Source organism: Carassius auratus, unplaced genomic scaffold (assembly GCF_003368295.1).
Source record: "Carassius auratus strain Wakin unplaced genomic scaffold, ASM336829v1 scaf_tig00023947, whole genome shotgun sequence".
NCBI lineage: Eukaryota > Metazoa > Chordata > Actinopteri > Cypriniformes > Cyprinidae > Carassius > Carassius auratus.
In genome coordinates this window covers 146199-282193 of record NW_020525304.1, presented here as the reverse complement: position 1 = coordinate 282193, position 135995 = coordinate 146199, and the positions used below count along the sequence as shown (strand labels likewise).

General features: G+C 36.6%; 1 protein-coding gene and 1 long non-coding RNA gene across 2 annotated transcripts; one reads left to right on the top strand and one right to left on the bottom strand.

The window, feature by feature from the left end:
- Positions 1 to 75503: 75503 nt before the first annotated feature.
- Positions 75504 to 135617, top strand: LOC113078025 (adhesion G protein-coupled receptor E3-like). Its single transcript, XM_026250306.1, has 16 exons — positions 75504 to 75888; positions 108889 to 109269; positions 109355 to 109411; positions 126664 to 126720; positions 129351 to 129382; positions 130329 to 130397; positions 130505 to 130694; positions 132347 to 132463; positions 133200 to 133381; positions 133481 to 133642; positions 133717 to 133923; positions 134001 to 134233; positions 134361 to 134427; positions 134511 to 134602; positions 134692 to 134854; positions 135027 to 135617. The coding sequence occupies exons 1-16, from the start codon at positions 75504 to 75506 to the stop codon at positions 135081 to 135083; spliced, it is 2451 nt and encodes an 816-aa protein (XP_026106091.1). The 3' UTR covers positions 135084 to 135617.
- Positions 80918 to 81335, bottom strand: LOC113078021 (uncharacterized). Its single transcript, XR_003281447.1, has 3 exons — positions 81255 to 81335; positions 81090 to 81183; positions 80918 to 80995 (listed from the first exon to the last, which is right to left on the bottom strand). It is a non-coding gene; the product is annotated as an uncharacterized LOC113078021 (long non-coding RNA).
- Positions 135618 to 135995: the final 378 nt, after the last annotated feature.

The window sequence follows — 135995 nt, the reverse complement described above, 5'->3', positions numbered from 1 at the left end:
ATTATTATTAGGGGCCAAGCACCGAAGGTGGCGAGGCACCTATTGTTTTTGTTCCGGTTCTTATTATTATTATTATTATTATTATTCTTCCGACTGGGAGTCTATGGCAAGCCCATAGAACCGAATGCGGGAAAGTTGTTTTGGTTTGACATTCTGATAGAGGACAGTGCCAACATTTAGTACACCAATTTTGGTGTGTCTAAGACATTCCCTCTAGCGCCACCAACTGTCCGAAATTTCACTTTAATTTTGTTAATAACTTTTTAACCGTAAGTCCAATCAACAAAATTCTTTTTTCCTCTGATTTCTGGAGCTCATGCCGATTCGATTGCACCCTATGCCGTCATTTTCCGTCATAGAAATATGGCCGCCATTTTGAATTCTTTGGAAAAACCTACTTTTTCGAACTCGTACTAGACGGTTTGTCCGATTCACACGAAAATTTAACCAGATCATCTTCAGGCAGTGCTGACCAAAAGTTATGCAAATCAAATTGATTCGTCAAACCGTTTTCGAAAAACGCTCAAACAAATTTTACAAAACGCTTAGAAAAACAGTCGTAAGGCTGTATCTCTGCAACGATTTATCGTATTCAGACCAAACCTGGTACATGTCATAACAAGCATGACCTGAGGCTACTTGCTGCGTTTCGGCGCAGCGCCACCTACTGGTCCGGAGATATGAAAATTGCTATTTTTGCTTATAACTTCTAAACAGTTTGTCCAAAAATCATAACATTGGTCTTGTTAGATTCAGGGCAACATGCCGAGTCGACTGATATCAAATTTTACCATTTCGGCCATTTTGTCTGTCGGCCATTTTGAATTTTGTGCTAAAATGCTGTATTTTCAGAACGCATCAACGGATTGTTACGAAACATGGTATGGGTCATCAGCACAATGTCCTGAAGGAGTGTGAGAAGTTTTGAAACAGCGCCACCTAGTGGTGATCATACTTTTTTAAATGCTTATAACCTTGGGTGTGGTCGACTTATTTTCTCGAGACTCACCAAATTAGACTCCTGAAACCTTACAGAGTCCTACGATACCAAACATGCTAGGTTTCGCCTTAACGGTTTGTGTAGCGTTGTGATTTAGCGCTTAAAAAACATCTGGCTATATCTTCGAAACCACTTGTCTGATCGAGACGAAACCACCGTCAGAAGTTCGGAAACATAGGTCGATAGCTATACGCCAATGCCCAAATGCCAAAATATTGATGGTAAGGTGTAGTAATATTCAATCAAAGTCAAGAGTCAGTCATTTTTTACGTGCTTTTTCATATAAATGTCTATAACTCTGAAGTGAATTGAGATATTTTCACCAAAATTGACACACATATGTATGGGCTCACTCTGAGCACACATAAAAGAAATGGTGGGACTGAGCCTCTTGGTGGCGCTATAATAGAACAAAATATGAAATTATCATTGACTTCAATACAGTTTTGTGAAATAAAATGCAATACTAAACAAATGCATTGATGTAATATTACGAAACTCAGAATGTGCCAACAACACCATCCCCTGAAGATACTCAAAAATTTTGAAACACCGCCACCTAGTGGTCAACAGTTATAACTCAATTTAAATAAAGGCTAATAACTTTTGAATAAATCTGGCTATTGACATGACGCTGGTCTTTTTAGATTCCTTGGATCAAGTCGAGAACATAGATACAAAGTTTTCCTTATTTGGCTGAACTTCCTGTCCGCCATTTTGATTAATGTTGAAAACTTACTTTTTCGAACTCCTCCTAGACCGTTAGTCAGATTTTCACCAAATTTGACGTGGATCATCTTCAGACCATGCTGGCAAAATGTTATGGATTTCGTTTCGATATACGAAACTGTTCTCATTTAGCGCATCAACGAAGCTGCTGGAAGGGTTCCAAAATGCATTAGAGGCTGTATCTCAGCAAAGCTTTGACATATTTGCACCAAACTTTGTATGTGTCATCGTCACCTCACACTCACCATTCCAAACTAATTTGGTAACAGCGCCACCTATTGGTTACACGTGATAAGCAAATAAATCCTATTACTAGTTGTTGTGTTTATTGTTTTCAAGCCATTTTGCCTAAAATAATCTTAAAACTTTCTTAATTACTCATTCCTGCCGTTCGTCTGAAGCTTGCTTCTGTAGTGCTTGGCCCCGTTATTGCTGCTTGCAGCTATATTTAGGGGCCAAGCACCGAAGGTGCGAGGCACCTATTGTTTTTGTTGGCGTTCTTATTATTATTATTATTATTCTTCCGACTGGGAGTCTATGGCAGCCCATAGAACCGAATGCGGGAAAGTTGTTTTGGTTTGACATTCTGATAGAGGACAGTGCCAACATTAAGTACACCAATTTTGGTGTGTCTAAGACATTCCCTCTAGCGCCACCAACTGTCCAAAGTTTCACTTTATTTTGTTAATAACTTTTTGACCGTAAGGCCAATCAACAAAAATCTTTTTTCCTCTGATTTCTGAGCTCATGCCAATTTGAATGCATCCTATCGAAGTCATTTTCCGTCATAGAAATATGGCCGCCATTTTGAATTTTTAAAAAAACCTACTTTTTCGAACTCGTCCTAGACGGTTTGTCCGATTCACACGAAAATTGAACCAGATCATCTTCAGGCAGTGCTGACCAAAAGTTATGCAAATCAAATTGATTCGTGAAACTGTTTTCGATAAACGCTCAAACAAATTTTACGTAAAGCTTACAAAAACAGTCGTAAGGCTGTATCTCTGCAACGATTTATCGTATTCAGACCAAACCTGGTCCATATCATGAAAAGCATAACCTGAGGCTACTTGCTGCGTTTGGTGCAGCGCCACCTACTGGTCCAGAGATATGAAAAATTGCTATTTTTGCTTATAACTTCTAAACAGTTTGTCCAAAAATCATAAATTGGTCTTGTTAGATTCAGGGCAACATGCCGAGTCAACTGATATCCAATTTTACCATTTCGGCCATTTTGACTGTCGGCCATTTTGAATTTTGTGCTAAAATGCTGTATTTTCAGAACGCATCAACGGATTGTTACGAAACATGGTATGGGTCATCAGCACAATGTCCTGAAGGAGCATGAGAAGTTTCGAAACAGTGCCACCTAGTGGTGATCTTCTTTTTTTAAATGCTTATAACTTTGGGTGTGGTCGACTTATTTTCACGAGACTCATCAAATTGGACTCCTGAAACCTTACCGAGTCCTACGATACCAAACATGCTAGGTTTTGCCTTACGGTTTGTGTAGCGTTGTGATTTAGCGCTTAAAAAACATTTGGCTATATCTTCGAAACCGCTTGTCTGATCGAGACGAAACCACCGTCAGAAGTTCGGAAACATAGGTCGATAGCTATACGACAATGCCCAAATGCAAAAATATTGATAGTAAGGGGTAGTAATATTCAATCAAAGTCAAGAGTCAGTCATTTTTTACGTGCTTTTTCACGTAAATGTCTATAACTCTGAAGTGAATTGAGATATTTTCACCAAAATTGACACGCATATGTATGGGCTCACTCTGATGACGCATTAAAAAAATGGTGGGACTGAGCCTCTTGGTGGCGCTATAATACAACAAAACATGGAATTCCATTGACTTCAATACACTTATGTGAAATAAAAGGCTATACTAAACAAATGCATTGGTGTTATATTCCGAAACTCAGAATGTGCCAACAACACCATCCCCTGAAGGTACTCAAAATATTTTCGAAACAGCGCCACCTAGTGGTCAAAAGTTATAACTGAATTTACATAAAGGCTAATAACTTTTGAAAAGATCTGGCTATTGACATGTCACTGATCTTAATAGATTCCTTGGGTCAAGCCGAGAACATAGATACCAAGTTTTCCTTATTTGGCTGAACTTCCTGTCCGCCATTTTGATTAATGTTGAAAACCTACTTTTTCGAACTCCTCCTAGACCGTTTGTCCGATTTTAACCAAATTTGACATGGACATCTTCAGACCATGCTGGCAAAATGTTATGGATTTCGTGTCGACATACGAAACGGTTCTCATTTAGCGCATCAACGAAGCTGCTTGAAGGGTGCCAAAATGCATTTGAGGCTGTATCTCTGCAAAGCTTTGACATATTTGCACCAAACTTTGTATGTGTCATCGACACCTCACACTGACCGTTCCAAACTAATTTGGTAACAGCACCACCTATTGGTTACACGTGATAAGCCAATAAATCCTATTACTAGTTGTTGTGTTTATTGTTTTCAAGCCATTTTGCCTAAAATAATCTTAAAACTGTCTTAATTGCTCATTCCTGCCGTTCGTCTGAAGCTTTCTTCTGTAGTGCTTGGCCCCGTTATTGCTGCTTGCAGCTATATTATTATTAGGGGCCAAGCACCGAAGGTGCGTAGGACCCTCTTGTTTTTGTTGGCGTTCTTATTATTATTATTATTATTCTTCCGACTGGGGGTCTATGGCAGCCCATAGAACCGAATGCGGGAAAGTTGTAATGGTTTGACATTCTTATAGAGGACAGTGCCAACATTAAGTACACCAATTTTGGTGTGTCTAAGACATTCCCTCTAGCGCCACCAACTGTCCAAAATTTCACTTTAATTTTGTTAATAACTTTTTGACCGTAAGGCCAATCATCAAAATTCTTTTTTCATCTGATTTCTGAGCTCATGCCGATTCGATTGCACCATAGCAAATCATTTTCCGTCATAGAAATGTGGCCGCCATTTTGAATTTTTTTAAAAACCTACTTTTTCGAACTCGTCCTAGACGGTTTGTCCGATTCACACGAAAATTGAACCAGATCATCTTCAGTCAGTGCTGACCAAAAGTTATGCAAATCAAATTGATTCGTCAAACCGTTTTCGATAAACGCTCAAACAAATTTTACGTAACGCTTGCAAAAACAGTCGTAAGGCTGTATCTATGCAACGATTTATTCTATTCTGACCAAACTTGGTACATGTCATAACAAGCATGACCTGAGGCTACATGCTGTGTTTCGGCGCAGCGCCACCTACTGGTCCAGAGATATGAAAAATTGCTATTTTTGCTTATAACTTTTGAACAGTTTGTCCAAAAATCATAACATTTGTCTTGTTAGATTCAGGGCTACATGCCAAGTCGACTGATATCCAATTTTACCATTTTGGCCATTTTGACTGTCGGCCATTTTGAATTTTGTGCTAAAATGCTGTATTTTAAGAACACATCAACGGATTGTTACGAAACTTGGTATGGGTCATCAGCACAATGTCCTGAAGGAGCGTGAGAAGTTTCGAAACAGCGCCACCTAGTGGTGATCTTCTTTTTTAAATGCTTATAACTTTGGGTGTGGTCGACTTATTTTCACCAGACTCATTAAATTGGACTCCTGAAACCTTACCGAGTCCTACGATACCAAACATGCTAGGTTTCGCCTTACGGTTTGTGTAGCGTTGTGATTTAGCGCTTAAAAAACATTTGGCTATATCTTCGAAACCGCTTGTCTGATCGAGACGAAACCACCATCAGAAGTTCGGAAACATAGGTCGATAGCTATACGCCAATGCCCAAATGCCAAAATATTGATAGTAAGGGGTAGTAATATTCAATCAAAGTCAAGAGTCAGTCATTTTTTACATGCTTTTTCATGTAAATGTCTATAACTCTGAAGTGAAATGAGATATTTTCACCAAAATTGACACACATATGTATGGGCTCACTCTGAGGACACATAAAACAAATGGTTGGACTGAGCCTCTTGGTGGCGCTATAATAGAACAAAACATGAAATTCCCATTGACTTCAATACAGTTTTGTGAAATAAAATGCTATACTAAACAAATGCATTTGTGTAATATTACGAAACTCAGAATGTGCCAACAACAACATCCCCTGAAGGTACTCAAAATATTTTGAAACACCTAGTGGTCAAGTTATAACTCAATTTACATAAAGGCTAATAACTTTTGAAAAGATCTGGCTATTGACATGACGCTGATCTTAATAGATTCCTTGGGTCAGGCCGAGAACATAGATACCAAGTTTTCCTTATTTGGCTGAACTTCCTGTCCGCCATTTTGATTAATGTTGAAAACCTACTTTTTCGAACTCCTCCTAGACCGTTAGTCCGATTTTCACCAAATTTGACATGGATCATCTTCAGACCATTCTGGCAAAATGTTATGGATTTCGTGTCAATATACGAAACGGTTCTCATTTAGCGCATCAACGAATCAGCTGGAAGGGTTCCAAAATGCATTTGAGGCTGTATCTCTGCAAAGCTTTGACATATTTGCAAAAAACTTTGTATGTGTCATCGTCACCTCACACTGACCATTTCAAACTAATTTGGTAACAGCGCCACCTATTGGTTACACGTGATAAGCCAATAAATCCTATTACTAGTTGTTGTGTTTATTGTTTTCAAGCCATTTTGCCTAAAATAATCTTAAAACTGTCTTAATTACTCATTCCTGCCGTTCGTCTGAAGCTTGCTTCTGTAGTGCTTGGCCCCGTTATTGCTGCTTGCAGCTATATTTATTATTATTATTCTTCCGACTGGGCGTCTATGGCAGCCCATAGAACCGAATGCGGGAAAGTTGTAATGGTTCGACATTCTGATAGAGGACAGTGCCAACATTAAGTACACCAATTTTGGTGTGTCTAAGTCAATCCCTCTAGCGCCACCAACTGTCCAAAATTTCACTTTAATTTTGTTAATAACTTTTTAACCCTAAGGCCAATCAACGAAATTCTTTTTTCCTCTAATTTCTGAGCTCATGCCGATTCGATTGCACCCTACGAAGTCATTTCCGTCATAGAAATATGACCGCCATTTTGAATTTCTTTAAAAACCTACTTTTTCGAACTCGTCCTAGACGGTTTGTCCGATTCACACGAAAATTGAACCATATCATCCTCAGGCAGTGCTGACCAAAAGTTATGCAAATCAAATTGATTCGTCAAACCGTTTTCGATAAACGCTCTAACAAATTTTATGTAGTGCTTACAAAAACAGTCGTAAGGCTGTATCTCGGCAACGACTTATCCTATTCAGACCAAACTCGGTACATGTCATAACAAGCATGACCTGAGGCAACATGCTGTGATTGGGTGCAGCGCCACCTACTGATCCGGAGATATGAAAAACTGCTATTTTTGCTTATAACTTCTGAACAGTTTGTCCAAAAATCATAACATTGGTCTTGTTAGATTCAGGGCAACATGCCGAGTCGACTGATATCCAATTTGACCATTTCGGCCATTTTGACTGTCGGCCATTTTGAATTTTGTGCTAAAATGCTGTATTTTAAGAACGCATCAGCAGATTGTTACGAAACTTGGTATGGTTCATCAGCACAATGTCCTGAAGGAGTGTGAGAAGTTTCAAAACAGCGCCACCTAGTGGTGATCTTCTTTTTTTAAATGCTTATAACTTTGGGTGTGGTTGACTTATTTTCACGAGACTCATCAAATTGGACTCCTGAAACCTTACCGAGTCCTATGATACCAAACATGCTAGGTTTTGCCTTTCGGTTTGTGTAGCGTTGTGATTTAGCGCTTAAAAAACATTTGGCTATATCTTCGAAACCGCTTGTCTGATCGAGACGAAACCACCGTCAGAAGTTCGGAAACATAGGTCGATAGCTATACGCCAATGCCCAAATGCCAAAATATTGATAGTAAGGGGTAGTAATATTCAATCAAAGTCAAGAGTCAGTCATTTTTTACGTGCTTTTTCATATAAATGTCTATAACTCTGAAGTGAATTGAGATATTTTCACCAAAATTGACACACATATGTATGGGCTCACTCTGAGCACACATAAAAAAAATGGTGGGACTGAGCCTCTTGGTGGCGCTATAATAGAACAAAACATGAAATTCTCATTGACTTCAATACAGTTTTGTGAAATAAAATGCTATACTAAACAAATGCATTGGTGTAATATTACGAAACTCAGAATGTGCCAACAACACCATCCCCTGAAGGTATTCAAAATATTTTGAAACAGCGCCACCTAGTGGTCAAAAGTTATAACTCAATTTACGTAAAGGCTAATAACTTTTGAATAAATCTGGCTATTGACATGACGCTGGTCTTTGTAGATTCCTTGGGTCAAGTCGAGAACATAGATACAAAGTTTTCCTTATTTGGCTGAACTTCCTGTCCGCCATTTTGATTAATGTTGAAAACCTACTTTTTCGAACTCCTCCTAGACCGTTTGTCAGATTTTCACCAAATTTGACGTGGCTCATCTTCAGAAAATGCTGGCAAAAAGTTATGGATTTCGTGTCGACATACGAAACGGTTCTCATTTAGAGCATCAACAAATCTGCTTGAATGGTGCCAAAATGCATTTGAGGCTGTATCTCTGCAAAGCTTTGACATATTTGCACCAAACTTTGTATGTGTCATCGACACCTCACACTGACCGTTCCAAACTAATTTGGTAACAGCACCACCTATTGGTTACACGTGATAAGCGAATAAATCCTATTACTAGTTGTTGTGTTGATTGTTTTCAAGCCATTTTGCCTAAAATAATCTTAAAACTGTCTAAATTACTCATTCCTGCCGTTCGTCTGAAGCTTGCTTCTGTAGTGCTTGGCCCCGTTATTGCTGCTTGCAGCTATATTTATTATTATTATTCTTCTTCTTCCACCCCAAGTCTATGGTAGCCCATTGAACCGATTGCGGGAAAGTTGTATAATTTGGCACACTAATAGAGGACTGTCTGAACATTAACCGTAGCAAATTTGAAGTCTCTAACTCAAACTCTCTAGCGCCACCAATTGTCTAAACTTTCAAAAACTTGACGCTAATAACTCTTGAACCGTAAGCCACAAAATGAAAATTCTTTTTTCCTGTGATTCCTTGGCTCATGCCGAGTCGAATGGACACCGAAATTCAAAAATCGCAAGGCTTAGTTTTTTCGCTATCGTCAATTGTTCGTAAAACCTACTTTTTCGAACTCGTCCTAGGCCGTTGCAACGATTGTCACGAAAATTGAATCAGATAATCTTCAGACCATGCTGGCAAAAAGTTATGGAATTCAAGTTGATTTCTCAAACCGTTTCCGAATAGCTCATGAACGAATTCTTCGAAAAGCACGCAAACGTGAACGTGAGGCTATATCTCCGCAACGGTTTGGCCTATTGAGACCAATCTTGGTGGGTCTTATAACAACCATTCCCTGGGACTACCTGCAGTGTTTCGGCGCTGTGCCCCCTAGTGGTCAGGAGATATGAAAAATGCATGTTTTTGCTCATAACTTCTGAACGGTTTTGCCAAAAATCACAAAAGTGGTGTCTTTAGATTCAGTGCATCATTCCGAGTCGAATGATACCGAATTTTCCCAATTCGGCCATTTTGGGCGTCGGCCATTTTGAATTTAGTTGTAAATTGCTGTATCTTAAGAATGAAGTTCCGTATCGTTTCGCAAATAATTACAAAAATGTCCGGCTCCATGCCCTGAATGTACACAAAAAAATTGGGGGCAGCGCCACCTTGTGGTCAATAGTTATAACGATTTTTTCGAAAAATGCTAATAACTTTTGCATACATTAGCCTATTGTAACAAAACTGATGTTGATAGATTCCTTGGGTCATGCCGAGAACACCGATACCCCATTTGTCAATTTTGGCAAAATTTCCTGTCCGCCATTTTGATTCATGTTGAAAACCTACTTTTTCGAACTCCTCCTAGACCGTTGCTCAGATTTTCACCAAATTTGATTTGGATCATATTCAGACCATGCTGGCAAAAAGTTATGGAATTTGTGTCGATACACGTAACCGTTTTCAATTAGCGTACCAACGAATTTGCTGGAAAGATGCCAAACTGCATCTGAGGCTGTATCTCTGCAAAGGTTGGAGATATTTACACAAAACTTAATATGTGACATTGTCACATCACATTGACCACGCCACATCATTTTGGTCACAGCGCCACCTATTGGTCAAGAGTAATAAACCAATCAATAACCGCTAATTATTACATTTCCAATAATGCTAAGAACTTTTGATTGCATTAGCCTATTATCATGAAACATGTCTCAAAATGTTCCTTTGGACATGCCGACAACATACATACCAATTATGTCATATTAAGCAAAACTTCCTGTCCGCCATTTTGATTCATGTTGAAAACCTTTTTTTTAAACTCATCCTCAACCGTTTGTCTGATTTTCACCAAAATTGAATCAGATCATCTTCAGACTGTGCTGACAAAAAGTTATGGATTTCGTGTCAATAGACGAAACCGTTTTTGTACAGCGCTGCTTCAGATGTCAGGCATCTTCACAAAATGAGTCTGAGGCTATATCTCTGCAAAGCCCATTAGTGGTCTTCCAGTGACATCTAGTGGTCGTAAATGCAATTTATCATACAACACTGTCTCTTTAACCTTTATAACTGTTATATGTTGTCTTAATTTCATTCCAAAGAAGCATACGCAATTTATGTATAATTTCACAGTCTAGATAATAGTACTGCACTGATTTTAAATAACCTAGATATGGCTGACAGTACAAGAATAGAACAGAATTACAGACACACACAAACATGAAATGTTTAAACTACTATATTAATACTCAATAAGCATGCTTAAACCCACACACAGATGCACACATTTTGTTATATATATATAGATAATTAAAATAAATGATGGGTGATAAAACCTATTGCAAGTCTTCTGTTTTTATGGGCTTGTATGTCATTTTTTCAGGTTTCATTGCAATCATAATCTGGCATAATTATAAACATTAGATATATCTGTATGAATAAATTGGTAAACTTTGACTCAATGTGATCTGAAATGCTTGAACAGTAATATTAAATAATAGTAATATACATTTTTTCTAGATGAATCCCTCAACAAGCCCATAAACTGTAATGTTTTAGTCTTTAGTGAGCTCATTAGTGGTCTTCCGGTGACATCTAGTGGTTATAATTGCAATTTTTTATTCAACACTGGGTTTTGAAGCTTTATAAATATTACAGTGTTCTTTTTTACCTAATCTCTGTTAAATTTTGCATGATTGTTTAGAAAAAATACAGATCTAATGCATGTGTGATTATATTACCACTCTTTTTTTTGCAGTTTAATGCCATTCACAACAGAAATCTTTTGTTTTTTAGGCCATTTTAACTGTTATAGCACCAGCTATTTTCTGATCTTAATGAAACTTTGCATGCTTGGTGGGTCATCTTTCACATGTTATAACCAAGTTTCATAAAGTTTTGAGTTTTTGTTTCAGTTTTATAGGCTTTAGGTTACATGTGGCCACAGCCCTTTCCTAAATGACCTCTTATAGCTGACCAAAGCACAAAATGCAACATATTTTTGAAAATTATTGATCTAGAGAGTCCAGAGAATATTATTGCAGTGGTTTGATCAAGACTGAACAAAAAACCAGGTGACCCAAAACATTCAAATTCGTGGACCAATTTTACGAAAAAGGCTATAACTCGGGAACAAAATGAGATATCTTCACCAAACTCAGAACTCATATGCATGAACAAAAACTTTAGTCAAATTATTATTATTTTTTCCATATCTGCCACTTGGTGGCGCTACAGGATGAAAAAAAATCAAATGGCTATAACTAAGCAACCGTTGATCCAATCAACTTGAAAATTGATATGGCCCAATGTGGCACACGTGCTCTATGAGGAATTTCACTTATCTTAAAAAACATGGCCGCCATTGGCCAAACAACTTTAAGCACCTATTTGACAAGGTTAATGGAAGTCGATCGAAACGAAACTCGGTGGGCATGTTCGACTCATTGCCCTAAAGGTCTGTAAGTATTTTGAAAGAAATTGCCCACAACATTGTCGCCTCCCACAGAACACAACAAAGCGATTTGATTACAGCGCCACCTATTTTCCAAAAATGATAATGCATCATTTTACTGGAGTTTTACTGGCTGTTTCAATTACACTCTTCCAATAATTGCTTTTCTTACTCGTTGCATTTGGTCTGATGCGCCATGCCATGCTTAGCTCCTCGCTGTGGAACTTTTATTAACGATTTTCAGCCATTTCAATTACAATCATGCAATTATTAATTTCATTATTCATTGTTGCATTTGGTCTGATGCTACATATGCTTAGCTCCTGATGTTGCCGCTGGAATGCTTGGCCCCGTGATTGCTGCTTGCAGCTATATTTATTATTATTATTATTATTATTATTAATTCGAGAGTACAAAGAAAAATCCATCTTCTAGACTATGTCTTTACCCAAATACAGAATGATAAAACTACTAGTGCCAGTACCTGGTTCCCTAAAAATGAGGTGCCTCATTTTCACTTTCTTTGAATTATTATTATTTTTTTAAGTCTCTCTGGTTATTTGCAGAATTTTACAGAAGATTCCAGGAAATAATTATTGAATTAGACGTGTGTGTATGTGTGTGTGAAGCGGATTCATATAGCATTTTTGCCTAATTTGCGGAACAATAGCAGATGAACAGAAACAATGTAGCATCAGCTTTATTCTTTTTTACCTTCCAAAATTCACTTTTTATCTTAAAAAAAATAAATCAAACAAAGGCATAACACACGTGATGCATGTATATGTAGATCAACAAATAAAAACTGACTTAACATGTCTTAATGCAATTGCAAAATGGTTTAAATAAATGGATTGTAGGCAAGTGATTGACATTCGCTCAATGATATGCAAATAAAATAAGGAATATAAATTGAGATCTTTTATAATGTCTACACAGAAATGAAATCTTCATTTGGGGCCTTTTGTCAGCGAATATAAATGTGGTTTAAGTTATCTGTACACCTGTATATTATCTGTATATTATGTAATTCTGACTGACAGACCTAGTCTTAGAGAGGGATGCAGCTCTTCTGATAAAGTTGGGATAATCACTCTGCCATCAAGGTGCAGAGGATGTTAAATGACGAGCTAATATTTGATAACACTTGATTATTTAACAATAAACTTGAATTTTACAGGCTTGTTGAATTAAATGTACTTGTCTTGAACTTGAACAATGGGATTAAGACCAGGACTTGACCGACTTTGAAACTTATTAAATCAGAGATTTCCATATACATCATTTGATTGGACCGTGCTGAGGTTTAGATTCTGATAGACTGAATCTGATTGGCTTTTTCTGACTTCAGTCTTCTCTGTAGATTTCGTCTCTGTGCTGTTCTGTGCGAAAACGAAAGCACATTGCTAATGTGGCTGCCAGGCATTTGTAAAATAATGTAAAGATTACACATTTGACAAGAGGTAAAGATGTGTACTTCCTGTTTGTGGTCTTATTTGCCTTGCAGAATAGCTGGCATCACTAACCTCTTCAGCTTTGCATGTATTGTTTCTATTAACATCACTGCTATGACCAGACCACTGACACCATATTGTGAAGTGTGTGCAGACAGTGAGGAAGTGAGAGAGAAATTTGGCATAAATCCATCTGCAGATCGAATAGGTACAATTGAACTCTGGAAATTATCCGAAAACATCATCTTATATAAATCTGTGGTTATCAAACATTGTCAAGTTACTGGAGTAACCTTGGCAGATGCCATTCTGGTTCATTGTTAGCCTGGCCAAAGGCTGCTAAATGTGTACTGTACATGCTTGTTACCTGTTACTAAGGTTGAGAGTTTGAGGGCATCACGACTTGAATCTCTGGAGGTTAGGCTTTCTGTGGTAGATGGAGATCTGCTGGTGCAGTTGTGTGTGAATCCAGGGATGTTTGTGTTTCTTTGTATGGTTGTGTGGAAATGATGATGCTTTCACTTGAATCTATGTGTGAGGAAAGAAAACATAATACCACTAAGAAAATAGGGATAGGCATTGGAGACAAGATGTCATTCCTACCTTTAGAGACTGTCAGTCTGATTGTGTTATGTGTCTGTAAAAGCTCTCTTCACTCCGCACCGGTAAATGCCACCTCATGTCTGGCTCCTGCAAACCAATCATGTTCACTGTGAAGGTGCCATTTCCAAAATCCTCCAGTCTGTATCTTCCACTAAGTGACTGATCAGATAAGACCAGAAGGCCAGTTTTATATGTGCATGGTTCTCTGCAGAAATACGTGGTGTTTTTTAATGCCAATTTATGGGAACATGTAATTATGACATCTTTTCCACTGTGTCCATGTATATTAATCTCTTGAGTGCAAGTAATTAAAAATCCTGCTGGATTTAAAAAAAAAAAAGAAAGAAAGAAACAGATCTCAATATTTCACTAAATTCATTTTAGACTTACATCACAGTGAGTCATGATATTAATCAGATTAATAATGTGTGTCAAAGTAGAGATTGTCCCGTTAAATAAATAAATAAATAAATATTTAAAGAAACAAAATTTGGAAATTTAACAGAAGGGATCCATGAATATGGAGAGAACTGACAAAATAACACAAAATGACTTCAGTTTGAGCTGCAATTCTGTTGTTTGTGAGCTTTGCACTTTCCACAGAGAGATGAACCTCTAATTATTATAGAGTTAAAATGTTTTTAACATAAAATTACACATAGCAGCTTTAAAGATGACTCTGAGAAATACACAACGCAATGCTATCTTCTTAATGCATTTAGAAAAACATGTAGATACTATGATTATGAAGATTTATAGCCATAATGGTAATGTTTACATATTGATAGTTGAACTAATATCTATGAGTTGTAAGTTTGTCTAAGATACAACCAAAGAGCTGTGAAAATAAAAACAAAATAAACTCAGGAATTGTCAGCGTGTGGAACAACAAATATCTAACAAAAAAATAAAAAGTAAAAACGTTTGTTTAACTGGCCCTTAAAGTACAGTCAGTCAGATACTGGCATCATCTCCGTTGTTCCCCTTTAATTAAAGGTGCATTGAATTAAGAAGAAAATGCAGTACATGTAGTTCATGTAGTAGCACTCTTCCATTGGCATCAGTCAATTCCAGTCCTGGGAGCCCCCTGCTCTGTACATTTTGCATGTCTCCCTTATTTAACACACCTGATTGAGATCAACAGCTGGTCAGTTCAGTTCATGGGGCTCTTATAACGAGCTTATGATCTCAGTCAGATGTGTTAAATAAGGGAGGGATGTGCAAAGCAGGGGCCCCCAGCACTGGAATTGAGACCCACTGCTTTAGGGGGCCTATGTCTGGGACGATGAATGCTTTGAGAGTCTAATGGCCACTACCTCTGTTTGTCATACTTGTTGCATGGTGAGCTGTTACCCATGAACACAGAGAGTTTTGTGGTTGATATTAGTTATAAAGTTCAGAATCTGTTTTTAAATGTTTGTGCCAGATCAGGATTTTAAGTCAGAAAATTCATATCAGCATAATAAACACAAGATCTTTTACATGCACTTCAAATGTTCGATTTCAAACTAAAGTCCAGACAAACAGTATGATGTGATTCATCCAGCATGTATACATCTACTAAAGAAAGCAGTCTGTGGAGTCATTCATGATTTATTATAATGTGACCAGTGAAGCAAACTGACTATTTTTCTGTATTTTATATATAATCAATATAAATTTATGTAACAGCATTTATGTCAATAAAAAATGTTTTACTCATATAGTCCACTAGTGGACAGTCTCTCTCTCTCTCTCTCTTTCTCTCTCTCGTTCTCTGTCTATACATACATACACAGACAGACACCCACCCACCCACCCACACACACACACACACAAATTACAACAAAATAATATCAGTAGAAATATACAAATTATGTGTCTAATGGCCACTTCCTGTTTTTCCCACACGTTGCATGTGTACCCTTTACCCTTGAACACAAAAATCAGTTTTGTGGTTGATTTTAGTGATAAAGTTCAGAATTTGTGCTGAAGAGCTGCTGCCAGTATTTTAAGTAATACATGTATATTTGGAGCAATAGCCAACAATACATTGTATAATTCAAAATGATCAATTTTTCTTTTATGCCATAAATCATTAGGATTTTAATTAAAGATCACGTTCCATGAAGATATTTAGTAAATTTCATACTGTAATATATCAAAGCTTAATTTTTGATTAGTAATTTGCATTGCTTAGGACTTATTTTGGACATATTGTAAGGCAATTTCAATAGAAAGTTTATATATATTAAGCTTTCGGATGATGTAACAATCTCAGTTTAAAAAAATGTATCCTTACGACATGTTTTGGGGTCCAGAGCCACATATATCTTTTCAAATGTCATAAACACTGTAAAAGCAGTCCATTTTTTTGGATGAACAAACCTAAATAAGGTGATTCATTCAGCATGTGCTTGCTGGATAAGTGTTGGCCTTTGGTCAAATGTGAATCATGAAGTATGATTCATGAAAAACTGACCTGACAGAAAGATCCAGATCAACAGCACATGGAAGGTCTTGCTGTCACTTTAGTAGTTTGAAGCTGATTCTGTGTTTGTTACCATTCAAATAATAACTGATAAAAATGCAAGCCTTGCTTCAATGCAATGGAAGTCAGACTACACTAGTTCCACCCATATTGAGTATAGTGGTGACTTCCTCTTGTTTTAACAGTGTGTATGCATGCTAACCAGTACACACAAAACTGAGATCTGTACTTATGTAAATAAGTACACACAGTGCTAAGTAAAGCCTTACAGCTGTTGGGTCGCTGTGATCTCCTCATTAGCCATTTTTTGGCGAAAAATTCGCAGAAAAGGTCCATTGTCAGTAAGATTAGGAAGTGCTGCTCATGCAAAAGTGACTTTCAAACCAAGCAGCTTTTTTTTGGTCAGTGAATCGATTTCAAGTGGCCACCTTGAACACGAGCAAAATCTGTGTGGGGAACCTTTCCACCCTTAGTAAACTCAAATTCTATTGAAATGACTGTAGAGCAGCAGTAAATGTGACCCCACTATTATGTTGTTTTATGTTGTATACTGTATCATCTGTAGTGGACCTTCAGAGTTTAGAGATGTCCCAAATTGGTTTCTGAATGGAACACAGTGTAATTTTAGAAGTCAAAACTTTTGAAATACGTAAGAAGTGTTCTGTTTTCTGTGGTCCATGTGGTGCCTTGAATTTCAGCATCAACTTAAATGGGAAACAGAGAAGAAACATTTTATTAGATGTACTTAGGTTATATTGCATTCATTTATTTATTTTTACAATTTGCATTTACCATTGGAGCTGTGTGACCTGTTCTTTTGCCTTTTGCACATGAGAAATATCTCGTGTTTTAATAATATCTGATACTTTGGATGAATAATTTTAGGTGTGGTTTAAGATATCACCATACATTTGCTTAGTAATGTTGTGATATGACTAACTTGAGCTCTATTTGTTGTTGTCTCAGCAGAAAATAAGCAATTCTCAAAAACAGACACAATGTATAATTCACACTGTGTGGAGAAAGTGATCTAATCAAATTGTGGCAACAGGTTACAGCAGTAGCTGTTTAACCCTTTGAAGTCGATTAACGCATATATGCGTTTTGAGTCATTTTCTCCTGATAACCCCGAAACGAACTTGAATTACACTCTCAGTTTTAATCATACAGTTAAGAGCAATACATCAATCGAATCTGTAAAGGGTCTACTTTTTTTGTATACAGATATAATAACAAAAAACCTTTGTGCACTTATAAAATAAAGATAACAAACAAGGTGCACTGTCTGCAGTCTTTGTGTGCGCTGATCTTCATTTACAAACACGTCATTAAAATTAACTGTAACTCCATGAATACTCAACGAAGAGACATGAGAGAGATATCTATAGAAAGCCTGACATGTCTACTTTTAAACTAAACAAGTGCTGCCGAAAACAAATATTCTGAGATAAAGTGATCCATATGAAAACAACGCGATGTCTGTTTTAGTAACTCTGATTTAGGTTGTATCAACACAACATTGGTTCCCTTTGTTTTCATGTTCAGAATGATACGCTTCATCTCATGATGCATTTGGGACATGTACATGTCATGAACAGGAAAAGTGTTCTTTATTGGCTTCTTTTCTTGAACATCAATGAGGAATAACAATGGTATCATCTAGCAACTGATCATTTTAAGTAGAGGAACAAATCCTCAGACAAGTTACTAAACATGGCAAAACTGACAGACAAATCCAGATCCCCAAAACATAGAACTTCATTTTGTGTGTAAACCTTGTTATATGCCACTATAGACCACTTTATATCAGTAGTTCCTAGTTTCAGTCATTACTATACTCTTAAGCAGCTTTGATGGCTCTACTGGTTTGCAAAAGCCTTTGTCATATTGAAGACCTCAGTACTTTTAAACTAATAAAACTTGCACAGCATCTACTGCCTTTAACACAAGGCGTGTGTACTCAAGCCTTTTCACAGTTAATTCTTAGTTAATGCTTTTTTCAACTTGCTGTCAAACAATACCACCATTTATTGACTTGAATAAAGGCATGGCATGTTCCTAAAATTATGTAAACGAAGTCTGACAGAAGCACAGTGGTGAGAAGCCACTGTTTTGTTTATGTCTGGTTTGTATTTCCTAGAGGAGAAAATGCAAATGCATCTTCATAGGAATTTATAGCATTTTTAAGCTTACAAGACAGCTGTTAGTTTGTAATACAGCACTGGACGGAGGACACAGGATTCTTTTTTAGAGGATCATCAATGCAAAGCAAAATGAACATAATCCTTCATTTGGCTGGTAAGTCATGTTACTAATATTAAACACAAATGTTCATTTATGAATGTCTGCCTGATGAGCGCTTTTGGGATTATGCAAAATGAGCAAAACTCTTCTTGTTGCACTTTGAGGTACTTGAATTGGAGTGTCCAGTTGTGGTCTTTTCCCAATCCTGTCTATCTCTCTTTCCCTTTTTATCAATCCTCTAAACGGACCTGTCAGAATAAAACACATTAAAAAAAGATAATAAAAGAGAGAATGATGGATTGTTATTATGTAAATTAATTGACACGTGTAGCAAAATGACTCAAGGCTGAATTTAAAGAAAGACTTTTTATTAATTGTTTTGTTCTCCACAAACTTTCCAGTATAACTTTTACTGCACTGTATAAATATTGTGTTGTATTGTATACAAATATTATAAAACTATTAGGGGGTGTGACGAGACACTTATCCCACGATTAGATATTATTATTTACTAGTGGTTTTGACAAAAGGTTAATTGCTTAAGTCTTTTAATAAATATATATTCGTTTGAACAAAAAAATTATTAATAGATAAATAAATGAAAGAAGGAAATTAATTAATAATTAATTAATTTAATTCATAAAAATCTGTTTCTCAATTAAAATCTTTTGAATGAATGATTCAATGACAAACACTTTTTTAAATGGACAGTTGTCGAAAATTGCGTTACAATACATGTGTTAAGATACTTTTGTTTTGATCGCTACTATACAGAAAATAAGTGTTATACCCAAACTACAAACTTTTATATCAGTATTTCTGTTATCTAAATGTCTGTAAAGATGTGTGGTTGAAAATATTCATTGTGTTGCTCTTTCTGGGTCAGCTGCAGCATGAATGATTTATTAACATAGGCAGTAACAAAACACACTTCTCACGCTCCACTGACACTCGCGATGTGAAACAGTTATAACAGACATAGCTGAATCGTTGTCATTCAGAAATAAGATCGCGTGGGTGTTTCAGTTGAGATCGCCATTTTTAAACAATTAACCATGCAGCTCTAATGTAAGCACTGCAATTTTTTTTGCAAAGATCTCGCAAGATCTCGTCACATTCCTAAAATCTACTATGGAAAATAATTGTTAATAGACAGAAAGTTCCTGTAATTTAAACAGGGAAAAACTGTAAAAACTTTAACCAAACATTTAACATGTAACCAGTTACTTTACAGTAAAAATAACATTTTGATGTATAATTTTTGTGTTTGCATGAATTACTCTGTGCACTTTCTGTATATTAGTAAATACTCCAGCTTGTGGAAAAGCTACTTGTGATGAACTTTGATCTGGTTTTAGATTTTCTTGTTTGTAAATTACAGTTGTATACGGTAAAGTTTACCGCTTTTACGGTTTTGTAAATGTGTTTACAGTTTTTTTTTTTGCCAAAAAGATTTTCTAAAAACTATGGATTTTATATATATATATATATATATATATATATATATATATATATATATATATATATATATATAGTCTCAAGGACATACAGTGATGTAGAAGTGATTATACAGTAACAGATGGATTTATCTTTCTAGTGCTGCAGCTGATGATAATCATAAGTAATGTAATGATCACCAAGTCTCAAGGACAGTGGTACTGCGCTCCTTCGGGGAACACAAGCAACTGCACAAATTCTAACAGTTATGTGAACTGTCTTGGACAAAATGTCTCCTGCAAGGCCTATTCCTGCGCTCCTCAGAGTCCCGGCTGCTCCTGCATGGTCGGATCCTACAACTGTACCAGCGACTGCAGCTATTCAGCTTCTCTAGAAGTCTGTAGTTTCACTGCAGATACTTGGCACTGCCTGAATGGTGTGTACAGCACTGACTCCATCAGTTGCCCTTGTGTTTCATATGCTGTTTTTATTCACATGCATCCTCATGATTTATTCAATTCTTTCCTTCAAGATATGATGAATACTCAAAACAACTTGCAAGTGGTATGTAGGAATGAGTTTCTTTTGTTAATCTATAAATGTTAAACTATAAATTTTCTTTCTTTTTTATTATTATTAATTATTTTTTTTTTTCTGCAGGCAACTGCAGAAAGCATAGTGAATTTTGTTGACCAGATTGCAAATATGACAGGTCTGATGTCTACAGCAGTAAGTAATGTTTCCAGCCTTTGGCCAGTGTGGGTCATTCTCATTCTCATACTCAAAAAACAACAACAGCAACTATAGAGTTTACTTTTTTCTCTCATAAAAGTTTATATTTCTCTCAAAATACAAATAATTTTAAAATGAAACTATTTTACACAAACTGTACCACTGATGTCAAAATTTATGACAGAACACACTGATGAACGATACTTAATCTATCCATCCATCCATCCATCATCTTCCGCTTATCCGGGGCCGGGTCGCGGGGGCAACAGTCTAAGCAGAGACGCCCAGACTTCCCTCTCCCTAGCCACTTCTTCCAGCTCTTCCGGGGGGACCCCGAGACGTTCCCAGGCCAGCCGGGAGACATAGTCCCTCCAGCGTGTCCTAGGTCTTCCCCGGGGCCTCCTCCCGGTGAGACGTGCCTGGAACACCTCCCTGGGAAGGCGTCCAGGAGGCATCCGAAATAGATGCCCGAGCCACCTCAGCTGGCTTCTCTCGATGTGGAGGAGCAACGGCTCTACTCTGAGCTCCTCCCGAGTGACCGAGCTTCTCACCCTATCTCTAAGGGAGCGCCCAGCCACCCGACGGAGAAAGCTCATTTCGGCCGCCTGTATCCGGGATCTTGTCCTTTCGGTCATGACCCACAGCTCATGACCATAGGTGAGAGTAGGAACGTAGATTGACCGGTAAATCGAGAGCTTTGCCTTACAGCTCAGCTCCTTCTTCACCACGACAGACCGGTACAGCGACCGCATTACTGCAGAAGCTGCACCGATCCGTCTGTCAATCTCACGTTCCATCCTTCCCTCACTCGTGAACAAGACCCCAAGATACCTGAACTCCACCACTTGAGGCAGGAACTCTCCACCAACCTGAAGTGGGCAATCCACCCTTTTCTGACTGAGAACCATGGCCTCGGACTTGGAGGTGCTGATTCTCATCCCAGCCGATTCACACTCGGCTGCAAACCGTCCCAGTGCACGCTGAAGGTCCTGGTCTGAGGAGGCCAACACGACAACATCATCCGCAAAAAGCAGTGACGAAATCGCATGGTCCCCAAACCGGACACTCTCCGTCCCTTGGCTGCTCCTAGAAATTCTGTCCATAAAAATTATGAACAGAACCGGTGACAAAAAGGCAGCCCTGCCGGAGTCCAACATGCACCGGGAAGAGGTCTGACTTACTGCCGGCAATGCGAACCAAGCTCTTGCTCCGGTCGTACAGCGACCAAACAGCCCTAAGTAGGGAGCCGCCGACCCCATACTCCCGGAGCACCCTCCACAGGATGTCGCGAGGAACACGGTCGAATGCCTTCTCCAAGTCCACAAAACACATGTGGACTGGTTGGGCAAACTCCCATGAACCCTCCAGCACCCTGGAAAGGGTATAGAGCTGGTCCAGTGTTCCACGACCAGGACGAAAACCACACTGTTCCTCCTGAATCCGAGGTTCCACTATCGGCCGAATTCTCCTCTCCAGTACCTTGGCATAGACTTTCCCAGGGAGGCTGAGAAGTGTGATCCCCCTATAGTTGGAACACACTCTCCGGTCCCCCTTCTTGAAAAGAGGGACCACCACCCCGGTCTGCCAGTCCAGAGGTACTGTCCCCAACCGCCATGCGATGTTGCAGAAGCGTGTCAGCCAAGACAGCCCCACAACATCCAGAGACTTGAGGTACTCGGGGCGGATCTCATCCACCCCAGGTGCCTTGCCACCGAGGAGCTTTTTAACTACCTCGATGACTTCAGCCTGGGTGATGGACGAGTGCTCCTCCGAGTCCCCAGCCACTGCTTCCTCAACGGAACGCAAGTCGGCGGAATTGAGGAGATCCTCGAAGTATTCCTTCCACCGCCCGATGATATCCCCAGTTGAGGTCAACAGGTGCCCATCTCTACTGTAAACAGTGTTGGTAGGGCACTGCTTCCCCCTCCTGAGGCGTCGAACAGTTTGCCAGAATCTCTTCGAGGCCAACCGATAGTCTTTCTCCATGGCCTCACCGAACTCCTCCCAGGCCCGAGTTTTTGCCTCCACGACTACCCGGGCTGCAGTCCGCTTGGCCTGCCGGTACCTGTCAGCTGCCTCCGGAGTCCCACAAGCCATCCAGGCCCGATAGGACTCCTTCTTCAGCTTGACAGCATCCCTTACTTCCGGTGTCCACCACCGGGTTCGGGGATTGCCGCCTCGACAGGCACCGGAGACCTTACGGCCACAGCTTTGAGCAGCCGCAGTGACAATGGAGGTGGAGAACATGGTCCACTCGGACTCAATATCTCCAGACTCCCTCGGGATCCGGTCGAAGCTCTGCCGGAGATGGGAGTTGAAGATCTCTCTGACAGGGGGCTCGGCCAAACGTTCCCAACAGACCCTCACAGTACGTTTGGGTCTGCCGAGTCTGTCCAGCTTCCTCCTCTGCCATCGGATCCAACTCACCACCAGGTGGTGATCAGTTGACAGCTCCGCCCCTCTCTTCACCCGAGTGTCCAAGACATATGGCCGAAGGTCTAATGACACGACCACAAAGTCGATCATCGACCTCCAGCCTAGGGTGTCCTGGTGCCACGTGCACTGATGGACACCCTTATGCTTGAACATGGTGTTTGTTATGGACAAACCGTGGTTAGCACAGAAATCCAATAACAGAACACCGCTCGGGTTCAGGTCAGGGGGGCCGTTCCTCCCAATCACGCCCCTCCAGGTGTCACTGTCACTGCCCACGTGAGCGTTGAAGTCCCCCAGTAGAACGACGGAGTCTCCAGTCAGAGCACTTTCCAGCACCCTTCCCAGAGACCCCAAGAAGGCCGGGTAGTCCGCACTGCCGTTCGGGCCGTAGGCACAAACGACAGTGAGAGACCTATCCCCGACTCGAAGCCGCAGGGAAGCGACCCTCTCGTTCACCGGGGTAAACTACAACACATGGCGGCTGAGCTGGGGGGCTATTGGCAAACCCACTCCAGCCCTCCGCCTCTCACCATGGGCAACTCCAGAGTGGTAGAGAGTCCAGCCTCTCTCAAGAAGTGTGGTTCCAGAGCCCAAGCTGTGCGTTGAGGTGAGCCCGACTATCTCTAGTCGGTACCTCTCGACCTCCCGCACAAGCTCAGGCTCCTTCCCCGCCAACGAGGTGACATTCCACGTCCCTAAAGCCAGATTCCGTGTCCAGAGATCGGGTCGTCGGGGGTCTCGCCTACGACTGTCGCCCGATCCACTATGCACCGGCCCTTTACGCTCCCTCCTGCAGGTGGTGAGCTATTAACATAAAAAAACAACAACAAAAAAAACAACATTTTCAATATGTTGGAAAATCCTCATATGCAAATTTAAACAGCCCTTTAACAGCCCTTCTTATCCTTAATTTTGACCTTGTAACTGCTTTACTGCATTTTTTAATTCCTTTTGTATTTTTTTTTACCAAAATACAAGATTTTAACATTAATGTAAGCAGTGTTAAAAAAGAATAAAATTAATAAATAATAATAATAATAATAATAATAATAATAATAATAATAATAATAATTCTAAAGTCATTCCTCCTAAAATGATTATATTATTGCCTATTTGGATTTTTCAGACCACAATTATTAGACCCTGCACTAATGGTTAACCCTGGTAATCATCATCATCATCATCATCATCTTCAGCAATAAATAAGGGGGTTTTCAGGCACATAATTTTTTTTAAGTAATAAACTTCCTTTATGTTATAAAAATATTCATTTTATAAGTTCTTTTTTTCTGTCTTTTTATACATGTTTCTTTACAAGTGGCAGTTTGTTGTTGTATTTTGGGAGTGACCTATATGTTTGATGTTACTATTTTTCTATAGAAATAATTTGCATTCTACAGAAGTATCTCTTTTGGTATTTGATTAGGCAGCAGAAAACTATTTGAAGGTTGTTGATGACACCCAGGTAAAGCTTTCAGATTTGGTCAAAGATGAAGATAAAACTAAACTGGTGTCATATGGAAACAGTTATATAAATGCCTTTGAGATCCTGGTGTCTGCACTGGTGACGCCAACAGAAACTCACAACTTGCTGAACATTAGTCTCAATAATACAGGTAAGAGGCACTGTTTGTATTTGTGTTTATGACATGTTCTGGGATCAGTCACACGGTGTTAGTCATAGTCAAATAAGTTCTTCTCGAGAAGTTTTTGGTTTTTCATTAAAAAAAAAATGTTTTTCTTTCATAAGCAACTTTCCAAAAGTAAATTTTGCCGGAATGCTGTAGAACACCATTTTTGGCTCCCTAAAAACAAAAACAAACAAATTATTATTAAATTGTATTCTAAATTGAAGAAAAACAGGATCAGCTGAAAGCACATGTATGCAAAAAAAAATCTTTAATTTTTTTTCATGGTTTTATGAAGTATTCTAATTTGTTGAAAAATGAAAAGTCCTTTTTTTTATTGTGAGCCAAAATCATCACAATTAAAAGTGCCAAATACTTAAACTACTTCAGTCTTTGTGCATTTAATTTATTTAATACACACGTTCACACGTTTTACATTTTGAGTTGAATTAATGAAATAAATTCACTTTTCAAATTTATTGAGAAGCACCTGTATATTTGGACATTGACACAATTGTAATAATTTTGGCTCTGTAATAATGTAATAAGATGAATTATTTATTGATAATCTAGTGTTTTCTGAGTCAGTGTTGCAAAGATGAAGTTGATCCTGACTTGCCATCTCCTCACTGGACTCGCCTTTAGAGAGAAATGCATCTTTACAGATTTTATAATGAAAGATATTTTGTTTTCCTTTTTAATTATTTAATTTTAGAGTAGTAAATTAAAGCTTTTTATAGATATATTTATCAAGTTTGTGAAGCAAGGAATTAGCTGAGTTTCAGTTCATTTTTGTGAAGTGCTTTTGTTCAAGACCGAGACTTCAGAAAGCGCATCTTGTTTGTTATAATTGTTATAAGTCTTGTTATATAACATATAAGTTTCACCAACTTTTTTTTTTTTATAAATAAAGGGGATTTGATATTAAAAAATGTTAACATGGAAGAATTATTGTGTGATTTATTTATATAAATAAAGTTTTATTATTTTTTTCAACAGTAGTAGCAGTATCACATACATTCTACTAAATAATAGTAACATTTCTAGCACAATACCTTTATGTAAAATTTAACTTTTATTTTGACGGGCTACTTTTATTTTTACACTGGTTTTACTCTGATGAAATGGTAAAAAGCTTGTGAAGTGACTCTGAACAGTTCTGGTGATGTTGTTGATGTATTTATGTCCTCATTGAGACAGCAGATGCTGAAATTACTGCAAGCGTCATTCGCTTCAGTCTATGTAGTAAACAAACCCGCACGTCTCTGCCATTCATTCATTCACACAAAGACGCGCAGAACATGCAGGATTCATATTGCAACCAACTTTTGTGGCTTAACATTTAAAGATAATGGTCCATACAGAGATTTGATTTGATTAATTTATGCTAACTTTGACAAAAAAATGACTGTCCATATTAAAATGTAAGTTTCATTTTCATGACTGGATTTTGAGATTCCGTCTGCGTTTTCTGCTTTGCAGAAATCATAGCGCTGTGTGCGTCAAGAACCGGGTTGAGCGGGTTCTCGGTACCACCGTTACTTAAAGAAACCTGGTACCGTCACATTTTCATTTTTTTAGTACCGACTTGGTACCGAAGTAGGTCTTTTGACAACACTAGTGTGTACACACCCAGCTAGAATTTGTTTGTTCTAAAAATGGTCCAAGATCATTACCTTGGATTGTTCTAACAATGTTTTAAGCAGGTCGTTTTATTTTTGTTCCCAGAACATTCTCTAAAAACACTCAAAAAATATTTATTAATAACATTATTAGAACATTATTCCTTAACATTCTAATTAAGATTCAAGCAGAGGTTTACATGTTGATGTATGTTTAAAAGTAATTTTTTGGGTTGATGTCACCATTACGGTGGAAAGTGTTGGCTGTAGTTGGCCAATTTGACACTTGCCTTGTCAGAGCTGTTTTTTAGCTGCTGTAATGTTCATTATGGTAAAAAAGGCACGAGAACATGGTTTGACGACAGTGCTTGTTTGCTGATGCTTAAGACATCATCACATATGTGGTCTCGTTACCTGGCTTCACCCAAGCTAATGTATGGTATTAATTAAACTTTTAAAGTAGATCATTTCAATAAATTTAGTGGTTCATGAATGATGTAAAAAAGAACAGGCAAAAATGCATTGGGTAAAACTCTGCATTTATTAGAACACAAAAAAAAAAATGAAAATATATTTTCTAAATGCAATCCTGTTGGCCCTGCAATTTGGCGCCAGGTGTGACGCAAGGGTGTTTTGCTTTTTTTCAGCTTGACGCAGTTGTCACTTTCACTTTCTGTGCCAAGTTGTTTAAATAGCATTTGCGCCCATGTGTGTGCCTATGGGTGTGCTGGTCTGAGAATGAGGTGTGTTCAGGTGCTTTGTTGGTGATTTTTCTTCTTTTCCAAATTACACAAGAACTGACTTGCTTTACAATGCAGAATTTTTTTGGGGTGAATTATCCAATTAAGTAGGTTTCCCATTTACTTTAGAAGACCTGGCAAACTATTTAACAAATCTGTCTGAGATTGATATGTTATCTAAGAAGATTTGAGAAAAAAACAAGCAGACACGTTATTTGTAAAACAAGAATTTTTTTGTTTACTAAAATCCTTCTAATATATCACTTGCCTAAAGATTTTGAACATATATATTTATATATAATACATACATATAAATACACACACACACACACACACACACACACACACACACATATATATATATATATATATATATAAATTTACAGGAAAACTGTGGCAATGAGAATTAAAAATGTCCCATTTCTATTTGTTTCTCTCAGAAGTGAGAGTTCTTGCAGTTGGTCCAAAGGCATATGAAAAAAATCATTCCTTCAGTCAGTACGGAAAAGGCTGTTATGGAAATTAACATTTTTGAAATTGCAAAGAGCAGCCCTTCAGGTGTGTGGAAAGCATGAATCTGTCTTGAGTGCAAATGAAAATACACACACAAGCATTGGCTTTTTGAGAATTTCAGTTTGCTGTTGTGAATGCCCAATTTTATTTTATTTCTGTCTGAATGACATTAGTTACTTTGTGAAATGATGTAAGTTTTTCACTAGCTTTTGTCTCATGTTGGTCTGTAACTCAGGATCGGCTGCTGTGACTTTCATGAGCTACACAATGATGGAGAATCTACTGAAGCCAGACTTCTTCAACACATCAAATCACACAAATAAAACCATGATGTCCACTGTGATCTCAGCTACTCTTCCCAAAACCAACTACACTAAACTCACCAAACCAGTCAACTTCACCCTCAAACACATCAGAGTGAGAGACTGAAAAGTGTTTTTCACCAAACTAAGAAATAATGATCATCTGAAAACATCTGAACACATTTAATGTTCTAATATTTCTTGCATCATTGTTCTTCATCTTTTCAGGAGTTTGATCCCAACGGTTCTCTGTCCTGTGTGTACTGGAATATCAGCGAGTGGATTGTAGATGGATGTTCTGTTTTAGAGACCAACAGCAGCTACACTGTGTGTTCCTGTGTTCATCTGTCCACATTTGCTCTCATCATGCAAACCAGAGGGCCACAAAAAGGTACGAGATCATTTATAGAGGGGATGTCCTGAGCTGATCTCAAAGATCAGAATTGGGGCAGATTAAGCATTTTTTCACTAATCAGCATTGGCTCTCCTAAACCTGATCATTATTTTATGCCAGTAGGTGGCAGTATGTGCCAGTAGATTTCCCAACCGCCCTTAAAAGCAAAAGCAGAAAAAAAAAAATTGTGTTTGGGCTTCCGTGTTCAGTGTTTTTTTACATCAGCAGTCCCATATTCCAACAATTTCTTAATACAGTATGTGCAGATGGTGAGCGTGATTTCAAGTAAAACAAAATCACCAAGCAATGTTACATTGTTTCCAAATTCTAGGAATATAGAAGTATCAGATCAGGAATCAGTATCGGCAGATAAATCAATATTCAGTGACATCGAATCGGGACACAAAAAAATCCCTAATTTACATTACTAATTTATAGTAAATACCGAAGAACAGCTGAGATTTAGCACTCAAGTTCTTTGACATGTTTTCACAGAGTGACCAACCGCTGGAGCTGTTGAATTTGGTGTGTGTGATCGTGGGGCTGGTGTTCTTCACTTTAGCCCTGTTGACCTTTGCCCTTTGTCAGTGGAGCCCTGGAGTGAATAATGTGGCTCGAATCAACATCTGCATCAGTCTTCTGCTGGCTCACCTTCTGCTCCTGCTCACACAGCAGTTCTTGAGCCTCATACGGCCTCAGCAGGTGAGAATGATGAAGGAGCCCTACAGCTCAACACAGCCTCACTGAGAATCATCATAACCCTCTCTCATGATCTCCAGGTGCTGTGTGCCGTGATCTCAGGCCTTCTGCACTTCCTCTTTCTCTCCGGCTTTGTGTGGATGTTCATTGAAGCTGTGCTGCTCTTCATCTGTGTGAAGAACCTATCACAGATCAGCTCCAAGAAGAGGGAGGTGCTTAGCAGTGGATTCCTGTGTGTGATTGGATATGTGGTTCCTCTGGTTGTGGTGTGTGTGTCTGTCGGTCTGGTTCCTGAAGGCTACGGCAGCGAACAGTGAGTTGCTATTGTTTTGAAGGTCATTTGTATAGAAGGGTTTAAATTGCCCAGGACAGTTTTCTGCTCTCTGATAATATATATATATATATATATATATATATATATATATATATATATATATATATATATAAAAAAAGGCTCAAGAGCACAACTGAAGCAAATACTCACTACAATTATGGTGGTAAAGTTTTTTTTCCTTCCAGTTGATTTCATCCACATGTATATATATATATATAAACATCTGAAATGGCATTTTTTAATTATTTGTTTTCCTCTGAACAGGTGCTGGATTAAAATTGATCAAGGTTTTATCTGGAGTTTTCTGGGTCCTGTTTGTGTCATACTTGCAGTAAGTTCTGAATATAAACATTTTCACATGGGCTGTTGAAGCCAAAACATTAATTTTTTTTTCTTTTCTTTATCCACAGTTAAACACGATTCTCTTCATCAATATCATCATCACTCTAAACTCAACTCTTAAAAAACTGAATGCTGAGGTTTCACAGATGAAACAAACGAAGTAACAAACAATATGATCAAATCACTATATAAATAAAGAACATAATAGTCAAAGAAGACACATCTCTCTTTCACTGTTTCTCTGCAGGGTTTTGGTGTTTAAAAACTCTGGGTCAGTTTGTGGTTCTTGGTTGCCCCTGGATTCTGGGTTTCTTCATTAATGGCAGTGAGGTGCTGGAGATCATCTTCCTGATCTTGAACTCCCAGCAGGGAACCTTCATCTTGCTGATCTACTGTGTCCTCAATAATGAGGTCAGACTTTTTTTCCATCCTTCTCTGTAAATAAACGAATCAATCTCCAGTGACAGTACAGTAGTTCCTTTCCTGTTTATTATAAACAAAACTTTGAGTTTCAGAGGTTAAATTGATATCATGAACCCACCTAGAAATTTTTAATGTTCTAGGAACATTTTCAGAGGCTAGTTTTATTTTAGTTCCCAGAATGTTCTGATAAAAGTTAGGATAACATTCTCTAAAACATTCTAAAAATGGCTCCTGATAACATTGTTACAACATTATTCTCTAACATTCTAATAAAGCTTCCCATCACACTAGATGTGGACTGACATGGCTCAGAAGTCAAATATTGGTTGAAAGTGAAAACCCAACCTCTGTTTGGTGTAAAACTCTAGCGTAAATAACTCCAAAAACAGTATTACCAACTGCACTTATTATAAACAAGATTTATTTCTGTCATAAATGTAAAAAGGTTCTTATTGAGATTAACAGTGGTGTTGGTGGTTTATTGAAAATAATAGTTTAGTTTGACGTCACCATTATGGTGATCAGTACTTAGGCAGTATGACTCTTTTCAGTGTTACAATTCATTTAACTGCTGTAATTATATTTCTTACAGCAAAAGCAATGAGAGTAAAATGTCAGCAGGTGATGCTGGTTATTTGCTGATATTAAAACTTTCCTCAAGTAGTGATCTGATAGACTGGTTTTATCTGGGGCTGAATCTATACTATTAGTTTAATATTAGTGATTATAGCAGATGCAATGCATAAGATCTTACAAATTTATATCATATTTTGTCTGTTATTTTTAGATTTCACTGTCAATGTACCAGAGAATGCTTAGACACAGTTGCTTTATTAAATAATATGTAACTAACACAATACATTAGATTGGGTGAAAACAGGTATCCAAGCCACATATGTGATGATGTATTAATCATTAGCAAGCAGCCAGTGTTGTCTAACCACACGTTCTCTTGCTGTTTTTGCCACAACAAAGATTATAGCAGTTAAAGAACAACACGGGTCAAGGGTCAAATTGTAAACTAAACTAAAACCAACACTTATAACCAGTACGGTGACCAATCCAAACTATTACTTTTAAACAGACATCAACATCTAAACATCTGCTTAAATCTTAATTAGAATGTTAGGGGATAATGTTCTAATAATGTTATAAATATAAATTTTTAGAACGTTTTTAGAGAACGTTATTCTATCTTTTGAGAGAACGTTCTGGGAACAAAAATAAAATTACCCGCTAAAAACATTGTTAGAAAAATCCATGGGAACGTTTTTAGAACATTTTTAGAACAAAAAAAAAATTCTAGCTGGGAAGTCACTCAGCTCCTCTCGTCTCATTCTTGTTCAGGTCAGGCAGCAGTACAGGAAGTTCTTCAGATGTCTTTGCGGTGGACACAAAAAACTCTGAGGACTACCGCATCATGTTTAGGCATTAAAAGTAATGCTAAAATGCCATTAACAGGTGATGTAATTCTTACAGTAAAATCTACATATAAGTAGACTGATTCTAATTTGGGAGAAATTTCCTGGTTTGAAATATAAAATAACATATTCTGCAATATAACTGTATTTAAAATGTAACTATCACATGTAGTTTTGGTTTCACTTTCATTTTCATGGACTTTTAGTTTGTTTGTCTTTGTTACCTGTTTCATTGGTTGTCATAAATGTTCAGTGATTTCACATACCTGTTCATTACTTGTTCATAAGTTATCTGTGTCATTCATTGTCTGGTGTTGTCTGTGCCTTGCACAGTGTCGTTGAATCTTGTACATGTAGATCCCTAATTTATTTTGGTTTAATAAAGTTACACTACCCAATCTGTCACCATCCATAGCTGGAACCTTACAAAACATCATACAGTAAGAATAATGGATCATGCAGCAGAATTTCTCACCCTCTCCTTTGAAAGGATTCCTATAGTGGATCAAGCTGCTCACTAATGTTAGATAACCTGGTACATATTTTCATAAAAAAAAAAAAAAAAAAAAAAAAAAAACTTGAACAAAAAGCTGAATAATTATTTTATTTATATTTTGGTGAAAGACTCTGAACAAAAACATAGAATAAATCCTGTACAAAGAGTCCATCAATAGCGATGGCAAGATGAAGCCTCATGAGTCTTTAAGCTTTTCAGTGAAGTGGTTCACAAAAGGGTTAATTTCTGGAGGCTTCATGTGCTCACAATACCACCTGGTGGCCAATGAGTGTATAACAAGCAGATATATTACAGACAGAGGTGTAAAGTCCAGGAGTCAGAAAGTAAAAGTCCTGCCATATTTTAATTCCACCCATGAATCAGCAGCTGATTTCACCAGAGGAGGAACCAAGTCATTCCTTCCAAGTCACAAACTAGTCTCAAGTCAAATCTCAAGTCCTCAAAGTGTGTAAGTCAATGAGATAATTAAGATACTAATTAAATGATGATTGTGCATTAGTGATGAACACCTGCTGTGTTCATCACTAATGCACTTGAAAGTTGAACTAGTTTTTAATCTTGTATGGAGAATCCATGAATGCCTATTTCGGACAAGCAGAACAAGTAAAAAACAAAAGACAAAAACAAAAACAAACAACATAAAATTTTGATTCTGTCTCCTCAGTGGATGTCCTTTCAATGTCTGCAAAGACGTCAACTGGACTTAAACTTGCCCAGTGGGTAAAATGTGAAAAAAAAAAAAAAACCCAGAAGTGTTATTTATTGGACCTAAAACCTCCATATGTAATCACTAATTACCCTGTCAAAGACTTAATGACTGCTCTGTCAATTCATTGTCATCAGTTAGGAACCTATGTGTGCTATTTAATAGCAATCTTTCCTTTGAAAGCCATGTTTCTAGCATTTGCAAAAATATATCTAAATTATGACCTTAGCTTTCAATGTCAAATGCAGAAATGTTAATCCATGCATTTATGACCTCAAGTTTAAATTATTGTAAAGCTTTATTGATTGGTTGTTCTGTACGCTTAGTAAACAAACTACAGTTAGTCCAAAAGGCGGCAGCTAGGTCTTACAACCAGGAAGAATGACCATTTTAGCCCAGTTCTGTCAACACTGCAGTGGCTCCATATCAAACATCATACAGATTTTAAAATATTGCTAATTACTTATAAAGCCCTGAATGGTTTAGCATTTCAGTATTTGAACAAGCCGTTATTGCATTAAAATCCCCCATGTCCGATGTGTTCTCGAAACTCTGGAAGTTTGAAAATACCTAGAATATAAAAATCAACTGCAGGTGGCAGATCCTTTTCCTATTTAGTCCCCAAACTCTGGAATAATCTACCTAACATTGTTTGGGAGGCTGAAACACTCTGTCAGTTTAAATCTGGATTAAAAGAATAAATTTAGCTAACACATAACACAATAACACATTTCTAATATTCAAAACTCTTTGATTTGTGTTGTTAGGCTGTATTAGGTTGTTAGGTTATTAGGCTGCATTAATTAAGCAACCAGAGTAACACCCAACTTGACCTCAACAGCCCTAAATATCAGTGGAGACAAGGACAACTAGATGAGCCCCATAGAAAGATCCCCAGTGAAAACCTTGTCTCCTAGACAGGCATCTTTGACACAATCTGTATTGTTACAAAAAGCTATATAAATAAAACTGACTTGACTTGACTTCTGTTGTGATGAAGGTAACCTGGAGAGAAGGCATTCTCCAGTGTCTGTAGTAAGGAGGTCACGAGAAAATACATGTACAATTTGGTATCAACATTGTCTGATGGTACTTGTTTTTCTACAGTGGAGTTAAGTAAAATAAAGTGAAGTACCCAAGCAAACGAGGCTGTATTTTTTCCTGGAACTGATGGAGGCAGCACATACGCCTAAAAGTATTTCAGTCCTCAAACGGTAAAGAAGAAAAATGCCTACACGCACATGGAAGGACAATTCTTGAAAGATCAGTTCTGCCCTGACTCTGTGTCATGAAAGGTGCTTATGGGTGTACTCATACTAGGCACTAAACAGCTGACCTGCACTCACACTTGTACTAAACATACTGGGCCGCAGCATGCTTACATTATGTATGAGATAATGGATAAAACCCCATTCATCAATATTCTGTGTAATAAATGTATAATTTATACCATGCAGTGATTTTCACATACGTATATTACAAATACATCCGAAAATGCTTCTCCCCTTCATTCACCTTAAGTAAATGTAGCCTTGGCCAGGAAGGGTTGATGTCATCAGGCGGTACCTATCATTCATTGGGTGTTTCTACCCTTATCCGCAACACCCTTCCGATGGTGGGTGTGCAGTGGTGGCCAAGTCACTGCCCATCTTCCCCTCCTGGCTTCCAGCTCAACTCCTCCCTCCTGCTCCATAACCAGCAAGATGCTCTTTCCACTGCCTCCCTCATACTGAGAGCTGCTGCCTTCCTCTCCCTCCCTGTTACTCTAATGGCTGTGAGCATTCTCCACACCGACTGAGCAGGGAATCCTCTACAGCTGACCTCAATCGGGAACAGCCAAGCCTGCCAATCTTTACCCCTACAGTCATGCAACAGTTCTTGGTATTTGGCGCTCTTTCTTTCAAAGGCCCGTTCACACCCCTCTTCCTATGGGACTGTAAATTCTATGAGGATGATCTTTTTTCCCTCTCCAGACCACAGTACCACATCCGGCCTCAGTGTTGTCTGGACAGATTGGGGAAATTGAAGCCTTCCTCTCAGGTCGACCTTCATTTCCCATGATTGGGCCTTTTGTAGCAGACTGGTTCTTGTTGTTGCTTGTTGTTGGTGGCTTTCCCCCCTTCCTTATAAACTTGATTGAAGTTATTTTCTGAAGTGGTTGGCATTTCTTTCTCCTCTCTTGCTCTAAGGTGTTGGCGAGTGTCATGAGCATCCTATCGTGGTGCCACCTGTACCTTCCCTGGGTGAGTGCTTTTTTACACCCGGCCAGGATGTGTACCATGGTGCCCCTCTTCCCACAGAGCTTGCACAATGGGTCCTCTCTCATACCCCACTTGTGCAGGTTTATTGGTGTTGGGAGTGTGTCATACACTGACCTCAGCAAAAAGGAGATCCGGAATGGCTCCAGTCTCCATAGATCCCCCCAGGTAATCTTCCTCTTGGGAAGATCCCATCTGGTCCTGGTCCCTTGTGAAGCTAGGTCCACTGCCCTTGATCTACGTCCTTCCTCTTCCAGGTTCCGTACCTCCTCTTTAATCATGGCTCTTCTTTCACTGGTTCCTGCCTTCCTCCACTGTTGGAAATGTGAGGTTCCAAGACCCTGTGTTCCTGTGCATGGCACTCCAATGACATCACGTAGCTTCAACATACTCACAGCTTGTGCAACAGAAGCATCAGCTGCCCACTTGCGACCTACTCTTGTAATGACATCTGCATGTCTGCAACTTTGAATTCCTCAACTATGGATGACAGAGGAAGCTGGAGCTGCCCTGATCTTATGTAGAGGCCTACTGAAATGAAGCTTGGGGGGATTCCCAACCACTTTCAGAGGTACTTATTGATCTTCCTCTCCACTCCTTCAACGCATGTCATCGGGACCTCATACACAGTCAGCAACCACATGAGTCTTGGCAACAGTCCGTGTTGATAGAGCCAAACTTTAAACTTCCCAGGGAGCTCTGATTTTTCGATCCTCGTCAGCCATTCCTCCATCTGCTTATTGGCTATGTTGTTCCTGTCAGTAAGTGAGTCATCGGACCACTTTGCGAGGCACTTGATTGGATTCTCCTCTATAGATGGAATCACTTCCCCTTGCACATGCATCTTGAACCTGTTGGTCAACTTCCCGTTCCTGATCACCAAACTCCTGGATTTCTTTGCCTTAAACTTCATTCTGGCCCACGTTGCCATGTGGCCCAGAACAGTTAGCACCCACCTCGTCTCCACACAGGGCCGTGCACAGACCTTTTGAGGGGCATGTGCTGAAACTGAAAAAGGGCACCCCCCTCCCTTTTATTATATAAATTATATATATTCTCTTTTTTAGCTATTCTGTTTGGTTTTATAAGCTTATTTGTATTATTTGGTTAACAGATTATGATTAACAGATTATGAATGACATTGAGAAGAGGGGAAGGTGTGCAATGAGTCAAGTATTTTTGACAAACTTTTTTTAAATATAATTTAAGTAATTATGTCCAACTCAATTCCAGATTATAAGAAACTATAGCCATACCGTTACTATAACATATCCAACATGTATCCGCCTACCTGGCAAAAATTGTATACTGTGGTGGACCAGGGATGTTGGTCTCTTGAAGGTCTCTTATTCACTACACGTTCCCTAAAATAAGCCAGCAATGAAAAAATAAATAAAAATAGTGTGAAAAGTACCGTTGCAGTGAAAAACATTTCTGAAGGATCACGTGACACTGAAGAGTACTGAACTGGAGTAATGATGCTGAAAATTCAGCTTTGATCACAAAAATAAATTACATTTTAAAATATATTCAAATAGAAAAGTTATTTAAAATTGTAAAAATATTACACAATATTACTGTTTTTGCTGTATTCTGGATCAAATAAATGAAGCTTTGGAATGAATCATGAATTACATTCTGCATGATAAAATATAAAGATTTCACAGAGATCTTCTGTAATTTTTTTTTTAGTTACTACTACATTACTGTCGTAAAACCATGTTTTACTACATTTTATACATGTGAGGACGAGCGGAGAGTATACCATAACATGATTAGCCTAAATGTTAATAAATTAAGTGTATCAGCAATCATAAATCAAAGAATAAAATTTCTTAGAAATATATGTTATCAAGGGGACGAGGTACGAAAACAGCGCGGGTGCGTACCTGTTATGATTTTTCGATGGTAAAAACAAATTATATGTTGTTGTATTACTTATCAATATAAAGTTTTTGACCAGCGAATGTGTGCAAATGTGGATTTTTTTTTGGCCGTCATTAAAACGGCGACGGCGCCTGCCGCTGCCGGTGTAGCAGTCGATTCAGTTCCCCTCGGAATTAGTGATGTATCGTTCTTGAACGATTCGTTCATTTTGAACGAATCTTTAATGTGACTCGGGAAGAACGAGTCGTCTCGGGGAGTGATTCGTTCAGTCGCGCATGCGCATTATTCTATGGGTTCTGTTCTAGTAGTAGTAATTCACCTGTCAGTTAATGCAGTCTTGAGCCGGAAAGAGAATTGATTAGTTCATAGTTCGGGTCTATCGGGTTTTTGACTCGTTCCTTGATCACGTGACAGTCCAATACGTTAAACCCAATGCAATATGAGCCGGAAAGAGAATTGATTAGTTCATAGTTCGGGTCTATCGGGTTTTTGACTCGTTCCTCAATCACGTGACAGCCCAATACGTTAAACCCAATGCAGCATGAGCCGGAAAGAGAATTGATTAGTTCATAGTTCGGGTCTATCGGGTTTTTGACTCGTTCCTCAATCACGTGACAGTCCAATACGTTAAACCCAATGCAATATGAGCCGGAAAGAGAATTGATTAGTTCATCTCATGAGTCTTCGGGTCGAGTCGTTCCTTAATCACTTGACAGACCCATACACTAAAACCATGGACAGTAAAAGAATGTAGAGAATTGAATAGTTCATCTTTCGGTTCTTCGGGTTTTTCGTTCTTTTGTACTGTGATGTGACAACATTGGCTAGAGTAATTAGTTCATTTACAACTTTCCTTACAAAATGGGTGCGTAGTACTTATTTATTATTAGTATTATTTACTTTTACAGTAACGTGATGCATTTCTGGTTTCAAATTGTTGTTTTTAATTTCTGTCATGGTGGTACTTTTCCATAACACTGAATGTGGAAATAAAGAGTTGGTTATGCTTAAAATGTTGATCTTTTTTTCTGTCTGTTTGTTTTTGTTTAGTTGTGTAGTTATTAAATCAGATTGTCAGTGTAAACCATACTTTTGTAACATATGACACTTTATAAACATTAAAAACACTACATACTTTTGAATAGTTGTTTATTGTTTATTACAGAAAAGCTTTGTAACAAAGAGGACAACTATTCCAAAATAAATTAAAATAATAAAAATGTAAATAATTAAAAATGAAATTAAAATTAAAAGATAATAAAGCCACAGGGTCTAATAACCTTAACAAATTAACTTTAAAAGTACAATATAAAAAAAAGAAAAACTAAATATTGCACAACAAGCTATTCCCAAAATAATTTTAAACCATTTGAATAAAAAATAAATGAAAATTAAGAGATACTAAAGCTACAGAGCCTTATAACAATAACAAATTACCTTTTAAAATCACAACAACAAAAATATTGCACAACAAGCTAGTCTTTTTCTAAATAAATAAAAATAAATAAGCTTTAAAATAAATAACACACTGTGGCTATATTTTTAGGACTTGCTTTTAGGCATGTTTACATTATAAAAAAAAAACAAGTTCCCTGACCTTGGATGGGCTGAGTCTGTGAGTTCTTCTGTCTGAGATAATCTGCCCAGTTTTAGAAAAAAAAATTCAGATGGCACGGATGTGGCCACAATGCAAAGTCTTGTCTTTGTGACTTCAGAAAGGCTTGTGTATACTGGTGAACATCTCCTCCACCAGGCCAGAGGGTCTGATGTGCGGGGTAAGAGTGGCTCTGCAAGGTTGGCCATCATAGCATCTGAGGTCTTAGAAGAAGTAGCAGAAGGCCTCAAGCTTGCTACCCTCTCGTCAAAGTCTTCCCAAAACATGGCCCCTGCACTGGCAGTGCACCAGGATCTGAAACTCCTCACTCTGAGCTGGGTTAAAACTGTTAAAGCTGAAGTTATCATAACCTTAATGTCTTTAACATTAATAATTCAAATTCAAAATGTTATTTGCTTTTAATGTATGTCATTATGTCCTTTTTTGAGCAATCTTCTTATACATATATTAAACAAATATGTCAAGTTTGCCTAGGAAAAGCAATTATTATTCCAGCAAACTCAAAATTGGAGTAAAAATGAACAAACTAGTCTATAAATACTTTTTATTGTAAGCTTGGATTATTATATTATTATATAGCCTAGTGTTTATTTACCGATACAGTCAAGAAGACAAATTAATCAAAATTGTATTTATAACAGGGTTTTATTTATTTATAAAATAATAACAAACCACAGATCCTCAACAAACAGTAACAAAAACACAGTGACAGAAATGTCAGAAATAGCGCATGGGGCTGTCACGTGATTAAGGAACGAGTCAAACTCGACCCGAAAGACTCATGAGATGAACTAATCAATTCTCTTTCCGGCTCAAGACCGCGTTAGTTTTGCTTATGGGGCTGTCACGTGATTAAGGAACGAGTCAAACTCGACCCGAAAGACTCGTGAGATGAACTAATCAATTCTCTTTCCGGCTCAAGACCGCGTTAGTTTTGCGTATGGGGCTGTCACGTGATTAAGGAATGACCTAACCGAAGACTTCTTGTCAGATAAGAGGTGAGATGAGCTAATCACAGACTGAAGACCCAGGTAAAGAATGAGTATTTTTTTCTTTATCTCATAGCATTTTAGTTTTGTATTGTTTGTAGTGTGATCAACGTTTGCGTAAGTACTAGATGTGTTGGGGAGGTAGCACTTAATATTTTAATAACATTTTGCTAAAATGAACGAAATGACTCGAAAAAAGATTCGTTCATTTTGCTGAACGAGACTCAAAAGTCCGAGTCGGTAAAATGATCCGAACTTCCCATCACTACTCGGAATGTCTGTTTCCCCTCGGGTTGCCAGGTCCGTGTAATAAACCCAACCAAATAGTTAATCAAACATTTTCCCAAAGTAGCCTAAATTCCGCGGATGACATTCCCGCATGCAAATAAACCAAACACACCTGGATGAAAGCAAAAAGGGACAAATTTCTTGCTACAATGCTGCATAGTAAAATGATTCTCACACTCCCGTTTATGTTCTTTTTTATTATTATTCATCTTGCAGTTGTTCCGTTATTTTTGTCTTATGTTTTTACATTTCAAGTTGAAAAACCTCTCGTCCTAAATTTATTTGACTTGCCGTACATCCAGTCACGCTTCTTGCGCACGCTAGTTCTGATCGTACGTATAGTTACTCGGCAACTACGCAACAATTGTAGTATGTTTGCGTAAAGGGGAACAGACATTCCGAGGGGAACAGAATCGACTGCTACACCGGCATCACATTACATTTTCATCTACAGGTTAAAAACTAGTTTTTGTAACGTTAGCTATATAGACGGAGCGCTCAGTTTTTCCTGTGGTAAAAATTCATTTGGCCTAAATCGCATTTTATAAAAGATTAAATGCTACTATCTGCACAGGCTATTTAAGTGTTGGCTATGACTAGATGGCAAAATGCTAGCCCTCTCTCTCTCTCAGGCTACGCCCACATGTCTCAGTCAGTGAGTCAGTCAGACATCAAATAAATAAAATATGAGCCTTTATAGACATAGTGTTTAGTAGTACTTATTCAAACAACAAGATATTTATTTACCCTTCGCAAAACTGTGTTCATCTCAGCTGTTGTCTACTGTGCGGCTGCTGTAGAACTTCAGTTGATTCAATGAATATTGAGGGGCCGGAGTTATCAGCTTACTGACCGCTTGAGGATCGAATAAGATTTACACAAGCTCGTTTTAAGAACTTTCATTTGCTAAATATTTGTAAAACAGACAGACAGACGTAAAGGGTGACCAATAGCATTGATTAAAAAATAAAATAAAAATATATATATAAAAAAAAACACCACCAAAAAAAGGGCACTTCCGAGTGTAAGGGCAAAAAGGGCATGTGCTCTGCACAGGTTGAGCCCTACCTGTGCCTGCCTCCACATGGTGGTCATCATGGTAAGGTCGTCCATATAACCTCTTATTGGGGGTTGTCTGATGCCTGACTCCATTTTTGAACCCCGTGCTTCCTTCTCCACAGCTGTAATTAGGAGGTTCATTCCCATTAAGGAAGAGGATGGGGGAGATTGTGCAGTCAGTTACGATACCTTTTTCCAGGCTTTGCCACTGAGTTGTAAAATGGGCTGCCTTGAATCGTAGCTGGATTCCAGCAAAGTAGCTGTTGATCTTTCTCTTGATGTGCTGTGGGATGTGGTAGTGGTGTAATGCTGAATGGATAAGGGTGTGGGGGATTGATCCATAGGCATTGGCCAAGTCCAGCCAGAAAACAGTCAGGTTTCCCTTGCTGGTTTTAGCCTCATGGATCATCTGACTGAGAACTCCGGTGTGTTCCAGGCATCCAAAGAAGCCTGGAATTCTACCTTTCTGGATGGCAGTATTGATGTAACCATTCTCTGTCATGTATGAGGTCATCCTCTTAGCCAGCACAGAAAATAAGATATTGCCTTCTACACTTAACAGTGAGATTGTTCTGAATTGGTCAGTGGATGAGGAGTTCTCTTCTTTTGGCACAAAACAGCCCTCTGCCTTCTTCCAGCCTGATGGAATGGTACCCTTTTTACAGATCCTCCGGAACAGCTTCCACAACCTCCGGAGGAGCATTTTTTCATTTCTTATATACCTTGTGGGTATACAGCTTGGGCCGGGTGCAGACCCTGTTCTGGCCTTCTTAACCACCTCTTGAACTTCCTTCAATGATGGTTCACTGATGTTGAGCTCTTTTTGCGGGGTCTTTATACTGTTGATGCTTGGGTTGGCATCTAGGGATTGGTTTCTGCTGATGTCTTTGTGGGTCTCCCTCAGGTATGCCTCCACATCTTCTCTTGGGCTGGTCAGTCTTCCAGATTTTGCTTCACCCAACAGTGTTCTGGTGAACCGGAAGGGTTTTTTGGTGAACTGGGTTCTTTTGTTATCCTTATCCTTCCCCTTCTTTCGAGTGCTTCGAGTGTTTTTCACAGTCTGCAGAGGCGCTCCTGAAGTTGACTCATCGGGTCCTTGATGCCTTCCCTTTCATCAGCAAAAGGGCTCTTTTGAACTGATTGGTTAGAGTCTTAATTTCTCCCCTTAGTTGATGAATTTCCCACTATCTTCTGCTTTGCTGGTGTGCAGGCTTGATGTTAACTTTCTTCTACTGAGTTCCAAAACGCTCTCTTGCCATGTTATAGGTTATTGTTGTGAGAATATTGACTTTCTGCTCGGCTGTCCCTGCAAGTGTGGCTTCTAGAACTTTGTTGAGATCTTGATCTAGTTGGTGCCACTCTTTGTTATCGCTCATCTTGGCCATTTGATCTGTTCCCTCACAGGGTGGGGTTGGCTCCCTGGGGTGGCATAAGGTGGGTCCCACCTAAGGTCTTGAGGTGACACAGATGCTGAGAGATCTCCAGTACTGTGGGGTGCTTTCTGTGGAGTGTGTCATACACTGACCTCAGCAGGAAGAAGATGTGGAATGGCTCCAGTCTCCATAGATCCCCCCAGGTAATCTTCCTCTTGTTACTAAAGCAAACACTGATCTCTAACATGGTTACTTCAAATGAAGCAATAAATCAACATCCAAACCTTCTCAATAAGATCTTCTGTAGACATCTGACAGAAATAAGGTCAGTCTGGTTATTAATAAGTGGAGCTGGTGATGCTGTTTGTAGGCTTGTTTAATCAGATCTTGAGAGATTTAATGTATTTTATTTCAGTTTATTTTATCTAAGGCTGTGTCTGAAGTCAGTTTTAGTTCTTGTGCTTCTCTTTTCTTCAGTACTTCTGTTTGTTAACAGCAGCTGTTCATCACTTTTTCAGAACTCTATTGAATTAAGTTCAGAGTACTCATTGCTGTTAGTTTTAAAACTTAAATGGTTTATGGCAGTTGGTTGCCTCAAACGGTTTGAGTTAAAATAACTTGTCAGGTTTTAGTGAGGCTGTGTCTGAAGTCAGTTGTAGTTTTCTTTCTCTTTTCTTCAGTAATTCTGTTTGTTAACAGCAGGTGTTCATCACTAATGCTCAATTATTACTCAATTAATCACTTCATTATTTAATTGCAATGTATATCTTCTTTCAGTGAAATCAACTGAATTGAGTTCAGAGTACTCACAAATATTAGTTTTACAACTTAAATGGTTTAAGGCAATCAGTTGCCTCGAATGGTTGGAGAACTCGACAAGTAACTTAACTCAAACTGTTTGAGTAAACAGATATCCTTAAAAACCGAGACGGGGTAGCTGCAGCCTGGAGCAATGGGCGTGCCGAAAGGTAGGGGCGTGGCAAAAGGTTTCTCATTGGTGAAAGGAGTTTTACTGTGCTGGCCAATCAGCAGTAAATATACACTTACGTAATTTCCTTAGACAAGGTGGCGGCGATAAGACATGAGGTAATTATTCATCGTTTATACATTTATCTATACTTTATATACCACAAATATGTATATTAAGATAAGTTTGTTACAATACAATCATACAATACGATCATAATTGCGTTATATCTTGCAGCTTTAGTAATTAGTTTATTGTTGTTGACAGACATCTGTACAGTGAGACAAAATGATTACCGCATCGACGGCAAATCCTTCAGAGATGATAGTTTATATCTGCGTCCTTTTTGTACAATAGAGTACAGAATACATTCTGTAAGTATAATAATTATTACCACCTCTGCTATTACAACTGTACTATGATCAATTCACAATCTGAAGACGATTAGACAAAATAAAAAAAAAACTCTAATTTAGAGTTTGTTTCTACCTTTCTGCCAGGTGTCCAACTAATGCAGAATATATTCAAGCTGCCAACACACTGGTTTTGAAGAACCCTTTCCATTGAAATATAGAAAGAAATGACTGTGTAAGTTAAATTGTTTTTAAACCATTGATTTATCTATCAACATAATCACATACAATATTGTAGTAAGTTAACAAGATGTTGTAATCTTTATTTGCTGGAAAATGACCATCAGTCAAGTTTGTGTTTTAAGCACATCTGACACATCCCTAAACCTGAAATGTAAAGCAGAGCGTGCTCCACTTGCAGGTTATTGTAGAATATGTAAGCACACATATGCATAATTTATTTTTGCACTGTTAATCAATTTTACAATTTTACTTTGTGCAGTTTAATGTAAGGAAGATAATTTACTACAGATATTTAAATCCTTTTTTTATGTACTCCACTTCTTCACTGCCTGACCATCATCTTAATGTTTATGCAGTTCAATGTTTTTATTATTTTTTATATCTAAAGCACCTTGTTCAGTAAGTATTTAGATGTTTTTCATATCTCCCACGGTCTAAGCATGATCTGTTTCTGTTGTTCTGATGATGAAGGAAGGTTGTGTTGGGGAGGATTCAATGTCTGTTGAGGCACATGAGAATGTGATACAAAGTGAGTATCAGAAACACATCCAGACACATGGACTGTCAAAGACCACACGACAGGAACATTCTCCTGGAGATGCTGAGAAAGCACGGAAGGAATGTCTGAGGAGGATGTACTCAAGAAAATACACATACTCAAGGACACCTGCTGGAGTGAGTATATTAAAGAACAAAAACTCATCAACTGTAAAATATCTTGTTTCAAATCTTTTCAGGTAATATTTTATTCTTCTGTACCTTTCTGTTAAAAATGTAAATCAATAGTTTTAGAAAACAATGTTAGATTTATCAGTGTATACAAGAACATGAAATGCATCGTATATCGTGAACCTTATACATTAGCTTCTGATTGTTTCTGCAGTTCTCCAGTGTATGTAACTACACTGTCTGAACCAAAGAGGATGGAATAGAATCTGATGACTCTGAAAAGTGTGTTTTCTTTTCCAAATAAATTTTATTTATTTATTTTATGAAAGGGGGACCCAGATACACCTTTTCTACCTTACACCTGATGGATACTTACTGTAAAATGGCAATCACTGTAAAAGAGCAAACACAGACCACTATAATGGTGACACACAAATTGTGATTTTCTTGTTTGGTGATTCTGCTTGTTAACATCAGGTGTCTTCAATAATGGTCAATTGTAACTCAGTTAATTTCTTAATTATCTCATTAACTTCAACTCTGCTTTTAACACTGCTTCAGTGTTTATATGAGTCCACACTCAAAGTGTTAAATTAACACTGGAGATTTTGCTGTGTACCGTTGCCCAAAGTGCATTTGAAGGACATTCACTCTTTTGAAGTTAATCCAACATGCTGGAGTGGTACATGCACATTAACCAAATACAGAGGTGTCAAGTAACGAAGTACAAATACTTCGTTACTGTACTTAAGTAGAAATTTGGGGTATCTATACTTTACTTGAGTAATTATTTTTCAGCCGACTTTTTACTTCTACTCCTTACATTTTCACGCAAGTATCTGTACTGTCTACTCCTTACATTTAAAAAAATAGCTTCGTTACTGCTATTTCATACCGGATTGTTATCGTTCAGAGAGAGAGAAAGAAAAAACCCCTATCCAGATAAATCGCGCCATCAGGATGGAGTGAATTTGATTGTGGTTGGATGAGAAGTATACACATATACCATTCCGACACCCTATTGGTTTGTACGCGATCCATCACACCTGCACGACACAAGTCACATAACACTGCATAGACAGTTTTGGGTTCGTTTATCAAAAAAATATATTTCTTAAAAGTAGGTTGGAACCAGTAGTATCCGATCGCCTCAGAGTCAGTCCGCTTAAATTTCTAATGAAACCGGCGTCAGTCCGGTCTCCTCCCGTCTTTCAGCGAGCTCTTCAATCCGCCGACCACGGTGGAGCAGCGCGAGCTCAAACAGGGACAGAGGACACAAGGTGTGTGTTTACCGATAGATTGTTAGAATATCTGTATCTGTGAAGTTCTTTGTCATAAATACAGTTTACAAAAGGTCACGATCAGTCGGTTTCTCATCTAGTGTAAAGTTTTCGCTTGTCACCGCTAATCACGAAACAGCTGTTTCCTTACACTTATTTAAATATACTTCATTTAATCATACGTACATACACTACTGTGCAAAAGTCTTAGGCAGTATTTTCACTTAAAAGAATGGTGTTCGGCCAGTTATTTATATATTTTGCTGTAGTGTGTCAGTATAAAATATCAGTTTACAATTCCAAACATTCATTTTGCCATCGTCAAACTGCTTGTGCATTCAAAGTCGCACTAGATTATTATTAAAATTAATGGCAAACTACTGTCCTACTGACACATTGCAGCAAAAGATATAAATAACTGGCTTAAAACCCTTTTTTGGGGTGAAAACACTATTCTTTCTTTTCCATAAGACTTTTGCACAGTACTGTATTTTAAAAACGAGATTGTTGCTACTTTATAAAGAATGAGCATACAGTCATTCACAGAACTGATTTAAGACAGTGACAGACAGCACTCATCTTAACTAAATATCAGAGTGAGTGACAGAGATACAGTAGAAACATTATGTGTACTTTTGTATTAAATAATGACCCAGATTGTGAAATACATTTATTAGCCTTAGACTAAGGGAAGCACAACTTGGCAAATGAGAGCATCCAAGGTGAAAGCTATGGATTTATTTTAAATATTTGTAATGGTCTTTAATGTTATCCATAGTTTTTTTTGTAGTTCTTTTTTTTTTTAAGTATCGGTTCAGGCACGTTGAGGCGCCAGTACCATTTTAAAAGTATTGAAAAGGCACTGGACCCTACTTAAAAGTTATTATTTATTTCTCAGTACTGGCTCATTTGTCAAATGGGTGCTTTCTCTTCCTCCTCCACAAATTAAGCTACTGTAGGTAGTTGGGTAGTGAGACGTTTTAATAAATTATCGTTTGCGATTAATGACGCAAATGTCAATGTTGTGATATCTAGGCTATAGAGCATCACAGTCCCACCCACAGCTGGTGCCGGAACTAAAAATTCAATGCAATTTCTGCATTGACATTTGGGGTATAAGCCGTTAAAATGTAACCATACATGGTAGACTTAAAACCAGCTACGGCTGTACTAAGCAACAGTATATGCTCATATAAACGTAAAAAGATCATGGGGCACTAACCTTGTTTTGATCTAAATGCCTTTTATTCGCTATGTCTTGGCTAAGTACTTCATTACCCACAATCCTGAACAATCCCACAATCCCACAGTGATGCATCTGATTGGTGGAGCTCGTATAACCGTCTGGTTAAACCCCTCGAAGGTCCGTGAAGACTGAAGATCATTATTAAAAAAATAAAATAAAATAAAAACCTGTATTGCGTTTTTGCACGGTAGACTTATCAGTGCAATCATGATCTCCTTGGCTGCCATGAGAGTTTTGCAGGGAGGTTGGTAACTTTAGTTAGCATTATCGTCCACTTTAGCTAGGCTACTGTAACCTCCATATGAAATGGGTCATATCAAGCATTTTATAATGCCACTGTCAAAACAATATTTAGCCTAGACATACCTTTTTGTGCATTTACTGAACATTTGTGTAATGGCAACGACATGTGTTGACAACTGAGCAGTGATTGCAGTCAGATACAAAGCACTGCACCATTGCTGACGTTATCGTTAACCACTTTCACACACGCACACAATATAAAATACACGATGATAAAATAAAAATTAATATACAATACATATATAAAACACTATTTATTTACACGATTAATACTGAAAGAACTGCTATTACTGCACATTCACTATATAAAATAAAATTCACTGCAGGAAAAAGTTCGCGCGAGCGGCCGTCATCAGATTTGGATGTCGCTCAAAAGGCTCGTTGCCTCGTTCGCAGTTGTGGCTTCAGTCGAATTCAATGGGGCGCGGTGGTTTATGGGATGAGTAGTTCCTGCGCTCGAAATGAAAATATGTACACAGTCTTGTACCTTTGACTTTTTTTGGATTTTGTCTTAATTTTTTCACTTGAAATAATATGTTGTATGCTTCTGAGTTCAGCCGTAGCTGGTTATCCTCACACATGCTCTAAAACTCTTTAGATACGGATTTTTCCGAAAGTGAATGGGAGAAATGAATGGGAAATTTACTTCCGGCACCAGAGCTCTCTCGGGCTGTGGGTGGGACTGTGAAGCTCTATATCAACTTTGTAACTCATTACCCTCCGAACACTGGACATAGCAGACATATGTACCGAATACAAGAAGCTATCAATCAAGAAGGTATCAGGATTATGAGTTATTTTTAGTTTTTGAATAATCACTTAGATTAATCATTCATTTTGACAGCACTATAATGTTTATTGTAAATAGTCAACCACACAAGAGTAATTGTTTTTAGCCTGCACCAATGTTCTTGTCCATTGCCCTCACAGATTCCTGCAGCTAAGTTTGGATGTACATTTACATTCCATTCAAAGTTATTGATGACATGCCTCTGAAGTTTGACTTTTTGCACCATAACAATACTTATTGGCAACTAGTCATCATATCTCTAGTCCTTTAATGTATTTGCATTGTACTAAAATGAGTTCATTTTCAATGGGCATATATGCGGCTGAAACAGGTAGCCTAGTGCCTCCCAAATTTTTCAACATGAACATTTTAATATAACATTATAGTCATTATGGCCTTTAGAAAAAATGTTTTTTGAGGAGGTGGGGTAGTGCACAATAGGCCCTTGTGGCACGGCCCAAGCTTTTGTTCTTAATGGCATTTTTTTTCCTTACATTACTTTTACTTTTATACTTTAAGTTGTTTTTTAAACCAGTACTTTTACACTTTTACTTGAGTTAAAAGCTTGAGTTGATACTTCAACTTCTACAAAAGTCTTTTTAAACCCTAGTATCTATACTTCTACTTGAGTAATGAATGCCAGTACTTTTGACACCACTGACCAAATAGCTTGCTCTATTCTTTTTCTATTCTATCTGTTTTCTTTTTATTTATTATATTATTTAAAAGCCCTTGCTACGTGTACTGTGTTAAGCTAAGACTTATTATAGCTCTTACATATCATTGTTCTTTTTGTTGTTTTTGATGGCTTCAACTCTGTCCTCATTTGTAAGTCGATTTGAATAAAAGCATCTGCTAAATGAATAAATGTAAATGTAAATATTAATATAACCTGTGGTATAGATGAGTGCCAGTCTCCTTTTTATAGATTCCATTCTTTTAGAAACCATGCACAGGAAGCATATGTACTTTTGGTACTCAGTGAAGAGTCAGTAGTACAGTTGTATTATAATATAATGGAGAAGGCTCTGGCTGCAGACTTGAACTCTCAGACACTTGCGGTTCTTTTTTTATTGGATATTTTATTCTACTTATTGGTTACTTCTTGTTTGAATCTCTCAACATTTGTTTTTCTCTTGTGTAGGTATGGTTGACTGGAAGTCTGTCAGTCCAGATGTGAGGAAGACATACAGAGTTGAGCTGGAGCTCAGCAGATGTGTGATGGCTGTGGATACTGTGGTCTTGGAAAGAAGGGCATCTTCACAGCTTTCTATTCAGACAAAGAGTTTGATGGATTCTGTTCTATGGACTGCTACTACAGATCTATCTATCTATCTTTTTACTTGAATTGGTGACTGAAATTGAAAGCTAAATAAATGTTCTAGTGGATAAAGTTGTGTCTGTTTGCTTAATTGGTTAATGTCACTTAAAACAAGGTTACTAAACTCTTCTGACTAATTTTTAAATGTATTAATTTTATTTATTTTTTTACAAATTTTTCTCCATCAGGCAAAACCTAGTTTTCTAGTGTAACACTTTACAATAAAGTTTCATTTGTTGACTGATGTATTAACCAGAGGTGGGACTTTCAAGTCACAAGCAAGTCTTCAAGTCATATGGAGCCAAAAGAGTCTCAATAAAGATAAATGCACACACTACATTCACATATGCACACAAAATTTACAAATGCACAAACACAAAATTTAAAAAGCACAGAAGATTCACAAATGCATACAAAATTCAGAAATACACACACAATTCAGAAATGCAAACAACATTTACAAGTGCACTCAAGATTCACAAATGCACAGGACAAGATTCAGAAATGAATTTCTGTTGAACACACACATATATCTTGATTTACAAACTGCTTGCGGTCTGTGAACTTCACTGCATTTGTGTGTGAATTTTGAGACTCCTCTGACTTGGCTCGACTCACAAATGCTTTTTTTTTTAAAACATGGAATTATCAGCAACCAATCAGATATCTCCCTTGTTTTAGCTAATCACAAGAACGCACTCCAAGTGAGGGATTGTTTACTTATAAGCCAATCACATGAACGCGTTTACACAGCGCGATATGCCTGTGGTGCAGCATATTATAGCCTACTTATTTATGCAATTGTATGAAAATACAGATCTTTAGATTACAATTCAGTTTTTTTTTTTATATAAATTAAAAAATGTCTCAATACATATAGCCCAGTGACTGCAGAAAAAAAGTTAACCATGGATTCATAAATTTGCAATAGGCAATTATTTCATATTTTTGAATATTTAAATATATCTAAATATTATTTTGGATGCAATATAGAAGTCACATTAATTACAATTTTCGGTCCCTACATGAAGAGAGAGTCAGTGGTCCGCTGTGAGAGGAAAGTGACTCTCCAGCTGCGCAAAGTAGGTCTCCAGCTGCATGAGGAAAGTGAGTCATTCGCTTAGGAAAGTGAGTTGATTGCTTTGTGAGGAAAGTGAATCGTTCGCTCAACTTCGCTGCGTGAGGAAAGTGAATCGTTTGCTGAGGAAAGTGAGTCGTTCGCTGCGTGACTCGTGAGGAAAGTGAATCGTTTGATGAGGAAAGTGAGTCATTCGCTGAGGAAAGTGAGTCGTTCACTGCGTGACTCGTGAGAAAAGTGAATCGTTCGCTGAGGAAAGTGAGTCGTTCGCTGCGTGACTCGTGAGGAAAGTGAATCGTTCGATGAGGAAAGTGAATCATTCGCTGCAGGATGAAAGTGACTCTCCGGCTGCGGAAAGTGAGTCTCCTGTTGCGCAAAGTGGGTGTCCGGCTGCGCAAAGTGGGTCGCCGGCTATGCAAAATGAGTCGCCAGCTGTGTGAGGTAAGTGAGTCGTTCGCTGAGGAAAGTGAGTTGTTCGCTGCTTGAGGAAAGTGAATCGTTCGCTGAGGAAAGTGAGTCGTTCGCTGACTGGCTTATAAGTAAACAATCCCCCACGTGGGGTGCATTCTTGTGATTGGCTAAAACAAGGGAGATATCTGATTGGTTGCAGATCATTCCCTGTTTAAAAAAATGCTTTTTTGTGTTGAGCCAATCAGGGGAGTCTCAAAATTCACACACAAATGCAGTGAAGTTCACAGACCGCAAGCAGTTTTGTAAATCAAGATATATGTGTTTGTGCATTAGAAATACATTTCTGAATCTTGTCCTGTGCATTTGTAAATGTTGTTTTCATTTCTGAATTGTGTTTGTATTTCTGAATTTTGTGTGCATTTCTGAATTTTGTATGCATTTGTGAATCTTCTGTGCTTTTTATATTTTGTGTGTGCATTTGTGAATTTTGTGCATCCTGTATGTGTATTTATGAATCATATGCGTGCATGTATGAATCCTATGAGTGCATATGTGAATGTAGTGTGTGCATTTATCATTATTGACACTCTTTTGGCTCCATACTTATTGTGTTGGAAGAACCAGCATTTGACTCTCAACAGTGGTGACAATCAATAAAATGTTGCATGCTGGGTAACACCATAGTAAAAACTCGTCATACACTGCAGTATGAAAAACTGTCACCACTGATGAGGATCGTATGGTACAGAGATCATCACTGTATCAGCGACTCCACATTTACTGTCTTTATATAAAGCAGCAAAAAAAATCAGAATTTGTGGCTCATCATTGACTGAAGCATAAGCATTAAACTAACAGATCTCTCTTGTGCAAACACAAATTAATACAGTTGAGTTCAGTATTTACTCTCATTATCAGTGTATGACTTTGCATACATGTTTTTTCTATGGATGTTCACAAATATTTTACTTAAGTTTTGTTTTTCATCTGGTAAATCTGACATTTACATTTTACAGTATATTACTGTTTTCCTTGACTTAAAGGCAACAAAATGTAGAAAAACACTTTTTTTTTGTTGGCAACCATTAATTTACGGCAACAAACTGTAGAAAAACAGTTATTTACTGGCACCACTGCTGCCAGTAAATAACTGTTTTTCTACAGTTTGTTTCCTGTAAATTAATTACAGTTTATTACTGTTAAATTATGTTTCATGCTGTTTTTTCTTCATCTTAAATCTTTAACCCTTTAAACCCCACAACAAAATCCTCAGTTTTAAATGAACACTTATAATGCGTGCACACTACAGAGTGTTAGAGTAACACTGAATCAGTGAAGTTAATGAGATAATTCTGTGATTAATTGATGATTGAGCATTAGTGATGGACACCTGCTATTAACAAACAGAATCACTAAAGGAAAGGGAAAAACAAGAACTACAACTGACTTCAGCCACAGCCATGGAATGCACTGAAATAAAATAATTAATCAAATCTCTCAAGATCTGATTAAAAAACAATTAAGTTATTTTTTTTTATATGCTGTAACAATTCATCTTTGGAGCTTGTTATAGCAAGAAAAAAAATTCAACAGAAGAAAAAAATTTGGTATTGATGTTTGTAGATTGACAAACACTATTATTTCTGATCCAATTCTGTATCGCTTCTCTTATTGAACATTGATGCTACAGCAAGATAAGAAACACTGCTGAGCCGCAAGGAATGAAAGACTATTAAGAAATTTTCACTCATTAAAAAACCTTTGCCGAAATTTAGACAGAAACATCAACAATCCACAAAATAAATAAACAGATAAGTTCTGAACTTCACAAAACATGCTACTAAAACTTAAGACAAAAGCAAAATTATAAGCACATAAGAATTATAGAAAATAAGTGAACCATTCAGCGCTATAATTTATTCATGATGCAATGCATGCTTGGAGTTGAGTTGGATGAGTTTTATCCTGTTCTAGTACCCAGCATGCATTGCATCATTAACCTTTTGATTGTCACCATCGTTGAGATTCATATGCTGATTGTTGATGTCTCTCTTTTAGTGTTCCGCACACCGCTGTTCAAAATATTTAAAACTCAAACTGTCGTTAAATCCATATGTTCAGATTGTCACATTACTGTTCATTCTCATAAAATTAAAGAAAAAACATTTGTGTAATTCACTCACATATTTCAACACCAAATTAATATTGATTACTATTGCAACACTTTAAGTCAGTCTAATATCTCATGCCTGACAGAAGCAACCATAATCACTTGTCCATCAAAATAACCATTGCTGTAACGGATGTACCATAAAGTCAAGGGTCAGGAGCCCAACTTAAGCAAACATTGATCTCCACAATGGTGACGTCAAACGAAACAGTAACATAAATCTCTAAATCTCTTTAATTCTCAGTATGATCTTTTGATCTCTGATCTGATAGAAATAAAGTCAGTCTGGTTAGTAATGAGTGAAGTTGGTAAAGCTGTTTGTTGATCGTTTAAATCTTCAGTTGATTTCATCTAAGGCTGTGGCTAAAGTCAGTTGTAGATCATGTGTTTGTCTTGTTTTATTTTTTCTTCAGTGATTCTACTCGTTAACAGCAGCTGTTGATCAGTGTCTGAATTCACTCATTAGTTTTTATTCTCTCTGTCAGGTGGACTATATTAGTAAACTCATGTAAGGAATAGTGAATGAGGGTGTAGGGTGTGATTTGAAACACAGCCGCTGAGTGTCGACTTTGAACGTTGCTAATTAACGATATATAGCAGCAGGCTACCTTCTCGAAAATGATGAATATTACCCAGAATGCACCGTTTTAAGGAAAAACAGTATGTTACTGTCAAAATTTGGCCGTTTTTTTTACAGCGATTTTTAACAGTGTAGCAGCAGATTACCTTCTCGAAAATGATGAATATTACCCAGAATGCACGTTTAATGAAAAACAGTATGTTACTGTCAAAATTTGGCCGTTTTTTTACAGCAATTTTTTACAGTGCAGGAAAAAAAATACATAAGGGTATTTTGAGAGGAAAAAATAATAAATTAAGTTGTTTTTATGCATTTTAATAATTAGACATTCTAAAACAAACAATTTGGTAACAATAAAACAAATGGTGAAGAAAAAATAAAAAATTTCATGGGGCCCTAAACATTTTTGTTAAATATTAAATAAATTGTTGTAAAAGTGTTATAGTTTTAATTTATTAGACATCATTTTTTATTAATACAATTAAATTGAACCATTAAAAAGGATTTGAAAAAAAAAAAATAGAAAAAATTTAATCCGGAAAAAAGAAAAAAAGAAAAAGAAAACGGAATTTGGAAAAATAAATTAAACAGAATTTGGAAAAGAATAAAACCGATTTTATAGGGCCCTAAAAAAGTAAAGTAATAAGTGGTGAAGTTACCTTTCAAATGCAACTAATACACTTCATTTAAAATCAGTGTATAAAGGAGATGATGGTAAATATACATGTTTTTTTGATTCACTCAACTTCCAAAGGAATGAACTACTTTCTGAACCTGCTATCTCTTTAATGTTGTACGTTGATGAATTTGAGATATGCAACCCCCTTGGCACGTCCAAGAAAAAACACAAAGTTTTTGGAGTTTATTGGATATTAGGCAATTTACATGAAGGATCTCAGTCATCCCTGTCAGCTATAAATTTACCTGCTTTAATTTAAAGCAGTGATGTTAAGCGTTTTGGGTATGACAAAGTGCTGGAACCATTGATTGATGACCTTGTCATGTTGGAGAGACGTGGACTTTTCATTGAAAAACTGGGAAAGACTGTGAAGGGCACTGTTCAATGTATTGTTGCTGACAATCTTGGTGCTCACAGTATTGCCGGATTTGTGGAAAATATCTCTGGAAAATATGTCTGCAGATTTTGTACAGCAGAGAAAGAAGAATACCAGACTCAAGAAGTTGGATCTGAAACATTCTGCATCAGAACTGAAGAAATACATTCTGCTCATCTTCAGTTTATGAAAGACAATGACTTGCCTCACCATTTTGGAGTGAAAAGGTGGTGTTTGTTTTCAGAAAAATTATCACATTTCAATGTTTGCACAGGATTCCTGGCTGATGTTGTGCATGATCTCTTTGAGGTTATTGTCTCTTTTGAGATAGCTTTGTCCTTGATAGTCTTTTCATCTAAAAAGTATTTCACCTTGGAACACCTGAATAAAGCAATTCAGAACTTTCCATTCAAATGGAATGACAAGACAAATCATCCACATCCTGTTTCTCTCACATTTTGTGCCCCTGTCGTTGTCACAAAGACATCAGTTGCATATGGCATATCATCTCTATCAGTGCAGCTCTCTTACACCAAGATTGGAAGTATCACATGTTTCTAATCTTCCCATTGATGTTCTGAATGAAGACATATCACGGACTGTACAACAGACTCACCCAAACCTGGATGTTGTGTGCTTGGCCAAGGAAGTAAAATTTAAAGGCTTCACCTACAGAGAAAGTATATATAACTTGCATTTACAGTTCAAATCAAGCCGCTCTGTTGTAGAGCTTTCCTTAACTGATTTTATATCTGTTTTAAGGGGTACTGATGTTGCATTTCATTTGTAAGTTCATGTTTTCCAAGAGAGCCTTGGTGTAGAGGTTTGCAACTACAGTAGGTATTTGACAATGTTGATTACAATAATAAAAAATAAAAAAAACTTTTAAAAGTCATTGTTTTTATTTTCATGCCAAAAGTGTTATGTCACATTTACCACATTAGTCCTATACACATATATATATATATATATACATCCTTCGGATGACGCATTTGAAGGATGTTACGTCACAGCGCCGCGACGAAGGCTGTCCAAATTCGTAGGATCCTTCAAATGCGGCCCACAAATGCGTCCTCCTTTTCCCCGAATTCGAAGGATGGGTGTGGTGGATCCTTTCGCGTCCTACCTATCCCATAATTCTTTTCGGCAGGACGAAGCGAGCGGTAGCGGAGTGGGGGAGGAGTATTATTTTCGATGTTTTTTAAAAACTGGCTTTTCAAAAATATATATTTTCAGTGGTTTTCTAGTTAGGCATTTTGTTTTAGCGTTAAGCATTTTTTTTACATGTGTACGTGTATATGTAAAAAAAAAAAAAAAAAAAAAAGTTTACTTTTGTAAACTAGCTTCTTCCTTACTGCCTGTGTGAATATCCCCTTACACACAGCTTATTTGTTAGTGATTGAAGCTGTTTTAACGCTTCTAAGGACGAAAGAGCAGACAGAAGTGTTTATAAAGCTCCGGGGAGAGAACGATGAGCTCTTCACCGGCGTCTTGCTTGGCGGCTGTCACGGTTGCTAGGCGACAGGATATGAGCAACGGTTAAGGGAGGGAACTGAAAGAAGGGTAGGCTGTCCAAATTCACAAACACCGACTTCCGGTTTTTGCGGTCGTCGGAGGACCCATCCTCCTTCAACCGGGTAGGAAGGATCCTAAGGAGGATGCAGACCCTGAATTTGGACACAGCTGATGACTGCGTGCGTGGCTGGTGGTGGGCCGGCCCGCCGGCCGTCCTGGAGTACCGGCCGTTCTGTGATTCTCCAGATCACACAGATGGCCAGTCCGCCCCTGTATATATATATATATATATATATATATATATATATATATATATATATATATATATATATATATATATATAATTACATTTTTTGTTTAATCTCTGTGTGGGAAGCACTGATTAGTTGCAGAATAGTTTAATGACACCATTACATGATTTTTTTTTCTTTCTTTTACGTAACTTACAGTCTGATGTTTTGAGCTCCAAAGTGTTATTCAAGAAGCAGCTGCACAAAATTTAACACTGATAAGTAAATATCTTGGCCAAAGTCTCTGGACTGTGAGACTGGACTAATGGTTGTCCTGAGTCGAGCCATTTCATACTCTGAGAGCAGACACTCCACCTGAGGGACCACTACTCCAGTGTTCTGCTCCTCCTGGGGGTAAATGCCATCTTGCACCAAAATGTTGAGGTCCTGTTTAAAAATAATAATAATAATAATAGAACAGTATAGAAAAAACATATTGTATTGTGCTTTTTTTTTTTTTTTACAATCATACCTCCACATTACATGAAACATTGACTGGATTCTGTGCAAGTCCTATTTCCCACAGCTGATTGGGGGACAGATTTTGCTCTGTACGGATGGAATGGTCATTCCATGCATCAGTGAATGTATCTAGGTCTCTTTGGAGGCGTGGAAGAAAAACATAATCTGCACAGAAGAGATGAATGGTGTTTGATGGGTCAAGAGAGTCACTCTCTTCCAAATTATGTAGAACATCATAATACAATTTGAAACAAACATCCACACATCTATCCATAGCAGTTCGACCCTAAATGTAAGAGACAAAACAACCTTATTTATTAGTCATTTATGATTCAAAATTCAAAAACAAATTTATTACCAACACTAAAGTAACAATAAATTACCTTTGATTATGAATGCTCTTCCCTGAAATGAAACTTCCCCTGCCACAGCCCTGAACAGTGAACATCCACCATTCAATGTCCACATTTTCTACACCTTGGTCTGCTCTTACCCTACACATTAAGACATCTTGCTTTTAATTGGGACAATAATAGCCATATAAAACATAAACACTTAGATGCAGCTATGTGTTTATTTTCATGGACTGAAACCTTAAAATAAAAAAAATAATGTACTTGTATTTAGAAATTACATCATGTCACACACAGACATCAAGATTTTTGCATATGCATCACAACTATGGTGACAATCAAAATAAAACAGGCTGAAAAACAATGACGAGTTTTTGCTATAAAGCCATTTTTTTTTTTAAAGGTCCCCTTCTTCGTGATCCCATGTTTTAAACTTCAGTTAGTGTGTATTGTTGTTGTTAGAGTATAAATAATATCTGTAAAATGCTAAAGCTCAAAGTTCAATGCCAAGCGAGATATTTTATTTAACAGATTTCGCCTAAAAAAACGACCCGTTTGGACTACAGCCCTCTAGTTCCTGTAGTAATGACGTCGTTAAAACAGTTTTTTGACTAACCTCTGCCCACATGAATTCTTCCAACGGAGAAGAAGGAAGAGCTGCATTTGTGATTGCAATGTCGTTGAAACGCTGTTATTTTCATCTCGGAGCCCAAACATCTTTGTTTGGGCTTCCCAGGGAAGCTGTACTTGGAGATTAATGGTTACAATTGATGTTTAACTCGTTTCCGAAAATTATAATCCACATGTAAAACTGTGCAGCACATTTTGCTGAGGACAGATTCCTCAATCTGAATCACTTTAATTCCGGATTCACACAAAGATTATTCTTGAAAGATGGAGCAGTTCTCTTCGTCTGGAGAAGGCTTTTTTTTGGACCACAACCGGTAAGTGCATTTTATTATTTAAGTTTAAGGTGCGTTTAACATTATTACACAAAGGGCAACGCTGTTTAGCTTTGTTAACTAGATGTTAGGGCTGTGAAAAAAAAAACGAATGTGATTTTCATGCGCATCTCGTCAGTAAAAATGCACCTGTGATTATAAGTACATCTCCAGCACGTGCGTTCTAGTCCAATCACGTTACCAGGAGGTCAGCCTGCTCTAAGCTGGTGTCGAATCACAACACAGGAACCGCTGGCACAATCAGAACCCATTACGTATTTCTGAAGGAGAGGCTTCATAGAACAAGGAAGTCATCAGCCCGTTTTTATGTCATTGGTATACAGATAGGTGAATTGTGAAAAATACTGTGTTTTTTTTTACACGCGAAACATGAACACATGTTATATCGCACACTGTAAACACAATCAAAGCTTCAAAAAAGCGCGAATAACGGGACCTTTAAGCAAGTGATTTTGGCCAGCGGGCAGTGTTCTGTTTTAGAGACCAACAACAGCTACACTGTGTGTTCCTGTGATCATCTGTCGACATTATCTTATGTTTATCTTATGATTATATGTCTTATGACATTATTAGATAATGGAACCTTATTGTTACCATCTTATATGTCCCTACACAGAGGTGTATATCACTTCCTCATAACACGTGCTTGCTATATTGAATATAACTGGCCAAAAAAATGCCAGTCCAGTCTGTTCATGCAAATCAGTTGCATTCTCACTTGAAATGAAACCTTTGGCAGTAGTAAAGCCAGACTCAAAACGTGTGACATCACATGTGCAGTAATGATCTGGCCAACATGTAGAATGGAATGATGACACTTGGGCGGACCGCTCCTGTTTGCCAGATCTGGACCAAAAGCAGGCCACAACTCCTGTTTGTCTTTTAGCACATCAAAAATAACAAAATCATATTGATGAAGCATTTAGACAGTTTAAAGAACACTCTTTAGTAGAGTAGAGCAAATATTCTATAGTAATAAAATGCCCTTTACAGTCAGTCACACCCGTTTTTCATGTATTGCTGCTAATGGCTTGAATTTTTTATCTCATTGTTTCCTGCATGTTGGATTAATTTTGTATACTAAATTGTGTATGAGCTGTATATATGTGCATTAGTGATGAACACCTGTTGTTAACAATCAAAATCACTGAAGAAAAGAGAAACACAAGAACTACAACTGACTTTAAGCACAGCCTTGGATGAAATCAATTGGAAGGAAAAAAAAAAACGCACCATAAATGTGGTGGGTATTTGCTTCATTTGGGCTCTAGAGCCTTTTAGTGGTATTTGTAAACTTGGTTCTAAGCTATTGTGTTAATATTTCACAGCAAACTTTTGTGTTATGCTCAAATAAATGGTGAGATAGTAGGTAATTTATGCTTTTTTGTTTTGCTGTATGGTTTTGTTTTAAATATCTTAATTATATTTTAAAAAGTTGGTGGTATCATTTTAACCAATAAAACATCAACATCTGATACTCTTTTCTTTTCTATAACAGCAGCTGTACATCACTTACATTTAATTTGTCACTTAATTCTTTTTGAGGACTTGGGATTTGATTCAAGACTTGTTTGTGACTTGGAAGGAATGACTTGGTTCCTCCTCTGGTGAAATCAACTGCTGAGTTCATGGGTGGAACAAAAATATGGCAGGATTTTCAGTTTTTGGCTCCTTGACTTCCCACCTCTGTCTTTCAGTATGGTTAATTGGATATTTCAGTCACCTGTGAAATTGTAAATGATATTACTTGTGTATAAATAAATTCCTGTTTGGTTCTTTGATGTCAGTCATTGTATATATTACCATTTTATGTTCTGTGTGTTTTCATATTTCCAAGTCAATACTGTTATTTTCATATTCATTGCCAAGGAACCGTATACGTCAGATTTTCATGTAAACATTTGAATGTGAATTTGAATTTGAACTTTTGAAACAGTGGCATTTGTTTCCTTTCCAGAATGATGGACAGATAAGTTGTTTATGAACATCTAAACAAAAACCATTGGTTCAGCAGTCAGTTGTGTGGCGTAGGATCACTGTATATCAGCTTACAACAGGTAAGATCTTTACAATCAAGATCATCCTCAGCAGCTTCACTTAATCAAGCACACTGCAGCATGTGTTGATGTAAGTTCGCCTTTTAAAAGTATGATTGTGTGCTGATTTGTGTGTGTGTGTGTGTGTTTATGTGTGTTCATGTGTTGATTGTGCACAGAAAAAAATCCAGTGTCAAATGAACTCACCTGGGAGTATATTTGAGACCTCATTCAAGAGTGTTAAGTTGTAAAGTAATACTGAAACAGTGTTAAAGTTAAGATAATTAAGCGATCAATTAAGTGATGATTGAATGTTATTGAAGACACATGATGTTAACAAGCAGAATCACTGAAGAAGAAATATATATATATATATATATATATATATATATATATATATATATAGCATTATATTGGTCAGTGTTTACTTTAGTTGGGCTCTTGACATTTTAATATTTTATTTTATTTATCTATTCTAATTAGGCCATAACAGCCAGCCAGGCAAGCAAAGAGTAAAGGTGTTCATATGGTGTTGATTATATTTATATGTAATGATCATTTGACACAAATCAAAACATCTAAGATTTACGTTGTCGATTATAACGGTCCTTTGATTCTTCAGTAAAAGATCCACTTTATCAGTATAATTCAAAGTATATCTTAAAAGTTGTTCTGATAATTACATATATAATTATAATCTGATAATTGCTTCGGTACACACCCACACAGCAAAGGCTTCCGGAACGGACCCGTATCAGCGTCCACTTGCGCGCAATGACGGATCCGAAACAAAGGCGGATTAAAACCTTACCTCCACAGCGGGTCCGTTTTGGACCCGCACATTGAAACATATATCCGCCACGGACCCGCAACGGACTCCTAAAAATACTGTCTCATCTGGCCCAGGTCCGTTTTGGACCCGTTTATCTCATTTTCAAAATCCCTTCTGTTCTTGTTGTAAGATAAAATAGGATAGGCTAAACTAAATATTAAGATAAACTATGCCTCGTAAGATAAACTATCCACTGTAAAACCCGACAAGTAAACTTAACTCACTGTTTGAGTAAACAGATTGCCTTGATTTAAACCCTGTAAGTAGTGATGGGAAGATGAAGCCTCATGAAGCTTTAAGCTTTTCAGCCAACTGGTATTGGCACAATCATAATTTAATTAGTCTCTTAATTATCTCATTGACTTTAACTCTTTGATGACTTGGGATTTGACTTGAGACTAGTTTGTGACTTGAAAGGAATGACTTGGTTCCTCTGGTGAAATCAGCTGCTGAGTTCATGGGTGGAACAAAAATATGGCAGGACTTTTACTTTCTGACCCCTGGACTTTACACCCCTGTCTGTAATATATCTGCTTGTTTTTCACTCGTTGGCCACCAGGTGGTATTGTGAACAAATTAAGTTTCCAGAAATTAACCCTTTTTTGAACCAATTGGCTGAAAATCTGTGAAAATTGGTGAGTATTTGCTTCAGTTGTGCTCTTGAGCCTTTTTTTTTTTTTTTTGCAGTTTCAATAAATTTGCTTCTAAGCAATTATTTCACAGCAAACATTTGTGCTATGCTAAATCATTTTTTGATCTAGCAGATGACTTATGCTTTAGATGACTAAGATTTTGATTTAAATTTCTTGGTTGTTCTTTAAAAAACGAGAAATCTCATTATGTAAATGCAAACATAATGCATAAGAAGCAAATAAGAGACAATTGTTTGAATTTTAACAGCCACTGAATACTTAGTTTTGAAATATTTTATTTTGAAAAACATTTATCTGAATTTATTTGCTGTGAATTCACCCCTTTGAAATTATTTTACTTTGGAAACCATGTATCTGAATTTGTTTCGAATTTACCTCTCAAAATCTGAATTTTGATGAATATTTTTCAATGCTCAGAAATTCAGATAAAAAAAATCAACTTAATTATTTCATTAACTTCAACTCTTTGAGGACTTGGGATTTGACTTAATACTTGCTTGTGACTTGAACGGAATGACTTGGTTGTTCCTCTGCTGAAATCAGCTGCTAAGTTCAAAGGTGGAATAAACATATGGCAGGACTTTTACTTACTGACCCCTGGACTTTACACCTCTGCCTGTAATCTGCTTTTTTTGTACTCTTTGGCCACCAGGTGGTATTACAAGCAAATTAAGCCTCCAAAAATTAACCCTTTTGTCAACAACTTCACTGAAATGCTGAAAGCTTCACAAGGCTTCATCTCGCCATTACTAATTGCAAATTAATGCACAGATACTATTTAAACTGAACAGAGATTACATTAAATGATGAACTGTCTTTAACTGTCATTTTGCATTATTGACACACTGTTTTCCTAATGAATGTTATTCAATTGCTTTGACGCAATGTTTTTTTTTTAATTTAAAACAGTATCTAAATAAAGGTGACTTAACAATGAGATGGTTTAATTACATGCAAAGCGATAATTTTTTACATATGTGTAGATTTTGAATTTCATAAAGAAGTTACAGCATGCAAAAGAAAGCACTACACTAATATTGACAAAAAATGACTTTTACATTTATGTAACATATATGAAAAATTTGAGCTCCAGTGCTTTTTAGACACACACAGATGTCAAGAACCAGCATATGAATCTCTACAATGGTGACAATCAACAAAATGCTTCATGTTGCAATACATGAAAAACTCCCATAATGCACTGCAGTATGAATAATCATTTTACCACTGTTGAGGATCTTATGATAGATGTTAACCTAAATGCCTAATCTTAAACCCTTTCTTAATATTGATGCATTTATGGAAACAAATAAGAGATTTAAGTATTTGAAGTTTAACAGTTACTGAGTTTTTAGTTTTGAAATATTTAGTTTTGAAAAACATTTATCTGAATTTATTTGCTCTGAATTCACTCCTTTGAAATTATTTTACTTTGGAAACCATGCATCTGAATTTATTTGTTTTGAATTTACCTTTCAAAATCTGAATTTTGATGAAAATGTTTCAATGTTCACAAATTCAGATAAAAAAAAATGAACTTACAGAATTTCAGATAAAATAGTTGATCAAATTTGATTGCTCAAATTCAGATCTCAAATTTCAAGTTAATATTTTTCAAAGAAAACATCAGTCTAATTTGACTGCTCAAATTCAGATAAAAAAATTCAAGTTAAATATTCACATGGTAACATCCGGGCTCCCCAGGATAGGAAAAACAGTTGAGCGCCTATCAGAGCAGGACGATCATGTGCGCAAGGTATTCACCTTATTTTCCATGTCAACAAAGGTGCCACCATTGTGCTCGTTTTGTCATCTTACTTTTGGCTGAGGGACCTGACGTACCTAAGCTAGTGGCTAGATAACAGAACGCAAATATATCAAGTATTATATGCTCAGTTAGAGGCTGCATAACAATTGTATAAAAAAAATACAATAAAATAAATTGCACCAACGATGTAATGAACACAATGTGACGCGGTCAGAGTGTTGTGGTGCACTTTACAATTTACACCCACCTAAAGAAGAGAAGCACCTGAGGAAATGGATGAAGGCTCTAAATTTGAAGCACCCACCCAAGTGCTCTTATGTGTGTACATACCATTTCATGGACGGGAAAGCGACCGACGAACACCCTTACCCCGAGAAATGCCTCGGCTACGATGTACGATGAAAAGGTTAAGCTTAACTTAACTGGCTATGTGTTTGCTTGCTGTTAAATTTGTAAAGTATCAGAATGGTCCCGTTCTACATCTTCGCCACCAAGTTTCTTCTCAGTCCTTCTGAAGTGTTCACAGCCATGGGAAGAAAAGGCAGGACAGACACAAGATCTGAGTATACCTTCACTTCAAATCTTTATTGTCATACACTGAGTTTATATAGGATAAAATAAAGGTGGTATGATCTTTTTCAACCAATAAGATATGGATTACATATGTGTTGAATATGAGCCAAAACAACAAGTTTACACAGCAAAATCCCCAGTGTTAATTTAACACTCCCCAGTGTTAATTTAACACTCTGAGTGTGGACTCATATAAACACTGAAGCAGTGTTAAAAGTAACACTGAAGCAGAGTTGAAGTTAATGAGATAATTAAGAAGTTAATTGAGTTATGATTAAGCATTATTGAGGACACCTGATTTTAACAAGCAGAATCACCAAACGAGAAAATCACAATTTTTGCTTTAGTTTTAGTACAGTGTTTGCTTTAGTTGGGATCTTGGCTTGTAACTTTTTACTTTTAAAGTTTGTTTGTCAAACCAAGAGCAAAAATCATTGCGTGTTGATGATTATGTTTTAATGTAATCGTTGATTGACATGAATCACTGAACTCATTTACAGTCTTTCCTCAAAGTAAAACTTCCATTACTGATTGTCACAGCTTTGATTCCACAATGAAAAAATCTGTATTTTCTATACATTTTGTAGGTATCTCTTGCAAGTGATTCTGATTTTTTTTTTATTAAAGAATTTTAATTTTAGGCACACAAAGATAACAATAATCAACGTATGAATCTCAACAATGGTGACAAACTGCATATTCAGATAAACAGACCAACTCTGAACATCACAAAACTAGATACTAAAAATGAACATAAAAACAGCAAAAGTAAAATATAGTTAGAATAAAAAGTTAAAAAGAGTTCAGCTCATAATTTATTCATGCCGCAATGCATGATGGGAGCCATGGATGAGTTTTTATTGGCTACAACATGCTTTTTTGATGGTCACCGTTGTTGTGATGCTTGTGCTGATACCTGATGTCAGTGTGTCTAAACAAAAGACTTCTTTTTTACGTACTGCTAACTATTAAAAACATGTCATACTTTGTCAGAAATGCTGAGTTGCTTACTTTTCTTTTTCACTTAATTTATGTACGCAGTAAAGAAACCTAAACTCAGGCATTCAGGTCACTCTATAACAAATAGCTCAAATCACAATCAATGGCACACATGATTGCCTTTGCTGTGGTCTGTCTGTATGATATAATTCAGTCACCACAGCCACATCAAATCTAAAGTTAATAACTGAAGGGTCAAGATCCCAACTAAAGCAAACACTGACCACTATAATGGTGACACATAAATTGTGATTTTCTCGTTTGGTGATTCTGCTTGTTAACATCAGGTGTCTTCAATAATGGTCAATCATAACTCAATTAACTTCTTAATTATCTCATTAACTTCAACTCTGCTTCAGTGTTACTTTTAACACTGCTTTAGTGTTTATATGAGTCCACACTCAAGAGTGTCAAATTAACACTGGGGATTTTGCTGTGTACATGTGATCTGGAATTACTGGACAAATTAGGAATAATACTGGCACTGAGCCTTTCAACTTTCTGCAAAGGTCAAACTAAACTCAACAACCTGGGCCTAAAAGGTCCCCCCACCAATCTTCACCGATTCACCTCTAGGTATCATCATAGGTATCACTGTAATAGTTATTTTTATGAACCTTTACAATGTCACCTGACATTACCTGTTGTGAATAGTTTTTATTTATCTTAATTTTATCTGTTTATCTTTAATTTCTGATTTGAAGAAATAAGTCATGTCAAGTTTGCAAGTTAGTTCCATCTTGGTTTATACATATAGAAATTAAACGGTGAAATTTTACAGGATGGTCAGTAGAAGGTGTCTCTTAATCTTTTTTTGGGCTCGTTTTATCTGTAAAAGAAAATCTGCCTAATCATTATGCATACCTGAATATAAGGCGTCAACACAAATATAATACAGAAAATTCAAAATAACATCTCAAGAGAGAAAAAAAAGTTTTAAACCCACTGACCATACGACTGATGTTAATCAGTGTAATCTGCATAGACAGCTGTTTATATTACACAAATACCCCGCCGTAACGTTTCGTTATACTGTATGTGTTGACTCTTTTAACCGTATCCATCTACATTGATGGCTCCTAGTCTGTCTGTGAGCTTCTACCATTGAAATCTTTTTTTTTTTTTTGTCACCAAATCAATTGTTTTATTGTCAAAATTCATCTCGGCACTGTTGGCTTGGTTCCAGGCTTAAACCTTTTTGTAAACGTTAATGTAGCTTTCATCCAAAAAAGGGGCGGCCACCGTTGAGCTCTAAAGTTATCGTGCTAGCTATGACATGTTGCAGGGGTGGAACGGTACACAGAAGTCACGGTTTGGTTCGTACCTCGGCTCAGACATCATGGTTCGGTACAAGTTCGGTATAATGGAGGAAAAAGCAAAACAAAAATGCAGAAGGAATTTTTTTTATTGTGCATGTCTCAGGCTGTTAGCCTGACTACGTCAGACTTCCTACTTCTGCTCAATTTCATTTAGCTTCTGTACTCAGTCTAATACAGCGTCAGAGCTTTCTGTTTGCCACCGGTCTGAAAACAGCCGGTCCAATCAACGAGCAGAGGGCGGGCTGAGAGCCGTGACGTAGATGCTAAGCACCGAGTTTTAAACTGTAGGTTAGAGAAATCGAAAACTGAAACGACCGCGGAAATGGGAAACGAGACACGGGATGCAATTCGCTCTGTTATGGAGAACATTCAACTCTTTTTCAAACTGAAGCCAGAACAAGAAGAGTGTTTAACAACAGGTTTACAGTGGAAGTTCAATCATAGATTTGAGTTTGATGCATGATGTCTGTGCTTCGATGCGGCTGTACAGGCGCATAACATAACTAAACGTATCTGATTGGCTTACGGGTAACCAATGATTTTAAACTTCAGACAAGCGCCCCCTAGCGAGAGAGAAAACACTTCTCTATTATGCCATTCCAGACTCTGTCTACGAAGCAAAGTGAAGTAGCAGAGTCTGGTATTACCAGGCTATCAGGCTGTACCACCAAAGGAAAATAATTGTCTTAAGCTTTGTATTTTTTAAATAGGTTTTATTAATAAAGTAAAGGCATAGAACCAGTCTATTTGTAGTGCATTGACAATTGTTTTATATAATTATTTTATTCATTATATTAATAAAAAGACAAAAAGAACTATGTTTATGTTTGTTAATTGTATCTGAATAAATTTAAAATTAATTTGCTACATTTCAAATCAATATATTTGTTTTCCTTAAAATTTTTATTAACACTAATTTTATTCTCATATTAATTATAAATCATTTATTTCTGTATAAAATAATACTAACATTAAAACACATTTGATTTTCTTTCAATGTTGAAATAAACTTAAAATAAACAGATTTGTGCTCTGTTTGAGGACAAGAAATGAAAACCAATGCAATATGATGAATGTCTAAAATATGGCACTTAAAGGGGTTGGATACATATTTTTTTGCTTTTAAACTGTGTGTGTGTGTGTGTGTGAGAGAGAGAGAGAGAGAGAGAGAGAGAGATTTTGGTTTGGTGACCGTTGTAGGTTACAGTTTGACAAGAGTTTATAGCTTGACAAAAGCTCAATGATGTGTTTTATTGCAAGTATACACAATTATAAGTAAACACTCTGCAGTTTGAATGATGTCCTGTATGAACAAAATGACTCAGTATGTTTTTTATGTTTTGCTCACAATACCAACTGGTGGCCAATGAGTGTAAAACAAGCAGATATATTACAGACAGAAGTGTAAAGTCCAGTGCTCAGAAAGTAAAAGTCCTGCAATATTTTTGTTCCACCCATGAACTCAGCAGCTGATTTCATCAGAGGAGGAACCAAGTCATTCCTTTCAAGTCACAAACTAGTCTCAAGTGTCTCAAAGAGTATAAGTCAAAGAGATAATTAAGAGACTAATTAAATGATGATTGTGCATTAGTGATGAACACCAGTTCTTCTGTTCTTGTGTGTTACAGGGGATCAGAGGCTGATGTTTTATTGGTTAAAATGATGTCACCATCATGGAGATCAGTGTTTGTTTTAGTTGGGCTCTTGACCTTTGGCTTCTTGTGTTAGATGCTTATCTGTAAAAGTACATGTGCTGTTATAAAGCAGTGAGATCAGTGCTGTGCAAAAAACTGCTACTAGCTGGTTTTACATGAAGTAATTATTAGGCATCAGGCTGTTTATTTCCAAAACAATTTTATTTAATTTAACATATGTTCAGTTTTTCATTAACCTACCTTGTGGAACTGCCACACACAAATGAATCGTTGGTTTATTAGTTATAATGAATTAATTTGAAATTTAGCAAATTTAATGAATATACATTTTTCAAGACTTGTTCTAATAAGATGCACAGACATCATGACCCAGCATATGAATCTCAGAAATGGTGACAATCAACAAAATGCTTCATGCTGAAATGCATGCTGGGTAACAACATAGTAAAAACTCCCATCATGCACTGTAGCATGAATAATTATTGTCACCACTGTTAAGTGAAAAAAGTGAAGTGACATTCAGCCAAGTATGGTGACCCATACTCAGAATTTGTGCTCTGCATTTAACCCATCCGAAATGCACACACACAGAGCAGTGACCACACACACACACTGTGAGCACACACCTGGAGCAGTGGGCAGCCATTTATGCTGCGGCACCCAGGGAGCAGTTGGGGGTTCGATGCCTTGCTCAAGGGCACCTAAGTCGTGGTATTGAAGGTGGAGAGAGAAGTAGTGTTCATGCACTACCCCCACCTACAATTCTGTCCGGCCCGAGACTAGAACTCACAACCCTTCGATTGGGAGTCCAACCCTCTAACCCTTAGGCCACGACTTCCCCTTAAGAATTATATGTTAAGGATCATAGCTGATAATAGCTGAACATTATTTAACAAACCAAAGAGAGACCGCTTCGTGATGTTGATGTTTTAGAAGAAAGTAGGGCAATTTAGTTTGTTATTTCAAGCTTTTATTTCAGCAATGTGTTAATATTTACTATATAACATTACAATTGCTTAAAAGCAAATTACTTTGAATTATTAAAAGTGACAAGAGCCCAACTAAAGCAAACACTGATCCCCATGATGGTGGCATCATTTTAACCAATAAATCATCCGATCCTCTGTAATTTTCAATAACAGCAGGTGTTTATCACTAATGCACAATCATCATTTAATTAGTCTCTTAATTATCTCACTAACTTTAACTCTTTTAGGACTTGGGATTTAACTTGAGATTCATTTGTGACTTGGTTCTTCTTCTGATGAAATCAGCTGCTGAGTTCATGACTGGAACAAAAATATGGCAGGAATTTTACTTTATGGCCCCTGGACTTTACACCTCTGTTATATCTGCTTGTTTTGCACACGTTGGCCACCAGGTGGTATTGTGAGCAAAAGAAGTTTCCAGATATTAACCCTTTTGTGAACCACTTGGCTGAACAGCTTAAAGCTTCATGAGGCTTCATCTTGCCACCACTAGTGAAATGCAATAATTAATTTAGCTAGACCCTTACAATGCATTATGGATATGCTCTAGCTCAGGGATCCTCAAATCTGGACCTCGAGATCCACTTTCCTGCAGAGTTTAGCTCTAACCCTAATCAAACACACCTGATCATGCTAATCAATGCCAATTAATGTCTTTGGGGTCATTAGAAAACCACAGACAGGTGACTTTGATCAGGGTTGGAGTTAAACAATGCAGTGCATTGGACCTCCAGGGCAAGATTTTAGGAAGCGGGCTCTAGCTGTTGAGTGCAGTTTCATCGATGGGTCATTTGGTAAAGTTGATGGCAGAGGTCTCAAACTCCGTTCCTTGGTGGGCTGTAGCTCTGCAAAGTTTAGCTCCAACCAACTCCAACTCACACCTCCTTGGAAATTTCTTATCCTGAAATTTCCTGTTATCCTGAAGACCGTGATTAGCTGGATCAGGTGTTTTTAATTAGGATTGGAGCTAAACTATGCATAGCTGTGGAAGTGAGTTTGAGACCAGTGATCTAAGCGCATGGTTAAGCGCATATTACTAACCACTTGCATCTCGTCTGGTGCTGCATTGTGCTGGGTGTAGTATTGGCGAGATGAAGCCTCATGAAGCTTTAAGATTTTCAGCGAAGTGGTTGACAAAAGGGTTAATTTCTGGAGGCTTCATTTGCTCACAATACCACCTGGTGGCCAAAGAGTGCAAAAAAAGCACATATATTACAGACAGAGTTGCGAAGTTTGACTGGAATTTGACTGAAGTCGACCAATTTTGCCAGGAATAGTGGACAAATATTATCTGATCTATTTGTGCAAAGCTAGTACAGATATGTCAAAACAGATTGATGGCTGTAATTAAAGCAAAATGTAGCTCTACAAGGATTAAATAAAGGCAAAGATGACTTTTCCAACCCTGTTATGTGATGAGACTTGAAATGTCCCTCTTATTGAGGAAGGTAGGAAAAGAATGTTGTTATTATTCATGTAGGGTTGCGCTGAGCTGAAAACAAAAAAAACAAAAAATGCAGCTGCTAATGTGGGTTAAATATGCCAAAATCCGAGAAGGAAACTGTGGACATGGTTTCAAATTTTCTTATCGGGGTGATGGATTGATAACTTCTCTGTAAACATCTGAAAACAGCATTTTTGTTTTATAGTTGAGCAGTCATTTGTTTCGGGTGAGGATCACTGTACATCACCTCACATCAGGTAAGATCCTTCTGCTCAATGATCCCCATCAGTGTCTCTAAATCAAGCATTTAATGATGTGGGATTGTGTTTAGTTTCAGTAAGTCATTAAACAGATCATGAATGCATAAATATTTATCAACTACTCCAGATCACCTGTAGATCTACACTTCAGGTGTGATGTTTTTGGGAAACAGTTTGTGATTTTAAGATGATAATTTCTGGGAAAACACTTTCTTGTGTTTAAGAGAATAATTTCTTACTTTATTGCATTTTCTTTGACAATAACTCTCCTCAATTTTGACTCTTCATGAGTCAGAGCCAAAGCTAATTTGCTTTTCTTGTAACTGATAGGGAAATTTGTCCTCTGAACTGGTTTGTGCATAACTGAAATACACCAGTGTCTCAAAACTGACAATGGCTATATTTCATAAAGGTGAGGATTTTTTTTAGATTCTCATTGACCCTGAAAAACTTTATTACACAAACTATGCTCATATGATGAATGTTGTGCTCATAAACTCAATCCAAACATTTTCAGTTGTTTTTAATAGATTTTTCTTAATTTTTCAGCTTTTATAACAACACCGACTATCATCTCTGTTATTCTGTGTAAGTTATTTAACTTTTGTTTCGGTACACTGACAAAATCTGTAGAATTCCTGAATCAGTTGGTCACATATTTTCATTTGTATTGATAAAACTATTATTTGATTAATTTATATTTGAAGAGCAAAATCACAATGGTATGAAATGGCATGACGAGAGAGTAAATTACAATTGTCATTTTTGGGTTAACTGTAACTTTTAAGTAGAAGTGTGAATTTGTGTGTTTATTTTACCAGCTGACTACTTTCACTGTGGCTTTTGAATGTTGTTGATTTAATCTGTGGTCATAAATATTTTTCAGATGTCGTAACACTTAACTTGTCTTTCAAAACGGTTACATGGGCGACGACTACAGCAGGTAATGTACTCCGTTGCTGTCTAGTGTTTGGTCTGGATGTGCATGTCTGTAGCTTTTAATTGAACTGAATAGCATTGATCACAAATCCTGCCGATTTACATGCTATGCTAATTATCACTGTTCGCTGACAGCAAATAATCCTGAAAAAAGTTTAGTATCACAGTTTCCACAAAAATATTGCGAAGCAAAAACATTTTTCCATACAAATAATTGTAGAGGTGGAATCTCTGGATTGTTCTGACAGACCTTTGAAAACTGGTGACAACAGTAAGAGAGTAAAGGGCTCAGAGAGTCAGATCAAAGAAAGCTTTAATGAGTTGGGTTTATACAGGCCACATTGGTGATCATAAAGGTATACAGGCAAAAGGTATTTGGGACTGTATGTGTGTGTGTGGTCTGGAATAAAGGAAAATTGTGGAAATTATATATAAAGAATATAACAGTCTTTCTTTTAACTTACTAAATAATGTTAAACATTTCCATTCTGAACAGAAACAGATACACAATCATCAATGGTCTTAGATTTACTGACAAATTCACAATTATGATAGTGTAGCAAATCAAAATGATCTCAAAATAGCTAACGGATTAAGATTAATATGTTAAAAAAATCCAGGATCTGGATTCGGCTGATCACTGGGCTTTTTGACGGGGTTCGGTTTTGGCCAAACCTTAGATTTTTTTTCCCACTGAACCAAACCTTAGGCTTGCACTATGCTGGTCGACGTCATGCGGCCGTTGATAACTTGAAGGTGTTTACATGTGGACCATTCGAAAGTATTAGGCTGTGAGAATCTGAAAATGGAACTCCTAAGCAAAAAAAGTATTGTTTGGCAGTAAGAAGGTGATTCAATTCGAGCTACATGTTCAATTTGCAATGCCGATTTGTCTCTTGGTGGCAAGGACCCTAAGCAGTAAACAACATCACCACTGTTAGAACATTTGCGTTACTACATTTTCAGTACTTATGGGGACATTCGTTCTCACACTTGCAACCAGCTGTCACCTGTTAATGCAGAGCGTCTGATGTGTGTGTTCTTCCGTAATATTTTTCATAATATTTGGCTACTGTTCTAATCGTAGCCTAGCCTACTGTTATAAACGAAAACTAAACAGCCTACTATACATGTTTATTGAGTAAATGTTCAATAACGTTAATTTCAGTTAAGTCACCAAACATATTCTGATTTAAAAAAAAAAGAAAAGAAAAACTTATCTTTGCATTGTTGCACTTGAAAAGGTTTTGGTTCGTATTTGGGTAAGCATAGGCTTATGGTTATTGCCAAAATAGTTGTCCTGGCATAACATGTCATCCTGGCAATTTTCTTTTTCACCCAACGAACATAAGGATGATGATAAATGCAGGGCACAAGACTGTCTTTCTCCATCTTCTTTGAAGCTCCTATGAAATAACAAGATAAAATACTGTCAAGCTCAACAGTATGATGAATAAATATTAATGTCAACACTTTACAATAAAATGTCATTTGTTAACATTAATGTATTAACTAACATGAATGAACAATGAACAATAAATATATTACACAATTTATTAATCTTTGTTAATGTTAATGCAAATCGATTTATTTTATAAAATGTGTTTTTAATTCAAAAGGCATCAGAGGTTCAATTTAAACAAATGTATTTACACAAAACACATTACAATTGTTTATCAATCTTTAAATAACAGAAAAAGTGAAGTCTTAGTTTCTTGAATTATACTGTATATTGATTAACCTCTTTAAGTTTAACTAATTTTCTTGTTATTAGGTAAAATAAAGATTGAATCAGAATATGCAGTCACTAAATGATATAGCCAGATATTGTAATGGTTGTAGAGGAAAGACAAAACACGAGAATGATTAAAGAATGAATTTATTGACATATATATATATATATCTTTCCTCAATTGTGAATTTGTCTGTTAAATTCTTTCACTTCACTGAAATAGTTATCAGAGAACAATCATTGTTGTGTTAACATAAATATCAGTAACAAAAGGGTGCACTGGGCATTGCTCAAAAATCTTTAATAATCTACTCTGATCTGCAATGATAATCCAGATCAGAAAAGAAGACCTGTTCATGGACTGTGTGTGTCGTAGGCCTGCACATTAGGCTAAATTGTTACAGACTTTTAAAACTGTCGAACGACTCATTCATAATTGTAAAACAATGCCAAAACTACAGGCTAATTTGTAGTGCAACCAGGCAGTTGAATTATGAAAGGTATTTTATACTTTATCAATAAGCTAATACAATGATTAAGCAAGTTTTCATACTAATATAGTAAGCTCCAGGTAAATCTTACACATTTAACATCAGCATGTTTCATGCTCATATTTTAAGCTAAATTAATGTGCTGGCTAGATTTACTTATAAAACTCAACAAGGATTCATTAAATCATGGCCACGAATTAAGAACGTTGTAGTAATTAATACATCTAGAATACAAATTCAAAATTCATGGGAATTAGTTATTAATTAAATGGGGGGTGAAATGCTATTTCATGTATACTGAGTTTTTTACACTGTTAAAGAGTTGGATTCCCATGCTAAACATGGACAAAGTTTAAAAAATTAAGTTGTACATTTGAAGGAGTATTTCTGTTCTAAAAAAATAGTCCTTCCGGTTTTTCACAAGTTTCGGAAAGTTTTTTTCGAGTATGGCTCTGTGTGACGTTAGATGGAGCGGAATTTCCTCGGTCCTAAAAACGCAAGCCGTCGAATGTGCAGGAATACCCTACTCGTTTTGAAAAGCTGTTTTTTAAAGAGTTTTTTAATGTGTTTTTTTTTTACACTATCATTGAGAAATTTTAAACAAACTACGTTACAGACTTTTCATTAAGAGCCTAAAGAATCTGATCAACTTGTGGAAAATGGGCATTATATGACCCCTTTAACTTTGAAATGTTTTAACTGTTGCCTCGCTTTCTACTTCTCAAACCTTGTACTTTCTATGGTATCGTGTTGAGAAAACACGGAGGAACATTGAGCTTTGTGAGTTACCCATCGCGTGTTGGTAGTGCGTTTACCACAGCTTGCATTGCTGACTGCGAAAGGTGATTGGTAAACAGTTTGCCAGAATAACAAGCATGACATTTTTCTCGAACAAGGCGCCGAATGCTGCCAATCACAGCACAGACTGGCCCAGCTAACCAATCACAGGGCATTTAGTATTTAAGGAAGGCGGGCCTTCAATTGATACTTCAATTGATAATTGAGCCGTTCATACCAGACTCAAGAGAGAGGTGTTGTAGTAATGTAAAATATGTTGAAAAATATTTTTTTAACAACCTAGTATCAGAGTCTGTTATAGTAGGCTACACAGGAACTCACAAAGCTTAAAATTAAAAAAATATGAAAATCTTTGTTCAGACAGCTATGTTTGACTTGGTATATTATCTGGGGTAATTTTGTTGGTCTGACTATTAAATTATTTAAATCTAAATAGTATTAAATAGTAAATAGTATAAACAGCAAAACAGTAAATAGTAGTTAAGGAAAACTAATATAAAGTGGGACAAAACTTTATCTGCTAATAACATTACATAATAACAACATGTTTTTCAGAAACATACTAATTTCTTGTAATATTTTCTTAACAGCTACTCTGCCTGACCCCTGCTACAACTACACTGTGCTGGACAATCCATGGAGAGCCACCAATAATACACATGATTCAGTCAGAAGGTGTGACACCTCAGTCTCCTGGAGCTGGTATCGTCTCTTCATTAACAACATGAGCGCTCACATCCCAGACACATGTGTTGCTCAGTACAGCTGTGGCACTGATGTTGCACTGTGGATTCGTGGTGGACACCCAACAGTTCAGGATGGAGTCGTCAGTCGAGATGTCTGTGGTTACTGGAACAATTACTGCTGCTATTTGGGGTCTTACCCCATTAAAGTCAAAGCCTGTCCAGGCAACTATTATGTCTATGAGCTGGTTCGTCCAACTGGATGCAATTATGCATACTGTGCAGGTAATTATTTTTACATCAGCTCTTTCTACACATTCATGATATTTGTGTCTCTGTTTATTAATCACTATTCATCCAAACTTTCAGATGTTAGCAGCGTTAACACCAGCTTTACAGCCGTCACACCAGTGACCCTCTCTACAGGTAATGCAATGCACTTTTTCTTATTGACTTGACTGAATAATTTCTAATGTACATATAGATCTGTGTTGCTGAATGGATGTGTGCTTGAGTTGCAAGAAAAAAACATATTTACTGCACTATTACAAATAGTATGCCAGTTAAAAACAGTATAAACCACCACTAGTGTAGCTTCCTGGCTTAAAATGTTGAACTCTTTCCTGATGATTCATAATTAGCTTTATTAAAGATCTGTCACTGTAGATTTGCAGTAATCCCCATTAAATGCCATAAGACATCACAAATCACCGTAAGAGCTTTGTATGAAGAAAACAAACAAAACATAATATAATATAAATAAACTATGAAATAAACATACATCAAATCAAACACAAACTAATAAAACAACAGTTTAACACACCTAACTTCATGCAAACAAATAACCATTACTACACAGCAAATTCTGGTCTTTGGAATAAACTCCCTGGTAGTTAAAATCAACTCAATCTGAGTGTACATGCGTGACCATCAAATAGACTCCAGCACAGTGTTAAAATAACTCTGCTTTTGGAGTTGAATTTTTAACACTTTTTTTAGAGTTAAAATGCAACACTTTCTGGAGTAAAAATACTAATCCTACAGTGAGTAACTGTAACTCTGAAATTGAATTAAATATGAACTCCTTTACCAGTGTTAAAATCAACACTTAAAAATATTCAATTTTACACTTCTTAGAGTTAATATTTAATGTTTTATGTGAAAATGACTACACTGAATGCCATTCTCTTCACTAACTGCTTTTATTTAAGCAAATCCATACATTAGCTTTAGAAATTCCATGCATGGACACACTTTGAAATTAACTGCAGTCATAAAATACAGTAAAATCTAACAGCAAAATGTTTAAATTTAATACATGTAGGCATCTAACAGAGTGCCAAATAAAACTGCTTAGTAAAATTTTATAAAAGATTGTCAACACATCACTGCATTATATAAAATCAAGCCGGCAGGATATATATATATATAAATTAAAAAAAAGTAGTGCAGGATTGTGTAACCTGAGGTAGACACTTATACATCAGATGAAGTGACAATTCAGTGAACTCATTTAAATAAGAAATCAGATAATACAACTCTCTGGACCATACAACATAAAATTGTGAATCACACCCATATGACATTTGGTCATCAAAAGATTTGAAATGTCTTAATCTTTCCCTTTCTATAACCAGTACCTTCCTTGGTAGGTTTTCACTCACTTGAAAAGCATGGAAGTGATCATGGAAAAATGTTTCATGCTCAATCAAAACAAAAATCACTTTACCATTGTGTAAAATGATTGAGGTTATTTTGCTGAAAACTGGCATGTTTTCATCAGTTCCCGTGCAAACAAAGAGTCCAACACGATACTCAACACCACAACATCTTACCCACTTTGTGAGATTGACATTGGCTTGTGAATCAACATGGAGAGATTCAGTTATATTTTCTGAAAATTCAAGTGTCTCAAGTGAACACATTTTGACTAGACCAGACTCAACTGTCTTTAAAGACGAGCATTCCCAATGATATGCTACTGCAAACTGGTGTTTATTTGCAAGCGAAACTGTCAAATTTTTTAAGTTCTTCACAGAATCTTTAAAAAACTTGTGTTTCGCTTCAAATCTCATGGTCCAGATATGAATGAGTGGTCCGATCTTTCTAATGCACCTTGGGTAGTGGACCATAAAATGATGTTTTGGAAGCAAGTTTTTGAATGGGAACAGTTCTTTAAAGAGTTTATGATGTTCGATAATAAGGTGCTTTAAATAAACGGTCATCCCTTCAGTGATTGAGTAAGAGAACACAATATTTATGATGTTCAACAACAAGAGCAACAAGCACCAGTGCAAATCATCATCTGGTACCAGGTCACCAAATATCAAAGGTATGTTTGTGACTAAACACAGTGTTTGCGATGCATTTAAGCCTATTCCATGTCCTCCGCAGTCAAGATTAATATTTGTGGGCTTGTTTTTAGTTTCCATATAGCCATAATTAAAAGCATATGTCCTGTTCAATAAGCTTTCTTTAGAGATGAAATGTTCAATCAGATATTCAAAAAGCAGTTTTATCTCATATTGACCAACCCCTTCCAAAATATCATGCATGATATCGACAGCATAGTTTTCCCCAGTATTGAAATAATGCAAAGTATTGAGCATGCTTTTCCTCTTGATGCCAAAAGAAGAGGTTAGTGTTGGATCATCTACCAAACTGGCATAATGCTGATCATTTAGTACTGGTGATCTTAAAGTCAAACTTGGGTCATCCTCTGAGAAAACTGACTGAGCTGAAGATTTATCAATTAAGCAAAATCGACAGAAATAATTTGCACTAAATGATTCCAAGAACCCAAGAATGCTATGCATACCTAAGTTATCACCAGTAATGAGAGCAAGTGTGCCACATACAGGTTGTTCAGCAAATGGAACAGCAATCCCAACAGTTTCTAATATTTTCAAGTCGCTTATTAAAGGTTTCAGTATTTCATCAATATTTCTTAACATCTTGGGCATGGAACAAATATACCAAATGGATGTTCATGAGGGCAGAATTCACCTTTGGAGCAAGATTTCTAAGAATGAAGTAAAGGCAACCAATTTTATGAAATTCCTTTTTTGGAACCAAGAGGATTTGCACATTCAAACTCATCATAGTATAATTGAATTTGGAGAGCAAACTTATTTGTCGAAAATAAAGGACGATTTTTAAAGTAGCTACCATCGCAGAAGTCTTCATATATGTCAGACTGAGTACATGTTTGCATCATCTCACAAATGTTTTCATTTCTGAAAATGAACTGGAATGTTTTCAAAATTGTAATATATATGAATTTATCATTAACGGGAACTTGTTCATAAGTTCCAGTTTTGTTATTTCGTCTGGTGTCATACCTAACACCAAGGCGCAGTTCAATTGGGTCTACTACTCCCCATTTGTCTCTGAAATACTTTTTCCATTTGGTATCGGAGTTCAATTGGCTGAAAGGGTTGTCCAAACTTTTAAATAACTCTTCTATGGCTGGTCTTGATGGATTGTTACCTGGTAGTAAGTTTAAGACATGGTCCTTAATATTTGAATGCAAATCTTCAACAAATTCCTCCAAATTTTCAATTGTCGAAAGAACTACAGTATTTGGTACACCACTTGCCATGAGTTTTGCTATAATGGACGCACACATATCTTTCTTGTGAGTAAATACTGAAGGGACTGCTTCAAAATTTTGGCACTGGGATGAAGTAGAAGGTATTTCATCATTTAAGGTATGAGAATTTTGTTCTTCACTTTCATAACTGGAAGGGGTCTCATGAGGGTCACATTTGTCACCAACTGAAGAATGTATCTTAATGAGATGTCTCCTAAATCCAGAATAACTAGAGAACTGCAAGCAACAATCTGCTTGACCACATTTCAGTCTTAGATTTTTCCCAGGATACATTCCATGAATTAGTTTGAGGTGCCTGAACAAAAGCAAAGCTGAACAAAAGGATGAAGTGCAGAGGAAACAACTTAACATTTTGGTTAAGACAATTAGTGCTTGTTCAACAGTCTTGCTCTTAGCTCTTTGACCCTTGGAGTTTCCTCAGTTGTACTTATATCGATATTGTACACAGTTGTCTGCAAAAATGTGTACAGACTGGACAGAGCATCATCATACTTCACACTGAAAACAAAATGGGACTTGAACAGCTCATCAAAGGCACCCAAGGATGTACATGATTGACAAGGCAGAACTTTTCTGTCCAAGACAATGTAAAAGGTGGAAACCTGTGCTTTTGAAGTCCCTGAGGCGAGAAGATATGGCTGAGGGTTTCCTTCAGTTGTCAGGAGATGATCATCAAGGCTTTGGCATGACTGAAACATAACAATAAATGTCCCCTTTATAAACAATTTGTAAAAAAAAAAAAAAATAGGCATCAAGTACAATATTTGGAATAGGATAGTCTTAACAAACCTTGTGAAATTTGACCAGATGATCTGTTGCCTCTCCAACACTGATCTTCTTGGGCCGCTTTCTTCCAGCTGGTTGTGGAGTAAGAAGATGAAGCAGGACAAATAGAGAAGCCTTGTCACTGTCCCATTCTGGAGACAGAAAATAACAGTAGTTATTTCAAACCAGTCTACAATTTGAAGTAAGTTAACAGCGTGGATTGTGTAATTTACAAGTAAAAACTATTAGTGGGGTAGTTATTAGTTGTGTGATGGAGAGCAAACTAAATTTCTAAATTTCATCCTGTACATATCCAAAGCCAAGGTGACTTTTCCACGCATCACTTTTTTTAATTCAAGTAGTTATGAACAGCATTCACAAAGCATGAATTTACTGATGAGCTTTTGTAATAGACTAAATTTTAAGAAATAACTGTGTTGTGTTTTTAGCAGACTTTTGGAAATACATTTTTTTGGGGAAATAATCAATAAAAACTTTAACCAGAAGATTAATTGATTCAAGTAAAAATATTACTATTTTAACGATGACTGTACCTGGATCATCAGTAGTATCAGATCCTTCTTTCAGTACAGCTTTCAGATGCTGTTTCAGGAGAGCAGTCTCTTTAAGGTTCCTGGCCTCCTGGATGACTTTTTCTTTGAAACTGGTGTTCCATTTTTCCAGAAACCTTGAAGCAACCTCTGCTCCAAACATTAGTGAGAAGTCTTGCAAAATCTAATTAAAAAACAAAAGCCAACCGTTTAAACATATAATGAAACATAATATTTTTTATAAAATTTCATATTCTTATTTAATATTTACCAGTCCTTTGACGTCCAAGAAACGAGGAAACATTTGTAGTACATCAGCTGAGCGCTGTGGGTTGTGAAGAATCTGCTGACGGAGGTGGAAAGTTTCTCTCATCTTCTGGAACACTAAGTCACGGTCAGTTGTGTGATTGAGGAGAGACACAGCTTCCAGACATTCATCTCCCATTCGCTGGTCATCTATAGTTCCAATCGTTCTTGATAATGTAGGACCTCCTTTTAGCTCCACTTTGCTCTGTGATGCAGAGATGGTTCTGGATTTACGTTGCACGGTCTTTATACGCCACTCAAGAAAGCCTTTGTTGCTCTGAATGTCATAGAAATGTTCCTGGGAGGAAGCAGTATCTTATGTTAGACAAAATAATACAATTACAGTGACTCAAGAGCGTATAAGATGTTTATGGTTCGGTAGGCAAACTTACATATCCTTTTTTAGAGTATGGGTCTTTCAAAGATGGGAACAGGGACACAATCCCAAGGGCATGGAACTCCTTTGTTGCTTTACTAACAGTTCTCCTGCAAAGATGAAACTCTTGTTTGATTTTTTTTTTTTTTTAATGATAAAGCCAGGTCTTGAAGGTTCTTACCCTTCTTTTTCATGCATGTGAGCTACAATTATGTTCACCATTAACCGCCTTGTGGAATCTTTCAAACTCCCAGTGTCTTCAAACTCTTTGATCACAGTCATCCCTGCTGTCTTTGAAGTAAGAATTTGCTTTATATTCTAAAAGAAAACATTTAGAAAAATTACAACCACACTTGGACTTTTTTAAAACAAAAACATTAATCTTAATCAAATAACCATACATACCATTGAATACTTTCAAAATGCATTTCTTTTACAACATTATGTCTACAGCATAAGATCTATTTGTATGGAAGTAAAGAAAAATGACATTTCTTGCACTGAAACTGTCCGTTAAAGGTTGAAGCATTTGAGATCCAGAATCACTGCTGCTTAATCTGCTTGACACAGACAATGTATCTGTCAGACTTGGGGAGGAGGGTCCTTCAACAACCCCTTGCTGCAGGACAGCCAAATCTGAAGATCACAAAAACACAGTATAAGGCATATACAATCGAAGAGTTGCTTCAGCAAAACTCTTATGTACCATAGTGGATATATCCAGGGTCAGACCAAATAATCACATTATATATATCTCTGCTAACCACAAGTAGTGAGCGTAACATATTCTGTCTGATTTGAAGAGGCACCAAACTCTGTCAGGTCTGAGAAGTCAGCAGAATTCTTGGATGTTTCAGTAAACAGAAGTTCTGAAATGCAGACATGTTTGTCTCTGAGTCAAGACACAAACTCAGAAAATATCTATAAAACAAAACAAACATTCTTTTAATGTCCTACCATCATCAGTGTGGATGATAAAACACATTTCTTTGGTTGTTGCAAGTTCTGGGAATACATCCTCATCCACCTCTATGCACTGAAAAAAGTAATAAGTAAATTTACTTAATTTTTATTTGGCAAGTTTTTGCACAAGCATTTTTCAAGTAAATTTAACACATTTGGAAATTAAGTAAATCTACTTAACTAAGTTAAGTAAAAAAAAATAATAATAATAATAAGTACATTTTATTGAGTAAAATTTTAATTAAATAGTATTCAGTTAATGCATTTAGCAGACACTTTTATCCAAAGCGACTTACAGTGCATTCAGGCTAACAATTTTCACCTATCATGTGTTCCCGGGGAATTGAACCCCCCAAACTTGTGCTTGCTAATGCAATGTTCTACCACTGAGCTACAGGAACACTTCAAGATCTGTTGAAAAATAAGTGAAGATTTCACGTACTTACTTTTTTATTTTGGAAAAGTTTTTACACTAATAAAAAACCCGAAACAGAGATTCTAGAAATTTCTAAATGTTAATTTTTTTTTTTTTTTTTCAAAACAGTTTTATCAAATGAGGGTAAATAAGTCTCTCACTTCTGTCCCTTTAACCCAGTTTACAGCAAAGACAGCACGAAGGACTGGATGCACATGATAAATATTCTGCAATTAAGAAAACAGACAAAAGAAATAGCACTGTAAAACCCGATAAGTAAACTTTACTCAAACCGTTTAAGTAAATAGATTGCCTTGATTTAAACCATGTAAGTTTTAAAACTTTGCATTTAAGTAATTAAGTGATTAACTAAGTGCTGATTGTTAATTAGTGATGAACAGCTGATGTTAACAAACAGAATCACTGAAGAAAAGAGAAACACAAGAACTACTACAACTGACTTCAGACACAGCCTTAGATGAAATCAACTGAAATAAAATACATGAAATCTCTCAAGATCTGATTAAACAACCCCACAAACAGCATCACCAGCTCCACTTATTAATAACCAGACTGACTTTATTTCTGTCAGACGTCTACAGAAGATCTTATTGAGAATGAACTAAGTTTTAGATGTAGATTTATTGTTTCATTTGAAGTAACCATGTTAGAGATCAGTGTTTGCTTTAGTTGGGCTCTTGACCCTTGACTTCTGTCTTAGTCTTTTCTCTGGCTGTTGTAACCGTGTGTTTCTAAATCACGTTTGTTGTAACTCAAAAGCCCAGAAGAAAAGCAATCAGGTGTTAACCTGTACCTAGGTGTAGGTTGTTATACTTTATATCGGAGATGGGAATCATCAATTATTGAACTGTACAGAGTCTAATCTCTGATGAAATAGGTGTTGTGTAATTTGATTTATTATCATAATAGTGATTCTAAGAGGAAGTGGTTCTGTGATAATCAGTTAATATGACTGATTTTCCAAACAGTTTGGTATGGTGTCTAACAGTCACACACAGACATCAATAATCAGAATATGAACCTCAACAATGGTGACCATAAAAGAAAAATGCTGCAGAGCATGCTGGGAGCCATGGATGAGTTTTGTACTACAATAGTACCCAGCATGCATTGCAGCATGTTTTTCGTCACCATTGTAGAGGTTCATATTCTGATTATTGATGTCTGTGTTTGACCAGTTACTGGCATAGAAGAAAAATGTATGTGTACAAAAGTTTAGAAAGTCATTTTTATATTAACTGATTATCACAGAATCACTGGCTCTTAATCTCACTTTTACTAGAATCACTTCTACTAATTACAGGTTAACACCTGATGGCATTTCTTCTGGGCTTTTGAGTTACAACAAATGTGTTTTAGAAACACACGGTTATAACAGCCAGAGAAAAGACTAAGACAGAAATCAAGGGTCAAGAGCCCAACTAAAGCAAACACTGATCTCTAACATGGTTACTTCAAATGAAACAATAAATCAACATCTAAACCTTAGTTCATTCTCAATAAGATCTTCTGTAGACGTCTGACAGAAATGAAGTCAGTCTGGTTATTAATAAGTGGAGCTGCTGATGCTGTTTGTGGGGTTGTTTAATCAGATCTAAATTTTCAACTCCAGAAATTTGCTGTGTACATTACATAAAGCAAGAAATCCAAAACAATACACATAACAAAGTCAATTTTACCTTATTCTCCACTCAAACCAGGAGCTAAATCCTTGAAGTTCTCTTTAACCGTATGCCTTTAAATGAATCGACCATGATACAATGTACAATGCTTTGAGCACGCCACAATATATATCCACTTAAGTGGAAGAATTTTAAAATAAAAGACCTGGTTACCACAAACGTATAAACAAATAAAACCCCAAAATCCAACAATTAAACACGATACACATTCAGAAAAGACAACTCTACAAATCATTTAAATATGAAAATTTTTAAAACCATATATATATATATATATATATATATATATATATATATATATATATATATATATATATATATATATATATATATATATAAAACATAACTAAATCCTTAACAACTAGAAATACTTTGACCTATATATGGGGCTGTTAGCTGCATCTGGTGTGGTATGAATACAACAAGAAGGTGCGTAACTTTAGAAGCACTCTTGGTAACACTTTCTATGAAGCCTGTGTTTATAATACATTATTAGGGTATTCTTAAGGCATTATAATTAAGGCATAATGATTTATAAAAAAAAAAAAAAAAAAATATATATATATATATATATATATATATATATATATATATATATATATATATATATATATATATATATATATATATAATATGTTGTATCATCTAATGAGTATTCATAAGAAAAGTTTTAATATATTATAATATTTACTTATTTGTGGTTATAGCTTTTAAGAGTATAATGATTTATAACAAACATGTTGCATCAACTTTTTACAATGGGTTATACTTCTCATAGTTATAAGGTATTATAAAACTAATTTCTTGCCATTTTCCGGATGCTACTTTACTTGAAGCGGTCAAATACCACTAATAAGTAGTAATAATAATATTAATAATAAAAATTTTTTTCTCTCAAACAACCATAAGATCAGATATCAGATCACATGAATGTGTAATATGACACATTTGCTTTGAACTATTTTATTGTAATATAATTATTTTGATGGTACCCTTTAGACAACCGTTGATAAGTAACTCTGCAACTACATATCAACTAGGGCTCATTAGAGTAGTGGTTCCCAAACTTTTTAATCTATTTCACGACCCAGCAAAAAAAAAAAAAAAAAAAAAAAAAAAAAAAAAAATATATATATATATATATATATATATATATATATATATATATATATATATATATATATATATATATATAAACGGTTGACATTAAGCCAAATCTTACTTAAATGTTTGATGACAGAAATTAAGTATTTAAGAAAAATAAAAAATTTTCACTACTAATTTTTATGTTTAAATTCTTGTTTACAGACGTTAAAATAGTGTAATGTAATGTAGTGTCCATAAAAACGTGAAACAGGTTCACTCCAGTGAACTGTAATCTGCGCAGCTGTGTTTTGTTGCAGAAAATGCATTCATGATCCTTCCGTGTGTATCAGCGAGAACGGAGCACAGTCCAGCACATTTTTAGAAAAGCATAAGAAGCAAAGCAGAGCTATCTAAAACAGTTTTGAGATTAAAATAATTGTGAAATAGGTAAACAATTATAATAAACAGATGTGTCTCGTTTTAAATAATAATAATAATAAAAACTGGATGACATTTAGTTGAGCCAGAAATTTATTTTTGTGATGGTTAAATAAATCAGGCATGTGATTGGCTAAGGACAAAAAAGCAGGAAAATATACTGAGACCTGGCACTCACAGCTGCTGCCACGATGGCATCTTTTGACAGCCGCAGAGGAGGGAAAATGAGTTTCTGTAAACTTTAATGATGTAAATAGACTTATGTCCCTCACATTAAGCTATGGAATGGCTTCAGATGACTTTGTCACCCAAACTGACGTGAAAAAAGAGGGGGGCGCCGAAAAGCGCGCTGTTTGCATCCCTATAGCTAGTGCTAGCAAATACAAGTAACATTAGCTGCTAAGTTAATGTTAAATGCAGCTTAAACATCGTGGAAAATCAATCAAAATCGATCATCTAATCAATCGACAACAAAGTCAAATTAGTAACTTATAGGTTATATATGAAGAGTTCAGATTCAAAAGCCTCTAAATGCCATCTGAAATTTTCATCTAAAATTAGGATTTTTATCAAGCTCCTATGCTTAGGTTAAGTCATTTTGCTTTAAATACAATGTGCAGGTCCTTTTCCAGGCTATGAAAGTGAAATAACTGAACATAAATATAGGAGCCTGATAAAAATCCTAATTTTAGATGAAAATTTCAGATGGCACTTAGAGGCTTTTGCATCTGAACTCTTCATATAGACACAAGCAGGGGCGGATCTAGAAAAATATTGATGGGGTGGCAAGAAGGGGCCAGGAATTTTTGAGGGGTGGCAACATATGGCAGATGTATATATACTGAATTTAGTCACAGTTATCACAGTTTCCTGAAAAATAGTATATGTATACGCTATATTAACTTTTGTAGCCCACTTTACACAGAACAAACATGTCCCTGTCCCTGACCGTTACTCCATCAGCACCACCACACTCACAAATGCATACAGTATGCATCGACATGTAATTGAGAGCATTATGAAAGATGTGTAATCAACATGTCAATTTATTATAAGAAACACAACACAACTTTAACAGCCAATGACATTTATAGCTGGGGAGACTCAACTGATTTTCTACTGTTTAGTGTTAATCACCATCTAACTCAAACCAGTCAAGAGCTACATTTAGCCTTAGATGTTATATGAATATGGTCCCTGAAGCATAGGTTTTATTAGCTGACAATAATAATAAATAAATAAACATTATAGGAACAAATACAAATGTACTTTTAGAAATTGTTCTTGAAAAAAAAATGGTGTTATTGTTTTGGCAAGTTTAAATTAAAACATCGATGAAAACTTCTGTGATATTCCTTTAAAATAATGTTTTAGTATATCTTTTTTAAGAATATTTTACTGTGCAATTTCTTACATGATTTCTTTGAGTTAGACCAAACTTTTATTTTGGTGGGTTGTAGATATTTGTAGTGGTGGGTTGTAGACAGAGTTTCTGTGTTTTTTAATAAACTATTATTATTATTATTAGCTATTAGGCCCAGGGGGCAAGGAACTCGACCGGATGTTGAAGTCGGGTGGGGGCTGACATCTTGTAGCAGAACTTCACTTGCGTTAGCATTCCCATTGACTCCCATTCATTTTGGCGTCACTTTGACAGCGAATAACTTTACATCTGAGGCGTTTAAAGACTCCGTTTGTCCATTATTTATTTCTAAAGATACACGACAATGTATAAAGGGCTCCATTACCTTCTATGTTACATTATGGCCCCATATAAACAGTTTTTGTAAAAAATAGGCTAACGATTGCGTCATAACCACTCGACTCTCTGTCGCATTACCGTACAGACAGGAAGAGAAGCTCGCAGGCAATTAACTTAATATGGCGTACTGGCGTTACATTTTAAAATACTATACAAAATTATTAATCAGAATACTTATTCTTGCTCTTACTTGCTACTTACTCCTTATTCCTGCTCACTCACGACAAAGAACTCCCCGCTCAAGCTCGCCGTCTCTGCAAGATTAAGGCCGGTGACACACTGGCTGCGTGGCGTGAGCGCCGCGTGTCTGAAGCGTCCCAGAAGCGTCCCAGAAGCGTGGCGGATTCTGTGTCTTTACACACCAGAAGAGTGCCTGACGCGGCGCTGGCGCGCTGCTGCTGTAGAGGGAGACCGTTGACAGACCAGGCTCATGTCTTCATTACAACAATATATACTTTTTTCTACACACCTACACCTACGCCTACTGATAAAGGACACCGTCAAAAGTATTGACGTCGAAATAGATTATGTTTGACAGGTGCAATATTTGAAAATCGATAATTATTATTATTATTTTTTTATTACATTTATATCTGAATTTATGTCAACCTATAGACTTTCAAATATCAAAATATCAGGAATTCATATTTATTTGTGTACAAAATTACATTTAAACACATTTTCCTATTATATTTAGCCTGGAAAAGCTTCCAACACACGCGCGTGTCGCGGTAAAAATAGGCGTTGGTTATATTTCTAGCAAGCAAGCGTTTGCCGCGCGTCTCACGCAGGCGGTCTGTAAGCTCTAACCTGTTAACATGGGAGCCGAATTAAAAACCGACACGCCACGCGGCTGAGACGCTTGCGCCACGCATCCAGTGTGTCACCGGCCTGATAGTGAAGTCAAGGAGGGACAGAGTGAGCAGGAGAGTGTTCTTGAAACGGTAAGCATGGTAGCCACATGATTTAACAGGGGAGGAAGTGTTAATCAGGGCGGGTGCAGTAGGATAGTGTGATGATTTAACGTTACCTAAATTAATGATTACCGGTATTAAAATAAGACAACACAATCATTGTCACTATTATAAGTCTGTCAGATTGTCACTTACTGCACTAGCTATTCAGTCAGCTAAAGTCAAATAACACAGCATAAGCTATTTTGCATTATTTTTGTAGCTAGGTTAGCAGAGTTAACTTATTCAATTGCAACTTCGGCTGACTATTCTAATGTTAACCCTTTAAAACCCATAATGGCCGTACGGCCCTTCTCTAGAAAAACTTAAAATGATTATTATTATTATTATGACCATTTGATTATTTTAATTATTACTCAAAATGGCTGTGTCAAAGTGCCCACGACGAGTTACAAGTTGGAAGAGAGGTAGCTAACGCATGATTTTTTGGGGGTTAAAACCTGCTCTGCATTTTGAAAGCTGTATATTTTTGTTTAGCTGTATATTCAACGAAGTAGATATTTTCTCATGTTTCTAATGAATTTCAAAACATCATTAATATGCAATATTAACGGTGAGTGAATAATATGAATATCATATATATTATTATTATTGTGTGAGTAATTTGTTAGTATAGTTTGTTTTTCTTTTTTTATGGGAAGTATCTCAACAATGAGAGGTAAATGTTGTTTGGTGTCATATTAAAGAGGGGTTTGTGCTCCTTAAAACAAAGTAGCCTATACTTGCAATTGTAAACTAGTTTTTCTGCTGTCTGGTTCATTGAAAAAAAACAAAAAAACATTTATTTTTAGAATTAGCAGTATTCTACATCCACATTCTATTATGTTCTAAAGGATTAACTAGCTTTTATAACATGGAGCACATTGTCCATCTTGAAATCCTGCTCTTCAAGAAAACATGACTCTATAACCAAAATGGATCCTTACTACGTGTACTTTTAATAACTCTTCCAAATAACTGTGATCAACTCTATCTCTGTCCTTATGTATAATCAAGCCAGGTTGAGTTAGCAGTGGAGGAGAGAAACTTTTATCACCAGGGAGTCAGTCAAGAGAGAGTGAATACACTGGTCCACTTGCACTTAGTTCTCAGCTTTGTAGGGGTTTTTGGGAATTGAACGGTATATATGCATATCTACAGGGTGTACTGGTTGGTTATGTCCGACCGATTGTGGTGGGCCGGTCTGAGCGAAAATGCCAGGGCCCTTTTTTTGTCACAGTCCAGCCCTGTCAGCAATATCTTCAAAAGATTTCTGAACTTCTGCAAATTTTTCTCTAAACAGAGATGATACGTCAAGGAAATATTGCGAACTTTTGTACATTTTGTTATGTGAAAATGTTTACATCTTGTAGTGTTACAATTAACCCTGGGTTTGTGCCCTGCTGTGCTCACCCTGTACATGTGAAATGCTTTTTACAAACCGTTTCCCGAACGAAAACAGTGCAGAGTTCAAACGGATGATAGAAATGAATGAACATGGCCTACCTGAAACTGTTTTCGTAACATTAGAATTTTCTGGTGTATGCAATCTCATGCAGAATATAGTGTATTGAAGTGAGCAAGTTTTTTTTCTCTTTTAATAATGCGGACCGATTGAACCTTTTAAAGACATTGCTCTGAGACCTTCACTGAACAGTTACAAGTCGTGTGCTCCTGCGCTTCAAAATACGCACGTGGACTTTATTGCAATTTCAAAAATCACACTAAGGATTTTGCAGTTAATTATTAATGTTGGTGGGTATGTCGTTGTGATGAGTGGGTTCCCAGTTCCCGCATCCTCCTTCTCGTGGTTGTGAAGTTTTTAATGTGTTACACTGGTGCCGAAGCACGGGAGGAAGGAGGGATGCACTGCCGAAGATCCCTCGCCGCTGAGGTGAATCCGCGGTGCAATCGAGTGGGAGGCGAAGGGGTCTGCCGCCGGGGATGCTCGAGGCAGTGGGCTGGAGTGAGTTGCCGGGGGGACGGATGAACTCACTCCAGCCCACCGCCTAGATGACTCCTTCGGGAAGGAATTGTAAACCTGCGGACAATCAAACGAAGTTTTAATAACCAAATAAACACAAAACAGCGCGACAGCCTTTCGCAGACGACTGCCGCGCACAAATAAAAAATAAACACAAAATGAAACCCAGGCCTGGTCCTCTCTCGTCCTTCACTGTCGTCGCTCTTCTTTTGTATACTTCCGATCTCCTCCGTGGTTCTCGAGACCGGTGAGTGGAGCATGTGTCGCTCATTTCCCAATCACTCCACGGCTCTCGGCCCTGACCCACTCGTCACATCCGTGCAGCCCTAGACTGAACTGTGTGAGTGTGTGTGTGTCTTTGAAAAGCAAATTTAGCTGCAGCAAAGTGATTTTGTGCGACCCACCTTGTTCTATTCTGTGACCCACAACTCCCATTAGAGTTTTTGTATTAGTATTTGTGCTAAACTTATGCTAACACTTTATTTTGATGGCCAACCAACAGATAAACTGAATATAAGTGTCTTTGCAAGTACATCTACTTATTCTATTATACTAGATTCAACAATTCTTGAGCATACTAATACTCTAATGAGAGTTAGTTGGCATGTAGTTGCAAAGTTGCTTATTTTTTGATTGTTTAAGAGGATAATCAAAATAAAATGTAGCCATATAAAACAGTTTTTTTGTTTGTTTGTTTTTTTCATTTGGAGTATTAAACGGTTAGTTCATCGAAAAATCTAAATTATGTTATTAATGACTCACCCTCATGTCGTTCCAAACCAGTGAGACCTCCGTTTATCATTGGAACACAGTTTAAGATATTTTAGATTTAGTCCGAGAGCTCTCAGTCCCTCCATAGAAACTGTGTGTACGGTATACTGTCCATGTCCAGAAAGATAAGAAAAACATCATCAAAGTAGTCCATGTGACATCAGAGGGTCAGTTAGAATTTTTTTTAAGCATCTAAAATACATTTTGTTCCAAAAATAGCAATAAAACGACGACTTTATTCATCATTGTCTTCTCTTCCGTGTCTGTTGTGAGAGAGTTCAAAACAAAGCAGTTCAATGATATCCGGTTCGCGGACGAATCATTCGATGTAACTGGATCTTTTTGAACCAGTTCACCAAATCGAACTGAATCGTTTTAAACGGTTTGCATCTCCAATACGCATTAATCCACAAATGACTTAAGCTGTTAACTTTTTTAATGTGGCTAACACTAACTCTGAGTTCAACCAAACCAATATCCCAGAGTAATTCATTTACTCAAACAGTACACTGACTGAACTGCTGCGAAGAGAGAACTGAAGATGAACACCGAGCCGAGCCAGATAATGAACAAAAGATTGACAAGATTGCAGCTGGTGCTGGATAAAAAATTAATATGTTTTGGAAAACAGCAAGTCAAATGTAGAATAGAGGGCCACACACTTGCACTGAATGTAGCATTGAATAGCAGAGGTGTCAAGAAACGAAGTACAAATACTTCGTTACTGTACTTAAGTAGAAATTTGGGGTATCTATACTTTACTTGAGTGATTATTTTTCAGCCGACTTTTTACTTCTACTCCTTACATTTTCAGGCAAGTATCTGTACTTTCTACTCCTTACATTTTAAAAATGCCTTCGTTACTGCTATTTCATTCCGGATTGTTTTCATTCCGGCTTGTCATCATTCAAAAAAAAAAAAAAAAAACCTATCCAGATAAATCGCGCCATCCGGATGGAGTGAATTTGATTGTGGTTGGATGATAACTATAAACATATACCATTCCGACACCCTATTGGTCTGTACGCGATCCATCGCACCTGCACGTGACATAAATCACATCACAGTCCAGCTAGGACATAGACAGTTTTGGGTTCGTTTATCAAAAAATATATTTCTTAAAAGTAGGGTTGGGTATGGAACCGGTATCCGATCGCCTCAGAGTCAGTCCGCTTAAATTTCACATGAAACCAGCGTCAGACCGTCTCCTCCCGTCTTTCAGCGCGCTCTTCAATCCGCAGAGGCGCAGACCGCGAACGGAGCAGCGCATGCGCACTTAAACAAACAGAGGACACAAGGTATGTGTTTAGATTGTTAGAATATCCATATCTGTGCAGTTCTTTGTCATAAATACAGTTTACAAAAGGTCACGAGGTAGCAGTCGGTTTCTCATCTGTAAAGTTTTCGCTCATCAAACCACAGCCGTTTCCTCCAGCGAAAACCTAGCCCTTAACACATATGAACGAACACATACTTTAATTAAACTTATTTAAATATACTTAATTTAATCATACGTACTTTATACATATACACTACTGTGCAAAAGTCTTAGACACGTTAGTATTTTCACTTAAAAGAATGGTGTTCGGACAGTTATTTATATATTTTGCTGTAGTGTGTCAGTAGAAAATATCAGTTTACATTTCCAAACATTCATTTTGCCGTTGTCAGACTGCTTGTGCATTCAAAATCGCACTAGATTACTATTAAAATTAATGGCAAACTGATATTTCCTACTGACACATTACAGATATAAATAAATGGCTTAAAACCCTTTTTGGGGAGAAAATACTATTTTTTCCATAAGACTTTTGCACAGTACTGTATTTTAAAAACGACATTGTTGCTACTTTATAAAGAATGACCATACAGTAATTCACAGAACTGATTTAAGACAGTGACCGACAGCACTCATCTTAACTAAATATCAGAGTGATTGACCGAGATACAGTAGAAACATTATGTGTGGTTTTGTATTAAATAATGACCCAGACTGTGAAATACATTTATTAGCCTTAGATTAAGGGAAGCACAACTTGCACAACAAGCTATGGATTTATTTTAAATATTTGTAATGTTCTTTAAAGTTATCCATAGTTTTTTTGTGGTTCTTTTTTTTAAAGTATCGGTTTAGGCACCGTTTAGGAGCCGGTACCGTTTTAAAAGTATTGAAAAGGCACTGGACCCTACTTAAAAGTTATTATTTCCCACTGGCTCATTTACCAAATGAGTGCCTTTTCTTCGTCCTCCACAAATTAAGCTACTGTACGTATTTCGGTAGTGAGACATTTTAATAAATTAGCGTTTTCGATTGACGATGCGATTGACAATGTTGTGATAAGTAGGCTATACCAACTTTGTAACTCGTTACCCCCCGAACACTGGACATAGCAGACGTATGTACCAAATACAAGAAGCTATCAATCAAGAAAGTATCAGGATTATGATTTCTTTTTCAGTTTTAGTTTTTGATTAATCACTTGGATTAATCATTCATTTTGACAGCACTATAATGTTTACTGTAAATGGACAACCATACAAGTGTAATTGTTACTAAGCCTGCACCAATGTTCTTGTCCATTGCCCTCGCAGATTCCTGCAGCTAATCATGGATGTACATAAACATTCCATTAAAAGTTATTGATGACAAGCCTCTGAAGTTTGACTTTTTGCACCATAACAATACTTATTGGCAACTAGTCATCATATCTCTAGTCCTTTAATGTATTTGCATTGTACTAAAGTGCGTTCATTTTAAATGGGCATATATGCGGCTGAGGAAGACCTGAAGGTCGAAACATTGCTTGATTAAATTCCTCTGGAGCAGTAGTTTTCAGTGTTCAGACTTCACTTCTTTATTTGTCTATATCATTCAGTTGTCTTGCACCTGCGTCCTAATTGGATGTTTGGGATGTGCACACCATTTTTGTATTTTCATATATGCGGCTGAAACAGGAATCCTAGTGCATCCCAAATTTTTCAACATTAACATTTTAATATAACATTATAGTCATTATGGCCTATGGCCTTTAGAAAAATGTTTTTTGAGGCGGTGGGGTAGTGCACAATAGGCCCCTGTGGTGCGGCCTAAGCTTTTGTTCTTAATGGCATTTGTTCCCTTACATTACTTTTACTTTTATACTTTAAGTAGTTTTTTAAACCAGTACTTTTACACTTTTACTTGAGTAAAAAGCTTGAGTTGATACTTCAACTTCTACAAAAGTCTTTTTAAACCCTAGTATCTATACTTCTACTTGAGTAATGAATGCCAGTACTTTTGACACCACTGTTGAATAGACTGTAGTGCTTCATCGCGTCACACTGTTTACATCTCGCGTAATGGCATACTGGGAATGGAGAAAGTTGCATTCTATCACAAAAACAGAGACCACTGTTATCAAAAGTATGGGAATAATTCAAACAGAGGCCAAATAAAATGGCCATTTGTTCCCTTTGAAAAACCGATATGGTGTACCATGGCAGCACAACTGCGATGCACGAGCACCTCAGAGGAAAACATCCTGGCGCTCTCCGGTGTTACGGTTTAACTGGTTACCTGGTAAAGTTGTATCTGGTGACCAACTTCCTGGTTCAGGTCTCTGCTGCAGGTGTGATGGAACGACCGCAGCAGATTCGGCGATTCTAAAAGTACAAACTGATGTGATATTATTAAGTGTCTAATAAAGGCAGACTTGCTCATTGCATGATTCTGATATTCTTGTAAAGATTACAAGTTATTGGTATGATCACCCGTAGCGGCTGAAGTAAGGATAAAATAAAAAATAAAGTAAGTCTGTGTTGGTACGGGTTTCGAACACGCGTTAGGGGCCGTTCACATAACGCGCCTAAAACGCGCGGAAAACGCTAGTCGCGCCGCTTTCTCCTTCTTTCCAAAGCGCTCTGGCAGAAGCGCCCCTGGGATGTCTGCCGTTGCTAAGCAACCATGACGTGCTCTCTCCCTGAAGACGCAGAAATTTCAGCAAAGGATAAATGGATTTGCAGCACTAAAAACCGCTTGCAGTTGTTCTGCTACTAAATTTATTTCAAAATGGCAATCCATATACAGCTATGATCAGCTTTTACCTTCATCTTAGCTGAGCTTTCAACGTTGTTGGTATCAAAATTCAGCTTTGATCACAAAAATAAATTACACTTTAAAATATATTCAAATAGAAAACAGTTATTTAAAATTGTAAAAATATTACACAATATTACTGTTTTTGCTGTATTTTGGATCAAATAAATGAAGCCTTGGAATGAATCATGAATTACATTCTGCATGATAAAATATAAAGATTTTACAGTGATCTTCTGTATTTTTTTTTTAGTTACTACTACATTACTGTGGTAAAACCATGTTTTACTACATTTTATACATGTGAGGACGAGCGGAGAGTATATCATAACATGATTAGCCTAAATGTTAATAAATTAAGTGTATCAGCAATCATAAATCAAAGAAGAAATTTCTTAGAAATATATGTTATCTAGGTGACGAGGATCACTCGTCGCTTTGTGTAAGTTCCAGTACGAAACAGCGCGGGTGCGCACCTGTTATGATTTTGCGATGGTAAAAACAAATGATATGTTGTTGTATTACTTATCAATATATAGTTTTTGACCAGCGAATGTGTGCAAATGTTAATTTTTTTTTGTCCGTCATTAAAACGGCGACGGCGGGACTGCCGGTATCACATTACATTTTCATCTACAGGTTGCAAACTAGTTTTTGTAGCTATATAGACGGAGTGCTCAGTTTTTCCTGTGGTAAAATGCATTTGGCCAAAATCGCATTTTATAAAAGATGAAATGCTACTGTATGCACAGGCTATTTAAGTGTTGGCTATGAGGGGGCGGAGTTATCAGCTTACTGACCACTTGAGGATCGAATAAGATTTACACAAGCTCGTTTTAAGAACTTTCATTTGCTAAATATTTGTAAAACAGACAGACAGACGTAAAGGGTGACCAAAAGCATTGATAAAATAAATTAAAAAAAAAAACACCACCCAAAAAAGGGCACTTCGGAGTGTAAGGGCAAAAAGGGCATGTGCTCTGCACAGGTTGAGCCCTACCTGTGCACGTGCCTGTTGCACAAGGAGGGCAAGACACAAAAGGTCATTGCAAAAGAGGCTGGCTGTTCACAGAGCTCTGTGTCCAAGCACATTAATAGTGAGGCGAAGGGAAGGAAAAGAAGTGGTAGAAAAAAAGTGTACAAGCAATAATGATAACCGCACCCTGGAGAGGATTGTGAAACAAAACCCACTCAAAAATGTGAGGGAGATTCACAAAGTGATCCACAAAAGAGTGGACTGCAGCTGGAGTCACTAGGTGCGTTTACATGGATATTTTGAATTAATTCTGTTTGAGAAATCCGAACATAGTATTTACATTAACGCTGAATAAAGTAATCAGGTTGATATGCACATTTATATGTCACAAGCTTCTGATCGGATTTACCTTTTTGACATGCGCTAACTCCATGAATATACAGAGTATCCCCGCTGCTGTTGCATGCTGTTTTAAAAAGCACATGTGATATTTATCTACTTCGGCTCCTAATTAGGCAAACGACCAGCACATGAACTGTTGTGCTGCTCAACATTACTTTAAAAAAATTAAATTAATTTTTTTTAAAAAGAATTAGTAAAAGTGCCCCTTCCCACACCCAAACCTAGTCGTCTGTTGACCAGAGTCTTAAACAAGGACTGGTGGGTGTCTTGTTCCACTTCACATACACTGAGTTTTATAAAGACAGGACACTTATTTATCACACTTTATTCATCTGGAAGAACAGCTTGATCCGCGTGTCATAAGTCATTACACTTATTCTATGCCACTGCGCATGCGCAGTACTTTGCAGTTTCGGTTTTCAATCTGATCAAGTGTTTACATGTCCTCTCACCGGATTTACAATAGGAATAAACCACCCCTTACAATCTGATTGAAATTTTAGTCGGATCTGGCCAAATCAATCCGTTTTATGTGTTTACATGTGATTTTATTTATTCTGATTGTGTTTCTAGTCCTATTACAATCGGATTAGTAAAGTCCATGTAAACACTACGCACAGAACCACTAGGCACAGACGTATGCAAGACATAGGTTTCAGCTGTCACATTCCTTGTGTCCAGCCACTCTTGAACAACAGACAGCGTCAGAAGTGTCTCGCCTGGTCAGAAGACAAAAAGGACTGGACTGCTGCTGAGTGGTCCAAAGTTATGTTCTCTGATGAAAGTAAATTTTACATTTACTTTGGAAATCAGGGTCCCAGAGTTTGGAGGAAGAGAGGAGAGGCACACAATCCACATTGCTTGAGGTCCAGTGTAAAGTTACCACAGTCAGTGATGTTTTTAGAGCACTTCATGCTTCCTGCTGCTGACCAACTATATGGAGATGCAGATTTAATTTTCCAACAGGACCTTGCACCTGCACACAGTGCCAAGATTCTCAGTACCTGGTTTAAGGACCATGGTATCCCTGTTCTTAACTGGCCAGCAAACTCGCATGATCTTAACACCATAGGAAATCTCTATTGTGAAGAGGAAGATACGATATGCCAGACCTAAGAATGCATAAGAGCTGAAGACCACTATCAGAGCAACCTGAGCTCTCATAACACCTGAGTGCCACAGAATGATCGACTCCATGCCACGCCGCATTGCTGCAGTAATTCAGGATAAAGGAGCCCCAACTATGTATTGAGTGCTATACATGCTCATACTTTTCATGTTCATACTTTTCAGTTGGCCAAGATTTCTAAAAATCCTTTCTTTGTCTCGGTCTTAAGTAATATTCTTATTTTCTGAGAAACTGAATTTGGGATTTTGCTTAGTTGTCAGTTATAATCATCAAAATTAAAAAAATAAATATTTGATATATATCAGTCTGTGTGTAATGAATGAATCACTTTTTGAATGGATTTAGTGAAATAAATAAACTTTTTGATGATATTCTAATTATATGACCAGCACCTGTATATATATATATATATAGTACAGACCAAAAGTTTGGAAACATTACTATTTTTAATGTTTTTGAAAGAAGTTTCTTCTGCTCATCAAGCCTGCATTTATTTGATCAAAAATGCAGAAAAAAAACAGTAATATTGTGAAATATTACTACAACTTAAAAAAAAATAGTTTTCTGTTTGAATATACTTTAAATAAATAATTTATTCCTGTGATGCAAAACTGAATTTTCAGCATCATTACTCCAGCCTTCAGTGTCACATGTAGCATCAGTCGATCACATGATCATTTAGAAATCATTCTAATATTCTGATTTATTATGAGTGTTGGAAACAGTTCCGCTGTCTAATATATTTGATCAATAAAAGGTTAAAAAGAACTGCATTTATTCAACATAAAAAAATTCTAATTATATATATTCTAATAATATATTTTCTTTACTATCACTTGTTATCAATTTAACACATCCTTGCTGAATAAAAGTATTTATTATATTGAAAAAAAAAAAATTACTGACCAGTAGTGTATATTGTTATTACAAAATATTTATATTTTAAAAACATAGCTTCTTTTTTCTTTTCTTTTTTACTTTTTATTCATCAAATTATCCTAAAAAAGTATCACATGTTCTGAAAAAATATTAAGCAGCAGAACTTTTTCCAACTTTGATAATGAATCATCATATTAGAATAATTTCTAAAGCATCATGTGATAATGATCCTAAAAATTCAGCTTTGCATCACAGAAATAAATTATAATTTATAGTATAAGACATTTAAAAACAATTATTTTAAATTGTAATAATATATCACAATATTACATTTTTTTTCTGTATTTTTGATCAAATAAATAAAGGCTTGATGAGCAGAAGAAGCTTCTTTCAAAAACATTAAAAATAGTAATGTTTCCAAACTTTTGGTCTGTACTATATATATATATATATATATATATGTATATGTGTGTGTGTGTGTGTGTGCGTGTTGGAGGCCTCTCATGGCTTGGAATATGTTTCCAAACAGATTCAGGAGATTGTTTCCAATATACAGGGATCAGCACATAGGGCAAACCTAGTGACAAGGAAACATTCATTTGTCTTATCTGAAGAATCACGCGCACAAAAAGAAAAAAAAAATATTTGCATCTTTTATTATCCTAACCAAAACACAGTAAACTAGAAGGAACAAATGTGGTGCTAAAAAAGTATCATGGGTATTCAGTGTAAGTGTGTGGCCTCTATTCTACATTTGACTTAATGTTTATAATTTTTTTTTTTGTCACCAGCTGCAGCTAATGTTGACTTTTATATTACCCGTAGTACGTAATGTTGTTTCATACTATACAGCTATCATTAAGGTGACCCCCCCCACCCCCAACAAATGCAGATCTGAAGATTTTGTCATCAAGTTTTTACAGACAACATTTTCCATTTTACTGACTCTGACACCTCTGCATGCAGACACCCAACTGTACAAATTCATTTATAGATTTAAAACCCAGTCCTGTACCTGGAGAACCATGTTCTGCAGAGTTCAGTTCCAACACACTTGCTTGGACATTGCTACTGATCCTGAAGACCTTGCTTAGCTTAGGTTTGTTTATTTTTAAGTAGTTGTACAGCTTGAAGTTTATTCTTGTACACAGATATGGCATATTCATTGCAGTACACATGAAATGTATGTATTTATTTGTCATTTAAACTGATGTAAACAGAAAGAGTAGATTGGATTTTTTATAGCCTCTCACCCCTCTAGTGGACATCAAGTATATTAAGGCCTTTATTGCTCAGATAACGAAAGTCAATAGGAATTTTTGGGAAGGTAATCTGAGTCAGACGAGTCTGAAGATCTGAGCTGAATTTGGTGAAACAAAGTTCTTGTCAGTATCAGTCACCCTCATAATAAATAATAATAATGTTAAAGGGACATGACATTCAGCCAAGTATGGTGACCCATACTCAGAAATCATGCTCTGCATTTAACCCATGCAGTGGGCAGCCATTTATGCTGTGGCGCCCGGGGAGCAGTTGGGGGTTCGATGCTTTAAGAAGTAACTGGACCAAGATCCCAACTAAACCAAACACTTTTTGATAATGAATCAAATATCAACATTTAAACCTCTGATTATTCTCAATAAGAGCTACTCTAGATGTCAGACAGAAATAAAGTCACAGAACCTTGTAAGTAGGATCTGTGAACATCTATATCGGACGTACAGAAGACATAAAAAACATTTAAAAAAAAGACATCATAAAAAACATTCTGTCTGCAAAGACATAAAAAGACGTCCACTGGATGTAACTTTGCCCAGTGGATTAGGTTGATGTTAAAATAGGCAATATAGTAATTTTCACGTAATAGTTCCTTTAAAAACAAACAAAAATGTTAAATACATTTGACTTCATGCCACAAGACTGCTAACGTATTAAGGTATAATTAACAATATTAACACATAATTGTATTATTCATTGTAATATATTCAAATTCATTTCTGATAGTAATACAATCATGTTTAATAATTCCTGAATAATTATGTTCATAAAGAAATAGGCTGTATTTTGTGTTGGATCAGTTACCTGTGTCATCACTGCCCAGCAGACACACACCTAAACGATTTAAATATATTGCTTATCCTGCCCCAAAAGACCATAAACACTGCAAATAACATCTGAAGTAAACATAAATTTACATACACATAACATGACAACGAGTCCTGTTTTTACTGATTTGCTTCAAATAGAGTTATTTTAGGTCAGCAGTTTGAATGTGTCTCAATCGCCCTGTCCCAAATTGCACACTTCATGTGGACTTTCGTTCTCGTGGACTTAAATTGCGCGTGCTCACCGAGTCTACGAGTCCGTAGGCTGTCCCATTCAGCATTTTAACACTCTGATGAGGGCTCAGTAATGCCCCCTTTGTACCCTTGAAGCGGTCTTCCGTGAAGCCTGCATAGATGCAGGCTACGTTCACTTTTACTACCCAGGAATCCTTGCGAAATGCCAATCAGACAACGGATGGGAGGAGATTTTGCTCAAGAGCAATTGATGACATGGATGAGAAGAAAATATTTAAGTAGGTATCATTATGGTTTTTATGACCTAGGTGTACATTTTACTAGTTGTTACCTACAGTTTATAGAGACATTATGGTCATCGACCAGTGGTTGATATCTCCAACATAATAATAGCGCATTGAATAATACGATCACATTATGATTCATTAAATAAATAGAACTGAATGTCAGGGCTTTACTGAGTCATTTGTAAACCTAGTATTTATTAGGGCTGGGTAAAAAAATCGATTTTTCGATTAATCGTCTTTTAAAATGTGGTCGATTCAAAATCGATTCTCAAAGGCCATGAATCGATTTTTTTCCACATTTATTTCCGCAGACATTGAACGTAAGATTAGCGTTAATCTAATTACAAATCTTCTCCACTAGATGTCACCCTCTTATGTGCCTTGTGCGATGTTACCAACAAACCTGTCATTCATTCATTCATTCAGTTTAAAGCAGTGGTTCCGTCACGAATTCAAATGCGGCTCACCATATGCTGAACACATTTTCTGCAATGTGCGTCAGGTCATGCTCTCGTTCGCGTCTTACAGACTGCATCTTAAAGCCTCTTATACTTTCTGCATCCGCGATTCCGCTATGGACCGCTATGCAGGCTTGATGTAAACATTGCCATCGGAGAGTGTGTACCGAGTCTGAGCAGACAACCGCGCGGACAGGTGCGCGTGGTCAGTTGTCTTCAAAAGCACAATTGCACATGTTCAGGCAGTATGAAGAAGCCCATTGCCAATCGAACCAATCGGGCCGGGCTCGGGCTTGTGCGGTAAATGAGCGGTCATGTAATGTGTTTCGATTAGCGCGAGAAAGATGCGAAAATGTAAGCTGAGTAGTTGAAACAGAGGCTTGCTTCTAACGATTACGTTTTGGTAGCACCAGCAACTAAAGCAAAGTCTGAGGTTTGGAAATGTTTTGACCTTCTTTATAATGAGAATAATGAGTGAATAATGACGCACCATCAATGAGCGCAGGAGTGCGCTGAAGACATCTACAGTGGATTCAATCATTTTCCTCCACAAAAACACTTAGGCCTTACCTAATCTTGTTGAGTAAATGTTTTTCAAATAATAACTAAATATTATTTGAGTCTTAAATGCATAATGTAGACAGAGTAGGCTATATAAGCTAATGTTGGCATTATTATTTTATTATGTCAGCTGCTATGATAAAGCAAATCCGGCAGAACCTGTATCTTAATTAATTTCGTTATTGCCAAATACCCATCTTAATTTATAATTTATCTTAATTAAATGTTTTAAGAAAGACTTGTTTTTATTGGTGCATTGGCCTATTTATATGCTAAATGAGCCTATACCTAGGGCTATTTATAGAGTGCAGAGATGTTACGATGTTACAGAGGACTTATTTTATTTCTTTGTTCAAACTTCCAAGTGGCCTATTGCGTTAGTCATGTATAAATTATGTTAAAACATGTATAAATTACTCATTCCTGACAAAAGGCAAAAGAGCTGTGTGCTGCATACATTTGAATAATGTCGGGTTGTAAATGGGTTCGGGCTTTTAAAAAGCTGTCAATCAAAATCTACGCGTCGGGCTCGGGACATGTCTGGCTTAACTTTTAAGGCCCGATTACAGCTCTAATAGAAAATCTAATCGGAAATCGAATCGAGAATCGAAATCGAATCAATTTGAGAGCTTGTGAATCGAAATCAAATCGATCTGGAACATCTGAATCGATACCCAGCCCTAGTATTTACGGTAAAAACGGTAAAAACAACAACAATAGGCAGCATATTCCTCGAACCAGCAGCTCCTGTCAAAAAACGACCAGACCGTTATTTCCGGCGTGACGATCGAGTCTCAATGGAGGTCTGCACTACATGACGTCACCAAGTCCGGAGTGTGCCATTTGGAACAGGGCCATATGTGCTTGATCATGTATGTCAGTAGGCTTGTTTGAGATGTGCCTTGCTTCCCCTGAAATGTAGGTGAGAGTAGGCGGCTGCAGTAAGAGGAGGGGTCAAAAAAGACCTTTGAAGTCGGACACTTCCTGAATCTCGCTGTTTTGTCGCCTGCAAACCTCAGCAATGGAGGAGATTGCGTTCGCATGTTTTATTGCAGACTCAGTGGATGTAATTGAAATACCACTATTTTGTCATCATGTGCATCAATTCCTTTGTTCTGCTAGACACAAAGGAGTACATTTAGATTAATGTTTGCAAACAAGCAGGTTTCTGTCACCATTTCACGTCCATAGTATTTTTCCATACTATGCAAGTCAAAGCTCCTTTTGTAGCAAACATTCTTCAGAATTTCTTCCCTTGTTTTAAGCCAGACCCAGAGACTTCTCAGATGAAACCACACAAAGATGAGACATAATGGCTAAAGAGTCCATTTAGATATATGTGTTTGCATGTATATTTTTAATGGATTGATTTATTAATTCACACAAACATACAATAGAATAAAGTGAAAATTACAACAAGGAAGAAATCGAATTAAGAGAAAATTTTTATTACATAAACGCATGTCCTAATTCTTAACTTCACTAGGCGTGTTTTGTTTGTCAATGGTTTCCCATCATGCTTTTGATCAGCGCAGTCGGTGGAGAGCAAATGCGCTCGACTGCTCAATCCGACACAGCCGCCTCGCCATCGCGAGAGTTTTTTGGCACACGTCAGCATGACATCAGAGCAAGGTTGACGTAACTCGGACACTTTTCTAACCGGCATGCATCTCGCGGTGATCGGTTCTGTACAGATTTTACTCATCTCAAACAAGCCTAAAAGGTGCATTCGACTTCACGCAGCACTGTGCAAACCGATCGCAGTCTGACTGTCACGTGTGGCATCAAAGTACCGCGAGAGTGATTCGAGAGCAGCCGGCTGATTCAGCCGCCGCAGTTTCTCCAGAGCGACTACAGGAGCGCTGATGACGACACAGCTGCTTCACGACTGGCCAGATTCGCCACATGACAACAATCACAAGTTTTTCGGGTTAGACGAACCATTTCAGTTCCAATAATGGCATCAAATCTGTGTTTTTAGAATGGTAAATGCTTTTGTTCTGTAGTCACACTGTTTTATTTATTTTATTTTATCATACAACACAGGTAAAATCATATATACCCAGTAGTTAAATAGTATATGATTATGTTGATCTTGAAAATATGGAACTTTATTCAGCAGTATGTAAAAACAGTTTCTTTTGCTCATGAAAACGTTTATAAAACGTCTGTGTATTTGACAAATATTGTATTTAATTCACTTCATCTGTGATAAAGTGAGCTTCACTAACGGGAGCAGAAAGTGTCCGTCTTGACATGCCTGTTTTTCAATAGGGTTGCCACCCATCCCTTAAAATACAGAATCGTCCCGTATTTAAGTATAAAATAGCGCGTCCCGTTTTGAATCAATACGGGATTGGGTTTGTACCATATTTTCAAGTGCGTATAACTGCAGGCCGGAGATCTCTAAAATGGGGCATGAACACCAAATTGGGCGGGGTCTCCTTTCACAAAGACTTTCACCATTGGCTGTGGCTTCAGCCAATTATTACTGACTTACATTTCAACATAAACCTTTATAAATTAAACATTGTTTCTAGTTCATCTAAATTAAAATATGCAATATAAATAAATGTTCTCCATGAGAGCAGAGCCCAAGGCTCGTGGAAAGTGGTGTTTGGACCCAAGTCTGAACCTCTGCTTCATGATGTAAACGGGAATCACTCAGGAGCTGTCCCAGCGGAGGGGAAAGATTTTACTCTATCATTTTATTCCAAGCAGCAGGGCCGATATTCGCAGGCTAGGAGGGGGTAGTGGTGCTGCGTGTAACTAAAAAGGTGCCATGGAGCGGTGAGTCTCATATCACATAATCTTATTAATTGTTAATCTCCTGAACTGCAACTTTACCACACTATTCAGCGCCAATCCCGCCATTCAGTCAATTTCATTGGTTAAGGTAAGATGTGGGGTAGGTTTAGGGGTTAGCGTTTTTTGTTGTATAGTTTAGGAAACACTTTAACTGACACAACCAATAAAAACTTCAAGAATCAGTTGTGGGGCGGAGTTTGCACTGAAGTGGATTGGGGGAAAAATTGTGCATGCGTGCCATGCGCCTGTCTCTCAATGGGAGGAAGCCACCCCCTATTTTGGAGCTCCCACCCCGTTTTGGAGATCTCCAGGCTGCAGTTATGCTCTTCTCTGTATTTTCGGAGTTGTCTTTAATGCAAGTATAGGTCTCTGCAGGAAAGTAATGGGAGTTGCCAGATCAGGGCGTTTTTACACCATGAGGCCTGGGTGATCATTTTGATTGCATGATTTAGAAACAGCCAGCAGTTTGAAGACACCCACAAGGTGATAACGCCCACCATCCGGATGGTGCGATTTATCTGTTTTTTTTTTTTCTTTTTTTTTTGAATGATGACAAGCCAGAATGAAAACAAGCTGAAATTAAATAGCAGTAACGAAGCTATTTTTAAAATGTAAGGAGTAGAAAAGTACAGATATTTGCGTGAAAATGTAAGGAGTAGAAGTAAAAAGTCGGCTGAAAAATAATTACTCAAGTAAAGTATAGATACCCAAAATTTCTACTTAAGTACAGTAACGAAGTATTTGTACTTCGTTACTAGACACCTCTGTTTATTTATTATTATGTTTGGATGGTGTTACTGTCTGCAAACAATGACAAATATTTTATCCAAAATCTGTGTTCACGCCACTTTATACAATTACTAAAGTTCATTAGCATTTAATATTTTTATGAAAACATGTTTTAAGTTGTGATTTACCACTGGCACGTCATCGGACCTGTGGTCCTCTTGGCCCCGAGGGGTTTCTCCCCCAGGAGTCCCTTATTTGTCTGTATTGAAGGTGGCAACCCTTGTTTTCAACTCTCGTTGATCACTTTCTGTAGCCATGCTTCAAGTCGAGCGCACCCATATGACAGACGATCGAACCAATCAAAGTGGCTCCGTCTCAATCTGCAGGCTGGGTGTACTTGAAAACTTGAGCTCTTTACATCAAATAACTAACAAATAACGATAAAACAACACCAAACATTTAAACTAAGTCAGAAAACCACAAAAACAATAGTCCTATAACAGTAACTGCATAATTTATTCATGCTACAATGCATTCTGGGAACTCACAAGTTCTTAAAATTTCAACAATACAAAATGTTTTGTTCAGAAAACTGCACAGTGAAATCCTGAGTGTTAAATGGACACTGCTCAGAGCATATATGGACCCACTTCTAAAAGAGTGTTAAAGTAACACTGAAGTAGTGTTAAAGTTAATGAGATAATTATGTGATTAAGTGTTGATTGAGCATTAGTGATGAACAGCTGCTGTTAACAAACAGAATCACTGAAGAAAAGAGAAACACAAGAACTACTACAACTGACACAGCCTTAGATGAAATCAACTGAAATAAAATACATATTTCTCAAGATTTAAGTACAAGATAAGTGGAAGTGATACAGATGTTTTAAACTGGTGTGCAAAGTGTTAATGTTCTTCAATATTTTTTTAAATGCAATTGAAATCAGTAAATTAAAAATTACCACTGATGCAGTCAGGAAATCAGGCTGTACATGACAACATCTCCAAAAATGGGCCAATATGACCTGATTATATTATTATAATTTATTTTTTTCCCATAGAAAATGTGTTTAATAAACACAGTTACAACAACCAGAGAAAATCTAGTGTAGTTGTAATACACAATACATGCATTGTATCAAATTATTTAAATATAAATAGTAGAGCTGCACAATTAATCGTTAAAAGATCGCGATCTCGATTCAGTGTCACGGTGTCTGGTCTGTGTTTCCCTGGGTCTCCACTAGTGGTCTCACTTCCCCATAGGCACCTCACCGCAGGCACTACATTTCCCACAAAGCCTTGTCCCTTCATCACAGTAAATGCACTCCTGTTAATTGCACTCAGGTGTCTTCACTTTCATAGTCATTATCCTGCTGGTCTGGATAATGACTATTGCTGTGTCCGAAACCGCTCCTTATCCCCTATATGGTGCACTATATGGGGTGTCAGCCATTTTGTAGTGCTGTCGCCTGAGGAAGCTTTACAACCATCTTATCTGAGCTCAAAACGCTGTTTGAGCGAGTGTCAAGATACTAAAAATAATAAATACATAATTTTGAACGTGTTTATGTGTGTTTATTTTTGTTCTCAGTACGTTATTTTAATAGCCTTTAATGATTATGAACATAAAAGCATTAAAAAAAAAAAAAATTATATACCATCGATGAAACCACAAAGCTGACACAGAGGTATGTATAACTGCAATATAAAGTAATTTTGAGTATTATTGCTATTAGTATTATTTTCAAAAATTAGGTACATGTAATATAAAAGTACATATGGCAATGTTTTTGCAACAGCTCCAAGTCTCACGCGCAGTGTAGGCTATACGTCACTGTCCGAATCCGTTCACTTATTTATTTGTTCACTCCTTCCTGATATAGTGAACTCAACTGCCATACACTATATAGGTATTAGTGAATGAGTGAATGAGTGAGCGATTTCGGACACAGCATAAGAAAGTGAAGACACCTGAGTGCAATTAACAGGTGTGCAATTACCGTGATGAATGGACAAGACACTAAATTCAGACACAGACACAGAAACCGGATCTTACCGGATCATTCAAATCCGTGTTCGCACTGCCACTGACACAGAGAGAGCAGTAAGCATGTTTGGTTAAAAAACAACTACACAGTAATATTTCTGTCTTACAGTCATTTATATTTACACAGAAACACTGGGATAAAGTTTATAGTTCAGATATAAACACTGATGTCTATATGGGAGCGATCAAAATATAGCAACTCCCTTTTATGAAAGTACTGCGCTTCAAATAACGTTTGTGTCGATGGCGAAAAGTTTCTTAATGTATTTGTCAATGAATGAATTTTTAATTCAAGAGAATCATTCAAAAATGCTGATTCATCCAGAAATGAAACAAGTGAAGTAGGTTTATGATCGAGTCGTTGAATCAGTGATTTAAACAACTTTTTTAAGATTCTAATATATATACATATATTACATATACACTACCACTCAAAAGTTTTTGAACCGTAAGATGTGTAATGTTTTTTAAAGTCTCAAAGTACAGCAAAAACAGTAAACTTTTGAAATATTTTTACAATTTAAAATAAATGCTTTCTACTTGAATGTATTTTAAAATGTAATTTATTTCTGTGATGCACAGCTGTGTTTTCAGCATCATTACCCCAGTCTTCAGTGTCACATGATCTTCAGAAATTATTTTAATATTCTGATTTGCTGTTCAAAATAACATGTATTATTATTATTATTATTATTATTACTATTATTATGTTGAAAACAGATAAATAGATTTTTTAAAGGTTTTTTTGATTCACAAAATTTATGTGAAATAGACATATTTTATAAATGTCTTGGTCACACTTGATAAATTTAAAGAATCCTTGCAAAATAAAAGTATTTATGTATATACTTGTGATAATGATAATAGTAATAATAATTTAAAAAAAAAAGAATCGTAGGAGAATCATGATCTCTATATGAGACCAAAAAAATCGTGATTCTCAATTTATCCAGAATCAAGCAGCCCTAATAAATAGTAAATAGTATAAATATTATAAATAAAAAATGGTAAATAAGGTAACCAATTTTTTTCATCATAACATGTTTTTCAGAAACATACTAATTTCTTGTAATATTTTCACAACAGCTACTCTGTCTGACCCCTGCTACAACTACAATGTGCTGGACAATCCATGGAGAGCCACCAATAATACACATGATTCAGTCAGAAGGTGTGACCAGTCAGTCTCCTGGAGCGGCTGGTATCGTCTCTTCATCAACGGTCTGAGCGCTCACATCCCAGACACATGTGTTGCGTGGGGTAGCTGTGGCACTGATATTGCACTGTGGATTCGTGGTGGACACCCAACAGTTCAGGATGGAGTCGTCACTCGAGATGTCTGTGGTTACTATAACAATTACTGCTGCATTTACGGGTCTTACCCCATTAAAGTCAAAGCCTGTCCTGGCAACTATTATGTCTATGAGCTGGTTCGTCCAACTGGATGCAATTATGCATACTGTGCTGGTAATTATATTTACATCAGCTCTTTCTACACATTCATGATATTTGTGTCTCTGTTTATTAATTCACTATTCATCCAAACTTTCAGATGTTAGCAGCGTTAACACCAGCTTTACAGCCGTCACACCAGTGACCCTCTCTACAGGTAATGCAATGCACCTTATTGACTTGACTGAATAATTTCTAATGTACATATAGATCTGTGTTGCTGAATAGACGTGTGCTTGTGCTGCAAAAAAAACAAAAAACAACAACAACAACAACAAAAAAAACATTATACAGTAACACTTTAGAATAGGGAACAGTTATTCAATATTAACGACTTTTCCCTCAATAAATTCCTAATTTGCTGCTTGTTAAGAGTTAGTTCTGTAGTTAAATTTAGTTATTGGGTAGGATTAGAGATGTAGAATAAGGCATTAATATGTGCTTAATTTCTAATAAATGGCTAATATTCTAGTAAAATGCATGCTAATAAGCAACTATCACTGTAAAACCCGACAAGTTAACTTAACTCAAACCGTTTGAGTAAACAGATTGCCTTGATTTAAACCATGTAAGTTTTAAAACTTTGCATTCAAGTAATTAAGTGATTAACTAAGTGCTGATTGAGAATTAGTGATGAACACCTGCTGCTAACAAACAGAATCACTGAAGAAAAGAGAAACACAAGAACTACTACAACTGACTTCAGACACAGCCTTAGATGAAATCAACTGAAATAAAATACATGAAATCTCTCAAGATCTGATTAAACAACCCCACAAACAGCATCAGCAGCTCCACTTATTAATAACCAGACTGACTTTATTTCTGTCAGACGTCTACAGAAGATCTTATTGAGAATGAACTAAGGTTTAGATGTTGATTTATTGTTTCATTTGAAGTAACCATGTTAGAGATCAGTGTTTGCTTTAGTTGGGCTCTTGACCCTTGATTTTTGTCTTAGTCTTTTCTTTGGCTGTTATAACCGTGTGTTTCTGAAACACATTTGTTGTAACTCAAAAGCCCAGAAGAAAAGCCATCAGGTGTTAACCTGTACCTAGATGTAGGTTGTTATACTTTATATAGGTGATGATAATTATTTGTTACTATTTGCAATTATTGATCCGTACAGAGTCTAATCTCTGATGAAATAGATGTGTAATTTGTAGAAGAGGACCTAGTAAAAGAGACACTAAGAGCCAGTGGTTCTGTGATAATCAGTTAATATAAAAATGACTTTGTAAACATTTTTTTACAGATACATTTTTCTTCCATGCCAGTAGTTGGTCAAACACAGACATCAATAATCAGAATATGAAGCTCTACAATGGTGACAAAAAAAAAAAAAAAAAAAAAAACATCCTGCAATGCATGCTGGGTACTATTTTAGTACAAAACTCATCCATGGCTCCCAGCATGCTCTGCAGCAATTTTTTTTTTTTTATGGTCACCATAGTTGAGGTTCATATTCTGATTATTGATGTCTGTGTGTGACTAACTGACACCATAGTAGACCAAACTGTTTTGAAAGTCTTTGTATTAACTGATTATTACAGAACCACTTTCTCTTAGAATCACTTTTACTATAATCAATCAAATTACACAACACTTATTTCATCAGAGAATAGACTCCAAGCAGTTCAATAATTGATGATTATCACCAATATAAAGTATAACAACCTACACCTAGGTACAGGTTAACACCTGATGGCATTTCTTCTGGGCTTTTGAGTTACAACAAATGTGTTTTAGAAACACACGGTTATAACAGCCAGAGAAAAGACTAAGACAGAAATCAAGGGTCAAGAGCCCAACTAAAGCAAACACTGATCTCTAACATGGTTACTTCAAATGAAACAATAAATCAACATCTAAACCTTAGTTCATTCTCAATAAGATCTTCTGTAGACGTCTGACAGAAATAAAGTCAGTCTGGTTATTAATAAGTGGAGCTGCTGATGCTGTTTGTGGGGTTGTTTAATCAGATCTTGAGAGATTTCATTTATTTTATTTCAGTTGATTTCATCTAAGGCAGTGTCTGAAGTCAGTTGTAGTAGTTCTTGTGTTTCTCTTTTCTTCATTAATTCTGTTTGTTAACAGCAGCTGTTCATCACTAATGCTCAATTATCACTTAGTTAATCACTTAATCACTTAATTGCAATGTAAATCTTCTTTCAGTGAACTCAACTGAATTAAGTTCAGAGTACTTAAAAGGTTTAAGACAATCGGTTTCCTCAAACAATTTGAGTAAACCTAATTCGTCAGGTTTTTAAGGATATCTGTTTACTCAAACGGTTTGAGTTAAGTTACTTGTTGGGTTTTACAGTGTAGTTAAGAGATCCTGAAATAAAGTGTTTCCATATATACTTTACTGTAAGCTGTTTATGTTATTCCGTTGTCAAATACAGTACATGTCATTTTGAGCAATATTAATCAGTCTGTGTAAATAAACATAAATGCCATGTCAGATGCAGCTTCTGTTCCACCTTTAGATGGCTTTTGTTGATGATAAAATTTCATTGGTAACAGCCTATATCAGGGGTCGTAAACTTATTCGGCATTACATGACTTTTTTTTTTTTTCTGGTTGACCACTGTGCCAAAAATGCATTCTGTATTTATACAGTACATAAACATTTTAAAATGATACGATTAATAATAATAATAATAGTAATAATAATATAGGTTAGCCTATTTGATGTTCATGCAAATAGTTTCTGAAGAGTTTTTCATAAATTGTTGTCATAAAAAGTTTCTTGAATAACAGAGACCATAGTAAACACCACTGTATCTGTGTGTCGGTCATTTAACATTTCTATCGTAAGACATATCATTAAAAGTTAACTAATATTAAATTATTTGTTTCATCCTACCTCGCTCTCTTTAAACATGATAGTTCACCCAAAAATTAATATTTGATGTTCATCTGGTTACCCCAAGAAGGTGACTTTGTTTCTTCAGTAGAACACAAATTATGATTTTTAACTTCAGTCGTTGCAGTCTCTTCAGTCGTTGCAGTAGTACAGAGCTTGGCAATGGTCACAGAATCTATGAGAGAAAAACAACATGCACAGAAAAATCCAAATTAAACCCTGCGGCTTGTGATGATCAAGAAACTGAATAGTATTTATATATAGGGTTGTTTTTTTTTTTTTTTTTACCTCTGATTCACCTAATGTCCGAACTGTTAGAACTCCTTTTTTCATTTTACTGTTGAGAATCAGAGATGGGCATAAATACATGGAAATGTATTTAAAATACAAATACAAAATACTGTGTGGAAAAATGTATTTAAATACAAATACAGTATTTTGTATTTTGAAAATACACAGAATACATGTGAAATTGAAGATTCAGTGCAGGTAACCCTATTAGGCTGAGATCTATCTGGGCCTATTCTGAATGCCAAAAAGCATTTAGATGTCTGCAACTGCTTAGAAACTTTCGTTTTAATTTTATACACCTATTTCCTTCCTCTGCAGTGTAAGAAATAAAAAACTACAAAAACTACAAAAACTAACTTTTATTATGTTTTATCACCATCATTAAAAGCCATTGTGACAGACTGGCGTTCCAATGTGGCCCAGTTCTGTTTGTTTCACAATCTTAAAGTATCTGCCATCCAATATTGCTGACCTAACCCACCCAGTTGAACTAGTTGATGGAATTTCGATGGGTGATATGACCAAAATCTTAATTTTACTTTACAGTAACAATATATGCATGGTTTCACAATTATCAATATCAGTTTTGATACCACAGCAAAAACTGAATTTCAAACTCTTTTGATGCTTTTTTTTTACGCAAGTAGTAAGTAACTTTTATATTTGTTTAATGTAAAGTTTATTTGTTTCTATATACATAATTAGAAAATATAAAGTTTATCTAAAATATATTTTTTTTTAATTAGAAAACATTTGGCACAAATTTTTTGGTGAACAATAAAAATAAAAGTGTGGTGTATCTTTCATCATTGTCCTCACAAATGCACCCAATCACTACACTAAACTGATGTAGACAGACAATGATTAACCTAATTATTTCATCTCTACATAAACAAACATTTGCATAGATGGGTAAACACAATCACAATTTGGAAAAGTGTCCAGTTACATTTTCATAAAGCACCATGTTTGTAAAATTTAAAATGATTATATTTACAAAATGACCCTGCATAGCAGAAATAATGAATAAACTAATGGTAGGTGTTTAATACAATCGTTAATTGAAATAAAATAATTAATGAATTAAAAAACATATATAACACAGTATTGTTCAATTTAGTGTTATACATATGTTATCATATTAATATGTTTTGTTCTAATGTCACAAGTCACAATTACAAGTTTACTGGTTTTGAACTAGTTGTCTGGTCTGAACTAGTTGATGCATGAGAACACAATGGCGGCTCTAGACAAATTTTACTAGGGGGGCCAAGGAGGGGCCAGTGTTTAACCAGAGGGGCACATTAAAAATGGCAACATATTTTATTTAAATGTAATGCAAGCAAGCAAGCGCAAGTTTGGGGGTTCGATTCTCCAGGAACACATGATATGTAAAAATTGATAGCCTGAGTGCACTGTAAGTCGCTTTGGATAAAAGCGTCTGCTAAATGCATAAATTTAATTTAATTTTAATTTAAATACAAAAAGTAATTCTTGAAAAAATCTACACCGTAATTTTACACAATCTTAACATGTTAATAAAAACAAATTACTATTAGTACTTTTATAAAATTCAATCAGGCAATCATACATTTCACAATTAAATATTTATATATGAATGTCAAGAATTCAGGAGTGTATATATTTATAATGCTTACACTACACTACACAGAAATAATATACAATTGAATTATGCTTATTTTAAATGTATTGTGCAGGCTAAAAATATAATAAGCTTTTAATAATCTTTCAGTGCGCAAAACCATGATAATATGAAATGCTTCAAAACTGAGCTCACAAGTTTACGGCTTTTAAAACATGTGTGATCTAACAGGCACAAGCGAGTCTTTTAAAAACAGCAACAAACATAAAATACAAATACACAAAGTAAGTCATTTTATGCAAATCCACAGCCTTTTTATATACAGATCAAGCATTATAATGTGAGTATATAATATTGGAGAGAGTTTTACCATGCATCCTGCTGTAAATGGACGAGGTGCGCGCTATTTGAATACTGAATGGAGAATGATTGACAGCCACAGAGGAGGGAAAACAAGGTTTCCGTAAACTTTAATTTAATGATGTAAATAGTCTTCTGTCCATAACATTAAGATATGGAATTGCTTCAGATGACTTTGAGAAATTACACTGTAAAACCCGACAAGTAAACTTAACTCAAACCGTTTGAGTAAACAGATTGCCTTGATTTAAACCCTGTAAGTTTTAAAACTTTGCATTCAAGTAATGAAGTGATTAACTAAGTGCTGATTGAGAATAAGTGATGAACAGCTGCTGTTAACAAACAGAATCACTGAAGAAAAGAGAAACACAAGAACTACTACAACTGACTTCAGACACAGACTTAGATGAAATCAACTGAAATAAAATACATGAAATCACTCAAGATCTGATTAAACAACCCCACAAACAGCATCACCAGCTCCACTTATTAATAACCAGACTGACTTTATTTCTGTCAGACGTCTACAGAAGATCTTATTGAGAATGAACTAAGGTTTAGATGTTGATTTATTGTTTCATTTGAAGTAACCATGTTAGAGATCAGTGTTTGCTTTAGTTGGGCTCTTGACCCTTGATTTCTGTCTTAGTCTTTTCTCTGGCTGTTATAACCGTGTGATTCTGAAACACATTTGTTGTAACTCAAAAGCCCAGAAGAAAAGCCATCAGGTGTGGGGTGTAGGTTGTAATACTTTATATCGGTGATGATAATCATCAATTATTGAACTGCTAGGCGTCTAATCTCTGATGAAATAGGTGTTGTGTAATTTGATTGGTTATAGTGAAAGTGATTCTAAGAGCCAGTGGTTCTGTGATAATCAGTTAATACAAAGACTTTCCAAACAGTGTGGTCTTCTACGGTGTCAAACAGTCACACACAGACATCAATAATCAGAATATGAACCTCAACAATGGTGACCATAAAAAAAAAAGCTGCAGTGCATGCTGGGAGCCATGGATGAGTTTTGTACTACAATAGTACCCAGCATGCACTGCAGCATGTTTTTTTGTCACCATTGTTGAGGTTCATATTCTGATTATTGATGTCTGTGTCTGACCAACTACTGGGATGGAGTACAAATGTATGTGTACAAAATGTTTATGAAGCCATTTTTATATTAACTGATTATCACAGACTCTTAGGGTCACTTGTATTAGATTCACTTCTACTAATTACACATTTGTTTCCTCAGAGATTAGACTCTGTACAGATCAATATTTGTGAATAATAATGAATAATTATCATCACCTATATGAAGTATAACAGCCTACACCTAAGTACAGGTTAACACCTGATTATATTTATTCTGGGCTTTTGAGTTACAACAAATGTGTTTTAAAAACACACAGTTATAACAGCCAGAGAAAAGACTAAGACAGAAATCAAGGGTCAAGAGCCCAACTAAAGCAAACACTGATCTCTAACATGGTTACTTCAAATGAAACAATAAATCAACATCTAAACCTTAGTTCATTCTCAATAAGATCTTCTGTAGACGTCTGACAGAAATAAAGTCAGTCTGGTTATTAATAAGTGGAGCTGGTGATGCTGTTTGTGGGGTTGTTTAATCAGATCTTGAGAGATTTCATGTATTTTATTTCAGTTGATTTCATCTAAGTCTGTGTCTGAAGTCAGTTGTAGTAGTTCTTGTGTTTCTCTTTTCTTCAGTGATTCTGTTTGTTAACAGCAGCTGTTCATCACTAATTCTCAATCAGCACTCAGTTAATCACTTAATTACTTAATTGCAATGTATATCTTCTTTCAGTGAACTCAACTGAATTAAGTTCAGAGTACTCATAACTGTTAGTTTTTTCAACTTAAATGGTTTAAGGCAATCAGTTTCCTCAAACGGTTTGAGTTAACATAACTTGTCAGGTTTGAGTGAGGCTGTGTCTGAAGTCAGCTGTTGTTCCTTTCTCTCTTTTCTTCAGTAATTATGTTTGTTAACAGCAGATGTTCATCACTAAAGCTCAATTAATCACTTAATCACTTAATTGCAATGTATATCTTCTTTCAGTGAACTCAACTGAATTAAGTTCAGAGTACTCATAACTGTTAGTTTTTTCAACTTAAATTGTTTAAGGCAATCGGTTTCCTCAAACTTTTTGAGTTAACATAACTTAAGGATATCTGTTTACTCAAACCGTTTGAGTTAAGTTAACTTGTCGGGTTTTACAGTGTATGGTACCTGCAAAAATCTGTTTATTTTTATTTGTGTATTATGTGTATTTTTTTTTATTTTTATAACAAAGATAAAATCATGACAAAAATTTTTAGCTTCTCCCTCTTTGGCCTAAATATCAATAAGATTTCATATTTTGTTACTTTAATGTAACAAGCATTGTCTTTTACATAGGAAAATTAGTTTGGCTGTAATGCTCAAACACCTTGCAAAATAGAAAAACTTGACAAACAATGACAAACAATCATGATAAAATCATGACATTAAAAAAGGCATTTTTGCCATATCACCCTCCCCAACAAACCAATGCACAATTTAATAAATTAATTTAATATAAGTAGATGATACTTTATAAAGTTTATCTCAATATTCGACCGCAATGTCTGTGAGACAACTGCACTAAAATAAGAGCACGATTATCATGAAATTGTGTTTGTTACTATAGCAACAGATTACAGGTGTGTCCTTTCAGAATCATCACTGGACGATAGAAATAAAAATGTATTGATTACTTCACTTTAAAATAATGAGGAGCAGCATTTATTCCTGATATATAGGGGAGGAAAAGTTTATGCTTTGCAATGTAGTAAAGAAAATGAAAGTTTCATAAAAATTTAAATGGCAGACAGCAGACACATCAGCCTATTATCTGCATGACAGATAATTATATGTAACAATAATTGACTTGTCATACTATATAAATAAACAATACTGATAGATCATTTTCATTTCCTTTATCATACTCTGAATTATTATTCATAATTCATTCTTCTATCTGAAGACCTGATCTTCACACTGTGGATATGGCGCCGCCATTGATTAGCGGACCCCCACCTGCTGTTAGCATTCCATTGACTCCCATTCATTTTGGCGTCACTTTGACAGTGAATAACTTTACATCTGAGGTGTTTAAAGACTCCATTTGTCCATTCATTATTTCTAAACAAACACAAAAATTTATAAAAGGCCCCATTACCTTGTATCTTACGTTGTGGCCCCGTAGAAGCAGTTTTTGTAAAAAATAGGCTAACAATTGCGCAATAATCTGCGACTCTCTGTCGCACAGTAGAGAAATTACCGTATGGACAGGAGGAGAAGCTCGCAGGCAATCTTTTACTGTCTATGAGGCTATCGGGGGGATGTGGAGGCAGGCTATATAGTGTGTGTGTGTATATATATATATATATACACACACACACACACACACACACACACACACACACACACATTACAGCAGAACTGTTTCCAACACTCATAATAAATCATCATGATGGAGTAATGATGCTGAAAATTCAGCTTTGCATCACAGAAATAAATGATAATTTGAAGTATAATAAATTGAAAACAAATTATTTTAAATTGTAATAATATATCACAATATTACATATTTTCTGTATTTTTGATCAAATAAATGCAGGCTTGATGAGCAGAAGAAACTTCTTTCAAAAACATTAAAAATAGTAATGTTTCCAAACTTTTGGCCTGTACTGTATCCCCCCAAAATTGCACAACTGTAGAGTAAAACATTAACAAAAAAGTGATAATAAAAAATGCGTCTTAAAACTGACATGATTGTACAAAATCACAGTCTGGGGACTCAGAACTCAGAACAACTGCTAACATTAAGTTTAAGGTAAAAATAACTGCCATGAAATTATAGTATCTTACTCCTATGCAATAAATTGTTCTTTCACTACATCTCTTTACCTCTGTCTTTATCCTCTTCTCTTCTTTTTGGCACTGTATCTATCGCAGACTATGCTCATTTATAATGTGTCATGTAAATTCGGCCTTCCGTCACAATCAGGAAACTTTCACCGTGTCTAGAACTGGCGCGAGCTGCCAGGCCCGTTTGGTTTCTACGAGCTGTGTGTTAACAAAAGCAGTGCTGTCTACATTGGATGCGGCGTCGGGCACGCTACACAACAAATTACCAACAACTGATCGTGCGCGCGCTCTGTGTCTGACGCACTTCAAGCACTCGATGGGCGGGGGAAGATTGAAGAGCCGGACTTTTTTTTTTTTTTTGCTTTATTTGGTAGTATTTCGAATAAATGGTTTTTAAATAGTAGCCTATTATAAAAAAAAAAAAAACAATTCACTTGTTCACTCATTCTGGCGCCCCTATGGATGAATGGCGCCCTTAGCATTTGCCTATACCGCCTATGCCGCGGGCCGGCCCTGCGTGGAGGCCAGGCGGCAAGGAACTCGACCGGAAGTTGAAGTCGGGTGGGGGCTGCCATCTTGTAGCAGAACTTCACTTGCGTTAGCATTCCCATTGACTCCCATTCAATTTGGCGTCACTTTGACAGCGAATAACTTTACATCTGAGGCGTTTAAAGACTCCGTGTGTCCATTATTTATTTCTAAAGATACACGACAATGTATATAGGGCTCCATTATCTTCTATGTTATATTATGGCCCCGTATAAACAGTTTTTGTAAAAAATAGGCTAACGATTGCGTCATAACCACTCGACTCTCTGTCGCAGTACCGTACAGACAGGAGGAGAAGCTCGCAGGCAATTAACTTAATATGGCGTACTGGCGTTACATTTTAAAATACTATACAAAATAATTAATCAGAATACTTACTCCTGCTCACTCATGACAAAGAACTCCCCGCTCAAGCTCGCCGACTTGTCATACTATATAAATAGACAATACTGATAGATCATTTTCATTTCCTTTATCATACTCTGAATTATTATTCATAATTCATTCTTCTATCTGAAGACCTGATCTTCACACTGTGGATATGGCGCCGCCATTGATTAGCGGACCCCCACCTGCTGTTAGCATTCCATTGACTCCCATTCATTTTGGCGTCACTTTGACAGTAAATAACTTTACATCTGAGGTTTTTAAAGACTCCATTTGTCCATTCATTATTTCTAAACAAACACAAAAATTTATAAAAGGCCCCATTACCTTGTATCTTACGTTGTGGCCCCGTAGAAGCAGTTTTTGTAAAAAATAGGCTAACAATTGCGCAATAATCTGTGACTCTCTGTCGCACAGTAGAGAAATTACCGTATGGACAGGAGGAGAAGCTCGCAGGCAATCTTTTACTGTCTATGAGGCTATCGGGGGGATGTGGAGGCAGGCTATATAGTGTGTATATATATATATATATTGTCACGGGAGGAGCACAAGACAGACACAGTGGGCGTGGCGTCAGGCCTCGGAGAGGCTTTTATTAACAGAAATCATAAAATAACAGAGGGAAAAAGTGGCCAAAAGGGGGAAAGTGTCCAAAATAACAGGGAATCTGGTGTCCTCGTCGTGCTGCGGGATTTGTGTAGGTCGGGCAGTGTTCATCAAGGAAGGGTCCAGGCAAGGGGCGGAGTCCGGCGGCCGCACGCGCTCCCCTCCTTGGTCCGGGGCGCGAGGGGCGGCGGCTTCTCCTAGCGGCCGCGTCTCTCTCGTTGGCCGCGGCGCTGGTAGGGGATGGACGGCCCGGCATCCTAGCCCGTCAGCCGTGTATACGGGTGCGGTTCCCATCCGGATCGCGGGTCCGGCAGCTCACGTCTTGGTGGCGCGGGAGTCTCTCAACGCACCCTTCCTGGACCCACGAGGACACCAGTGTGCATGCACGGGGAAGAGACCGGTCTCCTGAGGAGAGGCGCGTTGGGCTTTTAAACAGCGGCGGTAATGAGGCTCCACTTCCTTCAGGTGTGCCCCATCACACGCCGCCAGCCCTGACTCGTCCAGCGCCCCTCCTCTCACACACCCACTCCAGTCGGGAGCCTGGTGAAGGGCGGCGATTTAGGACGGGGTGCCGGTGATAATCAGGGAGGAGGCAGCTGACTCGTCACAATATACACACACACACACACACACACACATTACAGCAGAACTGTTTCCAACACTCATAATAAATCATCATGATGGAGTAATGATGCTGAAAATTCAGCTTTGCATCACAGAAATAAATGATAATTTGAAGTATAATAAATTGAAAACAAATTATTTTAAATTGTAATAATATATCACAATATTACATATTTTCTGTATTTTTGATCAAATAAATGCAGGCTTGATGAGCAGAAGAAACTTCTTTCAAAAACATTAAAAATAGTAATGTTTCCAAACTTTTGGCCTGTACTGTATCCCCCCAAACTGCACAACTGTAGAGTAAAACATTAATAAAAAAGTGATAATAAAAAATGCATCTTAAAACTGACATGATTGTACAAAATCACAGTCTGGGGACTCAGAACTCAGAACAACTGCTAACATTAAGTTTAAGGTAAAAATAACTGCCATGAAATTATAGTATCTTACTCCTATGCAATAAATTGTTCTTTCACTACATCTCTTTACCTCTGTCTTTATCCTCTTCTCTTCTTTTTGGCACTGTATCTATCGCAGACTATGCTCATTTATAATGTGTCATGTAAATTCGGCCTTCCGTCACAATCAGGAAACTTTCACCGTGTCTAGAACTGGCGCGAGCTGCCAGGCCCGTTTGGTTTCTACGAGCTGTGTGTTAACAAAAGCAGTGCTGTCTACATTGGATGCGGCGTCGGGCACGCTACACAACAAATTACCAACAACTGATCGTGCGCGCGCTCTGTGTCTGACGCACTTCAAGCACTCGATGGGCGGGGGAAGATTGAAGAGCCGGACTTTTTTTTTTTTTTTTTTTTTTGCTTTATTTGGTAGTATTTCGAATAAATGGTTTTTAAATAGTAGCCTATTATATAAAAAAAAAAATTCACTTGTTCACTCATTCTGGCGCCCCTATGGATGAATGGCGCCCTTAGCATTTGCCTATACCGCCTATGCCGCGGGCCGGCCCTGCGTGGAAGGAACTCGACCGGAAGTTGAAGTCGGGTGGGGGCTGCCATCTTTTAGCAGAACTTCACTTGCGTTAGCATTCCCATTGACTCCCATTCAATTTGGCGTCACTTTGACAGCGAATAACTTTACATCTGAGGCGTTTAAAGACTCTGTGTGTCCATTATTTATTTCTAAAGATACACGACAATGTATATAGGGCTCCATTATCTTCTATGTTATATTATGGCCCCGTATAAACAGTTTTTGTAAAAAATAGGCTAACGATTGCGTCATAACCACTCGACTCTCTGTCGCATTACCGTACAGACAGGAGGAGAAGCTCGCAGGCAATTAACTTAATATGGCGTACTGGCGTTACATTTTAAAATACTATACAAAATAATTAATCAGAATACTTACTCCTGCTCACTCACGCCAAAGAACTCCCCGCTCAAGCTCGCCGTCTCTGCAAGATTAACGATGGCAGTTTGCACGCACAGCTACTAGAAGATTTACATCTGTCAGACAGGTTGCTGATGTCGCCAAGCTTCTTTTGAGTCTGCGCGTCAGAAACGGAAGTGCTAAAAAACGCTAAAAATGGGCTTCACTTGTCTCAATTGAGTTCCAATGGGGTCGCTGTGTCCATTTCTTTTACTGTCTATGGTGGAGGCATGAAGTCAAGGGAGAAGCCCATAGAGAGTCCATAAAAGCAACGGGACAAAATTATTCAACAACGTCTGAAGTCGTGCTTACGATGGCATGTGCGTTCAAGTCACTTTCGTCGGAGCAAGATGGCGGAGTACTTTCTCTTAATTAATAACACAAAAATACAGCGATGTTCTTAAACTCGTGTTCTGGAAAATGAAGAACAAAGAAATGTGCATTAGGTATACTTCCTTTTTGAATGTTTTAAATTAATTTATGAAGCCACTGCCAACTTTATTGTTACTAGTTGCATTGTTATATTATAATGCCATCATATTATGCATCGTCAATTGACTTACTGCGCTGTAAATAGAAAAGCCTGACAAGATCCCAGCTAAATACCTTTAAGTATTGTATATTCCGCCATGTTAATCACTGACACGCCCCCAACTCGTACAGATTGGGGCTTACAGAAAATCCTGAGCTCCCCACTGGTATTTACGATATTGTGGTGGCATTCATGTAAACTCGTAAATACGATCACAGCAGCCTGCATCATCTTCTTGTTGCTTTATGGTGGATCAAAGATTTGTAAGTTCATTACAGCCACCTATCTCTAAAATCTAAAATCTCAATTGAGAACCACCCGGCTACAGCCTGCAGACCGAGGCAGCCCCACCCTATACCTACTCTGATTGGTTTGATCATCTTTCATAGACATACATAATAAGAAATGTGCACAGTGACGTAAGGTACACTGTTAAAAATGTATTGTATTTTTACAGGAAACTCCTGGCAACTAATTGCCATGAATTACAGCAAACAATATACAAGAAATATTCTGTTTATTTAATACAATAAAATTCTGTGTTTATACAGCAGTGTTGCTGTGATTACAGTAGCATTAATACAGTAAAATGTTGTATTTTGTATTGTTGTTGTACTATCCTCAACAGTGGTGACAATCCCGAAAAAAAAAAAAAAAAAAAAATTGCAGCAATTCATGCTGGGAGCCATGAACATGTTTTGTATGCTGGCATGAAACATGTCACCGTTGTTGTGTTTAATACACCAAATGTTGATGTCTGTGAATGTATAAAAAATTTAAAACATGTTTTTAACAAAAGGTTAGCAAAAACAATATTTATTCACTGTTAAACATCAGTGTATGAACCACAACGGTGTTTCAAATTATATACTTTTATATCAGTTGGGTCATTTAAGCTATTTTAGTACAGTCAGTTGGTTGTTATTAAAAAAGACTTGTTGATCTGCTTTATATGTGCAGAAATGTTTTCTGAAAACAACTGCAGAAAAAAGTATTGCAGCAAAAGTTGAGGGTCTAGAGCACAACTGAAGCAAACCCTGATCTCTATGATGGTGATCTCAAAAAAACATTTTAATTAAGACATCAACATCTTAACCTCTGTGAATTATCAATAAGAACTTCGATAGATGCATGACAGAAATAAAATCATTCTGGTTAGTATTACTACAAGTAAAGCTGGTAATGCTGTTTGTGGAGTTGTTCATTCAGATCTTGAGAGATTTAAAGTCTTGTATCTTCAGTTCACCTAAGACTGTGGCTGAAGAAAGTTGTAGTTTGTGTTCTTATTTCTCTTTCTTTCTTGCTTTCTTGATCACAGCAGGTGTTTGAATGACTGAGAGAATGTTGCAGGAACATTTTACTAACCTTAAAATAACATTATACTAATATGGAAACTGGACCTTTTTATGTTCTTGGAATGTTACAAATCAACATTCCTAGAATGTTGAATTTTTTAATCAAAATTAAGTTGAAAGAATGTTTGAGAAACATCATACCTTTTAAAAAGTTTCTTTTAACATTAAGAAAACTGTACTTTTTATGTTAGAATTTGAAAGTACCAGTTTTAAAACAACAGTAAAATATGATACATCAAACAGCACATATCCATTATTTTAACCATGTTCCAAATTAGGTAAAATTTTGTTGAGATTCATACACTAATTCTTGAGCTCTTTGTGTGTCTAAGCATTCTGAGGTTCAGAGTGATTCATGCACAATGTAATTTAAAAAGAACAGACAGAAAAATGACATAAATCTGTAGGATCTTTATCTGCTATAGTCACTAATATTAAATTAATATCAGATTAGAATCCAAACAAAGCCAGTTGATCGGATTGTTACATGATAATTTTTTTATTATCAACAAGTAACCAACATCACCTGATAACATCACAAATGTAGTCACAGCAGTTAAATGAACAGTAAGACTGAAAAGAGTCATACTGCCTAACTACTAATTACCATAATGGTGACGTCAAACTAAACTGTTATTTTCAATAAACTATCAACACCTCTGTTAATCTCATTAAGAACTGTTTTACATTTATGACAGAAATAAATCTTGTTTATAATAAGTGAAGTTGGTAAAACTGTTTTTGGAGTTATTTATGCGAGAGTTTGGCATCAAACAGGGGTTGGGTTTTCACTTTCAACCAACATTTGACTTCTGAGCAATGTCAGTCCATATCTAGTGTGATGGGAAGCTTTATTAGAATGTTAGAGAATAATGTTGTAACAATGTTATCAGGAGCCATTTTTAGAATGTTTTAGAGAATGTTCACCTACCTTTTAGCAGAACATTCTGGGAACTAAAATAAAACTTTCTGCTGAAAACATTCCTAGAACATTAAAAAATTCTAGGTAGGTTACTACATTTTGAATTTGATTGCTTTTAAGCATCTCATTTGATTAATTCGAATTTATTCTAATGTGTTAAATTTAATTAATAATATTGCTTGTAATTGGTTGACAGTGTTATTGAGTAAATATAAAGTATCACTTTTTACAGTGTTTTAGACACTATTTGTATGTTTTTATTCAGTCGATGTAATAAATGCACATCCTTGAATAAGCCATGTTTTAAGCGTTTTCCTCCCATAGAAAACCATCTGCCTAAAAGGACAATGCTTAACGTGGCTTAATTCATTAAAACAGGTTTTAAAAGACCAAACTCAATAAACATTTTTAATAAAGCATTCTATTTTAAAGATAAGCAGGTTATGGGAGGAAAATTCTTAATGCGTAATTAAATGCATGTATTTATTACCATGTGCAACATGGAAATGAGGGAGGTGGTCCTTGTGGATCGCCGGCGCCTCTAGACACACTCAGTGGAGGTTTCCATGGCGTGTGTTCATTTTGTAATCACAGAGAAAATCTTCACTCCCAAAAACATGATGAAACGCCTCCTAGTCTTGTCAAACTTTACTTCTCTTCTTTAACTTTATTTTTTTCCGTTGAGAGTTTTGTGTTTTGAGTTGAGTTTTGTAACGCTGTGTCTCTGAGTCTGACCTTGAGTGCATGTCTAAAACTTAAACCAGCCCACACAACTCTGCATCATCAGCCAACGCCCAACCACGGGCTTCCCAAGACGTCACTTCAACGACTACTGAACTTCCAGCCAATCAGCAACCTCAGGAAACCCCCTTTTCAATGACAACAAAGGGAACCCGTTACACAGGCAATGCAATTAACTTACCTCCAGACTCTGAGCTTAACTGGTGTATCTAATATAACTGTAAGAAAGGAACTCAATGCAATTTAGGAACTCAATGCGAGTGTTAATTAAGTGATTGATGCTTGTTGAGGTCTATGCAATTTCACGTATTGCTGTAAACTTGGGATTCCACATTTCCATTCTCTTAAACTCATTCTTCCCTGACTGTCTCTCTTCCTGTCAGTTGTGTGAATGTGTGAGTGTGTGTGCTTGTGTGTTAGATTAGGTTATATGTCTTAAATTTATCTAATAAAGCCTTACAGAAAAGAGAAGTATCTTGTGTTTTGTGCTTACGAGTTTGTCTTAAATCTTAAACTGCTGATCTTGTTATTGTGCTAATTAATAGTGTTTTCGCTATACTTTGAATATTAATATCCAGTGAAGATTTGATGTTAAATGGCTAGTTCAGTAAACCACTGGCCGTCTCAGTGATCAGCCGTAAAACAGTGATTCTGTCCAAATTCCCTTTAAAATCTTAAATGATTCCCTTTGAGCTATATCAACCTGTTACCCGTACATATCATCTTGTAATTCATGGCTTGAATGATAAGATTCCAGACATGTGTTGCTCAGTACAGCTGTGGCACTGCTGCTCCACTGTGGATTCATGGTGGACACCCAACAGTTCAAGATGGAGTTGTCAGCCGAGAAGTCTGTGGTCACTGACACAATGACTGCTGCTATTATGGGTCTTACCCCATTAAAGTCAATGCCTGTCCAGGCAATTATTATGTCTATGAGTTTAATGAACAAATTATCTGTGATTCAGCATACTGTGCATGTGATTCTATTTACATTAACACTTTCTTCACATTCATTATATTTGGATGAAGAATAGGCATGCATGGTATCAAATGTTTCTAAATGTTGTTTCTAAATTCTTTTGTGCCCAAGCATTAGATTTGCTAGAGTCTTTAGATCTTTAGGAAAGTGTGAAAAAGAAATCATCTAAAACCTTAGTAGGCATTTTTCATGTGTAAGACTTGCATGAGCCCTTTAGTAGTATTGTTTAGTATTATTTGTGTCATTGTTGATTCACTGACATTCATCATTATTATATTTTTTTCAGCCGTTACTAACATCACTGCCACCTTTACAACAGTCAGACCAGAGACGAGCTCAGCTGGTAATGTAGTCTGATGTCTCCTCTGATGATTGTGTTTTGGCTGAATGTTTGTTGATTTGTAGAATGGAACAGGAGTGTGGGGTTGTTTAATCAGATCTTGAGAGATTTCATGTATTTAATTTCAGTTGATTTCATCTAAGGCTGTGTCTGAAGTCAGTTGTAGTAGTTCTTGTGTTTCTCTTTTCTTCAGTGTTTCTATTTGTTAACAGCAGCTGTTCATCACTAATGCTCAATTATCACTCAATTAATCACTTAATTACTTAATTGCAAAGTTTTGAAAACTTACATGGTTTAAATCAAGGCAATGTGTTTACTAAAACAGTTTGAGTTAAGTTACCTTTTACAGTTTTTACAGTGTGGAACTGCGACCAACTTAACATTTTACAGAGCTTAATGTAGCAATGTGGTCACTCAGTTTTTCAAGATCAGTTTTAATCGTATTACTGTTAGATTTGAACAGAGAAATAAAGTGTTACTACACATAGGCTTTATTGACTGCAAATACAAAAACAAGACGAGTAAAGAAAACACAGTTTTCATCACCCTTTACCTTAATATATGAACATATACAACCTCAGAGTAGCTGCCAGCGCTGCATCTTCTTCTTTATTGACAGTTGTCAGCATTAAGGCACAATACTTTCACCTGGGAGCTCAACCAGCTACTGGTGCTGGAGTATTTACATGTGGTGTTATTATAAAAGAATTGTTCATATTAAATATTGAGCTAATACCGGTATATGTCACACACTAATTTAACATGATATAGATAACTGTTACTTTGAATATCATGGTTATCATCAATACCGGTATATTGCGACACAACTAGTCTAATTTCACTGACATCAGTGGGTTTGTGGATGTAGTGGTCAGCTTTGTCAGCATGCTGGTTGAGAAGTTAACACAAACCAAAACAATAAAAACGTTCTCTAACCAGAAACCATTGGTCGATAAATCAATCCAGGCCGCGGTGAATACGTGCAAGGCTGTGTATAATGCAGGGCTCATTGGGAGACATGAGCAGATACAAAACAGCATGTTACGCTCTCCGACACACTGTGAGAATCGCTAAACAACAGTACAGAAAACGAGTGGAGTCTCATTTCCAACTGAATGACTCCAGGCCCATGTAGCAGGGACTGAGAACTGGTGAGTGTTGACTCTTCACTAGCCAATGGCTGAACACCTTTTATGCATGTTTCACTCTGGCGATATCAACAGTCTACTGACGTGCACAGAGGAAAGGAACAGCTGTGTCAGTGACGTGTGCACAATCACTGTATCGGAAGACGAAGTTCATCAAGCTCTGAAGCGTGTGAACATCAGGAAAGCGGCTGGCCCAGACAGGATTTCTGGTCATGTATTGAGATCATGCATCGATCAGATGGCTGGATTGTTTACGCCCATCTTTAACGAGACCCTTGCGCAGTCAGTTGTCCCAACATGCTTTAAAAAATCTATCATCGTTCCTGTACCTAAAAACAACAACTCATCTTGCCTAAATGACTATTGACCAGTGGTACTCACATCACTAATTATGAAGGTTTTTGAGAGGCTTATAAAGAACACCATCTGCTCCTCTATCCCCATAACAACATTGACCCACTCCAGTTCACCTGTGGCCCTAATAGATCTACTGAGGATGCTGTTTCCCACCTCCTGCACACTACTCTCACCCTCACTGACTGCTCTTTACAGATAATAGCTTAGCCTTCAACTCTATAGTCCCCCACAATCTGGTCTCCAAGATTATTAAATACTATTTGTATTTAATTTTCTTTTATTTGTTGGCACAGTCTAAAAAGAGTGCCAGACCTAAATTTCACTGCTTGTTGTATAACATATAACTTGTACTTGTACGTTAAATACAGTTTTTTTTTCTGTATTTTTTCTTTCTAATAAATGAAGGCTTGATGAGCATTAGACACTTTCATAATGCTTCATAATTTTCAAAAATGCTAATATAATAAAGTCCTTTGACATCACCATTTCGCCAGCCAACATTCACATCAACAACAAAAGTTCCAAATATAGTTTGGTTTATTTATTTTTCTTTCCGGTGAACCACAGGCACTCAGTGAAAAAAGGTTTCTGAACAGATTGTCGAATACCAGTCAGTCAAATCAAAACACACGCAACCGCAACGACTCAGATTGACAGATATGTAAAAGAATAAACCGGAATAATCCGACTTTTGAGCGACTTTTGATAATTGCTCCCTTTTACACATTGTCATGTTAATTATAATTCAAATGCATTTTGTTTTATTGACCACAATATCATTGCTATTTGTCTGAGAAGGGCACTTTTGAATAATTTTGAAAAAAGGCAGGGGCTTAATGCAGGGTCATCATTTATGCTTGTTTTTATGGGTTGACACTGTTGAACTTCCATTCACAGCCGTATTGTATTGTATTGTTGTTCCTGTGGCTCAGTGGTATAGAGCATTGCGTTAGCAGCGCAAAAGGTCATGGGTGTCAATTCCAAGGGAAAACTAATACTGATAAATAAAAAAAAATAAAAAAAAACATATATCCTGAATGTACTCTAAAGTCACTTTGGAAAAAAGCTTCTGCTAAATGCATAAATATAATGTAAATGTTGTCTTCATGATGATTTCTCCCATTGCAGGTATAAATATAACACTGCAGGAAGGATGCACTGTAAGTTGAGTTTGATTTTTCCCCCCTTATATTTTAGGCTTACAGCTTTGATAAACAGCAATGTTTTCAACTATCTTGAATAAAAAACACTTGATTGGGACAAGATAATATAGAAAAACAATTACAGCATAAATTCTTCAATGAGCCAAAAAAAAAAAAAAAAAAAAAAAAAAACTTGTGCCTTATTTAAAGGGGTGGTTGATTGCGATTTCACTTTTTTAATTTTAGTTTGTAAAGTTGATGTTTCTTCATAAACAGCAGTTACGAAGCAGAATGTTCAATGCAAACAGAGATATTGTCTTTTCAAATTCTGGCAATTTAATGCCTACGAACAGCTCGTAGGGACTACAGCGAGATGGGACAGAGAAGTGTGGAATAAAGGTAAATTATGTGAAAAATAATGAGTAAAAAAACAAAAAACAAAAACGAAGCATTAACATGTTAGACTGCACCCCATAAACACAATCAAGTTTAGACAAAAAAAAAAGGTCAACCACCCGTTTAACAGATCATGTGATTGGATTACTGTAATCTTTCTCATCATGCCCCTTTTAAAATATTATTTTAGTCTTTCTGAAATGCCTGTAATTACAATAATTAGGTGTGTCTCACGATCCTGAACATCAGGCATCCACACGAAAGGTAGTATGGCAGTGCTTGTTACTGGATTTCATCTGTGCGCTCTGGGGTGCAAGTAGTTTCTCTTCTCTTGAACACACAGGAAGGAAATGGTGCCGATATTTTATGCAATATTGCATTTTATTTATTTTCAGGTTAAATTCACAACTTTGGATTGGAAACAACTAATTAGTCAAAAGAACAGTGCAATAAAATGTGCTCTGTAATGTGAAATATGAATGTGATTTTATGTTTATTGTTGATGGATTTTAGTACCTTAAAACAGGATCAAAATCTACAAATACTGCTTTCACTCTTGTTATTTTAGGGTCAGACGTGTTTGCAAAATCTCCTCGGTCAACTAGGGAACATTTCATCTCAAGTGCTCTCTGTGACTGTAAGTCTTTTCATGAGAAAAATCTGAATATTATCAAATCTTTGTCAGTTACATGATCACTGACAGTGCTGTCTTATCTCATTATATTTATCTAATCAATAAATTAGACTGTGACAAACATTTTGACTGTGGCCCTCAACGCTTCAGGGAAGATTTTGGAGTCATCATCTTCAGCAAGCCGAGCTGAACTAGCCTCCTATGGAAACCTTGTGTTAAAAACCAGTGAGAAACTCATCTCTACATTAGTAAAGCCGACAGACACAAGTGCCAGTGCCAGTTTTACTCTTCCCGCTGTAGGTAAGTGAAGACAATTATTAATATACTGAAGATCGAACAGATTACACATGATGATTTTATGTAGTCACTCTATAGAAAAATTCCAGTCATTTGCCATCCCGACACTTTCTGCCCTAGACACAGCCAACACGTTTTCACTCCCAAGTTTTCATATATTGAAGCCAAAAATGTTTGACGCTCAAAGTACCCCTTTTGAGCGTATATATATATATATATATATATATATATATATATATATATATATATATATATATATATATATATATATATACTTTCATTGTAGCACCTAACCCTTAGCATTTCACAACCAAGGCTGATTTCTTCTGATCTACAATCTTTTTATCTGCACTGTTTGTTTACTTCACTGGTTTGCCCTCTATCTGCCATGTGCTTTATGCTGCTTTATTTAACTTTATTTATTTTTGTGTTTTACATTTTTATTTTATTTATTTTATTAACTTTTTTACATTCCATTTTTGTATAGTCTTATTTTATATTTAATCTGTATCTATCTGTATTTTTATTATACTTTTGCTATATACTGTTTACTATATCTGTATGCACAGAGGGTCTGAGAGTAGCGTAATTTCACTTCTCTGTATGTATGTGCTGTACATGTGGAAGAATTGACAGTAAAGCACACTTGACTTTTCACTAATGCTGCCTTCACATGCTACCAGTATGATAATACATATGAATGTGGAAGTTAATAATGACATATAAAAGCAATGTGAAGTCAACCCTGTGAATTTGTCGAGCTCATAACCCCAAGTGGGAGTGAGAGTTTCTGACATCTTTAGTGTGTGAGATTGATCGTTTTGTTGTTGCCAGTATGCCAGAGCATGAGCTCTTGAAGCTCTGCACTCTTTTGAAAAGGGGATTGGGAGCAGCAGCTCATTTACATTTAAAGGGACTCACACAAAAACAGCACATTTTGGCTCATTGGTATTTTGAGCTAAGACTTCACGTACACACTGTGAAAATCAAATACTTATCATACATCTTGCAAAAAAGGGCATAATAGGTAATATTTAAATGAGTTAAATAGTAAAATATAAAACCTAAAAATATGTACTCATGTTTAAAGTTGATTCATATACAATTCAAAGTATAAAAAAATTTGAATATTGTTTTAATTTCCTTAAAAAAATTGTCAAGGCCTATTAAATATAAAAACAATGGCTTCCAATTATGGCGTTTCAGTGTTAAATAGCTTTAATTAAATGCTAACATTGAGGGACAATTCAGTTTATATAGATGTCAGTAGTTGTTGGCCTTTTAATAGTATTACTTAGTAAAAAAAGATGCATTTAAACCCATTTAAAATATGCCATCTTGTTATTACTACATTAATTTGGAGATTCATTGTTAAATTATGAAAATATTATTCTATTAATTATGCAATTCATTGTGATTATTTATTTATTATTACTATCTTTATTAATTGACAGCACTATTAAAGAAAAACACTTTGAAAGTTGACACGAAGGGTTCAAACTACATCATAGATGAAAATCCAATAATAGTAAATATGGATTCCAATGGGCTTCATTTAAAAAAAACATAAAAATAAATGAATAAATGTAAAAAAAAAAAAAAGCATAACATATTATTGCATATAAAATAGCATATTCTTGTATGCATTTAATCAGAGGGCCAAGTCTTCATGGTTGGACCACAGGTCACCTTAGATAAAATCCCTCGACTGGACACGACAAATTCTTCTGTGGACATCGATCTCATTGGGATTGCCAAGAACAACACTGAAGGTATGTCAAATGTTTCTGTGTGATAAAATTCTAGAAAGAGACATCATGCCATTACAACTAAACCAGATTTACTTACTTTTGTGAGTGTTGGTATTGTATTAAATCCACCCTAAAATTAACATTTCGTCATTAATCACTTACCCCCATGTAGTACCCAACCCGTTAAAGCTCTGTTCGTCTTTAGAGCATAATTTAAGATATTTTGGATTAAAACCTGGAGCAATGGTGAAGAAAACACAAAGAAAAGACTTTATTTAATAATTGCTTTGTCAATGGTCAAATCAACTTTAACTTTGATTTGAAGTAAAACAGCGCATCCTTGTGGCGCGGAGGACACAGAAGAGCACACACAGCACGGTGATACGGAGAGACACAGAGGAGACCGCTGACAAATAAATTATTAAATAAAGTGATTATTTTTGTTTTCTTTGCTTACAAAAAGTGTTCCCGTCACTTCATATAACCCAGATTTAACGTCTAATGGCAGATGGAGTATTCTGACGACGACTTTTCATACCTTTTATAGACCTTGATACTGTTGTTTACATGGCAGTCTATGAAGCAGTCTCAAGTCTCCATGTTATCATCCAAAATATCTTAAATTGTGTTCCAAAAAGATAAACAGAGCTTTTACGGGTTTGGGAATGACATGGGGGTAAGTGATTAATGCCAAAATTTTCATTTTGGGGTGGGCTAACCCATTAAGATCATGAAAATTTCTGTTTCTGTAACTCAGGATCAGCTGCTGTGGCTTTCATGAGCTACGTCACGATGGAGAATCTACTGAAGCCAGACTTCTTCAACACATCAAATGACACGATTAAAACCATGATGTCCACTGTGATCTCAGCTACTCTTCCCAAAACCACCAACACTAAACTCACCAAACCAGTCAACTTCATCCTCAAACACATCAGAGTGAGAGACTGAAATGTGTTTTTGACCAAACTGAGAAATAATGAACATCTAAAAAACATCTTATATTGAGTTTTCTGATATTTTCTTTTTTTTTTTCAGGAGTTTGATCCCAACGGTTCTCTGTCCTGTGTTTACTGGAATATCAGCGAGTGGATTGTAGATGGATGTTCTGTTTTAGAGACCAACAGCAGCTACACTGTGTGTTCCTGTGATCATCTGTCCACATTCGCTCTCATCATGCAAACCAGCCGCCCACCAGAGGTACAGAACATTTCTAGTGAACACTGAAGAAAAGCACAGATTTGGTACTCATGAACTCTGACATGTTTTCTCAGAGTCACCCACTGCTGGAGCTGTTGAATTTGGTGTGTGTGATCGTGGGGCTGGTGTTCTTCAGTTTGGCCCTGTTGACCTTTGCCCTTTGTCAGTGGAACCCTGGAGTGAATAATGTGGCTCGAATCAACATCTGCATCAGTCTTCTGCTGGCTCACCTTCTGTTCCTGCTCACACAGCAGTTCCTGAATCTCATACGGCCTCAGCAGGTGAGAATGATGAAGAAGCCCTACAGCTCAGCACAGCCTCACTGAGAATCATCATAACCCTCTCTCATGATCTCCAGGTGTTGTGTACCGTGATCTCAGGCCTTCTGCACTTCCTCTTTCTCTCCGGCTTTGTGTGGATGTTCATTGAAGCTGTGCTGCTCTTCATCTGTGTGAAGAACCTATCACAGATCAGCTCCAAGAAGAGGGAGGTGCTTAGCAGTGGATTCCTGTGTGTGATTGGATATGTGGTTCCTCTGGCTGTGGTGTGTGTGTCTGTCGGTCTGGTTCCTGAAGGCTACGGCAGCGAACAGTGAGTTGTTTTTGTTATCTAAAAAAATTCATTTTTTTGTCATGCTATATCTAAGGTTTGAACAAGATCGAAATCTTCAGAAATAACATTATTTTATTAATTTGATTCATTGTTTTCCTCTGAACAGTTGCTGGATTAAACTTGATAAAGGTTTTATCTGGAGTTTTCTGGGTCCTGTTTGTGTCATATTAGCTGTAAGTTCTGAATACAAAAAAATTTCACATGGGCAGTTGAAGCCGAAAAAAAAAAAAATTGATAATTTCTTCTTTTTCTGCAGTTAAACATGATTCTCTTCATCAAGATCATCATCACTCTAAACTCAACTCTCAAAAAACTAAATGCTGAAGTTTCACAGATGAAACAAACTAAGTAACAAACAATATGATCAAATCACTATATAAATAAAGAACATATACTCAGAGAAGCCACATTATCTCTCTTTAACCGTTTCTCTGCAGGGTTTTGGTGTTTAAAACTCTGGGTCAGTGTGTGGTTCTTGGCTGCCCCTGGATTCTGGGTTTCTTCATTAATGGCAGTGAGGTGCTGGAGATCATCTTCCTGATCTTGAACTCCCAGCAGGGAACCTTCATCTTCCTGATCTACTGTGTCCTCAATAATGAGGTCAGACTTTTTTCCCCCATCCTTCTCTGTAAATAAACTAATCAGTCCCCAGTGACAGTACAGTAGTTTTTTCCCTGTTTATTGCAAACAAACTCCATTGTGTTTCATGAGTTTCAGAGGTTAAGTTGATATCATGAAGTCACTCAGCTCCTCTCGTCTCATTCTTGTTCAGGTCAGGCAGCAGTACTGGAAGTTCTTCAGATGTCTTTGCTGTGTCAAACAACACTGAGGACCACAACATCATTTTCAGGAAGTTAAAATGCTGCTGAAGTGCCATTATTATTGAACTTTAGTTTCAGATCCTTTCTGTAAATGATAAATAATGTTATCAGTCTTTTGATGTAACAGCTGTACAAACTATTGATGTACAACTTCTAAACGTTTTCATTTATTCTTTGTTATACATGTAAGTTTTTGTTGGTTATGGGTGAAAAGGATTTTTTCAGACTTTACAGACTCAACATGTTCAGTTAAATGCTAGCAAGAAATAAATAAATAAATAAATAAATAATAATAATAAAAACTCCTGAAAACTATTTCATATGCCCAAAGAGAAATAAGATGACATACAGTTATTTCAGTACAGTTACAAACAGTTAATTAATAAATGTATTAATCTTGCACACTTTTATTTTATCTTTTTTGATTGTTTGTTGAGCTCAGAAAGTTCCAAGAAAGGAAATGACTGTTTCTTCTGTAAGGACCTATTTTATGTTTTACTTTTAATATTCAAATGTCAAAATATATTATCATCTCAGAGTATAACAGGTTTTACAATGGATTTACCTTTAAACTATTAAAATAATTAAAGTAATAGCTGCTGTCTCAAATTCAGTGACTATTGTCAAATGGATTGTATTTTTGCATAAATACAAAAATCAATCATTATTCATGTTTTAATGTTTTTTTTTTTTTAGTTCATTAAGTTATACCTTAACAGTGTCCTTTCCACATTCCACAAAAGCCCAGAAAGGCTCTATGTAACAGACTGACTCTAATTTGAGAGGAATGTTGTATTTCTTTTTAATCCAGCAAACTTTTTTAACATCTTTGCATTTAAAGTTTGACATTCAAAAGTCTTAACTGTACATTCTGCTTGGTTTTCTCAGATGTACAGTATTGTTCAAAATAATAGCAGTAC

Excerpts from the sequence above, each read along its gene's own strand:
- LOC113078025 (XM_026250306.1), top strand. The coding sequence starts at position 75,504 with ATGAGCGCTCACATCCCAGACACATGTGTTGCTCAGTACAGCTGTGGC. Across the intron at positions 126,721-129,350 it reads ACCAGAGACGAGCTCAGCTG|GTATAAATATAACACTGCAG; the intron begins GTAATGTAGTCT and ends CTCCCATTGCAG. Across the intron at positions 134,603-134,691 it reads TCACAGATGAAACAAACTAA|GGTTTTGGTGTTTAAAACTC; the intron begins GTAACAAACAAT and ends GTTTCTCTGCAG.